The 143,312-nt window shown below is 40.7% G+C and overlaps 9 protein-coding genes, 1 long non-coding RNA gene and 1 pseudogene across 19 annotated transcripts in view; 3 read left to right on the forward strand and 8 right to left on the reverse strand.

Moving 5' to 3' along the window:
- Positions 1–1,839: 1,839 nt before the first annotated feature.
- Positions 1,840–7,584, reverse strand: LOC113014141 (GTPase IMAP family member 4-like; annotated as a pseudogene).
- Positions 7,585–9,984: 2,400 nt separating this feature from the next.
- Positions 9,985–10,892, reverse strand: LOC113014148 (GTPase IMAP family member 4-like). Its single transcript, XM_026155476.1, has 3 exons — positions 10,875–10,892; positions 10,547–10,721; positions 9,985–10,433 (listed from the first exon to the last, which is right to left on the reverse strand). The coding sequence occupies exons 1-3, from the start codon at positions 10,890–10,892 to the stop codon at positions 9,985–9,987; spliced, it is 642 nt and encodes a 213-aa protein (XP_026011261.1).
- Positions 10,893–29,501: 18,609 nt separating this feature from the next.
- LOC113014154 (immune-associated nucleotide-binding protein 1-like) lies at positions 29,502–42,245 on the reverse strand (the record flags this gene model as incomplete). Its single annotated transcript, XM_026155492.1, has 4 exons — positions 42,078–42,245; positions 40,579–40,791; positions 40,340–40,399; positions 29,502–30,283 (listed from the first exon to the last, which is right to left on the reverse strand). Coding segments are annotated over exons 1-4 (1,062 nt in total), but the record flags the coding sequence as incomplete, so codon positions are not given.
- A 5,024-nt stretch (positions 42,246–47,269) lies between these two features.
- Positions 47,270–52,054, reverse strand: LOC113019202 (myeloid-associated differentiation marker homolog). The gene is made up of 2 exons (XM_026162755.1): positions 51,771–52,054; positions 47,270–48,749 (listed from the first exon to the last, which is right to left on the reverse strand). Exon 2 carries the CDS (start codon positions 48,622–48,624, stop codon positions 47,782–47,784), a length of 843 nt encoding a protein of 280 aa, XP_026018540.1. The 5' UTR covers positions 48,625–48,749; positions 51,771–52,054; the 3' UTR covers positions 47,270–47,781.
- A 2,358-nt stretch (positions 52,055–54,412) lies between these two features.
- LOC113014157 (uncharacterized) lies at positions 54,413–58,186 on the reverse strand (the record flags this gene model as incomplete). The annotated part of the gene is made up of 4 exons (XM_026155507.1): positions 57,907–58,186; positions 56,181–56,369; positions 55,916–55,975; positions 54,413–55,521 (listed from the first exon to the last, which is right to left on the reverse strand). Coding segments are annotated over exons 1-4 (1,365 nt in total), but the record flags the coding sequence as incomplete, so codon positions are not given.
- Positions 58,187–61,621: 3,435 nt separating this feature from the next.
- On the reverse strand, positions 61,622–68,142 carry LOC113013003 (myeloid-associated differentiation marker homolog). 2 transcript variants are annotated; one of them, XM_026153507.1, is made up of 3 exons: positions 68,051–68,142; positions 62,204–62,671; positions 61,622–62,140 (listed from the first exon to the last, which is right to left on the reverse strand). In XM_026153507.1, the coding sequence occupies exons 2-3, from the start codon at positions 62,544–62,546 to the stop codon at positions 61,647–61,649; spliced, it is 837 nt and encodes a 278-aa protein (XP_026009292.1). In that variant the 5' UTR covers positions 62,547–62,671; positions 68,051–68,142; the 3' UTR covers positions 61,622–61,646. The 2 variants fall into 2 exon arrangements, with proteins under 2 accessions (XP_026009292.1, XP_026009282.1); XM_026153497.1 differs by having other exon boundaries at positions 61,622–62,671.
- A 2,779-nt stretch (positions 68,143–70,921) lies between these two features.
- arhgef11 (Rho guanine nucleotide exchange factor (GEF) 11) lies at positions 70,922–94,994 on the forward strand. 9 transcript variants are annotated; one of them, XM_026162756.1, is made up of 44 exons: positions 70,922–71,788; positions 72,500–72,697; positions 73,134–73,166; positions 74,863–74,877; positions 75,182–75,273; positions 75,376–75,480; positions 76,513–76,562; positions 76,659–76,716; positions 76,801–77,000; positions 77,110–77,181; positions 77,404–77,511; positions 77,968–78,016; positions 78,617–78,654; positions 78,770–78,862; positions 79,505–79,573; positions 79,685–79,789; positions 80,138–80,236; positions 80,389–80,431; positions 81,612–81,708; positions 81,823–81,945; positions 82,445–82,468; positions 82,584–82,710; positions 83,600–83,693; positions 84,020–84,049; positions 84,276–84,402; positions 84,540–84,743; positions 84,957–85,004; positions 85,304–85,452; positions 85,587–85,727; positions 86,200–86,276; positions 86,367–86,492; positions 88,057–88,174; positions 88,262–88,410; positions 88,511–88,586; positions 88,667–88,849; positions 88,956–89,037; positions 89,141–89,221; positions 89,577–89,632; positions 89,722–89,862; positions 90,002–90,229; positions 90,568–90,681; positions 90,824–91,131; positions 92,259–92,391; positions 92,501–94,994. In XM_026162756.1, the coding sequence occupies exons 2-44, from the start codon at positions 72,663–72,665 to the stop codon at positions 92,548–92,550; spliced, it is 4,350 nt and encodes a 1,449-aa protein (XP_026018541.1). In that variant the 5' UTR covers positions 70,922–71,788; positions 72,500–72,662; the 3' UTR covers positions 92,551–94,994. The 9 variants fall into 9 exon arrangements, with proteins under 9 accessions (XP_026018541.1, XP_026018542.1, XP_026018550.1 ...); XM_026162757.1 differs by having other exon boundaries at positions 70,922–71,569; XM_026162765.1 differs by lacking the exons at positions 70,922–71,788; positions 90,568–90,681 and having other exon boundaries at positions 71,795–72,697.
- A 4,286-nt stretch (positions 94,995–99,280) lies between these two features.
- LOC113019204 (vang-like protein 2) lies at positions 99,281–107,430 on the forward strand. Its single transcript, XM_026162766.1, has 8 exons — positions 99,281–99,645; positions 100,273–100,510; positions 103,059–103,182; positions 103,267–103,874; positions 105,603–105,739; positions 105,990–106,125; positions 106,466–106,712; positions 107,071–107,430. Exons 1-8 carry the CDS (start codon positions 99,510–99,512, stop codon positions 107,326–107,328), a joined length of 1,884 nt encoding a protein of 627 aa, XP_026018551.1. The 5' UTR covers positions 99,281–99,509; the 3' UTR covers positions 107,329–107,430.
- Positions 107,431–112,167: 4,737 nt separating this feature from the next.
- On the forward strand, positions 112,168–123,963 carry LOC113019205 (uncharacterized). The gene is made up of 11 exons (XM_026162767.1): positions 112,168–112,362; positions 113,493–113,702; positions 113,996–114,106; positions 114,383–114,673; positions 115,024–115,152; positions 115,380–115,457; positions 116,177–116,230; positions 121,311–121,376; positions 121,469–121,537; positions 121,739–121,789; positions 122,830–123,963. Exons 1-11 carry the CDS (start codon positions 112,326–112,328, stop codon positions 122,859–122,861), a joined length of 1,128 nt encoding a protein of 375 aa, XP_026018552.1. The 5' UTR covers positions 112,168–112,325; the 3' UTR covers positions 122,862–123,963.
- Positions 123,964–130,829: 6,866 nt separating this feature from the next.
- LOC113019209 (uncharacterized) lies at positions 130,830–131,138 on the reverse strand. Its single transcript, XR_003271980.1, has 2 exons — positions 131,082–131,138; positions 130,830–131,000 (listed from the first exon to the last, which is right to left on the reverse strand). It is a non-coding gene; the product is annotated as an uncharacterized LOC113019209 (long non-coding RNA).
- Positions 131,139–142,117: 10,979 nt separating this feature from the next.
- LOC113014164 (uncharacterized) overlaps positions 142,118–143,312 on the reverse strand; it is a 3,971-nt gene continuing 2,776 nt past the window's right edge. The window contains exons 4-8 of the mRNA XM_026155520.1: positions 143,164–143,268; positions 143,065–143,080; positions 142,441–142,508; positions 142,266–142,316; positions 142,118–142,152 (exon numbers count right to left, since the gene is read on the reverse strand). Of these exons, the coding sequence (XP_026011305.1) occupies positions 142,118–142,152; positions 142,266–142,316; positions 142,441–142,508; positions 143,065–143,080; positions 143,164–143,268 (275 nt within the window). The remainder of the gene's footprint in view (positions 142,153–142,265; positions 142,317–142,440; positions 142,509–143,064; positions 143,081–143,163; positions 143,269–143,312) is intronic.

Raw genomic sequence — 143,312 nt, forward strand, 5'->3', positions numbered from 1 at the left:
TTATATTTGTGCTTTGTTGTTGTTGTCTTTCCTCAGGAAAACAATCTCCAATAGATGAAGACCTGGTTAGCATGGTGATTGAGGACTCCCAGCCATTTAGCATTGTGGAGGACAAAGGATTTAAAAGATTTGTTAAATCATTAAATCCTAGCTATGTTCTCCCCACTAAAAAGGTCATACAAGCAGTGAAAATTTAGTTTTTACAGAATAAAATGTGAACAGGCAGGACTGAGGCTCAAAGCCTCAGTGTGTAGCTGTCCATACCTCAACGTTACAAAAGCACAACCACTGTCCACACCCCAGCCACACCTCACCTCACAGTAAATGATCATTTCCATTTTAAGCATTTCCAAATAATCATTTTCCATACTGCCACTATAAAATATACACAGTATACTGCCATCACTACAATATATATGCTTTACACACTCCTTTTGTTGTTGACATTTACAGGCTGTGTGCAAAAGGCCACACTCTTCAAATTCATGCCAACTAATATTTTTACATCCAGCAGATGTCCTACTAGAGCAAATGAAGCTTTGCGCTGGGGTGAACCAATTGGATGAACTGCTTCATGGAGCTTCATCTGCCCATCACTACACAACACCAACAAACTGAAACACAGGGCTTAAATACATAGAGGAGCAATCAGGGAATGGGCAACAGGAGGAAGACACAGCTGGGGCAAATCAGGCCTAACGAGACAAAGGAAGCAATACCAGACGCATTTACATGAGACACGGACTTTCAAAGTAAAACAGGAAACATAACACAGACTGAACTTACAGACACAGACTCACGGGCAGGCAATACAACAGAGGGAACATAGACGTGGGACCAGGGCAGACACAGACACTGACTGGACACGGGGATATAGCAGACAGGGGAGACAGCAACTAAGGATTACACAGAGACATAAACCATAAGACAGAACTCTAACAAAGAAACCAAAGACTAGAAATGATAAATAATATAATAAACTCAAAAACCCTGGGTCAACGACCCAGGCATCCTAACACTCTCTTGTTGAACTCTTCCTCAGGACTGAGGTCGAGTTTAGATGAAGATGGGCTCAAACTTCGTGATGCCAGCTACCAGAATGCCAGAATGCTTAATTCTGAGGTACTGTCCCAGTTGTCTACATATCTTTCTCACTTGACCCATGAGCAACAGTTAGATATTGAAAGCCTTGTCAACATTCATTTAAAACTCTTTGGGGACTAGCCTTCACGTACTACTGTAATAGAGCACAACATTGATGTTGGGAATGCAGTGCCTATTAAGCAGCATGCTTACCGTGTGAATATGGCAAAAAGGGAAATGATAAACAAAGAAGCAGACTACCTTCTGAAGCATGGATTGGCTATCCCAAGCTATAGTCCATGGAGCTCTCTGTGCCTGGTTACGCCAAAATCAGATGGAACACCTCCCTTTTGCACAGATTTCCGCAAGTTAAATGCAGTAACAGTACCTGATTCTTTCCCACTGCCCCGTATTGAGGACTGTATTGACAGCGTCAGATCTGCTGCTTATGTGAGTAAGCTTGACCTTCTTAAAGTTTATTGGCAAGTTCCTTTTACAAAAAGAGCATCAGAAATCTCAGCTTTCGTAACACCTGATCACTTTTTACAATATACATGTGACCCGTGGTAGGTACCGTTTTCATGGATGCCTGGATGTTAAACTCAATTGTTACACCTGGTAGAGCAGAACGCTGATCATTTTATTAAAGATGAAAGACTTTAGACAGTTTTTCAACTCTCAGTAATGCCATAGTGATCGTTTGATATATGGACCTGCAGCGGAGTTTAGGCCCAGACACAGCTACTGACATCAGACTTAACAACCGGATTGTGTTAGCTGTGCAACCTGGGACTGGCTACTGATGTTGTCACCTTGTCGAGTGTATTTATTAAAGATTTGGTATCGGCTTTTGCACTTCCTCATAAGATATTTATTCTGATCTATAAACTCTTTGATCTTCATTTCCTCTGAGTCTGGGGAATCTTGAATTAAGACAACTGTAACAACAAAAAAACAAAAAACAAACAACCTTTATTTGTCACATACACAATTATACAGGGTACAACATTTATTGAAATGCTTTGTGTCCGAGCTGCATATTTAAACACTTTCTCTGAGAAATACTGGTTTATTTTCTCAGTGACAGCCTGCTGCTGCTGTTCTCCACTTTGAGCACAGTGAGAAAAGCATGAGACCCTGGTGTGCACTTAGTGATCCACCTCATTATTTCAGCCTTCAGCTCGTCCTCTGATCTACCTGGGCCAAAGGTTTCTTCCAGTTAAAAGGGAGTTTTTCCTTCCCACTGTTGCCAAAGTGCTTGCTCGTAGGGGTCATATGATTGTTGGGTTTTTCTCTGTATCTATTATTGTAGGGTCTACTGTACAATATAAAGCACCTTGAATCAGAATCAGAATCAGAATCAGAAAGGGGTTTATTGCCAAATGTTGAGCAGGTTTACAACATTAGGAAATTGCTGCGGTGCTTCAGTGCAAACATAGTGTCATAAATAGCACTTAAATAGACATGAAAAAATAAAAGTAGGAATAAGAATTAAAAGTGCTACGTAGAAAGATATGTGCATGAGATATACATGAGATATATACATGAGAATAAGAATAAGAGTGCTACGTGGAAAGATATATACATGAGTGCAGGTGGTGATCAGTGCCAAACATGGAATGGTGCAGTGACACAGCGTAGGGTCATGTGTTAGTGGAGGGGACAGTCATATGGTTATTGTTCATGTGTCCAACAGCAGAGGGGAAGAAACTGTTCTTATGGCGAGGTTCTGGTGCGAATGGACCGGAGCCTCCTGCCTGAGGGGAGCAGGTCAAACAGACTGTGTCCAGGGTGAGAAGGGTCAGCTGAGATCCGAGCTGCACGCCGCAATGTCCTGGAGGTGTACAGGTCCTGCAGAGATGGGAGTCTGCAGCCAATCACCTTCTCAGCAGAGCGCACAACACGCTGCAGTCTCTGCAGTGACTGTTGTTGTGATTTGGTGCCATATAAATAAAACTGAATTGAATTGAATTGAATTGAGTGTTAATCAGGGTAATCCTTCTTCCATGGAGAGATTTGGACTCTGTTTGGCATTCAGTGTGAACTATAAATGCATCTTCTCCAAACATGGTGTTTGCTAGGCTCCTTTTCCCAGCTTCACTGTCTCCCAGCAGGACAATCCTGTACATTTTTTCCACTGAAAGGAAGTGAAGACAGAAAATAATTGGAGATTATCTATCGGAATTTCAGGAGCGGGACCACGCCTCTAAAGACGCTCCTTCCGGTTGTCATCTATATAGGTTCCACCAGTTCTGCAAGCTGTTCTCATTTCATGCCCCACCCTCCCTCCCTCCTTGTTTTCAATTCTTTAATGTCTTCACTTCTATTTAGTGCATGGGGATCTGTCAGGGCCAGGAGCTGTCGCCAGTCCCCTGCGAGGCCTTCCCCAAACCACAGCTCAATTCATGTCCAAGCATTCACCTTTACCTACTAAAACGCAAACTTCAAGTGAGATGGACGCACCTGCTTGGCATCTGCTATCATGCCTCGCCGGCATAAAAAGCTGTTCTTGCCTGTGGTGGGTGTTGTTGTTGGTATGTTGAGCTGGCAGCGGGAGAGCTGCAGCTGTGTGTGTGTGTATACCAACCGTGAGCAAAGTGTAAATAAAAGTATGCTGAAAGCAGTAAAATGTCGTTAGGTCTGCTGTGGTTGTTTACAGTAATGTTTTACATTCACTTATGTAATAAAATTATTTGGAAAATGTACATGTAATCTACTAATTGAAATTACAGATTTTGTCATGAATGGTTTATGCACAGGGTTGAAGTCCTGATAGATCATTTAAGTCCAGCTGAGGCCTCGACTTTGACTATGACAGAACCTTGATTTTTTTTTCTTTTCCAGCTATTCATTTGTGCTTCATCTTCCTGTTGCATGACTCTGTTTCTATCAAATTTTAACTGTTGGACAGATGGTATCACAAACTTTACTCTCCAGTGCTTTGACATACAGAGGAGTTTACAGTCAACTCAATAACTGCTAAGTTAAAATTTCTCGTGCTTGCAAAAATAAGCCCAACTCTTCACCAATCCAACACTGTGTCGTGCTGTGAGGTGTTTAAGTTGTTCTGCTGGGTTTGGATTTTGTCAAACATTGCACACCTAACACCTCCACCTCATTCTTTTTTTATGTCCAAAGAACATTATTCCAGAGGTCTTGTGGGGTTTTTTTTTTAGCTTCCATGTTCTTTTTAGAGAACAAACAAGCCATACCTTTTTTGTAATTAAACGCATAAATGGTAAATGACTCCTGTGGAGTCTAAGATTTAGAGCTTTGTTTTATTTATCTTTTTTATATTTAGTTTTGCACTTGTGAATAATAAGAGTTTCTGAAACTGATGGCTTTCGTCATTGACATTGTGCTGACACATTCTTGAATTCCACAGATCAACAAACTCTAAAACCTTAAGCATCTTTTTCATTCTTTCTTTTTCTTCCTCCTTCCTTGTTCTGAGTACTTCCTCTACCCAGAACTGGTTTGTGCCGAATGCTCAGAAAGAGGATGCTTTCACTTTTTTAATACAAAAAACCCAACAACAAATAACAAAGGAGGAACTGAAGCTGCCATCATTAAGTAAACTGAAGGTGGCTGTGATGGTAAATCATTGTATTAAAATAATTTTAGTTTGTGTATTTAATTTTGAGTATCTTAAAATAGGTTACTGTTTCTACCCTTTCACATAGAAAGAAAAAAGATGTGTGTACTGCCCCGACTATTAGGCCCAAAATGCACTGCACATCATTTTTGTGGCCTCTCATGGTCTTTACTGTGTGTGTCCTGCTAATACCATACCTTACTAATACCATACACATATTTTGTGTACAGTTCAAATGTATCAAACCATGCCATGTGTGAATGCTCCCTGGTTGGTGTGATTGTGCTGTCCTACACTTTGTTCGACCAAGAAATGATTGTCTTTCAGTGCTCAGCAGTGCCGTAATTGTATTGTATGTGACACGACCTTTTGTATAGAAATATCACTTTAATTACTAAACAGTTTATCCAAAAGTCCTTGAATTAAAGTCGGAACTACGCACTTCAATTTCACATCATTTAAAATGTACTATAGTGGGAATACAAAGCAACATTAAGAAAAGAAAAAAAATCCTAACTGTAATTCATATGGAAGCAGTAAGGATATAGTTTTCTGCATTTTCACTTAGTTTTTATTAAATAAATAATTACGCATATGAAAGGACATAGAGAGAGAGCTGTGCAACATACTTTGTTTCAAAACAACACCCTGTGACATCACAATGACACCATAACTCTTCGCAAAATCTCACACTGCATGAATATATCTTAAAATCTGAAGCTTTTACACCTCATAGAGGCCAAAGATTTCATGCTTTAAGGTAATAGTTCAAAGGTCAGACATCAGCATGTTGTAATAAAAACGTCATAGTTTTAGTGGGTTCTGAATCACCGGGTGCTACTTGTTTGTTTCTGTAAAACAGTACAAATATATAAAAAACCCAGTGGTTTGGATTATAAATAAGTGTAAAGTGTAAAGCAAGGCCAGCTTTGACTCATAAACCAAGTGCTCAGTCAGACTGAAGAACAGGAAGTTTAGTGCAGAGCTACACAGGCATGTTAATAAAATACAGGAAACCAGTACAGGGAGAAAAAGCAGAACTATGTAACACACACACACACACATCAGGTCAGCCCAGAAAAAGTTGTTTTGATCGAAACTATGTGTGACGTGTAAAGGACCAAAATAACACCTATATGATACACATTTTTATTTTTTATGCAGAGAGATGTGTTACTGCCAGGAGCATCATTCTATTGGATTTCATTCACGATCCGGTTCGTATTATAGGGGAGTAGAAGGTTACCTTTCGTGTTCCCATGCGACAAATCGTCAGTATGTTATGCGTCAGGAATGGGAACTGGCCCGATTCTTTGGATACACAAGACCAATAATAACCTGCAGCAGAATGATGGGGACAGAAAAGCATGAGGAAGATGAGAAACAGAACACATACTTAAACAAGTTGTGAAGTTCCTAATAGACTTTTAAACTGTATTGCAACGGGTGCTACTAGAAGTCACCAAACATGATATCTGAGTTATGTCTCTGGTATTTTCCCTGACCACAGTGCAATACTTCATTTGCATTTTGCTTTTTCCTTCTTCCTTGTTTTGAGTAGTTGCTCCTGTCTACTCCTGGAGAGGGATTGTTGTTCGGGTATTAAAGACAATCCAGAACAAGCAGAAACTGAAAGTATTTGCAGTAAAGACAGTAAATGTATTTCAAGACAACAAATGCAGCATTTGGTGATGCCTGTGGTTTCTGGACTTCTTAACAGTCCTTACACCTAAAATTATGCTAGTTTGAGTATTTTTCAAAGTTCAAAGTCAGCTTTATTGTCAAAAGTCATATGTACAGATCATAAACAGGATTTTAAAAATTGCAGTCCTCAGTATTACACTAAAACAACATGTGAAAATATGAGACTTTTTGCCCTTCCATAGAACAAGCAGTATGTGCTACGCTGATGACTAGGTTGAGTGGATGGCATGAAATAAAAAGGGCCAAGAAATAGAAAATAATGTGTTTTAGAGCCAAGCTGAGCTCTTGCCTTGTCAAACACCTTTATACTTGTTGTTATTGTTTTTGCTTTTTCTGCTGCAGCTGTATAATTATTAGAACAGCCACAGCAAACATGCAAACTTGCTCACAAATATTTTAATTATTCTAAACTGATGACCAACTTCTGTCTCTAACATATTTTCTGATGACTATCTAATTCACACCAAGTTTCTTTTCCTCCCTCCTTGTTTTGAGTAGTTCCTCAACCTGGAACGGGTTGCCCCTGTATGCTCCTGTAGAGTGGTTGATGTTCAGTTATCAAATACAGGGCAGAACAAGCAACAATTGCAGGTGTTTGCAGTAAAGCATCACAAGATTCTATCTAAAAAATTTTTAGTTTTCATGCTGGACTGTTTACTCTTTCACAGAGTAAGCAGCATCATTGATCGTGGCGATCGTGGCTCAAGAGTTGCCAGTTCATCTTGTAATCGGAAGGTTGCTGCTCCCTGCCTGCACTGCACATGTGTACTATATGTACCCACTGCCTGTATTTCAAATTTATATCACATCATAGAGAATTACATTGCTTTCCAGCAAATGTGCTTTTGCTGTGCTGTACTTTGTTCGATACAGTAGGAAACCATAATTACACAGCTCAACCCAGAGGAAAGAATGTTTCAGTGCTTCACTGTTGCCATGTGAAGGGCCATTGTGTTTAAGAATCACTGTAATTAAACTGTTAATAATAATAATTTAAAAAATGAAAACCCATTGAATTGAATTACATTGGAAAGTCTGCACTTCAACTGAGTATTGGGGGGAAAATGGTGGTGGTCCACATAGACAAAAATGTCTATGTCTAATTATACTTATTAGACTTGTTAGACAAGAAAAACACACCTGTTGGCAAGCATGCAAACTTGCTCACAGGTATTTCAAGCATTCTGACTTCTGTCCGACATATTTCCTCATGACTTTCTAGTTCACACACCCTGTTTTTTTTCCCTCTTCCTTGTTTTGCTTAGTTATTGCATCTATAACTGGGGGAATTACTGAAAACAAGGAAACACTTTTGAACATCTGAAAATGGGTGTAAAAATCTAATAGGTGAACAGTTAAATCGACATTTAAAATCTAAACTGAATGTTGTTCATCTGAGGATTTATTGAATATATTTAGAATTTGCTAATGACAAGATGATTTTTCTTTATCATTTCCTGATACACAAAAACATTTTGTTCATCATACAGGTACAATTAATCGAGAGAGACTATATTTTCTTCTGTTAGACACACTTAGATCTGGTGAATAAACAGTAACATACACAGGAATGCAGCACAATGTCAAAGTGAAGGCATTACGCTTTTCATTTACTTTTTGTCTTGTTTTCTAAGAGATGCACAGAATTTTGATGAATTAGGATGACTCATTTTATCCTTATCCAAAGATTTGTAGAAACCTTGAAAAAAAAGTGAAATCAGTGTTATGTTTATGTGGCAGTGGAATAAAGGGATTATCTTATACTTATCCAGGGTCTATTTTTTTTGTTGGGGCATTTTGGAGTTTTCATTTTTTTATTTAGTTTTAGAGATCAACTTGTTCTGTCATCATCTTGTGTCGACTCACTGAGGCTAGGTTAATTCTTATGTTTGTGTTTTTCTTTTTAGTTATGGTGCTCATTTCCTTTTTTATTTTGACAGTTGTTTTATAGTGTCTTGTGTTTACCCTCATCCCTGTCAACTACTTCTCTCATTGTCTTTGAATATCTACACCTTTCCCTTCCATATGATTAATAATGTGTCAGTGACACTAGGACCACCTCTAAAGAGACACCCACTGTAAGAGTTAAATACCTGTGACACTGTCAGTTGTTTTAGCCTCTTGGACGAGAGGAAAAGCATCTTCGTGAACCTACAGTGGTCCAGTTGCCTTCTTTAAGCACTCAACACAACCTTTCAGTAAGCATGTCAGCAAGGGGGAAAATGCACCCCAAAATATCAAAGACAATTTATTCATTTATTTTTGGATAACACATAATATAGAAATATTCTACTTGATGTTCTTATTGAAGAAATATAGTTATTTAAAAGTAGGAAGTAGCTTAATTTATCTAGAGGAACAGGTTTTGTGATTTGGTAGAAATACCAGAGTACAAACCAAGTCGACTTTAAAAAGATTTTCACTTTATTAAAAGTTATTTGTTAAACAAAGAATTAATTTCTTTAGCTTACAAAACAGAAAAAAAAGAAAAAAAAGAAAAAATTCTCTTACTGAGCAGCATGAAAACAACTGATAATTTGGGTAGTTTTATAAAATCTCATTTTTGAAACAAGGAATTTTAAAACCTGTGATGTTGTATCACAGATTCTGTGTTTCTGATTCATGTGCCATATTGGACATAGCCCTTTTTTATGGTGTGATTATATGATAACAAGAATAATAACAAGCAACAGGAACAAAAATGATAAGAGGAGGGTCCAAGCAATGGTGCTTTGAGAAAAAACCATGACAGAAGCAACGAGTAGAAAACAAGCACCAGTAATACCACTCCAAGATGTTGTTTTATCAACTGTATCACATCTCTTATTTTTTGTATTAGCCATGCTACGCCTACTGCTCCTCCAGTGACTACAGCTGCTGCTGCTGCCACATATCCTGCTGCTGTGCCTCCAGCACCTGCTGTACCAGCACTTGCACCTGCTCCTGTTGCTGCTGCCAAACTTTCTACGGCTGCTGGTACTCCTATAGCTGTTGATAATGCTCCAGCAGTTACACCACCTCCTATAGCTGTTGATAATGCTCCATCAGTTACACCACCTCCTATAGCTGTTGATAATGCTCCAGCAGTTACACCACCTCCTATAGCTGTTGATAATGCTCCATCAGTTACACCACCTCCTATAGCTGTTGATAATGCTCCAGCAGTTACACCACCTCCTATAGCTGTTGATAATGCTCCAGCAGTTACACCACCTCCTATAGCTGTTGATAACGCTCCAGCAGCTACACCACCTCCTGCAGATGCTCCACCACCTACAGATGCTCCACCTCCTAATAGTTTGTTTTCTCTTGCACTCTTTTTGTGGTTTATCTTCCACTTTTCCTTCCGTCTTTTCTTGAGGTTCCTTTTCTTCTAGTGTTTTATTTGGTCCTTCATCTTGTTCTAGTTCATTTGATTTTCCAGTTGTTTTTTCTTCTTGTTTTCTTCTTTTTCTTCTTTCCATCTCCATTTCCTCTTTTTCATCCGTTGCAGTGCCATCTTTCTCTATTGCATTTGTTGATCCTGGTGTTAAAACTACAACAGCTGACCCAGAGAAAGCCTTTGCCATGGATTCTGCTGCAGTGCCTGCAAGTTTGATCATTTAATTCTTAGAGACACTGCTGTTAGCCTTATTACAGATGTCTACTTGTGGCAACATCTTGTTAGTGTAGCACACTCCCTTGTTTTCTTTAACTACCTGGTTTATTGTGTTTAGCAGGTCTACCACTTTAAACTGGCTACTGTCACCCTGTCGGTTGTATTTATTAATTATGTGGTATCGGCTCTTGCACTTCTTCACCAGGTCACTCAGATATTCATTCTGAGCTATGAACTCTTTTACCTCCATTTTATCTGAGTCTGGGCCATCCTGAGTAAAGACAACTGCAGCATATTTGAAAACTTCCTCTGAGAAATACTGGTTTATTTTCTCAATAACAGCCTTCTGCTGCTGCTGCTGCTCTGTGGATTTCTCCGCTTTGAGCACAATGAGAAAAGCATGAGGCCCTGGAGTGCACTCAGTGATACACCTCAGTATTTCAGGCTTCAGCTTATAGGTGTTTTCACTCTTGTATGCTTTTCATACATGTTTCATACAAGACAGATAAAAACTTTATAAGATTTATATATATCTTTTCCATGTGGGAGTATTTCAGGCTTCAGCTCCTCCTCTGATCTACCTGAGCCAGCGAAATCAGGAGTGTTGACCAAGGTTATCCGTCTTCCATGGAGAGATTTGGACTCAGTTTGACATTCAGTGTTGTTAACCTGGAGCACGTCTTCTCCATGGTGTTTGCTAGGCTGCTTTTCCCAGCAGCACAACCCTGTACAATTTTTCCACTGGAAAGAAGTGACGACAGAAAATTAATAGAGCATTTGAGTACTCATATGTTGTAATATTGAGCTCCAAAAATATACATATATGTGTCTGGTGTTCAGCCAGAGGTTTGTGCTAAAAAAAAAAGATGTGACTCTGTACACTGTCAAACACGCCCTCCCAGACTCCTCCATTTTATTTACAAAAAAGAAAAAAACATAGGGCCAGGAGAGCAGTCAGTGATGATGCTTTCCTCGGAGACACAACTGAGTCAAACTCATGTCTCCTCAAGCATGTTGTTACCTTTGATGTACTTTTGAACCCCAGCTGCTTTTCCTTCCATGACAATCATTGTTGGTGGCACTAAAAAGGCAAAACGAGTGAAAATAACACATTAGACAATTCTGTTTTTCTGTCAATGCTTGCCGTCAGACTGGGGTCTGGGATGCAGGGCCTCCCTGCTACTGCAGATAAGGAGGTGGTCCGCTTGCCTCCACCCCAGAGAGAAGGGTTACATCTCCTGGGTCTAGGTGCGGCTTGCCCCTCTGAGGGCGGGGGTACCTGGACCTGGGATATAGAGTATGTTTGGGGAGTGCGACTGTCTGTGCAGTGTCTATTTGTGTCTGTCTACACGTTGGGTGAGCGCCGAGTATTTGGTGGTGCATATGGGGTGGGAATGCACGTCTGTGTCCGCGTGTGCCTGTTCGTCTGTGTCTATATGTCAGGTTGGGTCTTAGACTCAACCTCTCTGGGTACATCTCAGGCCCTCTAAAGTACGGAGGCCTATCTCCCCTCACCACACTCCCTGCCGGTGGCTGATGCCCTCAGACGTTGGTGTGTTGGTGGTCCTTGGCGTCCGGGGCTGGGCGCTCATGTATGTACCGGCTCACTCCTGGTGGCCTATTGGTGGGGCCGGGCGCCTGTGGCCCGGCTGGGCCCCTTCCGGGGGGTGGGATGCCCTCAGACCTCTGGCCTCTGGGCCTGAAGCTCGGTCCTCTCTGGCACAGCTGGCTGCCGGCAGAGCCCGCGGACACGCCACTGCAACCCCCTCTGGCCTCTGCTCCGTAGCTGCTGGGTGACCTCTCGTTTGGGGCTCTACTCAGCTCTTCCCAGGAGGGTGGCACGGTTCCCCCCCTTTTGGTGGTCCTCCTCGGGTCCTTGTACTCTGGGGCCTCTGGATATCTGGGGCCTGGATCTCCTCCATACCTGCTTCATGCCCTGAGGGGCGGGGCTATGGCTCCCCACACTCCCTAGCAGATCGTTACATGGAGAAACCTTTGGAATACAAGCATGCTGATCCACACAGGTGTGCACACAGGTGTTCACAGACGCGGACTACACCTTTCTTGGCTGCTGCCTCAAAGCACATTGTGCGCTGTCTATCTTGCGTGCTGCACAATATCGTTTAATATTTAGTATCTACTGTTATCTACTGCTAGCTAGTTTATTGTGATGGTGCTGTTTTTTTATTATGTTGCTCTTTGTTGTTTGCTTTCTCTTCTGTTTTTTTTTCTCCATACAGGTGATCCAGGTGTTTTGTTTGTTTTTCTTTTTTCCTCCCCCCTTTCTCACCGCCTCTTCTCCCCTCTGGTTTTCTTTCTCTCCCTCTCTTTCTTTCATTCTTTCTCCCTGTCCTATCCCCCAGTCATGTCTGTCCCGTTTGTAGCAACCGAAAATAAAATAAATTCATAATTATAATAAAGGTCAATCAAATGGACCAATATGGCAAGGACATGATGATCCACTTGGTAAAATAAATCCGCTTGGCATCTTTCTTGGCCTTAAGACAACAATTCTGATGGCTAAAGATCCAAACGGGACAAAAAAAAGGAAAAAAAAAAAAAGACAATTCTGTTTTTGTAGAGTTGTTTATGCATTTTTCTGTAAAAAAAAATTACTAATATCAGCTCAGTTCATTTGCTACATTGCATAGAGAGAAATAAAGTCATACTTTGCAAAAATCACATTAGATGAAATGACACAGAAATACTGCATTTATTTGTTTAGTTATTCAAGATACCTGTCATGTCATCTTTCTGTGCTTCTCGTAGTGTTACCACTTTAGCGCTCACGTTTTCCTGCAAACCTGCTACATTTTGACAGAAAGCTTCTGTGAGAGATCCAGCTGCAGGGCCTGTTAATTTGATCCATACGTGCTTAGAGATGCTTTCCCTGATTTTAGCAGAGGGATGGGGGATTCCAGAGTGTTCTAGAAGAGATAAATTGCAGTGTTTAATTAATGGTGTACATTTATGTAGCTGGAAAATCCATTATCACTCATTTATGCTTTTGCTGAAACAATTGCACATATTTGTAAAATTCTTAAATCACCAGAAGAGGTTAAAAACATCCACAAAATGATGACGGCATAGGAGAAACGTGACATTGCATTCTGTGGAGCCGCAATAAGAATCAAAGTAACATATCTGCCTTCATGCAGCATGTCGAGTTGGTTTGGCAAAGCATGATCACGAGCTCCAAAACCAAAGATACTTTTTAAAAAGTTCATGTTCATATGATGTCATCTTTTTAACACTAACTTTACAAGAATATTTTTAAACTACCTCTTTAGACATTCTAGAGTTGCATTTATTTGAGTTGTACAATCTATAACTTTAATCCAAACTGTAACTCACTGTGAGGAATGTGTTTTGGCTGAAAATGTACATTTTAAATGCATGCATGAGATGGGCTATGTATGTGTTCTCTAGATTTATTTTTAGCACTTAAAATCTGTAAGTGTCAATGTCATGCATTACTCTAATATTTATAAACTCTCTTGAATTTTCACACAGGTCAGTAACTCCTAAGGCACCTTCAGGTGAAAATGGGCATTGAAGACAGTAAGCAACATCTCTGCTCTACTAATGTTTGGTTTTGGCTCCATCTAGTGGTTCCTCAAATATAATGCAATGTTATGTCATCAAGCTTTGTTCTCGTTGGTTTCACTTTTGATTTCTTGGTCTCTTTGATCCTGCATTCACTGCGCGGCCTTTTAGGGGGACTGACGAAAAACAAGCTAATTTGATTTGTTTGTTTGTTTTTTATTCAATTATAAAAAGGTAGAAAATGCCATTCAGATCAAAGGTATTTAATGCAATCTGGCTGACAGACTAACATGATGAGTCATGTGTCATAAAAAATCAAAAGTGCCAGCAGGCTACGTGCTTGGTTTGGTCCGACATTTCTGTGATTGTGATTTCATCACAATAGTCTCAAAGCACCAACCAAGTGTCGTTTCCTTCGATTATTTAGTAGACTTATCGAAATGCACATGGTCGTTATGACTGCAGAATATTAGGGTTAAAATAACTTACCAGGCATGTTTGCAGCACTATTGCTGTTTGAAAAGTTGGGGTGGAGAGAGCTGCGGATTTCAGTTTGAGTGGAAATAAAAAGTGCAGCTGAATGTTTGTTTTCAGTTGCTGAATTCTGCATTTGCAGAATATCTTAACACAGATGTGAGGTTTGCCCTTCTAGACTAGAACAGAAAAGATAACTGTTCCAGTGGTCTTGCTATGAGCTCCTATATGCATTCTTTTCTTTTTGTGCCCTTGCCACATGGTGTAAATTCAGTAGAAAGTACCGTATATAGCTACACATGACTGGTTGCAGATAAGACACATCCTTTGTGCAGAAACATGCTGAACATTAAAGGATAGAAGAAGCCCAGGTCTAATATTAAGTCAGATTTTAAGTTTTCTTGTTAATATTGATTTTATTCACCTTGCTACGACATCATACATTTCAGAAAGCCAAAACAAGAAACTATAATCTATTATGAATAAACACAAACATACAAATGTTAAAATGGGTAAATTCATCTTTTCTAAGTAGAATAGAATAGAATTCAACTTTATTGTCATTGCACATGCACAGGTACAGGGCAACGAAATGCAGTTTGCATCCATCCAGAAGTGCTTTAGTGATATAGATATATTACAATATATATTAGCAATAATATAGATATGTGAGTATAATGGGTCTATTATGGTATGTTATAATGTACACGGTATGAAGTATGTTGTGAATATTCTATAACTATAAGTATGTACAGGCTGTAGTGAGTACAAGCTATGTACAGGATATGTACAGGCTATAAATATGAAAAACTATACAGAATATGAAATAAATAACTTTACAGAATCTGGGATATACAGCTATACAGAAATGGGAACTATGCAAGTTGTAAACAGTTGTAGGATTAAAGATTATCGAATGTACAGAATGATTATTTACACAGAGCTATACAGTAGTGCAGTTAAGATAAGTGAGGGTGTAGATAGTTTCTACAGAGGCTATATAAAGTGCTAGTGGTTGTGAGTGGTGGTTCAGTCCATGTTATTATTGTGTTTGAGGGTACAGTTGTCCATTGTGGGTGTGTGTATGTTCAGTCCATGAGTTTAACGTGGGTCAGATGTCAGGAGGCAGAGTTCAGGAGTCTGACAGCTGTGGGGAAGAAGCTGTTCCGGTACCTGGTGGTCTTAGTCCGGAGGCTCCTGTAGCGCCTCCCAGAGGGCAGGAGGGTGAAGAGTCCATGTGATGGGTGACTGGGGTCTTTGATGATTTTCCCAGCCCTTTTCAGACACCGCTTCCTGTAGATGTCTTTTATGGCAGGAAGTGGTGCTCCGGCGATGCGCTGGGCAGTTTTCACGACCCTCTGCAACGCCTTCCGGTCCGAGGCAGAGCAGTTCCCGTACCAGACTGTTATACAGTTGGTCAGGATGCTCTCGATGGTGCAGCGATAGAAGTTCACCAGGATGTCTGAGGACAGGTGGTTCTTCCTCAGAGTCCTCAAGAAGAAGAGGCACTGGTGAGCCTTCTTGACCAGCTTTGGAGCAGTTGGTCGTCCAGGTGAGATCCTCGGAGATGTGGACTCCCAGGAACTTGAAGCTGCTCACACGCTCCACAGCCGTCCCCTTAATGTGGATGGGTGGATGTGGGTCAGCATTCCTCCTGTAGTCCACGATGAGCTCCTTGGTCTTCTCGGTATTAAGCAGCAGGTTGTTTCTGTCGCACCACTCAGCCAGACGATCCACCTCCTCCCTGTAGGCGGCCTCATCGTTGTCACTGATGAGGCCAATCACCGTGGTGTCATCTGCAAACTTAATGATGGTGTTGGAACCATCAGCAGGTCTGCAGTCGTGGGTGAAGAGGGAGTAGAGGAAAGGGCTCATCACACAGCCTTGTGGTACACCGGTGTTCATCGTGATTGTAGATGAGCAGCGGTTATCCAGCCGGACATGTTGGGGGCGGTTGGTCAGGAAGTCCAGTAACCATTTGCAGATGAGGGAACTGATACCCAGGTCTGTCAGTTTCCTGATGAGTTGTGAGGGTTGGATTGTATTGAATGCTGAACTGAAGTCTATAAACAGCATTCTGGCGTAGGTGTTGTTGTTGTCCAGGTGTGAGAGGACAGAGTGCATTGCGATGGAGACTGCATCCTCTGTGCTCCTGTTCCGGCGGTATGCGAATTGGTGTGGGTCCAGGGTGGGGGGGAGACAGGATTTGAAGTGTGCTAGGACCAGTCGCTCTAAGCACTTAGTGATGATGGGGGTGAGTGCTACTGGGCGGTAATCATTGAGGCAAGATGGGTTGGAGTTTTTGGGTATCGGGACGATGGAGGTGGATTTGAAGCAGGCCGGTACCACAGCGTGGGCCAAGGACAGATTGAATATGTCTGTGAGCACTCCTGCAAGCTCCCCAGAACACGCTCTGAGAACACGCCCGGGGATGCCATCAGGGCCTGCAGCCTTGTGGACATTGATCCTGCTCAGCACCGCTCCTACATCGGTGGGGGAGAGAGTCATAGGTTGGTGGTCTGGCGTCATGTCTGCTTTGGTTGTGGTTGTGGGGTTCCCTCGCTCAAAACGAGCATAAAAGTTGCTGAGCTCGTTGAGGAAGGAGACATCAGAGGATGCGGGGGAGGGTTTGGTGGTCCTGTAGTCTGTGATGGTCTGGAGTCCTTGCCACATGCGTCGGGGGTTGGAGTTGGAGAAGTGTTCTTCTACCTTCTTTTTGTAATGGTGTTTGGCTTTTTTGATGCCCTTCTTTAGATTAGCCCTGGCTGTACTGTAGGCGTGTGCATCTCCTGACCTAAAGGCAGTGTTGCGGGCCTTCAGGAGGAGACAAACATCCCGGTTCATCCAAGGCTTCTGGTTGGGGTACATGGTGATCCGTTTCTGGGTGGTGACACTGTCTGTGGTTTTGGAGATGTAATCCAGTACAGATGAGGCGTACTGGTCCAGGTCTGTGTGGGTGAACATATTCCAGTCTGTGTTTTTAAATCTGTCCTGGAGCACTGCGTCTGTCCCCTCTGGCCACACTTTAATTGTCCTCACAGCAGGTTTCACACGTTGGATGAGTGGTGAATACCGAGGTGTGAGGAACAGGGAGAGATGGTCCGATTCTAAGTGTCTGTATCCCTAAAGGTTTAATCGCATTTACACCAGGACATTATTCTAAATACGATACTAAATCAGTTGTTATGAAGCATATAACAATTCAATTCAGCTTTTTTTTCTATATCTCCAAATCACAACAACAGTTTCCTTATATTAGACATTGCATGTTGGTTTAAAATCTAACAGTGCAAACATATACTTTTTAATACTTGGGAATATAAATATACCTTTTGTGGTATATTATCACTATATTGCAATGTCTGTATTGTTAAATCATATACAATGCAATTGTTAATGGAACTAAGAACACACACATGTACACTATCTCTTAATTTCATGACAAGAATAATAGCAAGCAACAGTAACTGTAAGCAGAAAAGGGTCCCAGTAAGTAGCAAATCGAGAAAAGGCCATGGCAGAAGCAATACATTTGGGGGGGGGGGGGGGGTTGGTAAGTCCAAGACTAGGGCCTAAGGACCTTGGAAAGAAAAGCGTCTGGACTTCTTTGAGTTGCTTGAAGACGTTTCACCTCTCATCCAAGAAGCTTCTTCAGTTCTAAGGTCAAAAGGTGGGGAGTCCCAGATTTAAACCCAGTGGGAGTTTCCCCCCAAAGAGGGACAAAGAACCCCTGATGATCCTCTACCTAATCACATGAGCCAAGGTGTGAAAGCGGGTGTGGGTCCCAATCAGCCAAGGTTTCGGGTAAACTCATAGTGAAACTTGGCCACACCCTATCATGTGATTTCCTGAGGTCAGATGGCCCAGGATGTGAGTGGGTGTTAAGGGGTCTGGGAAGGGAACTCAAAACTGGATTATTGATGGCAGACAATTGGTGTCGTAAACCACCGCCTCTGTTCAAAGATGGTCGCTCACAGTGGACATAGATGGCTTCTTTCACTCCTCTTTCAAACTATCTGTCCTCTCTGTCCAAAATGTGAACATTGGCATTCTCAAAAGAGTGTCCTTTATCCTTAAGATGCAGATGGACAGCTGAGTCTTGTCCTGTGGAGGTGGCTCTTCTATGTTGTGCCATGCGCTTGTGAAGTGGCTGTTTGGTCTCTCCAATGTAGAGGTCCTGGCATTCCTCGCTGCAGGGCGATCGTGGCTCAAGAGTTGGGAGTTCGCCTTGTAATCGGAAGGTTGCAGGTTCGAGCCCCGGCTTGGACAGTCTTAGACAGTCTCGGTCGTTGTCGTTGTGTCCTTGGGCAAGACACTTCACCCGTTGCCAACTGGTGGTGGTCAGAGTGTGTGTGTGTGTGTCAGACACAGGTGGCGCCAGTGTCCGGCAGCCTCGCCTCTGTCAGTGCGCCCCAGGGTGGCTGTGGCTACAATGTAGCTTGCCATCATCAGTGTGTGAATGGGTGGATGACTGGATATGTAAAGCGCTTTGGGGTCCTTAGGGACTAGTAAAGCGCTATATAAATACAGGCCATTTACCATTTACCACTGTACAGCATACACCACATTGTTAAGTCTGTGTTTTGGAGTTTTGTCTTTCGGGTGAACCAGTTTCTGTCTGAGTGTGTTGCTGGGTCTGAAATACACTGGGATGTCATGCTTGGAGAAAACTCTCCTGAGTTTCTCTGATACACCGGCTACATAGGGGATGACAATGTTGTTGCGTCTGTCCTTCTTATCCTCCCTGGCTGGTGTCTGATCTTCTTTTCTGTGCATCTTTGCTGACTTTATGAACGTCCAATTAGGATAACTGCATATTTTAAGTGATTCCTTTACATGTGTGTGTTCCTTCTTTTTCCCTTTAGGCTTAGAGGGAACATGTTCTGCCCGGTGGTGTAGGGTCCTAATTACTCCAAGTTTGTGTTCCAGAGGGTGATGGGAGTCAAAGATGAGGTACTGGTCCGTGTGTGTGGGCTTTCAGGAAAGGCACACAGTTATCCTTTGTGTCTTCCCTGGTGAACTTGATGTTTTTGTCCACGGCGTTAATGTGCGCAGTGAAGGATTCCACTTCTTGCCTTTTGATTTTGACCCAGGTGTCGTCTACATGTCTGTACCAGTGGCTGGGTACTCTCCCTTTAAAAGAGCCAAGAGCCTTTATTTCCAGTTCCTCAATGTAAAAGTTGGCTACAAGATTAGGGCCCTTTCTCAATTCTAAGTACGCAAGTACGTACTCGCGTTCTCGGCGAGACCGCACGGAAGTACGGGAGTACAGACATGCCGAGAACGCGAGCACGAATATTGATAAAGTTTACCTTTATGTACAAAATCGGAATATCGCAAAATATTTTTAAAAAATTGCAATAATATCGTATCGTGCGTTAAGTATTGTGATAATATCGTATTGTGGGATGTATGGTGATTCCCACCTCTAATAAATAACAGTGAGACATTCCAAATACATGAAGTCACACATGTGCTTCAAATACAGTAATGAACCACCAGGTCATCATCCAATTTCACCTGTAATCTTGTATCACCATTGCTCTCTGAGCTTTGTATTGGTTCTTCTGTCAACTGACAAATAGGACAAATATGACAATAAGAATAAAATGTGTAGCTGCTTCAGTGTTTCTGTCAATTTGTGCAGATCTTGACTCATCAGTAATGTTTGTAGGGTGAGTGCATTTTAAAACTGTGCAAACTGCACTACAAGGTGGAATATTTGCAAAATCTGACTACCTTATGATATTTTGTCTCAAAAATTAACCCTATGAATATGTCAGTACCATTAGGATGAAATTATTGTGTCACCAACATTTTAACTTTAGACATATAACTTTAACAGCCTCTGTAAACTAATATCCTGGCTTGCTCGAGGCTGCCGTTTTCTCTGACAGTTTCAATCAAAATTAGAAATGTTACTCTGGGAGACTGAGAGAACTAATAGTGCTGCCTGCTGTGCAGTTAGTTTCCAAAACACGTTATTCATGGTCAGTGTTGGTCAAGTTACTTGAAAAAAGTAATCAGTAACTAATTACTGATTACTTCCCCAAAAAAGTAATCCCGTTACTTTACTGATTACTTATTTTCAAAAGTAATTAATTACTTAGTTACTTTTTAAAAACACGATTTACAACCTGAATAGGTAATAAAGTGATAGATCTTTCAGCCCAATTCTACTTTTTCTGCATAATCCATCATACAAAATGTAATCAAATGGAAAAGTCTCTTTTTTTTTAACTTGTTTTATCAGTTTTAATCTTTTAACTTTATGCATCAAGCAAAAATTTAATTATATGCAACATTCTCTGACTTGAATAAATTAGTTTAACATTTAAACCTATTTTCTGCACATTCCAGCACATAAAATAAAATATTTTTTGTGTTTACACTCACTCTTTCAAATAGATGCAAGTAAAACACAGCAGAAAATAAATAAAGTCAAAGACTCAGCGGTCCTGTTGCTCTATTTTCACCTGTAACGCAGGACTGGGGTAGGCGGAGGTTTACCCTGGTGCAGGTGTGCCGCGGTCAGTTGAAGAATCCGCGAGTTTCTCTGTGAATTTCCCATTATGTCGTAGTGCACTCGGTGCTTGCTCGGAAGTTTAGGGGTTTTTTTCGCTGTAAAAAGTTTTCTTCCCACGCACAACGGACACTAATGTTTTTGTCACTTTTTATGGAATCAAACTCAAAGTAAGGTCAGTACTTCCACGCTTTAAACGCTGCACGCTCATACTCTCTCCCACAATCGATATGTGATCCATTGTTGATCTGCACACAGCTGTTGTCACTAACAGCGCACTCGCTTACGTCACTGTCATGAGACATTCTCGCAAAAAAATCACGGTTTTAGTAATGCAGTAACGCAGCGTTCCTACGGGAAAGTAACGGTAATCTAATTACCGATTTTGCAATAGTAATCCCTTACTTTACTCGTTACTTGAAAAAAGTAATCAGATTGGTTAGTTTTCTGATGCCCATCTCTGTTCATGGTTACATACAGTTTTAGACTGATGTGGGCCAAAGCCTAGCATAGCCTGTAACGTTATTATGACGGACACATTTTATGCGTTAACTTGGCTTTAAGTGACTTACAGGTTTCTGTGAAAAATACTTTCTTATATCCAGGTCCTTCCTTTTTGCTGCCGTCCTCCTCGCAGTGCAGGCAGTGTTGCCAACTCCTCAGTAAGGAAAATCGCTATTGGTTGTCCTAAAAGTCGCTAGAAGTCGCTAAATGACGTCATCGCCTAATTTGCATAATTGGTCATGCTAATCTAATTGTAACCTATGTTGTTGGAGAGAGAAATAACATCGTGGAAGAGACATAAAGTGAGTAAAAAATGTCCTAAATGCATTTAGAGTTTATTTATAACTACAAATTAAATTTCTTTTAGCAATTATTGTTTTTTTAATGTCACAATTCCAACCCTGCTCCTTTACCCGGGCTTGGACCGGCAAAAGTGACCCGAAATAGGCACTCTGGTGGAGTTACTTTGTGTGTGTGTGTTTATAAGTCGTTTTAAACCTTGTGATCCACAAAACAGCATAAGAGTAAAAGAGTAAAAGAAGAACTGACTGCGTTACAGTAACCGCTGCTTGTTGAGAGTAAAAGCAATACGCGCTTTCACGTCTTTTTTGTTAAGGGGTCTGAAAACTCGCTAAATATAGCGACAAAGTCACTAAGTTGACAACACTGAGCGCAGGTTTGCCGCTGCTAAAACTAAACAGAGCTCCGTGAAAGGCACAGCCAATCACATTGGCCATATTTGTCACATGACGTAGGACTCCAGTAGAGAACGTAATTTAACTCTTTCTGCACCGCTGGGTGAATGACACATTGACAGATCGTTTTTTTCTTTCTATCGGGTTTGTTTTTCTTTATTCGAAGAGATCGAATTATTGGTGGGGACAATTCAATAACCACTGGATATTGGTGGGGACACGTCCCTTCCGTCCATGCCAAATCTACGCCCTTGCTCTGCAGAAACTTGGCAACCTCTGCACAGGGGGTTAATAAAGGCAAGAAACCTTTTTCTGTTGTAATTTAAAGACCACGAATGTTGTGAGAAAGCGTGTTTTCATGAATTGAAAGAAAACTAACCTTCCCGCTAGGGCTGGGCCATATTATACCGTTCACGGTAATACCGGTATAATGTTGGGCAATGATAAGAAAATGAAATATCGCGATAGAATATGGCTAAAACATGCATACTTTGGATCAGGTTTGCTTTTTCAAGTACTGGCAACTTACTAGATTTGAAAGTGTCAGTTTCTTTTTTTAATAGTAGGCTTCGAACAACAATTTATTTTATCAGGATAGAGATTCCTGTCATCTGAAAATCCTACCGACTAAAACTCATGTCAACTCATGTCAACATGTCAGTATGCTGTTACCTCTGATGTACTTTTGACCTCCAGCTGCTCCTGCCATGCAGATCATTTTTGGTGACTCCAGAAGAGCTAAATAAGGAAGAATAACAAATACTGATTAGCGTATTTGGTTAGGGCTGTGTTTTTAATATTGCCACACAAAAAAGACTACCAATTTCAGTTCAGCTAAATTGCTTTACTACACTAAAAGGAAATAGGCAATGTTTTTTGACTACCCTGGATAAAATGTCACCAAAATGCTGTATTTGTTTATTTATTCAGAATACCTTTCTCAGGTTTGATTCTTTCAACCTCTTTCTGTGTTTTGTCTTCTGCTTCTGTTGTCTCAGCTTTTGCTCCTGTCTTTTTTTTCATGTTTTCCTGCAAAACTGTAATGCTTGGCCCAAAGAATGCTTCTTTCAAAGGCTCAACGGCAGGGCCTGTTAAGTTGATCCATACATGCATAGAGACACCACCTGGATTCATCAGTTCTAAAAGACACAAATAGCAACATCTAATTAATATACAAATACCAAAAAAAGGCTTCAAGACCAACTTGAAGCTGGTTTCTATCCAGCCATAGCCAGAGCATCCACATACTAACCAATAAAGTCAAAGTCTGTCTTTATGTTTCTTGGGGAGTTTGCTGAACAAAGCATGATCAAACACTCTGAGGTCAAAACAGTGTTTTGTTAAATTTGATTTAACATTGAAATGTTACATTTATTATTGGCTTTTTTTTAATTCTGGAGACCACATATTAGTAAAAAAAAATAAAATATTGAATGTAATTCAGTTAATAGATTATCACAATGATCCATGCCTCACAAATACCCAATACCAGAAGCATTTTTTTTCTCCAACAAGGCTGCATGCTTGGCTTGGTGTAAGGTTTTTGCATTTGCCATTACCAACTTACACACAGTAGGCTTAAAGCATCATCCAAGTGTATTCGTTTTCAAAATGCAGATGTTGTGATGCCCACAAAGTGTTAGTGTTAAAAGTACTTACCAGACATGGTGTTTGAAGTGAAGAGCAGAGCTAGACAATCACAGAGTATCTTGTTGTTTGTGACTTCAGCTTAGTCACATTTGTTAAAATCAGTGTTGGGACTAACGCGTTATTAAGTAACGCGTTACAGTAACTACGTTATTATTGTGGTAACGAGCACGGTAACTAGTTATTATGCCAAAACCAGGAACGCGTTACTCGTTACTGAGATTTAGATAGGCTCGTTATTCGTTAATTCGTGTGGTGGCTATCACGGAGCTTCCACAGATTCAATAACATTAGCAAGTGGTGGAGGCCAGCAGGTGGATGAGGGAAAGGGGACGCAGGAGGAGAGACCGAAGCGACCGCTGGTCTGAGTGTCAGGTGAACTGAACTTCAGGTAAGAAGTTATAACCTGCAGTCTATCTGGGTCAGATATGAACCAAGTTTAGGTGGAGTTTATTTTCGTTATGCTGACTTTTTCGTCTAGCTAGCATGAGGGAGTTTCTATACAGCTGGGTGGGTGCTATGATGTTACTGATGTTGAACTTTATTTTGTTCATAAGGTTAATTATTAGAGTTGCCAACCGTCCCGTAAAAAACAGAATCGTCCCGTATTCAGAGAAAATATTACGCGTTTCGTATTGAGGTGAAAAGGAACATTTTGTCCCGGACTTCAGCTAGAATGAAAAAAGACACAAAGCTGGATTTATTCTGTCGTTACGCTGCACAGCTGCCTCTTCTTCTCTCATTCTCTCCTGTTTCTACTACAATCATGAAACTGATCAATGATCAGCTGATCGGCTTTTCTCTTGTTTGTTTATCGCCCACTTCACGCCAGAAAGAAGAAACCAGCGGATGTTGCGCTAAACAACAGCAGCACGTTTAAGCTTGATCAGCTGTTGTTAGAATTTATTTAATATTAATTTCTAGTATCAGCTGATGTTTGCTGGAGCCACAGCTGTAAAGCTGCTGGTCATGATGTCGGTTTGGATATGTGGTAAGAGGGAAACATGAGGATGAAACCAGGAGATGTCCTTACTGAATCATCAGAGCTGTGATGGAGAAACAGGTTTACCTTTTAGGTGACATGGATGAGTTGAAGGGAAGTTATGAACTGTTTCTGAGAGACAAATAACCCCAGGATCCTTTTTTAGGTAGCTGACTGTGCTAGCTGGTAACTGTGCAGGGGCGGATCTAGCAAAGTGTTGCCAGGGGGCCAGGTAGGGCAATAACAGGGAAAGGGGGGCACAAAGAAATACTTTTCTTTCTTATTCTCATTTAAAATGTCTAGCTTTTAAAAAATAATTATCTGAGTCTTACAACAAACGATTGATAGATTGATACATATATACCATCAGAACAGTGTACATCACTGTCACAACAGTGTTTGTTCATTCAACCAACTGTTAACTAGGGCTGAACGATATATCGCATTTGCGATAATATCGCGACATGATCAAGTGCAATTTTCTAACCGCAAAGGCTGCGATTATACTCTGGACATGTCCAAATTCATGGGCTGCATCCTCCTGAGGCCGCATTTGTAGACCGATTACGTCACAGCGACGTGCCGAAGGCTGTCCAAATTACTACCATATCCCAGAATTCATAGCGCGGCCCAGCCAAACTCCAGTTTCCAGCAATGGCGGCCGCTACTAAGTTTTAAAATTACTCATACTAATCTTTCTGGGTCACAAAATAAACTTTTAACATATTTTCAGGCGAGAAAGTAGTTGTGTAAACATCAAATATCTGCTCGGTTTATCAAGATATCCCATATTTGCAAAAGTGCTTCGACGTTTTCAGAGGCGTCTGCTACCCACCAGCTCGACAGCTAGCCGGGAGCTCGAGGGTTACTGATGCGGCCGAGAGCGGCACAACTCCCGGCACATCATTTTCAGATCACCGCGGAGTTTCGCTGCTCGGGTTAAACGTAATATATAAGTCACTTAGACAACCTAAAAATGTTATTGTTGGGCTTTTTTCAGTGTTTTGTTTGTTCGTGAGTAAATCGGTTTGGCTGAGATTAAAGTTATTAGATTAGATAAAATAAAACTTTATTAATCCCCCGGGTGGGTTCCTCCTTGGTTTTCACACAGCTGACTAAACGTCAAACAGAAAACTTATTAAACAGAAGTATGAGACAGTCGAGAATTTACACCAGTGTCTGGTTATATTTTAGATAGCAAGAAGCAGACGGCCGAGTTTATTAAACTCCACCGAGACAGCGGTGACGCTAATCAGAACTAGACCGTCCAATTTCACGCCTTTAAATTTTAAAGGCGTGTTTGTGTGTGTGTTTATACAATTGCTATTATGTTTGCACTTTATGTGTAATGTTACTGACTGCAGAGATCAGTAAGATGTGTGTATTTTTTATTTATTAGTTTTATTTATTTAATATTATTTTTTAATTGAATGACTGTCTAGTAGTTCACAGATGTCGAAAAACTGAGTGTGGTAAAGCCACTGATTTTTTTATGTATATTTCTGCAATCTGCACATTGTACTGACTTTCATTTTAATGTTTACACCAGGGTTCCTTGCCAGCACTTTATGCTCAGATGTTTGTAAGCTAAAAATAAACTATTGTGTATGTTCAAATATACTGTTGTGATTGAAGAAGTTAAATAAAAATGTCAGTCATCAATTCATGCATCACCTCATGTCATCATAACAGAGGTCTGTCTTCCAGGAAAGAACAGTTTAAAATTAATGTAATATAGTATTGGCCATACTATATGATGTATTGCTTGTCTTTGTTTAATAATACAGAAGACAAAGACCTTAAAAAATAATCGCATATCGCATCGCAATCGCAATATTGGGGCAAAAAATCGCAATTAGATTATTTTCCATAATCGTTCAGCCCTACTGTTAACTATATTTCTGTACATTTACGTATTATGATTCATATTTCCACATTCAGTGACCTTGTTTATAGGTAATTTCATTGTTTGATTGCGTAAAAATGTTCCTAATTTAATGTCTAAAAGCACTTGGAAAAGGCAGAATCCCATGTCAAATTAGCGCAACAAACTCTATTTTCATTACTGAAAATAACCGTATTTTTATGGGACAATTATTTTCTGTTATTTTACGGTCGCATTTTGGCGCCCCAGCTGCCGGAATATTACCGTTTTTTTAAGATGTTTTTTTCCCCTATTTATAGATGATTTCATTGTTTAATCACATTAACATGTTCCTGATTTAATGTTTAGCGGCACTTGAAAAAGGCGAGATCCCATGTCAAATTAGCGCAACTAATTGTATTTTCATTACTGGAAATAACCGTATTTTTATGGGACAGTTTTTTTCTGTTATTTCACGGTCGTATTTTGGCGCCCCAGCTGCCAGAAGATTACCGTTGTTTTAGGATGTTTTTTTTAACAGTGTAAAACAACATATGAAAATGCGGGACTTTTGCCCTTTCACAGAGCAAGCAGTATGTACTGCGCTCATGACTAGGTTGAGTGGATGGCTCAAAATAAAAAGGCCCCAGCCATAGAAAATAATGTATTTCAGAGCTGAGTGGTGCTGCGGTCAATCGCTGCTGTGATTACTAGTGAGAGGTCGCATAAATGGCAAGTATGGGATGAATCTAGGCCTTTTCTTCCCCAAATGTAAAACATACATTAGTGAAGTAGAGTTGCATTGTGAAACACCTTTACACTTGTTGCGCTTATTGTTTTTGCTTTTTCTGCTGCAGCTGCATAATTATTAGAACAGGCACTGCCATAGAAAGAAAAACTATTAAAAACACACCCGTTAGCAAGCATTCAAACTTGCTCACAAGTATTTCAAATATTCTAGCCTGATGACCGACCTCTGTCTCTGACATATTTCCTGATGACTATCTAATTCACACAATGTTTTTTTTCCTCCTTTCCTTGTTTTGAGTAGTTCCTCTGCCTTATATGTACTATATGAACCCAATCCTTGTGTTTCAAATTTATATCACACCACAAGTATAGGATGAATATAGGCCTTTTTTCCCCAAATGTAAATTTATACTTTTTGCTGTTATTGGTTTGGCTTTTTTCTGCTGCAGCTGCATGATCATTAGGACAGCCACTGCCAGAGCATGAAAAATATACCGGTTGGCAAGCATGCAAACTTGCTTGCAAGTATTTCAAGCATTTTCTCTTCCTTGTTTTGATTAGTTGTTGCAACTAGAAGTGGGGGAATTACTCAAAATTTTACTTTTGAACATCTGAAAATGGGATTCTGTAAAGATGTTTCTACTAGCTGAACAATTACATCTACATTTAAAATCTAAATTGAATTAAACCTGAAAGTCAGCACTTCACTCTCACATTCAGTCATGTGTAGTTCATCTGAGGTTTTATTGAAATACATTTAGAATTTGCTAATGACAAGATGATTTTTTAGCATTTACTGATAAACAGAAACTTTATTCATCATGCATACAAGTAATGGACAGAGACTATATTTTGCTTCTGTTAGATACACTTAGATCTGGCGAATAAACTTATCAATAAGCTCGAGGTAATTATGCAAAGTTATTAAAAATCAAAAGCTATCATCCATTACTAATCTTTGGGTATCAAAGCAAACATCTGTCATGCTACCTTTATCTGATTCTTATTGCTGTGCAAATTTCTTAAAGTATATCTTAAAAAAAGAAAGAAAAAAAAAAAAATCCCAGCACGCCCCTGCGGGCGGTTTATCCTTCAAGCTCGGGTCCTCTACCAGAGGCCTGGGAGCTTGAGGGTCCTGCGCAGTATCTTAGCTGTTCCCAGGACTGCGCTCTTCTGGACAGAGATCTCTGATGTTGTTCCCGGGATCTGCTGGAGCCACTCGCCTAGCTTGGGAGTCACCGCACCTAGTGCTCCGATTACCACGGGGACCACCGTTACCTTCACCCTCCACATCCTCTCGAGCTCTTCTCTGAGCCCTTGGTATTTCTCCAGCTTCTCGTGTTCCTTCTTCCTGATATTGCTGTCATTCGGAACCGCTACATCGATCACTACGGCCGTCTTCTTCTGTTTGTCTACCACCACTATGTCCGGTTGGTTAGCCACCACCATTTTGTCCGTCTGTGTCTGGAAGTCCCACAGGATCTTAGCTCGGTCATTCTCCACCACCCTTGGGGGCATCTCCCATTTTGACCTCGGGACTTCCAGGTTATACTCGGCACAGATGTTCCTGTACACTATGCCGGCCACTTGGTTATGGCGTTCCATGTATGCCTTGCCTGCTAGCATCTTGCACCCTGCTGTTATGTGCTGGATTGTCTCTGGGGCATATATATATATATATATATATATATATACTAAAACTATCCACTTAAAAGTAAATAGTTCTCCTGGATAGTGAACTTCTTTGGCAGACAAGTGCTTCTTCTTAAACCTTGTGATGCTGTTCTTTAAATGAAGGAGGCCACGTGCACAAACTGTGCTAAAATTCTATGATGGCAAGAATGATGACAAGAAACAGAAACTGTGTTAAGATAAGGGTCCCAGCAAAAGGCCCTTTAAGAAAAAGCCATGAAAGAAGCAAAGAGTAGAAAACAAACACCAGTACTATCACTCCTTGATTTTGACACAGGTCTTGCAAAGGCGGATACATTTTTTTAATCCGTGCTAAAAGTCTGCATATATTGTATACCCACTTTATTAATTTGATTAAATTTTTCATTTTCTCTATTGCCCATTTCATTATTTTCTTTATTTTCTCTATTACCCATTCTACTACTTTGCTTACTTTAAGCATTGCCCTTGTTCCTGATATTGCTGTAAGTCCTTTTATGACTGTGGCTAGTATAAACCCTAATGCGGCTGCTATACACCCTGTTAGGGTATTTCCCAACCCTAAACAGAACCGAAATATAGCATCCACAGTGCTCCCAAATCCACTACCCCCAGTTGATTGTCCTCTTTCTTTACTGTGGTGTTTGGTTTTTTTTCCATCCAGTATTTCTTCTTCTTTTGTATGATCTTCATTTTCTTTCTCTTCTTCTTCTTCTTCTTTGTCTTCTCTTTCCACAGCTTCTGTTTCTGTTTCTTTATCTTCTTCAACTGCTTCTATTTCTTCTTCTTCTATTTCTTCTTCTTCTTTAGCTTCTTCTATTTCTTCCTCTATTTCTTCTTCTCCTTCTTTATCTTCTTCTTCTATTTCTTCTTCTTTTTTAGCTTCTTCTTTAGCGTCTTCTTTTTCTACTTCTTCTTCTACATCTGATCCCGGAGTTAAAACTACAACAGTTGGCCCAGAGAAAGCCTTTGCCACTGATTCTGCTGCAGGGCCTGTAAGTTTGATCATGTCATTCTTAGAGACACTGATGTTACTGCAGGTGTCTCCGCACTGCAACTTCCTGCTGGTGTAGCACACTCCTTTGTTTTGTTTAACTGTCTGGTCTATTTTATTGAGCAGCTCTGTAACCTGGGACTGGTTGCTGAGGTTGTCACCCTTTAGGTTGCATTTATTAATGATGTGGTATCGGCTCTTGCACTTCCTCATCAGATCACTCAGATATTTATTCTGATCTATGAATTGTTTGATCTTCATTTCATCTGAGTCTGGGCTATCCTGAGTAAAAACAACTGTAGCATATTTAAAAAGTTCCTCTGAGAAATATTGGCTTATTTTCTCAATGACAGCCTGCTGCTGCTGGTCTGTGGATTTCTCCACATTGAGCACAATGAGAAAAGCATGAGGCCCTGGAGTGCACTCAGTGACACACCTCAGTATTTCAGGCTTCAGCTCCTCCTCTGATCTATTTGTGCAAAGCAAATCAGGAGTGTTGACCAAGGTTATCCGTCTTCCATGGAGAGATTTGGACTCAGTTTGACATTCCGTATTGTCAACCTTGAACAGTTCTTCTCCAAATATAGTGTTTGCTAGACTGTTTTTCCCAGCTTCAGTGTTTCCCAGCAGGACAACCCTGTACAATTGTTCCACTGGAAAGAAGTGAAGACAGAAAATTAATTGAGCATTTGACTACTGGTATGTTGTAATATTGAGCTACAAGATTAAATAGCAAAAATATCCATAAATGTGCCTGTTGTTCAGCCATCGGTCATTAGAGAATAATTGTTTGTTAACTAGAGGTTTATGGGGCACCGTTTGTAAATTGAAACATGCTGAAATTAATGGCAACATTTTTCCACATTTAGCTCAAAACCTTATGTGTACCCTGACAAAAGGTAGAAGAAAAATGGACTCTCCTGGACTCCTTCATTTTATTTACAAAAAAACAAAAGCAAAACATAAGACCAGGGGCCCGTTCTTCGTACCTCGCTTACTACATCCAAGATCAAATCATCGCGCTAACTCTGAGCTCGCTATTCCGGTTCTTCGAACACACCTGTTGTTGACGATTAGTATAGCTGGATGAAGTAATGTGAGATCACTGGGTGGCTTAACAGGGGCTACGCATCGATAGTAGAAACATTGATCGGCAACCCTTTGATTGGTCGGTGAAAATGTCGAAGGAGCGCGCTCGGTATTTTTCGGCAGCAGAGCAAGAACTCTTGATTGAGGGATTTCAGGAGTTTCAAAGTTTAATTAAAACGCAAGGGAACACTGCAAAGGCTGCAAAAGCAAGGAGAGAGGGCTGGCAGAAAGTTGCTGACAAATCAAACTCGTAAGTAATTTAATAATAATAATAATAATAATAATGGATTGGATCTATATAGCGCTTTTCAAGGCACCCAAAGCGCTTTACAATGCCACTATTCAGTCACTCTCACATTCATACACTGGTGGAGGCAGCTACAGGTGTAGCCACAGCTGCCCTGGGGCAGACTGACAGAAGCCAGGCTGCCATATCGCGCTATCGGCCCCTCTGGCCAACACCAGTAGGCGGTAGGGTAGATTTATTATATTACACTATATTATCCAATATTATATTACATTATATTACATTATGTTACATTATATCCTCTTTCACATTAGAGCCACAACAGGACCCACTAGAACATGGGAACAAGTAAAAGTGAAATATAAGAATATTCTACAGAATGGTAATATTTATCACTTATATTGCTTGTCGTCTCTTGGAAAGAGACCCTGAAATAATCTGTTTGTTTGTTCATAACAGCAACCAAGAAAAGGGCAGAGCAAAAAAAGACAGGTGGTGGTCCTGCACCCCCTCATCAACAAGTTGGTTAAGTGAATAATACCCTCACGGGAATATCGATATCTCTCTATGAGCACACTGTCGCGCTGAGCTAAAGGATCCTGTCTATCCCGCAATATACGCTGAATTCTGAGGACTCTCTGTTAGGTTTTGTATTGTTGATTGTCATTTATGCTTAGAAATATCTACTTATATATGCTTAGAGTTTTATAATTAGTTTTAGATTGGTAGAGGTTTGATCCTTGATAGTCTGCAAACCTTGTGTGCATAGAGAGCACTCTGGGAGCATGGGAGAGGTCGTACCTTCTCTTATTGTTTTATGGTAGGATTAACGTAGTGAAGAAAATATAATTTGATCAAACATTATTCAGCTTTAAATATTGTTCAGCTTTAAAGTTACTGTGCAACTGTGTAATAAAAATATGCGCTCACGACTTTGGCCTTGAGAGCGATAAGAAGCGATCGCCTCATTCTGCAGGTGCAAGATATCTGCAAGCGAAGAGACTAGAACACCCAAGGCCGCTTTCCTTTTATGGAGTTGTTTTTCTGCTAATGCAGCACTGTCCTCACAACCCCCTCCTGTAAGTTTTAGAGAATATATACCCATCCTCACAGCAAATATTAGGAATCTCCTGATGTGAGCTGTTTGAGAGGTTGTCTCTGTCTCAATAAAAGTTCACTGATTCCCCCATCTGCTGCAGGTGTCCGGTTGTCTTCATTCTCCGCCAGCCTGGTTAAGTCAATTCCTCCTTAACATCTAAAAGAACCTATTTAATGAAGGAAGACGGGTTCACTTTGTGTTTAATATTATTCTATTGCTGTTGTTTTTTTTATATCCTTCAATTGGCGTCACGGAACAGGATCCGCTCCAGGCCAAACTGGAACGGGTGGGAGGACATCGGCCGTGGTCTGAGTGAACGGAGTTTGGACAAAAGCTGTGTGCACACAAAAACAAGGTAAGCAGACCTTTTATTTCTGCTATATTGAACATTATAAAAATACTTAGTGTCCAAACTCCTAGTAATTCATAACCAAAATTGTCTGGCTTACTTAAGGCTTGTTGAGAATCAGACAAGTGAATAAGAGATAAGTGAATAAGAAATAAGTGAATAAGTGAATAAAGATAAGAGTGAACTGAGGTCTGACCACGGTTGCAGCCGACGGGTTGCTCTCCGGTGTCGGATAAATACCTCAGTGCAGGTCTGGGACCTTGAAAGGGTTTATTAGTAACGCCTTTCTAAACAAATTAAAAGGTTAAAGGCCTTGAGAATATTTTTTAGTAATATTCTCTAAACTACAGAAGGGTTAGGAAGGCCCAGAGGACTTTATTAGAAAAGATCCTCTAAAACTTAAAAGGAGAAGTACTGGTTGGAGTCCAAAGGAGGGGTCCCTTTGATCAATAGGAGAAAACGGATCTCTTCTTAAAACCCCGATGATTTTAGTGTTTTAAATGTTTTGATGTTCTGTTTGATATTGGACACACATAAATACACGCTGAATGCTTGCTGTGGAACACTGGGCAGGACAGTTTGGTTCTCCGTGTTCACAGATTACACAATTAAAGGAACTAGGTTCCTCTTTTGGTTAAAATAATACACCACACATAGAATTTTTTTACACATTTATTACATACATAAGGAGGGTAATGAGTGACTGCAGGTAATGTATGAAGTGTGAATGAGACGTGTGAACAAGGTGACAACCAACTAGCACCCCTATCAGGAAGCTCTAGGCAAGGTTACCCGCCAGACTCCGGTTTGGTAGAAGCTTGGTAACACCTGAAGGGATATTTCAGTGCTGACTCACCTTTAAAGCAGCGCCCCAGCTGTTAGTGCCTAACATAGGCAGAAACCCAGCGGGCCCAAATTCTCCTTTAAAATCAATAAATAGAACATAAATTACCGGTGTGTGTAAATAAGTTGTATAAATCTGTTAGATCTGAAACTCCTGCTAAAAAACTTCCTCTCTACAACTCTTTTCTCTTCTCTCCCTCTTTCTCTCAGTTGGGATTCTGTGTGTGTATGTGTGCTGGAGAAATAAAAAAAAGGAAAAGGGTCTCTCTCTGTCTCTGTGAGAGGAAAAAGGTGGGGGCCGAGTGAGCCCGCGGGGCCGAGCGGGTCCGCGGGAGCGAGCGTGTATGCTGTATGAGGAAGAAGGGAGTGAGAGGGAGCGAGTGAAAAGAGTAATCGAGTATTTGGTGATTTTTTATTATTTCAGAGGCACTGGGTAAGAGTTTTGACTTTAGCTGTGAGAGTTGTGAAAAGAGCAGGTTTTTCTTTTGTTGTAGACTGTGAGTAATCGGTGTTTTTCTGCCTATTGTGCTGCGTGGAAGACACAGAAGTGTAGAAATGTTTGTGGTTTATCTTTGTTTGACGTTTTATATAGAGTTGGTTGATTCAGGGTGATTTCTCCCGTTTAAGGGAGGAGTTGCATTGTGGTTATGTTAAAGCTTTGCTGTAGGGGTATGTGTGTGATTTTGTGCTGGCTTCGCATGTTTAAATGGATGCATAGAAGTTTGTCAGTGAGAAATTGTTATGGTGGGGTTTTAAAGTTAGTAAAGAGTCAAACAACGCCCACTGTTTTAAAAAGGCCCAAAACATCATAAAAGACACCTCACATCCTGGCCACTCCCTGTTCGAACTGTTGCCCTAAGGCAGACGGTACAGGGCAATCAGAGCAAGGACTAATAGACTCAAACACAGCTGTTATCCAACTGCAATAACACATCTGAATACTACAAAAATGTCCACCATGCCACTCTTGTGTTAATCTATGCACGGTCTGAAGCATGACGGTGGGAATACTTAGTATTTTAAGTATTCTATCTATTTTATTGATTGAATTTTATTGTTTTTTTATATTTGATATTACTAGGGATGATGCAATGATCAGGGACCATTCTTAATGTCGTCGGTCTCATGACAATGACAATAAAGTTTTTGATTTTGATTCTGATTCTGAAATACACCCTCCTCAAGAGTTCAATGATTTAGGCAGTTATGTTTATACAAATACTAAATGTATGTTTAGTGTCTTCATACAGGTGTTTTTTCTTAACCTGGAAGCCTGAGTACGGCAGCAGAAGACAGGCCAAGCTTTGGCTAAAATTCACGGCTGGACACCAGAGTTGTCCTCACCCCTCCCGGTAAAACAAAAAAGAGAGAATGTAGTTTGAGGCAGGTTTTTCTCGCTGACCTGCTCTGGGTGCTGTGTCCCTGAATCTCACCAGTGTTAACCTCTGGCGGAAGACATGGAGAAAAGGAAAAGATGTTCCTGGTAAATCACTGAAACAAATAAAACCACACACAACCAGAGAAAGATATGAGAAGGGTGAGGAACAGACACATGTGCGTGTTAGAGAAATGCCTCGTTTGAGAAAAAGTTAAAGTAACCCATATACAGACGCACCCATACATGCAATGAAGAAACAGCTTACATACATGTGCACGTACATGCAAGGTTAAAGTAGCGACACTTAACATACACCTGTTTTTAAATGATATAGTTCATACATTACTGACAATTAAACGCTTTGGGTTGCAGGACAACAACGTAACGTCAAAAGACAAAGACACTGGTCTGAGGATTAAGTGAGGACACGACAAATTTAGTGGTTAAAAGGGTCGACTTGGGACATGTTTTTGTTGATTGTTTAAGACAAATGACTACTGAATGATAGGAAATTCCTTTTTAGGTTTCTAAACAGGATCTTAAGAATTTTAACACGTACCTGTGTTGTCCTGTCAACTTGAGGGGTTATGAGTTGATTATATGGAGAAAAAAAAAAAAAAAAAAAAAAAAAAAAAAAAAAAAAAAAAAGGGGGAGACGAGATCTCGTTGTTTCTCCCCTCTCGGGATAACACAGCCAACACAGCACAGCCAACACAACATCATTTTCCTGTTCGCCTGTTTTGTTTTGTTTTTGTTTTTTCTGAGAGCCGAAGCTGACCTGGACTCCTACCCTCCCCTCTACCATCGTTGCCCTCTCCGCGACCATCTTTGACCCTTTGACCCCTGAAGGCCACAGCAGCTGGACTCACAACAACAACTTGAGGATGTCAACAGTGCTGCAAAAGAGTGATCTCATGCAGCAGAGACGGAGAGCACTAAACCTAAAGCCCGTTTCACTACACGGGGGAAATTCCCAGGCTGCGTCAGCTGACAGAGCTGTGACGAGACGCGCATTAAGCCCGGAGGAAAAGGGACGGTGAGCAGAAGGATGCTGACCTCTGAGAAGAGCCGAACAGCAGAGCTGCAGAAGGCCGTGGAGCAAAGTAAGGAAGATGCAGGCAGCTGCAACAACGGATGAAAACAGACCCAAAGAGGAGGGGAGGACCCTAGGCCATGCGTCAGGCCGCTGGTTTACCTAAACTACAGAACAGGAAGGTGATGAACACAAACATATACCAACACACGAACACACACTTCTGCATGCGCCTACTTAGAATGAAGGGAAACACACACATGAACACTTATGCACTTGTTGAGGGAGTAAAAACTGATACATACCCATGCACTAAAATCAAAATGTTGATTTAATTTACTAAGAAGTGACACACAATGCTCTAGCTGCTGCAATGAAGAATGCTTTACTGACAAAGGCTCAATGCTGCACACAACAAAGTCAAATACAGAATTTGCTATAATAATAAGCCCAGAGGGCATTTGTGTGGTCTGGGGAGCAGAGTCCGGAGCGGTTTGGTTATGAAAATGATGCCCGTGCGAGATATCTGGGGCTTAAGGCCTCGACTTAATTGTTTACTCTACACTAAAAAGAAAAGAAAACACTCTGAGCAGTGGTGCAGAGTGAAAACGAGGAATTAACAGTGTGAGTTTTATTTCAGAGCGCCACGTCATTGTGATGGAGATTTAATAAAGGAGGAACACACGGACAAAGAAGAAGAGAAGGGGGGGCAGCCCTTGAACGCGATTGCCTGAGGCATTAAAGTTCTGTACTAAATTCTGGTTTCCAGTGTGAGAAAAGTCACGCAGTGCCAGTAGTAGAGCTAGGTTGAGTGATGATTCTAAATTACTGTAAGTAAATCATCGTACACCGTTCAAGTTTCATGATAACGGGGATCTAGACTTTGTTGAACCCTAGGCAATTTGAACAGGTAAAAGTCGAGTGACCAAGTAGCAGTTGAATAAAAGTCATTGAATAAGTGTTGAAATAAACTGGCAGAATTAAGAGAATTAAAACATTTCAAGAGCTCAACTTACTTAATGGTTCAATTTTGTTTCACGAACGCAAAACATATAGGTTTATGAATATGAAAAGGTTGAGGTGGTGTTGATTTGACTCTGTGTAGGTTTAGGTTGGTATTTTTATTGATGGGAAGAATATTCAGTGACAAGTCCTAAGACCCGGGCGTCTGCATTTTGTTTTTGTTATTTTTCATTTTATTTTGTTTTATATTTACTGATTTTTGTTTGTGAATCTTTTCTTTAAGCAGATCTGCACATCGGAAATTACAAGCATTACACGTCGGCGAGAAAATTGTTGTAAGTGAGTTTCTCCGCATTGAAATGGGTTCTGGAGGAAACACTTGTGGGGACAATTAGAAACGAGAGTCCCTGTTTAAAAAAGGATTCAGCGAGGTAATCCAAACTCAAGTTCTTGTTTCTTTTTGAGATGACGTCATTTTGCTGAGTGTGGAAACTAGATGCGACGACAGGTTTCACTATCAGCAAAGAACGGATGAATGGATGAAAGACTGGGAATAAAAACAAACGGACTGACTGGTAAAAGATGACAAGACTTGACCATGACTCAAGGTTAACCACCTCCACCTAGATAGGATAAAAGGGTGGATGAATTTATGTGGGTTTCTTTTACAGGAGTAGAAGGATGACAAAATATTCGAGGATGAGTGAACCTGTAAATGCCATTTTTGTGTCTTGTGTTGCTTACAGAGGTAACTGCGCAGCGTTACCATTTACATTTTCTTCCCTACAGGGTTACAGTTTTAATGTTTTTCTATTACAGGATTTCTGGGCGGATGTGTGAAGAAACGGTGTTTATGGGTTAGGAGTTGGGGATGCTATTACACTGTATTTACAGGAAATGTTTTATAGCACCTATGGAATGAGGATGCCTGACTACGGTCAATGTGCTGCTAATGTTTGCTTTGCTTTGGTGAGAGGGGTGCAGTAGAAAACAGACAAGTGACATGAAAACAAGTAATAATAACAAATAACAAATTTGGGGACAGTTTGACCTAGAGCCCACTAACTGGCCATTAGGGGCTCTCTCTCTCTCTCTCTCTCTCTCTCTCTCTCTCTCTCTCTCTCTCTCTCTCTCTCTCTCTCTCTCTCAGGTTGTTGCTTTTTAACTCCTAGAACACGCCCTTGGCGAGGTGGGGGGAACTGGACCACCTTTCTGTGCCCCATCATCCTCTATTAGACGACATCCAAGCTAAGTAAACATGTCTTGGCCCTTTCCCCCTGAAATGACAGGCAGGCAAAGATGTTGCGTCTTTGTTTGCTTCCTGGCCCTGGGTCTCATTCCCATTGGCATAATCCTGATCTGTGAAGGGCCCCCGACACTTCTGACACCTTCAAGTTCAAAAGCTTCGCCCCCTTCTGACAGTCCCAATCTGACAAATGTAGCCCCTAGGGTCTTGCCCACCACTTCCTCTCCAGTTTTGCCCACGCCCGATCCATTTAGAAAGAAACGAGACACGGTTACCTCCTCGCCAACGGATGATGAAAACTCTGATCGTGAGGGTGACGAACATTATCGTCTTTCTCTTGTTTAAATTCTTCTAGAATGGTTGTTTCTCTGTGGTGTTTTGTATTAGGTTTGTTATTAATTGTTTCCCTCACCCACTTCCTCTTGAAGGATATATCTGGTTGAACTGTGTCTGGTCGGGTTGTGAGGGTTAAGCGATGTTCTCAGGGTCTCCGGACTTAAGCCTGAGCGAATGTGTACTCCCACCACTGGATATAAATTGTTTTTTTTTCCACACCCCTTCCTCACGTTTTACCATATTCACTTTTGAATGTCCTTAGCAGTTACCGTTCTGGGTTTATTTTACGGTTGATTTATTCTTTCACATTTTCACGTTTATATCTCTCATTATTATAGTAGACTCTGTACTCTCCACATTTTTATCATTACTTATGTTTTTTAGTTGCTGGGTTACAGGAACTGTTAATTTTGTGTCTCTACCCTGGTTGCACTAACTCGTTGTATCCGTGTGTGCAGGACAGCTGTTACTGCTTTCATCGGGAACCGAGACTGCTTGCAGCCGACCCCTGGGCAGGGTGGTGCCTGGACTCTTTTCTCCTCATCTGCAATGACAGATAAAGACAAATGATAAGACCCGAGGAGTTTTTCGAGCCAGGCTTCGACACGTCTCTGTGTTCCTTTGAATGTTACTTATTTTTGTGTGTTGACCCATTTAAGATGGGTCAAAAGGGGGATTTGAAGAAAATATAATTTGATCAAACATTATTCAGCTTTAAATATTGTTCAGCTTTAAAGTTACTGTGCAACTGTGTAATAAAAATATGCGCTCACGACTTTGGCCTTGAGAGCGATAAGAAGCGATCGCCTCATTCTGCAGGTGCAAGATATCTGCAAGCGAAGAGACTAGAACACCCAAGGCCGCTTTCCTTTTATGGAGTTGTTTTTCTGCTAATGCAGCACTGTCCTCACAACCCCCTCCTGTAAGTTTTAGAGAATATATACCCATCCTCACAGCAAATATTAGGAATCTCCTGATGTGAGCTGTTTGAGAGGTTGTCTCTGTCTCAATAAAAGTTCACTGATTCCCCCATCTGCTGCAGGTGTCCGGTTGTCTTCATTCTCCGCCAGCCTGGTTAAGTCAATTCCTCCTTAACATCTAAAAGAACCTATTTAATGAAGGAAGACGGGTTCACTTTGTGTTTAATATTATTCTATTGCTGTTGTTTTTTTTATATCCTTCAGTAGCTATATCTGTCTTAGTCTAAGTGCCTTTTGGCACACACACATACACACACACACACAGGCAAGGTACTCTTTGTTTGTATGTAGACGTCATATGTTAATGAACCTATGCATATTCATGTAACCTCAATAAAAGAGCAGTGTTACGGGAGAACGGACGAGAGCAACTGGGGTCAAGCGAAGGAACGGCGTCTGTCCGGTTCTCTCCCGTGCACGAGAAACATGAAGAACATTGCCTACTTCGTGTCTTGCTTGCTGTGTAATTATATTGTCTTCAACGTTCCAGCGAATAGGTTCAAGCTACAAACCTATCACTGTCCTTATCAATCTTGCACCTTCCGCAATGGGTGGTTTGCGTATACGGACAGGACATGGCTGCGACAGGCTTCCCAAATCCACCTTCGCTTTTATAGCCGTGGTCTCTCATCTTGATTACACGAAGTAATTTACTATTACTACTCTAAAATATGAATTACATCTGAAATAATCAAATACATGAAATAGAATGATTAATAGTACATTTCCCTTTTTTAGGAAATGACCTGTATGTATCTGTGTGAAATCAATAAAAGGATCAAGTGCTGCATTATCTTTAGTTACATTGATAATATTTATTTATGGAAAAACAGTGGTAAAATATCGCTGTTGCTTTCGTATACATGAAGCGGACATACCTGCGTGGCCGCGATCTAATCCTGTTTACATAAAGTAAGCCTTCTCCCGAGCAGGTTTACGCTTACGGATCTGTTGCTATGACAGCAAGTCCCGGATGAGCTTCGGGGAACCGAACGATCCAAGATCACGCAAAATCGTCAACAATCAAATCCAGCTAACTTACTTAGCGAGGTACGAAGAACGGGCCCCAGGAGAGCAGTCTGTGGTGACGCTTTCCTCAGAGAACACAACTGAGTTAAACTCATGTCTCGTCAAATAAGTTGTTACCTTTGATGTACTTTTGAGCCCCTGGTGCTTTTCCTTCCATGACAATCATTGCTGGTGGCACTAAAAAGGCAAAACAAGTGAAAATAACACATTATATAATTCTGTTTTGTTAGAGTTGTTTATTCATATTTCTTAAAAAAAAAAAAAAAGGAATAAGAGGATCAAGGGCATGCTTTGCAAAGATTAGATTTGATGAAATGCCACAGAAATGCTTGGTTTATTTGTTTCGTTCAGGATACCTGTAATAGGTTTGACATTTTCATCATCTTTCTGTGCTGCGTCTTCTTCTCGTGGTGTAACCACTTTGACGCTCATATTTTTCTGCAAACCTGCTACACGTTGACAGAAAGCTTCTGTCAGAGGTCCAGCTGCAGGGCCTGCTAATTTGATCCATACTTGCTTAGAGATGCTTTCCCTGATTTCAGCGGGGAGCTGGGGGATTCCTGGGTGTTCTAGTAGAGATAAATTACAGTCTTTAATTAATAGTGCACATTTATGTGGCTGGGATAATCTATTTTCAGCCATTTATACTGTTGCTGAATGAATGGAACACATAAATTAAATCACCAGAAGAGGTTAAAAACATCCATAAAATAATGATAGCATAGGAGAAATGTGACGCTGCATTCTGCGCATCCATAATAGGAATCAAAGTAACATATCTGCCTTTATGCAACATGTTGAGTTTGTTTGGCAAAGTCTGATCACAAGCTCCAAAATCAAAGAAAAGAAAGTTTTTCTGACATTAATGTTTCTATGATTTCATGTATATAATGCTAACTTTATAAGAAAATGTTCAAACCACCTCTTTAGATATTCTACTGCTATTTATGCCAGTTGTATACAATCTGTGAGTTTAATCCAGACTGTAAAGACTGTGAGGAATGTGTTCTGGATAAAAACATAGAGTTTAAATGCATGCATGAGATGTGCTATGTATGTGTTCAGTACGTTTATTTTCAGCACTTAATATCTTTAAGTGTCAATGTCATACATAACTCTAATATTTGTTAATTCTCTTCAATTTCCACACAGGACATCAACCCTTCAGCCACCTTCTGGTGAAAATGGTTAGTGAAGACGGTGGCAATGGCTCTGCTCTACTAATGTTTGGTTTTGGCTCCATCTAGAGGTTCCTGAAATATAATGCAATATTGTGTCATGAACCTAAGATTTCCTGATCTTTTTTTTTTTTTTTTTTTGATGCATTCACTGCACGGCCTTTTAGATTAAATTAATGATTAAATTAAACCGTTAATTAATTAATTTAAAAAACAGAACTAATTTCTTTTGACTGCATTAAATCGTCATTAATGCAGTCTGGCTCACAGATTAAAACGATAAGTCATGTATCATAAAAAATAAAAAGCACCAGCAGGCCACGTGCTTGGTTTGGTCCGACATTTCACATTTGCCTGTACTGATTTCATCGCAATATTCTTAACGCGCCAACCTGTCGTTTCCATTGATTATTTATATAATATTAGACTTGGTCAGAGGGCCCGGTGGCGCCAGTGTTCGGCAGCCTCGCCTCTGTCAGTGCGCCCCAGGGTGGCTGTGGCTACAATGTAGCTTGCCATCACCAGTGTGTGAATGTGTGTGTGAATGGGTGGATGACTGGATATGTAAAGCGCTTTGGGGTCCTTAGGGACTAGTAAAGCGCTATACAAATACAGGCCATTTGTCAAAATGCATGTGGTTGTTATAACTGAAGAATATTAGGAATAAAATAACTTACCAGGCATGTTTGCAAAAATCAGCGAAGAGCAGAGCTTCACGACTATTGCTTGTTTCCGTTGATTCTCTGAGCTTACTTTCACTTGCTGTTTGAAACGTGGCCGTTTGGGTCTGGGGGTTTCAGTTTGAGTAGAAACAAAAAGTGAACTTGCCTGTTTTCAGTTGCTGAACTCTGCATTTACAAAATATCTTAACTCAGATGTGAGAGTAAAACTTATTGTAACTTATTCGTTTTCCAGCTCAATTTTGATTCAAGTTTGTCTTTTACAGTGTTGTAAACCATCATTATTCTTAACCTGCTTTCAGAAGGAAATGGGTTTTGATGGGTTTGATGAATGAAAGGTAACACGTGACTCATTGCCACACAATAAAATGCAGACACTAACATCTTACTGTTAATGCTTAGAAGGTTTACCCTTTTATGTAGACTAGAACAGAAAAGATAAGTGTTCCATTGGTCTTGCTATGAGCTGCTATATGATTTGATAGCATGTTCATGAAGTGAAAAATGTAAATGTATAATGTTGCATTCTTTTCTTTTTGTGCTTTTGCCACATGGTGTAAATTCAGTAGAAAGTACAGTATATACACATAACAGGTTGCAGGGAAGACACTTGTTTTATGCATAAACATGCTGGACATTAAAGTAAGGATAGAAGAAGCTCAAGTCCAATATTAAGTCAGATTTTAAGTTTTCTTGTTAATATTTGAGAAAGCCAAAACAAGCAAGTATAATCTATTATGAATAAACACAAACAAATCAATGTTAAAATGGGTAAATTCCTTTTTTCTAAGTTTCTAAGTGTCCGTCTCCATAGCTGGACTGGCCATCGGGCATACCGGGCATTTGCCTGGTGGTCGGCTAGCGATTTTTTGTTTTTATGGGCCGATGGATTCTTTTTTTTTTAGGAAGAGTATGTATAATGAAAGGTGTTGGATTGGCTAATTGGTCATGATCGACTCTGGGCTGGACCAATTACAGCCGAGGAGGCGGATGCACCCTCCCCCTTGTTTAGCAATCACGTGATTTTCGCGCATTGCATGCCGGGAACTAGTGGCAAAACAATCCAAGTACCGCATCAATTGCAAGCATTTGCAGCACCGCAAAACGTTCATTCTCCGGTTCCAATACCTTCTTGTTTTTTCTTTGCCGCACAAAAAAGGAATGTACAAAACAAAAGGAGAAGAATGGAAGGGCTTGTCTCCGGTAATATGGACCTATACAAGGCTGCGTCCTACAACGTGCGCAGCGCGGTCCGAAAGGCAAAGCGGAGCTACGGGGAAAAACTAGAGTCACAGCTACGACAGTGCGACTCTAGGAGCCTGTGGAAAGGACTGCGGACTATAACGGACTATAAACGACCAGCTTCTTCAATGATGAATGCTGATGCTTCACTGGCTGATGAGCTGAACACGTTTTATGCTCGCTTCGACGCCGCAGCAATTAAAACAACAAACGGCTGCGCGCGCTCGGAGTGCACCAGTGAAGAAAATGCATTCGTCATCACAGAGCATGCCGTGAGGAACACCTTCAGGAGGGTGACCACCAGGAAGGCAGCAGGACCAGATGCAATCCCTGGCCGGGTCCTTAGAGCCTGCGCTGATCAACTAGCACCGGTGTTCACGGAGATCTTCAACCTCTCCCTGGCCCAAGCTGTGGTTCCCACGTGCTTCAAACGTTCCATTATTGTCCCTGTTCCAAAGAAACAACAGCCCGCTTGCCACAATGACTACCGTCCAGTAGCACTGACTTCAATTGTGATGAAGTGTTTTGAAAGACTGATGAGAGATCACATCACTTCTTCACTTCCTGCCACCATCGACTCACTTCAGTTTGCTTACCGGACTAATCGTTCCACAGACGATGCCATATCTCACCTGCTCCACACATCCCTGAGTCACCTGAACACTGGCAGAGGGAATTATGTTAGGATGCTGTTCGTGGACTACAGTTCAGCATTCAACACAATAATTCCCTCTAAGCTTTTCACCAAGTTGACGGATCTAGGACTCAGCTCATCACTGTGTCAGTGGATCCTCAACTTCCTCACAGACAGACCCCAATCAGTGAGGGTAGGAAAACAAGTCTCCCCCTCCATCTCACTCAGCACTGGAGTGCCTCAGGGCTGTGTTTTAAGCCCCCTGCTGTACTCACTGTACACTTATGACTGTGTAGCCACATCCGACACCACCTCCATTGTCAAGTTTGCTGACGACACTGCTGTTGTGGGCCTGATCTCCGACAACATCGAGACGGCCTACCTGGAGGAGATTAGGAACCTGGAGACCTGGTGCCAGGAGAATAACCTCCTCCTAAACATCAGCAAAACTAAGGAGCTGATCGTGGACTTCACTACAAAGCAGGCGAGGAATTACAAACCCCTCATCATCAGTGGCAAGCCAGTGGAGAGAGTGGACAGTTTCCGATACCTGGGTGTCCACATCACTCAGGACCTGTCATGGTCCTGTCACATCAACACCCTGGTTAAGAAAGCCCGTCAGCGTCTCTTCTTCCTCAGAAGACTTAGAGACTTCCATCTGCCACTGAAGGTGCTCAAGAACTTCTACTCCTGCACCATCGAGAGCGTCCTGACGTCAAACATCTGCACCTGGTTTGGGAACAGCACCAAGCAGGACAGACGAGATCTGCAAAGGGTGGTGCGCTCGGCAGAACGCATCATTCAATCAGAGCTCCCTGACCTGCTGTCCATCTACACCAAGCGGTGCAAGTCCAAAGCTAGGAAGATTATGATGGACCTCTCCCATCCCAACAATGGACTCTTCTCACTGTTGAGGTCTGGGAAGCGCTTCCGCTCCCTTAAGGCCAAAACAGAGAGAATGAAGAGGAGCTTCTTCCCCCAGGCTATTCGGGGCCTGAACCAGGTGTAGGACTGGACTCTCCCAAACACGTCACTATAAGACTGGACTCTCACACACGTCACCACACGCACCACCACACATTTCCTATAATCCTATAATTCCTATAATTTATAATCCTTATCTTTATAATCTCTTCTGCTATTTGCACATTCTTTACTGTAAATTCCTAAGTTAATTTGTAAATTTTTGTAGTAAATTGTAAATATTGTAAAACTTTTCTTCTGTCATTTAATGGTCGGGAGGAGTGAAAGGGTCAGACCCTTACGAGCACACAGAGTGGACAAAAGACGTTAGCGTGCTGCCCAACTTTATATATTTATAATTATACGGTTCTTGGAGTGAGTGCATACACTCATGAAGTTTAGTAACTTCAGGTCACTGCAACAAGCCCAGGTACAGTTTACCGACGGATGGGTGCAGGACCTTGAAATGCACCGTGTAGAACGAAAGACCATCGTACGAACAAAGGTAAGTTTACCAGTCTCACAAATCGTCTTCATAAATACACATTCGTTAACCGTTTATTAATAGGACCTTTGAGCTCAACGGTAATTAATTAGTAGTGGAAATAATTTCTGGCAGCATTACAGAAATGTAGCAGTGACAATAATATTGTATGTTGTAATCGCACTGGACAATTAGTGATACAAAACAACTGTTTTACCCTGTGAATAAAAGTATATGTTTTTGTCAATGTACCATGGTAATAACAGAAGCGAAACGCAATATTGTGTCAGGACAATTCACTATTTATGCACAATAAACAAAGGAGCATAGCGCGACAATTTCTGTTCAGCGCCAGACTTGCTTGTAACCTATAGCACCAATTATGTTAAGAAAAATGACGCATTAACTACTACAAAACTCTGACCTTTGTGGGAATGCTTGGAGCAGACTAACCTGTGAGCTGGAGTGTTCTGGGACGTTATATTTGGTCTTTGAATGGCTGCAATCCAGGCCATCCGTCGGCTCTTACTTCGGAAACATGGCTTTAAAAATTTCTCTTCAACGACGTAATCCGATTAAAAAAAAAAAACGATCTCTTTACCCGTCGGCTTCCCGTGGCTGTCATGCGACCGGCTATTGCAGTTAATAATACAACAGCTTCTTGCCATTTTTTGTGTTTCTTTTTATCGCTGTTTAACTGGTTTCAATTGAAAGCCTGCGTGCGCTAGTACCTCTTGCCACAAGTTCCCAGAATCCTTTGCGGTTTTACCCCTGAATGACGTCACATTTTCAATCTTTATCCTGGTGGGCCGGTCTCTAGTCAAAATGCCCGGGCTGATTTTTTGTCCCAGTCCAGCCATGTCTGTCTCCCTAAAGGTTTAATCACATTTACACCAGTTTGGACTTTATTCAGCATCTGCTTCATTTGTACCTTTTTCTATGATGTTTTTGCTGCATAACATCCTGTAAAGTCACCTTTAAGCGTGCCTGTTTCTGATTTTCCTTTTATTAAAATAATTTACATTTTAATAGTTCTCTCCCAGTATGCCAATGTTGGCACTTTATGGTAGTGCCTGCCAAAATTTCCCCAAAGGCCCTAAAAACTAAACTGTCTGATCTCTGCTTTTGTGTAATTCAGCCATTTTTGTTGTATTTCTTTCCTTCTTTCTGTATCACATTGCCATACCTGCTTCTTTGTTTGCTTGCAATGTACTTTCCGTTTATTCAGGTTGCTCCTCCACCTGGACCTGGTTTTCATCCTTTAAAGTTTCTTTCAAGATTGTGTTTTAAGGATATGAAGGTAGCTGCCACACTTATTCACCAAAACACTGATTAACGTCTTCTGGAAATGCTGCAATAGCTTTAACACTGCAATATGGCAGAGACCAACAGTGTAAACAATACACAATACAAATTTCACTACTTGAAGAAATCATACACAGTAGTGTGGCACACATGCCAGACTTTGCATAAAATACTGAATAGTGCCTTCCGCCCTGCAGGGTCTCCTCTTAAGTGATTCATTTATCAGTGTTGGGTATTTAAAAAGACGTATAGATTTCCAATGAAATGAAAGTTCTTGTATTCATTGTAGCAATTATTCAAAGGGTGAAAACACATGACTGTTTGAATTAAAAGTACTTTTTATGACTAAGTATAACTAATTATCGATACTGTCATCTTTGACAGCTCATCTCACTTATTGCTAATATGTATTGTAATATATCTGTATCACTAAAGCACTTCTGGATGGATGCAAACTGCATTTCGTTGCCCTGTACCTGTGCATGTGCAATGACAATAAAGTTGAATTCTATTCTATTCTATTCTATTCTATTTAGAAGTGAGTAAAAAGTCTGAGATATATTTGTTTTATGATAAAAGCTTTATTTTTTTTAACTAATACAAATATCATAATACTTTGTTGCCATTATTATGAAATTGATTCTGATATGACTTTAAAGCACTATTAACAAAAGATTACAAGATGATGATATTTCAGTTAGAGCGTGTTGAAATGCAAGTGCCCAATTTTGCCACCCCCCTGTGCTCCAGTGTGCTGACTTTATTGGCTTTAATAGTATATAATGTACTTTTTTCCCACACAATTATGTGAAATCTCACACTTTGATAGCTGACGTAAGAGTTGTGTTGCACACATCATTTCACATTAGAGGTTAAATACTGTATGGCAATTATTTGATCACATTCAAATAAATAAATACTCACAGGCAAAACAGGCTTTTCAAATTTGGGACTGCTTTGTAGGACTTCAATATTTTTTTTTTTTAATTCAGGGTTTAAAAAAAGGGGGGGAGCTCAGCATTAGCTCTACTGCTCTGCAAAGCTATTGTTTACTCTCTTCTTCTCTCTTCTTCTCAGCCACTGACAAACACTAACCTGGCACTGTACACTAGGTCAGCAACGTAAAGCAGGAAATTGATGGCAGTGATTACAGAAGCAGCGATTGTTTCTGAGTTATCGTTTCTCCTGTAACTCTTGTTAAACTGGAACACAGGCCAGAGGATGGTGGCAGTCAAATACATGATAACTGCCAGGAGCCCGTATGCCGAAAGGAACTTGGAGAATGGGATGGGGAGACAGCCGGTCCACTCTCCCACACACAGCACCACCACAGCCATGGAGAGGATGAAGCAGATGCAGTACACTGCCATGCACCACTTCAGTGCTGGATGATGGTCGTATGTCACTGGGCTGCTGATGAGGATGAAGATAATACAGGCCAAAAAGGTCTGGCACACTTTCAATAAGCCCGGAGCTGTAGCCATGTAACCTGCCACCTCTCCTGGCCTTGCTTTAGACAGGCTCACCTCCCCCATGTAGGCAACCGCTGCCAGGCAGGAGAAGACTGTGGAAACTATGCGATGGTCACGGGTTTCACTGGCCTGTTGGTGTCTAAGGAAGAAGACTGGGAAGATGATGGATGCTGAAAGGCAGAGGAGTGCAGCATAGCAGGCGACAGTGATGGGGAAGTTGGACCAGGACACTGGCACCCGGGCCTGGAGGCCGAACAACTCTACCAGCAGGACCAGCAGAGTGCAAGCGAAGCTGAACGCCCAGCAGAAGATGCACCAGTCAGCCATGCCTTGGTGTGGCAGATGAGCTCCATGTGCAGCGACACTAAATGCAACACAGGTGAATAACAGGGCAGCTACTCGCATCCAGAGCAACTGGGAAGTAGGGACCACAATCAATGGCATGATGGGATGTTACAGTCTGTCAGGAGGTGAAAGTGACTTTAATAGTCCTGCAAGTTTCAAGACGAGTCTTGTACTGAATGTCGGATCCTGCTTCTCCTCTACTTAGTGGGCATTTGTCTCATAATCTGCAGGAAGAAGACAAAGATAATCAGAATAAAATGAAGCAAATATGTGTTAATATGCAGTCAAGGATTAACTGTACAGTACGTCTGTGGAAAACAAAATTATTTTAGACATTTTAAAAATGTTGAAATTGTTTTAAAATGATTTATTCCTTTAATTATGCACAGTCCATAAAAAGAGTAGCTGAGTTTTCCAAAGTCTAACATTTAATTTTAATCTTATTTCTTGTTCAAATCACATGCCATGCTTATGCTATACTAGTACTATACTAGCAAAATTTTACCATTGGACTATTCATAAATAAGCTAACAGCCAAATGTACAGGGGGAATACAATACCTAGTGACCTGCAACATCAAACTTAACAATTATTAAAACGTTTCTCACCCCTGACTAACATGCCTGGGCTCTAACTTAAATTGCACAAAGCTAAAGGAATTTGTGAGGTCTGGTGTTCAGGCTGTGGCCTGTGTATGCAGGAAGCTGCGATCTGACTGCTTAATCTTCAAGGAATTGGAAAGTCCCTCAGTGTAAACCAAAGTGGGCGTAGTGCCTTTCAAACTCTCTGGAGTTTGATCCTGGTCTGTTATCCAAAGCATGGCCATTTTAGTTTGCTGGTTGGGTTGTATGTATACTGTATATTTTCAACAAATATGCTTCATTGCCTGTGTGTGCAACCTTCTATGAGCAGCTAGTTGTTCCATGAATGCGTGAGAAGAATTCTAGCCACTTGGGTGTCACCAGGGGCTGATTGTGACCCAATGTATATAAAGAGCTAACCTGGGATGTGTTCCAATAGTAAATTTTTCCTAGGAATCTTACTAACTGACAGAAGTGACCTGGAAGTATCTATTTAGTGGCAATAATGAGATCTGTTCCAGTCCTCCAAATATTTAGGAAAGGAAGTTCAGTGCTTCCTTTGTTGTCCCCTTTAGCTTAGGATACAACGGCATTATTCTTTATGAAGGGGAAGAAGAAAAAAGCTGTCCCATAATTCATTGTGACAGACAATTTAAACATTCATAAAAACAACAGACATAATAAACAAAGAGTAGTTCATCTAAGAGATGTGTTTAATTTTAAAGAACATAGGACAGATTTACTGAGTGGGGCAAAACATGCCACATTATTACACAATTACAGGTTGATCTACTAACAGTGTTCTGTAATTTATATGAGATGAGGGCTGTTCACTTCAGTAGAAAAACTCAGCCAAGAACCATGTGAATTAGTGGTTCAAAAATACCAGGGAGGGAGCATGAGACAGCGATTGATGAGTGACTTTTAACAAAAATAATCAAGTGTAAGCTCAGGTTTCACATATGTTTCTCTCAGGAAACAGCAAGGCAGTTCAGATAAATAAGAGGGGGATAAAGGAAAATCTGCATGCTTTTGACATGAGAAGTAACTGTACTGATAGAAATAACTGGGCACTATGTAAAAGGTTCTAAAGATTAGTACACAGGTGGAGTCCAGAATTTATCAAGAGGAAAGCTGCATTATTACAAATGGAAATCTGTGTGGAACTGCTAACAAACAATACCAAATATTATTGAGCATCAGACCACAAGCTGTCCCGGTTACTATGTTACTGCACCACATCTGTAAATCACCTTAAAATCACATTCTAATAATGGCAAATGCAACATTTGTGCATTAATCTAACGCCTGCATTTTCACTGACTCTTATTTTATTCATTTCAGATTTAGCAGGTGAGTCCCTCACTGTGCACGCACTGCTGAGAAAACCCCCAGCTCAGTTCATTTCTGCTTGAAATTCCCATTATTATTGAGGAGCATTAAGAGGGGCTTGCCTCTAAACACTCACTGTGAGGACTGAGTAAACAGTTTTAAGATTAAGAGTTTCCGCGCTGCTCATAACTTCTCATGTGCATTATCTGGCATCTTGAAGCTAATCTATAGAGCATCATGATGCCAGTGTCTCCAAATTCTGCATTCTGCCTTTTAGCCAAATCCCCATATACTTATGAGATAGGTAAAAGTAGGTGTTTTGGCAGATTGAGTGAGTAAGGAAATACCCTTTTACCGACATCATTTTTAATTCAAAAGAGTGAAACATCTGTTGTATTTCTAGGGTGTGGCGAATTTCACTAGACGATAAACTCTAGCTCACCCCCGCCCCCATAGGTCACGTTCAATTGCCATTAACTCCGGTGTCACATATCCTGTTGCACATAAACTCACACAAAACAGGAAGCAGCTCTGAAGAGCTAACAGCGAGTATCCAGGAAGCAACAGTAGCAGCATCGAAGCAGTTTTTCAGACTAAATGGCAATCATGCCAGAATATTAGGACTATTTCGGGTATATTTTTTAACAGGGATCAACATCCAGAAAAGTGTTTTTTAAGTTCCTGTTGGATTCTCTCAGTTTAAACACACTCCATGCATGGTGATCTAAACTGAGAGAGATGACTGTTAATATTTCAACAGCAGCATGGTACCGAGACATCAGAAAAAGGTGCGGTTGTGCGGTGTAGGTTATGTGGCCTCTTCTGCTGACAGGAAACCAGGTTTGGGTTTACGCTTTTGGTTTGGTAGCGCGCATACCATGCATACCTCGGTTCTTAACACAAACCAATCGAGGGGGTCGTGCCACATAAAGCTTAAAAGTTAAAGGGAACCACCCACACTGTTGTAAAATGGGGGCAAAGAAAGTTTCTCACAAATAACAGGTTATGTTAAATCAAATAGGCCACTGCAGGATTTCTTACCTCTCTTAAAATAACAAAGCTATGAAAGAAATCTATGCTCGTTTTCATGCAGATACCCTACCAGAGGAGGCGTGTTTATTTCTAAGAGTATGTTCTGTATAACAGAGGCGTTTATCAACCGTTTAACTGAGTAATTAAGAAGTTTTCCATGTCAGATAGCGGACATAACGCGCCTCGGTGCTATGCCTTTGTAATCAGCTCTACTCCAAGAATAGACCGCGATAAACACGAGCTGCTACGTTTTACTTAAAATCTTTCAGAGCAACATATCATTCTGAGGCGGGATCTTACCGATTTCTGAGCCACCAGGAGTTTTATTTCACAATAATGTTAAAGCTTTAAGTTCCTCGGCGCATCCCCTCTGTTATCCAGCGATATCTGTCTGCGGGCTGTGGGTCCCACGCCCCACACTGCCATATTTGGTAAAGTCTAAAACCTCCTCCACGTCCAGCAAAATCGTCACAGTTCCTCTTCTCGGAGATGGCTTACTCACATAATAAAGGAACAAATAAAAAGGTCATTTCTGGCATGTCCTCACTAGGGATGCTTACGCAGTTGTGTCGAGTAGTAGCGCTGCTGCATGGGCGTGGACGCTTGTTACTGCCAGTAAACAAATAAATGAATAAATACATTAACAGGCAGCGATAGGTCAAAAGTGTAAGTTATGTCATAATTTGGGGTTATTGTGTCAAAATTCTGACACAATAACCCCACATTATGACTATCTTGAAATTTCAAGTTACTTCTGAGTAGAAATGTCAAGACTCCTGAGTGGAATTTTACAGAGGGGAAACAGTAAGTGAGGCTGGAAAGAATCACATCAAGCATCCAGAAAATCCTCCCAGGGTTGTGCCCTCCTCTCTCCTCTCTTCCCTCTAAGCAAACCGCTGCACCCGTCTGGTACAATCGTGAAGTTCACAGATGACATGTCATAGACTCATCGAGGATGGTGATGAGCGTGCATAAAGATGTGGGGCAAAACTTGATTTTACGTCAGCAGCACAGAAAGCGTCTGAAGGTGAGCTTAAAAAATGATTGCAGGCTACATTATGGAAGAGGTGCTACCGCTGCATACTGTCTTTAAAAAAAATGATTAATTTCTATTGTTTGCCCACTCAAGGTTTATAGGGATTTTAAGAAGTATTTAGTTAAATTAAGTTACTTTTCTGACACAGCAATTAGATAAGTATTTGAAATACAATATTGACTAAGTAATTAGTAATTAATTACTTTTTTAAAGTAACTTACCCAACACTGGTGCTGACCCATGTGTGGGCCACATCTGGCAAACCAGATCTGGGCCAGCAAAGGGCTGTCATTCTTTGCGGTATGTGAGCCATGTGTAAGCACATTGTGTGGGCCAGGTCCGGGCCATACCATTTTGCTATGTGGTAGTAGCACCCACAACCAAATCAACCACAACATCTTGTTAGTGTAGCACACTCCATCATTTTCTTTGGCAATTACTCTAAATTTTTTATGTATTATGTATTTATTGTGTATTTAGGGCAATGTCTTACAGCGGTTCGACACTCTGGCCTATGTGATGACTCATATGATTAATAATGTGTCAATAACACTAGGACCATCTCTAAAGAGACACCCACTCTAAGGCTTAAATACCTACAACTCTGTCAGTTGTTTTGGAACTCAAGAAGCTTCTTGAGCCTTCTTTTTAAGCACTCAACACAACCTTGCAAGTCAGTAAGGGGAAAAATGCATCCAAAAATATCAGTGACAATTCATTCATTTATTTTTGCATAACACAAAGGAATATGTGTGACAGAACATAGTTGATTTTCTTGTTGAAAAATATAATTATTTAAAAGTAGAAAGTAGCTTAATTACTCTGGAAAAACAGGTTTTGTGATTTGGTAGAAATACTAGAGTACAGAGTTGATTTTAAATGAATTATTACTTTATTAAACATAATTGTTTAAATACAGAAATAATTTCTTGAGTTTACAAAAAAGACAAAACAGAGAAAAAAATGATTCTGATTACAGAGCAGCATGAAAATAACGGATATTTTGGGTAGTTTTATAAAATCTCATTTTTGAAACAAGGAATTATAAAACCTGTCATCTTGTATCACAGATTCTGTGTTTCTGATTCATGTGCCATATTGGACATAGCCCTTATCTATGGTGTGATTATATGATAACAAGAATAATAACAAGCAACAGGAACAAAAATGATAAGAGGAGGGTCCCAGCAAATGGTGCTTTGAGAAAAAACCATGACAGAAGCAACGAGTAGAAAACAAGCACCAGTAATACCACTCCAAGATGTTGTTTTATCAACTCTATCACATTTCTTATTTTTTGTATTAGCCATGCTACGCCTACTGCTCCTCCAGTGACTACAGCTGCTGCTGCTGCTGCTGCCACATATCCTGCTGCTGTGCCTCCAGCCCCTGCTGTACCAGCACTTGCACCTGCTCTTGTTGCTTCTACTGCTCCTGCTGCACCTCCAGTCCCGGCTGCACCTCCAGCCCCTGCTGTACCAGTACTTGCACCTGTTCCTGTTCCAGCAGCTACACCACCTCCTATAGCTGTTGATACTGCTCCAGCAGCTGCACTACCTCCTATAGCTGTTGATACTGCTCCAGCAGCTGCACCACTTGCAGCTGTTAATAATACTCCAGCAGTCACAACACCTCTTGCACCTGCAGATGCCCCACCCCCTAGTTTGTTTTCCCCTGCACTCTCTTGTACTTTTTTGTGTGGCTTGTCTTCCCTTTTTCCTTCGGTCTTTTCTTGAGTGTCCTCTTGCAGTTTTTTTCCTGCTTCTTCTATTTCTTCTTGTGTTTTATTTGGTCCTTCATCTTGTTCTTGTTCATTTGATTTTCCAGTTGTTTTTCTTTCTTGTGCTTCTTTTGTTTCTTTTGCTACTTCCCCTTCATTTTTTCTTTCTTCTTTTTCTTTTGCTATTTCTCCATTTTCTTCTTTTGTCATCTCTGTCTGTTCATCATTCATTTTTTCTAATGTGACATGCTCTTCATTTTTTCTTCCTCCTCCTCCTTCTTCTTCCTCTTCCTCTTCCTCTCCTTCTTTTGTCATTTCTGTATGTTCATCATTCATTGTAGAATCCTCTTCATTTTTTCCCCCTCCTGCTGCCGCTTCCTCATCTTTTGTCACTTCTGTTTGTTCATCATTCATTTTTTCTGATGTGGCATGCTTTTCATTTTTTCTTCCTCCTCCTTCTTCTTTTGACATTTCTTTCTGCCCATTGTTAGTTCTTTTTGATGTAGCTTTTCCTTCTACATTTTCTCCTTCTTTTTCATCCGTTGCAGTGCCATCTTTCTCTATTGCATTTGTTGATCCTGGAGTTAAAACTACAACAGTTGACCCAGAGAAAGCCTTTGCCATGGATTCTGCTGCAGCACCTGCAAGTTTGATCATTTCATTCTTAGAGACACTGCTGTTAGCCTTATTACGGGTGTCTGCTTGTGGCAACATCTTGCTGGTGTAGCACACTCCCTTGTTTTCTTTAACTACCTGGCCTACTGTGTTTAGCAGGTCTACCACTTTAAACTGGCTACTGTCACCCTGTCCGTTGTATTTATTAATGATGTGGTATCGGCTCTTGCACTTCCTCATCAGATCATTCAGATATTTATTCTGATCTATGAACTGTTTGATCTTCATTTCATCTGAGTCTGGGTCATCCTGAGTAAAGACAACTGCGGCATATTTGAAAACCTCCTCTGAGAAGTACTGGTTTATTTTCTCAATAACAGCCTTCTGCTGCTGCTCTGTGGATTTCTCCGCTTTGAGCACAATGAGAAAAGCATGAGGCCCTGGAGTGCACTCAGTGACACACCTCAGTATTTCAGGCTTCAGCTCCTCCTCTGATCTACCTGGGCCAGAGAAATCAGGAGTGTTGATCAGGGTAATTCTTCTTCCATGGAGAGATTTGGACTCAATTTGACACTCAGTGTTGTTAACCTGGAACACGTCTTCTCCAAACATGGCGTTTGCTAGGCTGCTTTTCTCAGCTTCAGTGTTTCCCAGCAGGACAACCCTGTACAATTGTTCCACTGGAAACAAGTGAAGACAGAAAATTAATAGAGCATTTGAGTACTCATATGTTGTAATATTAAGCTCAAAGATTAAACATCAAAAATATACATAAATGTGTCTGTTGTTAAGCCATCACTCATTAGAGAATAATTGTTTGTTAACTAGAGGTTTGTGCTAAAAAAAAATTAAAAAGGAAAAAAGATGTGACTGTGTACACTGACAAAGGAAAGAGGAAGAAAATAGGAAGCAATCAAGGATGAAATGAAATAGACATTTTAGCACGCCCTCCCAGACTCCTCCATTTTATTTACAAAAAAGAAAAAAACATAGGGCCAGGAGAGCAGTCAGTGATGATGATTTCCTCAGAGACACAACTGAGTCAAACTCATGTCTCCTCAAGCATGTTGTTACCTTTGATGTACTTTTGAGCCCCAGCTGCTTTTCCTTCCATGACAATCATTGTTGGTGGCACTAAAAAGGCAAAACGAGGGAAAATAACACATTAGAAAATTCTGTTTTTGTAGAGTTGTTTATTATATTTCTGTTAAAAAAGTACTTATCAGCTCAGGTCATTTGCTACATTGCATAGAGAGAAGTAAGGTCATGCTTTGGAAAAATGATATTAGATGAAATGACACAGAAATACTGCATTTATTTGTTTAGTTATTCAAGATACCTGTCATGTCATCTTTCTGTGCTTCTCGTAGTGTTACCACTTTAGCGCTCACGTTTTCCTGCAAACCTGCTACATTTTGACAGAAAGCTTCTGTGAGAGATCCAGCTGCAGGGCCTGTTAATTTGATCCATACGTGCTTAGAGATGCTTTCCCTGATTTTAGCAGAGGGATGGAGCATTCCAGAGTGTTCTAGAAGAGATCAATTGCAGTGTTTAATTAATCGTGTACATTTATGTAGCTGGAAAATCCATTATCACTCATTTATGCTTTTGCTGAAACAATTGCACATATTTGTAAAATTCTTAAATCACCAGAAGAGGTTAAAAACATCCACAAAATGATGACGGCATAGGAGAAACGTGACATTGCATTCTGTGGAGCCGCAATAAGAATCAAAGTAACATATCTGCCTTCATGCAGCATGTCGAGTTGGTTTGGCAAAGCATGATCACAAGCTCCAAAACCAAAGATACTTTTTAAAAAGTTTTTCTAACCCCAATCATTCATGTTCATATGATGTCATCTTTTTAACACTAACTTTACAAGAACATTTTTAAACTACCTCTTTAGACATTCTAGAGCTGCATTTATTTGAGTTATACAACCTATAACTTTAATCCAAACTGTAACTCACTGTGAGGAATGTGTTTTGGCTAAAAATGTCAATTTTAAATGCATGCATGAGATGGGCTATGTATGTGTCCTGTACATTTATTTTCAGCTCCAAATATGTGTAAGTGTCATTGTCATGCATTACTAAACTCTCTTGAATTTTCAAAAAGGACAAAAGGTCTTCCAGTGTTCTGACAAACCTTCCTACTTTGGCAAAACGTCCTACCGTAAGTAGTTTATGCACATTTCTGCTGTCACAGAGTAATTCCAGCACAGTTTTAAGTAGGTGTGACGGTTTGCCACGTAACTTTGCCCATCAGAATATGCTTGTAGCTCATATTCATAAAGCCCGGACAGTTTGCCACTTCATTTTACCTGTTAAAGTATGCTTGTAGGTAACATTCACAAAGGTAGGACGATTTGCCACTTAATTTAGCTGTTAAAGTATGCTTGTAGGTCACACTCACAAAGGCAGGCACTTAATTTTACCAGTCAGAGTATTTTTCTAGCTAATATTCACAAGGGTATGACGGCTCGCCACTTAATTTCGTGTTGTGCGCATGTGCAGAAACAACAGGTAGGGATGGTTTGTCAGGTAGGATGGATTCCCAGAAGACCTTCAGGTGAAAATGGGAAGACCGTAAGCAACAGCTCTGCTCTACTAATGTTTGGTTTTGGCTCCATCTAGTGGTTCCTGAAATATAATGCAATGTTATGTCATCAAGCTTTGTTCTTGTTGGTTTCACTTTTGATTTCTTGGTCTCTTTTTTCCTGCATTCACTGCGCGGCCTTTTAGGTGAACTGACGAAAAACGAGCTAATTTGATTTGTTTGTTTGTTTTTTATTCCATTATAAAAAGCTAGAAAATGCCATTCAAATCAAAGGTATTTAATGCAATTTGGCTGACAGATTAACATGATGAGTCGTGTATCATAAAAAATCAAAAGTGCCAGCAGGCTACGTGCTTGGTTTGGTCCGACATTTCTGTGATTGTGATTTCATCACAATAGTCTCAAAGCACCAACCAAGTGTCGTTTCCTTCGATTATTTATTAGGCTTCTCAAAATGCACGTGGCTGTTGTGACTGCAGAATATTAGAGTTAAAATAACTTACCAGGCATGCTTGCAGAAAATCAGCGAAGAGCAGAGCTTGACATCCGTTGCTTGTCTCCTCTGGGTTTACTTTCACTTGCTGTTTGAAACGTTAGCATGGAGAGAGCTGAGGGTTTCGGTTTGAGTGGAAATAAAAAGTGCAGCTGAATGTTTGTTTTCATTTGCTGAATTCTGCATTTGCAGAATATCTTAACACAGATGTGAGGTTTACCCTTCTATAGAACAGATAAGATAAATGTTCCATTGGTCCTGCTATGAGCCCCTATATGTCATTATTGCATCCCACAAGCAGGTCTGGCCCAGATCTGGTATCAAGCCGCCACTGCTGGCTGACTTCTGGCATGGTAAGACGCATGCCATCCAGATATGGGCCAGGTCTAGTATAGACTGCACTGTCTGTGTGATGGCATGCCACATCTGGCCCGATTGTGGTTCGGTTTATGTGGCCCAGGCTCATAGGAAACAGGTCTGGCCAGGATCTGGCATCAAGCTGGCACTTCTGACTGACTGGTGTCATGGCAGGGTGTATGTCAACCAGATGTGGGCCAGGTCTGGCAATGGTGGCACTATTTATGTTCATATTTTAGTTGGAACCCCAAAGTGCAATGTTAATATACTATACTGCTATGGTAGCCAACGTTACAAATTCAGTTATGACAGGTTTGTGAGTGTACACTTTATCCAAAACCTAGTGAGGGTTTACACATGTTTTCCACCGGGTGGCTGTAGCTCAAGTGGCAGAGCTGGTCACCTACTGATCGGAAGGTGAGTGGTTTGACTCCTGGCTCCTCCAATCTGCATGTCAAGAGAGTGAATGTGTATGAATGTAATTAGGAAACACATAAAGTGTGTGATTGGGTGAATATGGCATGTTATACAGAGTGCTTTGAGTAATAAGGGGGAAAGGAAAAGAATCAGTTAATTCACTGTCTGAACAGAGGTTTGTCATGTTACTTTTGCACTATTTATTTTCCTGCACATGTTGTTATTACATGGCTTGATTAAGGTACACATTTGGCTGACATCTGGGCCAGCACAGAGCCAGCTGTATGTCTGCAACTGGCCCTGTGCTGGCTCATGTCTACCTCTGGCAAACCTGATCTGGGCCGCCAAAGGGCCATCATTCTTTGCGGTATGTGGGCCATGTGTAAGCACATTATGTGGGCCAGATCTGGGCCATACCTGTCATGGTCTCCGTGCCTGCCCGGCCGGCCCCACAAGGCTACATGTGCTGTTTTGGTTCTCTCTCTCTCTCTCTCTCTCTCTCTCTCTCTCTGCCTGGGCGGAGCTCACTGTGGGCTCCCGCCCTTGGCCCACACACCTGACAACAATCACCTGTCATCACCAGGAGCACTATTTGAGGCTGGAACACAGATCCTCTCGTCGCTGGATGATTGTACTACTGACGTTAGTGTTTCTCGCAGCTCCTGTGAACTCGTGCTTAGTAATTTGTGATTTGTTTGTTTTTTGGAGACGTCTAACCGCTCTGCGCCTGAGTTCCTACAACCAGATTGTGACAATACCAATTTTGCTACGTGGGATGTTGCTATGACATGAAGTGGATGATGTAAATGTATAATGTTGCATTCTTTTCTTTTTGTGCCCTTGCCACATCATGTGTAATTTAGGTAGAAAGTACAGTATATAGCTACACATGACTGGTTGCAGGTAAGACACATGTTTTGTGCAGAAACATGCTGAATATTAAAGGATAGAAGAAGCATGTGTCTAATATTAAGTCAGATTTTACGTTTTCATGTTAATATTAGTTTTATTCACCTTGCTACTACATCATTAATTTCAGAAAACCAAAAAAAGAAACTATAATCAACTATGAAATAACACAAACATACAAATGTTAAAATGGGTAAATTCCTCTATTCTAAGTGTCTGTATCCCTAAAGGCTTAATCACATTTACACCAGTTTGGACTTTATTCTTTGCACTTTTTTCCGTGATGTTTCTGCTGCATTACATCCTGTAAAGCCACCTTGAAGTGTTAACCTTTTCTGATCTTCCTTTTATTAAAATAATTTACATTTTTAATAGTTCTCTCCCAGTGTCACAATAGTGGCACGTTTTTGTAGTGCCTATCAAAATGTCCCCAAAGGCACAAAAACCTAAATCGTCTGATCCCTGCTTCTGCATAATTCAATAATTTTTTGTTGTATTTCTGTCAGCCCTCCTTTCTGTATCACATTGCCATACCTGCTTCTTTATTTGCTTGCAATGTACTTCCCGTTTATTCAGGTTGCTCCGCCACCTGGACCTGGATCCTTTAAAGTTTCTTTCAAGATTTTGTTTTACAGGCATGAAAATAGCTGCCACACTTATTCACCAAAACACTGATTAACCTCTTCTGGAAACTGCTGTAATTGCTTTAACACGGCAATATTGCAGAGACCAACAGTGTAAACAATAAATATTAACAAATTTCACTACTTAAAAAAAATCAAAACTTTGCATAAAGTTCTGAATAGTGCCTTCCACTCTGCAGGGTCTCCTCTCAAGTGATTCATGTATCAGTGTTGGGTATTTAAAAAGACGTATAGATTTCCAATGAAATGAAAGTTCTTGTATTCATTGTAGCAATTATTCAAAGGATGAAAACACATGACTCAGAATGTATATCCTTATTTGAATTAAAAGTACGTTTTATGACTAAGTATAACTAATTATCGATACTTCCTGTCATCTTTGACAGCTCATCTCACTTATTCATTCCATTTCCAAGTGAGTAAAAAGTCTAAGATATTTGTTTTATGATAAAAGCTTAATTTCTTTAACTAATACAAATATCAGAGCACTTTGTTGGTATTATAATGATATTGATACTGATATGACTTTAAAGCACTATTAACAAAAGATTACAGGATGATGATCTTTCAGTTAGAGCGTGTTGAAATGCAAGTGCCCAAGTTTGCCACCCCCTGTGTTCCAGTGTGCTGACTTTATTGGCTTTAATAGTATATAATGTACTTTATCATGATACATAATGTATTTCATTGTGAGAAATCTCACACTTTGATAGCTGATGTAAGAGTTGTGTTGCACACATCAAGATTCAAGAAAACTTTATTTGTCACATGCAAGTTGCCCTGCAGTGAAATGGGACCCCCCGACCTTACATACACAACACAGACATCACATAGGGAGACAGGTCGGAAACCGGTAGTATTACGGAAAACACTGAAATGTACAATACAATGGGAAAGTCCAAGAGGGGAAAAAAGAGACCTCTACTCATGCTGTGCTTCTATGGGAGGACAGCATGAGATCAGAAAACAAAAAAACTCCTCTACACAGAAAGCACATAAATGTCCACAGCACAACATTATGGAGCACGTGACAAGCAACAGGGGTGGGTAGAGGGTGAGGAGTAATCCGAAACATTTTTTCCAGAATTTTTTCCAGCGCTGGGCCCAGACCCACCGTGTTCTCCAGGAGGAGACAAGCATCGAAGGCGTTTGGAAAGGGAGGAGGGAGGAGTGCGTATCAGTGTGTGTGTATGTGTGTGTGTCCAGAGTTCAGCTGAGACAGTGTCCTTCGCCCATCATTTCACAGTAGAGGTTAAATACTGTATGGCAACTATTTGATCACATTCAAATAAATACATACTCACAGGCTTTGCAAATATGGGATCCCTTTGTAGGATTTTAAAGATTTTAAAAACGTTTCAGGATTTTTAAATTAGGAGAGGGGGGGGGGGGGGTCAAAATTAGCGCTACATCTCTCCTCTTCTCAGCCACTGACAAACACTAATCTGGCACTGTACACTAGGTCAGCAAAATAAAGCAGGAAATTGATGGCAGTGATTACAGATGCAGCGATTGTATCTGGGTCATCGTTTCTCCTGTAGTTAAACTGGAACACAGGCCAGAGGATGGTGGCGGACAAATACATGATAACTGCCAGGAGCCCATATGCCAAAAGGAACTTGGAGAATGGGATGGGGAGACAGCCGGTCCACTCTCCCACACACAGCACCACCACAGCCATGGAGACGATGAAGCAGATGCAGTACACTGCCATGCACCACGTCAAAGCTGGATGATGGTCGTATGTCACTGGGCTGCTGATCAGGATGAAGATAATACAGGCCAAAAAGGTCTGGCACACTTTCAGTAAGCCTGGAGCTGTAGCCATGTAACCTGCCACCTCTCCTGGCCTTGCTTTAGACAGGCTCACCTCCCCCATGTAGGCAACCGCTGCCAGGCAGGAGAAGACTGTGGAAACTATGCGATGGTCATGAGCTACACGATAGAACAACTGGTGTCTAAGGAAGAAGACTGTGGAAACTATGCGATGGTCACGGGTTTCACTGGCCTGTTGGTGTCTAAGGAAGAAGACTGGGAAGATGATGGATGCTGAAAGGCAGAGGAGTGTAGCATAGCAGGCGACAGTGATGGGGAAGTTGGACCAGGACACTGGCACCCGGGCCTGGAGGCCGAACAACTCTACCAGCAGGACCAGCAGAGTGCAAGCGAAGCTGAACGCCCAGCAGAAGATGCACCAGTCAGCCATGACTGTGATGGGCAGATGAGCTCCATGTGCAGCGGCGCTGAATGCCACACAGGTGAATAACAGGGCAGCTACTCGCATCCTGAACAACTGGGAAGTAGGGACCACAATCAATGGCATGATGGGATGTTACAGTCTGTCAGGAGGTGAAAGTGACTTTAATAGTCCTGCAAGTTTCAAGACGAGTCTTGTACTGAATGTCGGATCCTGCTTCTCCTCTACTTAGTGGGCATTTGTCTCATAATCTGCAGGAAGAAGACAAAGATAATCAGAATAAAATGAAGCAAATATGTTTTAATATGCAGTTAAGGAATAACTGTACAGTACGTCTGTGGAAAACAAAATTATTTTAGACATTTTTTAAAAAATTTAATTTTTAAAAAATTATATTTAAAATTATTTTAGTATTATTTATTTATTTGTATTTTTATTTCATTATCCTTTTTATTATGTACAGTCCATAAAAACAGTAGCTGAGTTTTCCAAAGTCTAACCTTTAAGTTTAGTCTTATTTCTTGTTAAAATCACATGCCATGCTTAGTATTTCTCATAATCAGTTAATAGTTTTCAAGCACTGCTTTAAACACTTTATTCATGATGAATAAGCTAATGTATAACACTCCTTATTAATTATGTTTTCATGTTCTACAACTCATTGATTAATCATTTATAAACGCTACTCTGCATCAGTTACAAACCAGTCATTTCAGGATGCTCAATGCTATACAAAATAACTGGTAAAAGGTAAGTAGATGGTTAGTAGTCCTATATAATACTATAAACTCTACATGTACTACACATAGTAGTTTCATACTAGATGTTTTATAAACACTGAATATCAGGGTTTCATCACTCATATATAGCTTAACAGATGTCTTACAATATATTTATAACTGTCACTTAAAGGCTGCCAAAGCTGTAACTCACTATCGACCAACTTCTTTTTTGATAGATTATCTAAAATGCTCATAAATACCTTAATAAACTTATTTAGGAAGTTACAAACCATTTACTACTTGTTAGTAAAGTATCTTGAGTGAGCCCATCTAAAGTGGGGACCATATATACCGTACAACCTATTTATAGATGTGAACGTTTTTAAAATACATTGTAACAAAAAACTAAATGACAACACACAGGGTAGATGTAGAACACACTGTATTTATAAGATGCCAATCACAAAAACATCAGGACAATGCTTACAGATTGGACACACAAATTATGATACAAAAATAAAAAGTGTCATAAACTATCAGCCAATATTTGAGGTAATACAGAACACGGCTGGATGCAAACTATATGACCTGTAGCTCTTTACATAAAGTTTATCACATGTGTGATCATTAAAATAAAACTACAGAATTTATAAAATAATGAAGTAACATTCAAACCAAAATCAGCAGCAGACATGGTGCCTCCTCTTTTGAACAGCCTCAAAATCTTGTTATACCGGTTGACCACTTGCTTCGGATTCTGGACTGCATTTGAGAGAGCATAATCATTAATGTAATAGTGTGGTAATGAAACACACCACATGCAAAATCAAACTGTTAAGTTAATCACTTGACTTCTTGTTCTTGGTTTTTGGTCATGTTTCTTTGACTTCTTGTGTTTTTTTGCTTTGCCCTTCATCCTCTTCTTCCTGTCTTTATCTGATGAAGTTGTGCTTATGGAGGAGTCAGAACTCTCATCAAAAGACCCATCAGAGGACAGTGAAGATATGCACACTTAAAATCAATCCTTTGATTTTTCTGAAAATCGACAGTGCCCCTTATAATTCCGTGTGCCTTATGTATGAACTCTGGTTGTGTTTACTGACCTCGAAGCGATTTTATGTCGTACACGGCGCTCGAAAATCTGTCAAATGTTTTAGTACGACTTTGCTGAGCTACGAACCCGCACCGCTTGATGGATTGTCGGAGCATTACGGCTATCGTAGTCAGGCGCCTCGCGGAGTGATACGTACTGTGCTTCAACATAATATTAGGGTATTGTGTGTGTATAACCTCTTTTTAAGTTTTGTGGATATTATACATGGTTATGCTGAGGATATGTCGGCCAGTTTCCACTGGAAATGCCTTTTGGTTCAACTGTCAGCAAGGAATTTGCACTGTTACATTTTTATATAACTTTAATGCACATAAAAAACAGCTGCTTTTGCACTAATAACGTTGTGGAGTTGTAAAGTATTTTGTCTAGTGTCAATTATATCGTCAGTTATATCATTATCGCAAATTTTCAAATGTATATCGTGATAAATAATTTTGGTCATATCGCCCTGCTCTAGCTTATATGTGACCTCCTTTATTTGTTGATGAAAATAAACTGAAATGAAGTTAGCGTCATGCATTGGGATACTGAATTGTATCGTTGACATAATTGCAATTGAACTGATATGCGAGTAGGGCTGGGTACCAAAACACGATACCTTTTTAGTACTGACTGATTCAGTAGGTATCGATACAGAAAAAATAATATTTTTGGCACAAAATTTCTGTACTTTTCTAATTAAATCTCTGTTACTGAGCCTCACAAGTCCTTTTCTTCTGCTGCTGCGGATCACATGCCAGCAGTGGCTTCGCAAATGCGCGATTCATTTGCAGTCTGGATGCAGTGGGTTAAAAATCATCTGTTCCATATTCCACTCTGTCACCAATTATCAGAGGCAACAGCCTTAAAAATTTCCAGTTTTGTATTAACTGTCCTGAGAGTTTGTTTGAGGAGTGACCTCACACGGCTTTGAAGAGGTATCAAAGTCAGAGTATTTAAACTGTTTAATGCTCTGATTTAGAATGGAGTGGGTCAACCATTCTTTTTTTTTTTTTTACAAAAAATTTAAAAAACAGCACAACATCATATGACAAAATGCCCTTAAAATGTTGTGTCCTGATCAAAATGGCAAACCTGGCTGTCAGATGTGAAAATCTTTTAAACAGTTGAAAACTGACTCAAATTTTATTCCTCCTATATCTGGTGTACCTTCAGTCTTGAGGTGTTCAACAGGAGAGTTGTACATCTCTATGGTGCATTCTGCACCACACTAATGACACTCTAATGACACTTACAATGAAATTGAAGGTTGTTGGTTCAGTGCAGGGTGCTGCTGGCCTCCCTTGCTGAGCTGATTCAGTCTGGACTAGTGATGTTCGATTCGTGAACGAATCGTTCAATACTTGAGAATCACTTTACTGACTCGAGAATCATGATTCACAAGCCCAACTGACTCACTGACTCACTGACTCATCCCTGTTGCTGTTAGCAAACTAATTCCATTAGTAGAAATATATCTAGCTTATAATTAAAATTGTGGGGGGAAAAAACAACAGCCAGTTTCGTAACAAAAGCATTTCTGCTCTGAACTGGAAGAAAAACCCCTGAGTAGAAGCTCACATCAAGAAAATAGCTCCCCGGTTCAGAGTAGCATCACGCTGCTAACATGCTAACAACATGTTTTGAAGATTAACAAAGACTAACACTGAGCAGTGCTGATTTTCTAACACTGGAATATTTCTAACATTTTGAGTTATTTTCCAGTGTTAGAAAATCAGCACTGCTCAGTGTTAGCCATTGTTAATCTTCAAAACTGACTAGGTTACTTTTAAACATATAACACTGTCAAAGGTGTTAATTTAACACTCAACAGTGTTGTATTTAACACTCAGAGGTGTGGACCCATATAGACACTCTCCAGTGTTAATTTAACACTGGAGATTTTGCTGTGTACCAACAGGACAGTGTACATCACTGTCACAAAAGCGTTTGTTTTCATTCAAAGGCTTTATGGTTTTTCCCTGGTGGGCTGGTCTCTAGTCAAAATGCCGGGGCTGATTTTTTGTCCCAGTCAAGCCCTGGGTACACAGTGGTCATAAACGGATAGAAATGAATGGTTGAAGTTCGAGGAGAGGAGTAAGCAATTAACTAATAAGAAAAATTATGTTTAATGATCAAAGTTAACTGATGAATCCCTGAGATTCTGAATTTGAATGTGTTTTTTTTTTCAATGATAAGGAAGATTAAAACACAATCACTTGTGACTCATGATGTGCATTAAAGGGTTAAAAATCACTGTAAAAGCACACAGACGGTGTTATTGGTTCTACAATAGAAAATAGCCTTTTGCCATTATTCTCCCACAAAATTTAGTTTCATTATAAATAGCTGTCTTATATCAAATCACAATCAAATCAAAATTTATTTATATAGCACATTTAAAAACAGCAGTTTTGATCAAAGAGCTTCACAAGTTACTTGGTGAGACTGTAGAACTTAAAGAAATAAACATTTTTTATTTTTAGTAATTGCTCGTATTTACTGTTAAGATATACTGTTTTATCAAACAGTCTGAGCTTGTTAATATTAAAACAAAATTCACCGTAATTTTCACAATAATTCTACCAGTGTTTTGACATTTTGTTAAAATGAAAAGCACGGTATGTTTTGAGTAATTAACATACAGTTGTAAACTGTAAATTCAAATGAAAAAAGCAGGAAAGATTGTCATTCATACAGAATTATTATGTAAATTGTAGGGTGATTAATTGTAGATAATGTTACAGATTTTTCCTGTTGTTTTCAAAGACAAAAAAAGCAAATAACCGTTTGTCAATATAAAGTAATTTAACATAGATATTACAAGCATTTCCCCTTTTTGATTTTAGGCAATTAACCGTTGCCATTTTACAGTTATTTAGGGTATTTTTTACGTACATTTCTTATTTCTAGGGTGTGGTGAATTTCACTAGAAGATCAACTCTAGCTCACCCCCGCCCCCATAGATCCCGTTCAATTGCCATTAACTCCGGTGTCACATATCCTGTTGCACATAAAGTGACTCAAGAAGCAGCTCTGAAGGGCTAACAGCGAGTATCCAGGAAGCAACAGTAGCAACATCGAAGCAGTTTTTCAGACTGAATGGTAATCAGGCCAGAATATTAGGACTATTTTCAGGTGTATTTTTTTTTTAACAGGGATCAACATCCAGAAACACTTTTTTAAACTTCCTGTTGAATTATCACGGTTTAAACACACTCCATGCATGGTGATCTAAACTGAGAGAGATGACTGTTAAATTGCAGCAGCAGCATGGTCCTGATACATCAGAAAAAAGGTGCGGTTGTGCGGTGTAGGTTATGTGGCCTCTTCTGCTGACAGGAAACCAGGTTTGGGTTTACGCTTTTGGTTTGGTAGCGCGCATACCATGCTTATAGGTTCTTAACAAAACCCAGTCGAGGGGGTCGTGCCATATAAAGCTTAAAAGTTAAAGGGAACCACCCACACTGTTGTAAAATGGGGGCAAAGAAAGTTTCTCACAAATAACAGGTTATGTTAAATCAAATAGGCCACTGCAGGATTTCTTACCTCTCTTAAAATAACAAAGCTATGAAAGAAATCTATGCTCGTTTTCATGCCAGAGGAGGCGTGTTCATTTCTAAGAGTATAACAGAGGCGTTTAACAACCGTTTAACTGAGTAGTTAAGAAGTTTTCCATGTCAGATAGCGGACATAACGCGCCTCGGTGCTATGCCTTTCAGCTCTACTCCAAGAATAGACCGCGATAAACACGAGCTGCTAAGTTTTACTTAAAATCTTTCAGAGCAACATATCATCCTGAGGCGGGATCTTACCGATTTCTGAGCCACCAGGAGTTTTATTTCACAATAATGTTAAAGCTTTAAGTTCCTCGGCGCATCCCCTCTGTTATCCAGCGATATCTGTCTCCTGGTCCTAGCCTGTTTGGCACCCCGGGCGAACACTCCCTTGCTCGTTTCTCCTCCTCTTGTTTTCTGTTTTTTCTAGACTGAGCACCTGATGGCTTTGAACTTTTCTTGTCCATCTTCCATTGGTGTTAATTTTGCACTCCAGTATGAAGACAAATCCCCCAACCTGAGGATCGCCACAACATAACCTAATAGACCTACACTTCAGTTCACATATTATTCACTTTATAGGGTTTATTTCTGTGATTTCGCACAACCCAGGATTCAAATCATGAATACATAATGGGCTTGGATTTACAACATTATGAAGCAGCCGGTGTTGTGCCAAAAAGTGATTGTCTGCCAAAAACTGATTTCCGGTATTTGCCAAAAAGCGATTGCTCATATTTAAAGTGCTATAAGTAACTTGTTGGGCTATAATATGTTAAACATATGTCAAATGCATCCCTTATGGATGACATAAAGTCATCTTGAGCCACAAACAACATTCGTGTAGCAAGATACAAGCCGCAATCAGTTTTTGGCAGCGACTTTTATATAACCTTTATTTATGCAGTAAAAAAAATCTCATTAACATTAAAAATGTATTTTGTAAGAGTAAGTTGCCCAACAGGACAGCAGAAATGGCAGCAAATATTACAATAGTTCTGTAAAAATATTTTAAGTGGGGATAAAGGACCGGATTGGTTATAATGTAAGTACAAGTTGTAAAGATACTTAAAAAACAGATAATTTTTTAATTCTTTATGTAACCCCTTTGTATCCCCTGTTCACCGAAGTCTATTTACGAACATACGTAAAGATATTACACATAAAAAATACACAGAAACACTGGAAATCACTTTTTGGCAGACAATCACTTTTTGGCACAACACCGGCCCCTCTCCCCTGTCAACAGGTTGTGTGGGAGACTTTAAATCACCAAACTGCAGTGTAGATTTATTTTCTTACGCTTCTTATATTTATTGTTTGTTTACTTGCACTGCTGTAACTGGAGCCTCGTGGTCTCGTCTCTCTATATACTGGACTGTATGTAGTGGAGATGACAATAAAGTTTACTTTGACTTCAGCAGCGAGCAGCGCGCACCGAGGGCTCTCGCGCTCACTTTTCGCGTGTAGAATTTCGAAAAAACGTCGGTGCAAATTATAAGTCTGTATCATAATGTCCGCTGTTTTAGTGTTTGTTGTTTTTATTTTGTTTTATTTTGCGAGTTGTTTATTAGATGCTGCTCCAGCCAGCCAGAGAATCCCCCGCCGCCCCGCCCTCTCCTCCCTGTGCCGCAAGCAGCAGGTGCACCTCGCAAACGGAGGACGCCCTTACTCCCAGCAAATGGGCGATAGAAAACCGATCGGTGCCTATGCCATTCCCGATGTGAGTACGAGCATTTTTTTTTTTCTTTTTTTTGCCGATGCCCGTGATGCCGCCCCGGGCAACCGCCCGTGTCGCCCGTGTCAAAAAACGCTGCTGCCCACGCCCCACACTGCCGTATTTGGTAAAGTGCTAAAACCTCTTCTCGGGGATGGCTTATAACTCAATAAAGGAACAAATAAGAAGGTCATTACTGGCATGTCGTGCTCCTCACTAGAGATGCTTAGTTGTGTAGCGCTGCTGGATGGGCGTGGAAGCTTACTGCCAGTAAATAAATAAATAACTAAATGAATAATTAAATCAACCGGCAGCGATAGGTCAAAAGTGTGAGTTATGTCATTTTGTGTCAAAATTCTGACACAATAACCCCACAGTATTACTATCTCGAATTTTCTAGTTACTTCTGAGTAGAAATGTCAAGACTCCTGAGTGGAATTTCACAGAGAGGAAGCAGTAAGTGAGGCTGGAAAGAATCACATCAAGCATCCAGAAAATCACCAGGGGCCTCCCAGGGTTGTGTCCTCCTCTCTCCTCTCCTCCCAATAAGCAAACCTCAGAAGACCCGTCTGGTAAAATCGTGAAGTTCACAGATGACATGTCATTAGACTCATCGAGGATGGTGATGAGCGTGCATAAAGATGTGGGGTTGAACGGTACTGTGTGTGCTGTAAAATTCTTCAGATTTCTGGGATCCACAGTCTCCCAGGATCTTAAGTGAGGACAGAGCAGAGGATAGACTTCCTGCACCAGCTTAAAGGTCAGCCTGGCTCAGGAGCTGTTGATCCAGTTCTACTCTGCAATAATCCAGTTTGATCTCTGCTCATCCATTACTGGTTTGGATCAGCCACAGGACTACAATGGTCTACAACGGAAAGTCAAAAATTCATTGGTGCCAACTTGCACTTCATGCGGGACTACATTGCAAACCAATGACACGCTGGACACAAGCTGTTCCAACTGCTCCCCTCTAGGCGCTACAGAGCACATCAGGCCAAAACAACCAGACATCTGTACAGTTTCTGTCCATAGGTCACTCACATATTGTCTACTACTAAAAAACCCACCGTACCTGCTACTGAACCAAAGCATGCATAACTCAAAATTTTGTGATATGATTCCAATACCTTGACTTGCTCACGGAAAAGAAAAATCATTGAAAGAAATATAACGAAATATGAAAAAATATATTTTCCATAATTTGTTAAATATGATGATATTTATTTTTTTTATGAAAATATGTTTCATAAAATCTGTGGCACAAACAAGCTAGAGTGATAGCGACGGAAAAAATAAATATTTATGTCAATTATTTAAAAATATATTTTTATTAAAAAAAAAATAAAAATCTTTCCATAAACGGATGCAATTCAAACTTATCCTGTCTGGTTACTGTCCGGTTGTAGTACACAACCCTGACCAAACGAGGGCGCTGTTTACGCTCTGTGTGTACGTCGTGTGATCCTTGAGGATATGGTGGTGGATCAGCAGCCAGACAAGACAGCAAGATAACAGCACAGCATACAGCTTAATGTCAAGGACTTTGGAGAGGAGATAAACATATGCTACGACGATTATTAATTAAATCCGGGTTTTTGTGGCAGACCACGAGAGGGAAGCAGATTCTGCTGTAACCGCTGTGTATTTGGAAAGAAGACCTGAGGAGGAGCTCTTACTGGAATCGCTTTGCCTTCTCGCTAACTAGCTAATATGCAACTCTGCGTGTGAATTTGCACGAAAACAAGACTGCTGGATATAACAAGCCGGGGCTTGCATTGACTCCCCTCCCCTTTCCTTTCTCATTGTGATATCCACCTGCTCACATGCAGCTAAAGTCATGCCGGTCTTTCGTCTTGCAGATATAGCCGGTTAGCAAACTAGCTCGGAGGCTCGGCAGGTGAAAGCCGGGCACGCAGCGCTTCGGTTCTGCGTGAGACACAACGCCATGCCGCTGGTTGAAAGAGGCCGATTCGTAGAGCTGACTTCACCGAGCTAACGCTAGCTGCAATTAGCAGGCCGCTGCAATCATCTTCAAGTCAGCTAATTACACAAAGCCACAGGTGAACGGTGGAGATCACCTTTCGCTTTCTTTCTTTGCTGTGCTTACTTGTATATAAGCTCCATCTGCGGGGTGAGCCAATACCCAGTAATCTGCTAATCGGCTAGCCCTTTAGTTAGACAGTAGCGTTAATGCAAAGCCATTTGTAGCGTTTTGGTTTTGCTGTTGTTTACATTGTTAAGAAAAACAGACTGTTTTCTGTAGCTTACAGCTAGCTCGGGTGAGTGATAAGGCTGTTTGTAAACGTGTATATATATATATTTTTGTTTCACTAATACACGCAGTTTGATACTTGTGTATTGAGTAATTTGCACTAGATAGCCACATGTACATCACTACAGATCATATTCACTTTGTGGTGGCTTTATTATTTTTAAGCATTATCAGTGAAAGCAAAGTGAATGAGCAGTACTCATTTGAATGGGGTTATTTAGTCTGGGATCTCTGCTGAAGCCTCCACATGTAAACAAGTCTGAGTCAAGTGAGTGTCAGGTTCGCATTAGTATTTCTTTTAACTGCACGTAATCACCGAATATCCAGTTAATCCTCTGAACGTTATTTATCCATGTTGAAGCAGTTACTTTAAACCTGACACAGACAAAAACAAAAAACAGCAACAAAAAACCCAAAAATGGGATGTTGTTGACCTCCTGGAGCATAGCCAGACATATCAGCCCATTCATTCATGATTGATGATCTTTGTGGAAGTAGGTTGTCCTCTATCCATTTGCCACTAATGTGAGACCTCAGCACCAAGCCACCAACGATCTGTATTTAATTTTAACCACTAATGTAAAGGGGTGAAGACAAACCCTGGGGAGATTTGAGCGTTTATAGTTTTAGCAGCACTTTCCTTTAAATCCTACTGAGCCTAAAACTGGAACCACTGGTGTGAAACATGAAGAGCACTGTGTCTGATCTAAACCCGCAGCCCTGTAGCGTGGAGATCTGATCAAAGCGCAACAGAAAGGCTCATTGTACGGACTGATAGTTGAAGAGGAAACGGAGATCATGGTGGTGATAACAAAAGCAGCCCAGTGACAGCTTTGAATCCCACACCAGGAAGCAGAGGAGTGTCTATAAAGGCTGCAGATATGAGTCTCCGCCAACCCACCTCCACGCTGGACAGGTAGGAGCCTCACATCCGCTACACCGAGACAGTTTATGTGGGTAAAGGTATGCCTCTTTACGCCTCGCTAAAAAAATGTGGTATTCCCAGGTGAGCATTGTTTTTATCTGATGGATGTGCAGTGAGGCCACTGGAAGAACAGCTCAGACGGCTTGTTGACTTCAGGAAAAAAAGCAAAAGATTGCACAATAATGTTCATTTATGTCATTCAATCTGCATCTCCTCTAATAAAACACTGGATGTAGTGCACCCCGTCTTGTTTGTTAATGTCACCACTTTCACCATATATCCCTGCACTGTGTGATCGTCTTTGTGATGCATCTTTGTTGTTTATCATGTGTCTTTCCTCTTTCTCCTGCTGTATACTGTTTTCCCCGATTTGCACGTGCCCATTACCTCCCACTGCTGTGTCTTTGTGTGTGTCATGTGACGGCAGGGCAGCCAATAAGACAGACAACCAACTGTTCAGGTAGGACAGCTGCCCGGTGGTCGCTCATGTCAGGGTTTGGGGGTTAGTGAAGCCTACAGATTGTACAGCTGTGGCAGCAGATTTCTCAGCGGTTGGCTGCTTGTTTTTTTTCACAGTGCTTTGGAGACATTAGGAACCCAAAATACAAGAAAAAAAACATTTTATGACCTCGTTACGTGCACGATCCTTACATGAGCACTTAATTTTAAGTGATAAAGAAACACTTTGACATCTTTATCTAAATACTGCCGTTTTGTCAAAGCCGCTGCTGCAAGTATAGCTCTGTGCTATGCCTATGTCATAAGAGCTAACCCTTCTGATACCCCTCAATCTAACCTACAGCCCCAATGTTCATGACCCTGGAGATATAACTACATGTGACCATTGACCAACGCATGCAGGTTTAAATGATGGCAATGGTGTTCACCACCTGTGTAGGTGCTACGTAGATTAATTGCAGAAGTCTCAAATCAAACACCAGAAATTGAGAGGGTTCCTACTCTTAATTTGTCAGGTATGGAGTGAACTTGCATTACTGGGTAGCTTAAGCCTCGATTATACTCGTGGTCATGGACACATACACAGACAGCTGGAGACACCACAGCCGAATATCATTTATGCTATCCTTATTTGAAGTCCACCATGTGGTGCATGTGCATAGTTGGTGCATTTAAATATCCATCCATCCATTTTCTACCGCTTATCTGGGGCCATATCACAAGGCAGCAGCCTAAGCAGAGAAGCCCAACCACCTCCTGTAGCTCATCTGAGTGAACACTGAGGTGTTTCCACACCAGCCAAGAGATGTAATCTGTCCATGGGACTACCCAGGGACATCCTCCTGGTAGAGCACTCCTGGAACACCTTAACAGGAAGGATCCTGTTCAGGTACCCGAATCATCTCAGCAACTCCTTTGTTTGTCAAGGTTATGCTGATAGTGTCTCCTAAGGCACGTTGGTCCGGGGTGAGCTACCTTGCCCAGGATAGATGTACCAGAGCCCTGTAATACCTGGGATAGGCTCCAGCCCCCCTGAATTGGATAAACAGAAGAGCATGGTTGGAAGGATGTAAACCACTGAGTGAAATTAAAGTGTTCAAGTGAAACTACTCAGAGTAGGAAAACAAAGCAAAAGGCTTCTAGAAGGACATGAACTGCAGTGATGTTGGTGATTTTTGCCGTCTGCTGCAGGCTGTCGCAGTTTAAAACAAAGCTGTTCCACATTGGAGCAAATCCCCACATTGGAGTAGCCAAAACCAGTTTGATTTGAGAATTAGAGACATTCTCAAGATAATTTTTTTTCGTTCAGATTTCTTTTGTTTCTGTTTTCTGATCACCTAACCCTTAAGTAACTGATCGTTTCAGTGCTACTTGCCTATGTGAGGAGCTCTATCTGTCCTGATCACAGCACATTTCTTTGGATTTAAAATGACCTTTGTTTGAATTATTCCCTTTAACCTTTGGAGTGTGTTCTTCCATCACACCCCTTCATATAAATATATTCCTTGAAGTCATGGCTGCTTTCAGTGTTTACAGTCTGTAACAGTCTGAAGGGCATAGTGATGGTTTAAGCAGCCTGCCCTCTCCCTCAGTCTGTTTCTCTCTGTTGTTTTCTCCGTCTTATTCTTTATTCTGACTTTCTGCTTCTTCCCCCCTTCTCTGTTTCTTCCTTCTTTCCTGTCATGCTTCGCTTTCAGCCCTTTTGCCGCTTGGTGAGTTTTCCTGTCAACTGCTATCTTGTCTCTTCTCTGCTATTCATACACTTATTACTGTTAATACCACAGCAAATATAACCGTGTGCCTCCATTGAATCTCCTTTTCTCTCTTCATTTTCTGCATTCCTGGCTAAGCTTTTTGGCCTGTTCTCTGACTTTTGATTTCTCCTCCACTGACCCTCATGTTTTTCATTTATTCCCTTCAGAGCTTCCTTGTCCCTCCCAGAGCGTTTCCTAAATTGGCCTGTTCAGTATCATGCCATACTAAAGTCTCTTTCTGTTTCTCGTCTTTCGAATCCAGGATCAACAGTTTAACAATTGGGGACTCGGAGCGTAAATCCTCTGGCCCTCAGCAGAGAGAGCCAACGGCAGAAATCATTTCTGACAGTACAGGTAACTGCGACTTATGATGGGTTATTTTTAGTTGCCGTTATATTCTTGTTTCATTTAATGTCACCCCGCCGCTCATTACGGCTTCTTCTTCTTCTCCCCCAGGCACTGGACTTGTGCACAGATGTGTGGTTGTGCAAAAGGACCAGCTGGGCTTCGGCTTCACCGTGTGTGGAGAGAGAGTGAAGCTGGTACAGAATGTCCGACCAGGTGAGACAGAGATGCTGCGCCTGCGTTGTCATAGAAACGTAGACAGTGTTAAAAGGTGAACGCAGGTGCAATTACATCACCTTTTGGGTTTTGAAGGCTCATTGAGCATCGTTGCCAACCTCACCTTAGTTGCAAAACCCAGAGAGGAGTAGAGGCGGGTCTGACTGTGAAACAGCACCCTCACTGGCTAACAGCTTGTGATTGACATGTTGTTAGCCAATGAGTGAGCAGATAATACTGCAGATAATTGCCCTTTTTAAACGTAATTTAGTGAAGATTTGTTGTTCAGTATGGTAAACTGAGTCCTTCTCACACACTCAAACACGTTATGCAACATGCCACAGCCCCACCCATTCATAAGTGGACTTTTTTCTATGCTTAAGTGTTTTCAGGCTAATATTTACTCACATTCACGCCCAAGAGCAACTTGGGGTTAGTATCTTGCCCAAGGATGTTTGGCATGCAGACTGGAGCAGGGATCAAACCACCAGCCTTTATGATTAGTACATGACCTGAGCTACAGCCATCCTGTTATGATGACCCAAAACGAGTGACTGAGACCGTAAACTCGCCAGGATTGTGTTTACAGAATCCAGTTTCCCATCTGTGAACATTAACTAGCATTAAATGAATGCGATACAACAAATAACACCATCTCATTTGCTAATATGCCAGCAGCAATCAGTAGTTCTATTGTTGTAACACCACTTCGGGCTTAACGGCGGCAGTAGCTCAGCTCCAAGGACGGCAAAGTATCCTTGGAACCACGAGGTGCTCTCTGATTCGCTTATCAGAGTGAATGTGATTGAATTTTTGATAGATGGAAGAACAGTGTTTGTATGACTTTGTGTGAGTGAGGCATGTCACTGTGGATTTCTACGAGTCATCACTGTAAAGAACGCTTGTTCAAATGCAGTCTGACCCACGTGCTCTGGTTGGTGACGGATTACAGCCGTGCTGACTATGTGTGAGTTAAATCGTCCTTTATCCTTTGCATGAGTTTGAATGTATGTTTGTATGGATGCTCTTCAGGTGGAGCAGCAGTGAAGGCTGGTGTCCAAGAAGGGGACAGAATCATAAAGGTTTGTACTGCTTTCCATGTCACTGAATGTGGGAATCTGTGCTTTTTGTTCCTATTCAATAGTAACATTACTGATTCTGTCTCTCTTTCTGCTCAGGTGAACGGCTCGTTGGTTGCCTCCATGTCCCATCAAGAGGTGGTAAAGCTCATAAAATGTGAGTATATGTTTGGCTTTAGTGGTTACATGTTTTTGCTTTTCTTGTTTTAACCTCATTCTTTTATCATTTATCATTTCAAAGCTGGATCTTACGTCGCACTTACACTACAAGGGCCGTCTCCATCAACCACCTCCTTGCCCTTAGAGCCCCTCGCCACTGATCACACTCTTAATCAAAGATCATCTCTGGCTGGGGAGGCTGCACCTCCTCCACCTCCACCCTTGCCCTCTGGACTGAGCAGCACCCCCTCCCAAAGGATCACAGGACCCAAACCACTACAAGTACATGAAACTTTCAGGACTGATATCTAGTCGGTAAAGCTTACTTACCAGCAGAGTAAACGTCAGTGATTTACAGGGGTTTTTTTTGTGTGTCACACTCATTTTTTAGGACCCACAAGTACAAAAACATGCGACTCAGATACTCAGGAAAATGCTGGAGCAGGAAGAGGCCGAGCTGCAGGTATCCATGCCACCTGTGCTATTTGTTTATCGATACATATCAGTGAGCTGCCCGTGTTGCAGAAAAATCTAGTGCATGCTGTCTCCCGTTATCACCGTGTACTTGAATAAATATTTTTTTAAGCTCCTTTGGCCTGTTTTGCTTTTGGAATACTAGTTAAGATAAAGTTGTGTGGATAAAATCTGCTGTTTATAACCAGACGGAGACTGACTTGATTTGCAGGACTTGATGGATGAGCAGCTGAGGAACCCGTCGCCATTGCTGGAGGAGCGAATTGAAAGCGCCAAGAGGAGAGCTCACCAAGTCAGAGTCAAGATTCAGCAAGATGTGGTGAGGCGACCCGGCTGTTTTACTCTATTACAGTTTCTGTAATCGCTGAAAAGCTCCTGTAACATTCACTTAATGATCTTACTAGGACAGAGCATACACTAAGACACAATAAAAAGAACAAACCATATTACTAGAAAGGCAACATGACCAGATAAATTCAGTTAAGTTAAAAAAAAAATGTTTTCAGGGGAAACATCAAACAGAACGATCTGACTAACATGCTTGGTGCTTTTTTCCATTTGCATCAGGGACATAAAACAATGTCATTCTTTTAAATTGATTTGCTGCTCTAACTGTGCAGTATTGCTCTCATGAAAGACTTTAATTCCTATCCTGCAAACCCTGATTGATCCCCAAAAATGAATTAATTCTATCATAAAGGTAATAAACAAGCGTAACTTCTGTTTAAAGCTTGTGCTTCAAATCCATTTAACTCGCTTTATTTTTGGTTCGTAGGAGGGAACGAGGTCAGAATCTGTCACAGGCTACTTCATAGCAGGAGAAGGTTTGTATCTGTGGGTCTTTGTAAAGCTTCACAATATACAGTGCTGTTTAAAAGTCTCGAGCCACGCGTCATCTTTCTTCTTTCTTTTTTTAAAGAGGAGTTGAGCAACAGGCTTTCTGAAAGTCTTTCAGAGCTTCTATTTGGACTTGTCTGCTTTTTCACTCATCTTCAGTCCAGTCCTTGTACCTGACCATTTTCAGAGGAATGTTTATTTTTTTTTAAGCTACTTAACAAATAAGCTGTGTTAAGAATGAAAAAGGAAACTAACTGTAAACTGAACCTAACTAAAAGTGACAAAGATAACACAGTTTGAGTCCCATAAAGATATTAGCCGGAAACTTGGCGATTCTTCGCGTTGTGTGCAGTGAGTCATTAAAAAAAGTTTCTAGGGTAGATGAGCGGTGTCTTAAAGTCGTGCCATTAAGAATCCAGTGAGGTGAGGGTCCTTAGTCATCTATAAAACACAGTGGAGGCTCTGTCATGGTGTGAAGCTGGTCTTTTGCACAGCACTCTGTGTCTTTTAAGCTTTATTCACTAAAAACTTTAATGATAGATTTGGTTGCTTCATAATCGGTTTCAATTGATTCTTTGCTTTCACAGGGCGACAATCAATAGACTCCAGTGAAGGAGACATGGAGGTAGGCGCCACAATCTCTCTTTTAATAAGCTTGTTTGTGTGTGCTTGTGCATGTGCACTCATCCCGTCCCGCTCGTCCTTCTTCATTCCCTCCTTCTCCTCGTCCTCCTCCCCAGGCCTTTGAGAGTCCCCACTCCTCCCCCTCATTTTCCTTCAGGACCCCCCTGCACCGGCGCCAGACGTCCGACATATCCACCTTATCTGATTTGGTGAGATTGATGCACATATTCACTGCAAAGACTTTTTCCTCTTTCTGCTGCTGGAGGCACACAGGACTAATGACTGAAAGAATCAGAGGATCATCATCACACGATTAAGATAAATGTGTACTGGAGTGGTAGGAGGGCATGCAGGTTGAAAAGAAAAAAAGAAAGTGAGAGAGGGAGACGGAGAAAGGGCACCACGTTAATGTATCACTTTGGAAATTTCCGATTTAGTGGTGTCATGTGATTGTTACCAAACCAGGCTGAATGTTATTAATCACTTTTATAGAGCAGAGTCAGTAACTGAGGAGACGATGCTGTATTACACAACATTTCCAGTCTGTACTGGGAGTCTGCGTTCGTACCTGCATGTTCTGCATGGTTCACTGTGACACGCCGACCCTTCAAGGCAACGGCTGCTTTCCTTCTCAGACATTCAGGCTGTCGCTTCCTGCCTGTTTCTGCCGTGTGGCACTTTGATTTGCCCTTTCCTTTCAAATGCACCAGACAGTCGCTGAGATCATTTTTCAGCATGAATATATTCATTATTTATATTGATCCCTGCACATGAATTATGTGAATTAAAATGCACATGTGTGTTTTCCAAAGTATTTTCCGTTTTCTGAAATCTGTGTGTGTCTGTTTAAGGGTGGAAAGGCTCAGATCATCGGGCCCGAGGAGGAAGATGAAGAATATGACGGCTATGCATTTAATGAGGTGACATAGATAGATGGATATAATATTTATTTTTTGGAAGATGTCTCTTCTTTTTTTGTACATTTTCCACCAGTTGAGCATCCCTTCATATTTTTCCCATCTTTCTCTCAGATGGATGGTCCATACCAAGATATTGAGCTGTTAAAGGCACGACCAGCACACATGGCAGTGTTCATGAGATATGTCTTTACCCAGCTTCTGGATCCCAACCCTCTGGTCAGTTTATATTATCTTTTGCACAAGGTTCAGTAAACTCCCCATTTTCCCAAAATTTGAATTTTATTGCAGTTATGTCATGTTTCAGACTTTAAGAGGAGGTTAAGTGTGGGACGACACTCGAGTTCATATGCGTGTGAAGGCAGATAAGCAAATATTTGTGGCAATACAGTTTAGCTTTTTATTCAAGGCCTCCAATTTTAGTAGTTCAAAATGTTTCTGATAATCCAGAATCTTATGTATATTTCAATTAAATTGGTGCATGTCAGCACTAAGTTACACAAACGCACGTGCATGTCTGTGTTTGATTTCTTACTTTCATGGTTGTTTTCTGTGTTTCTGCATCAGCTGTTCTACCTGTCTGTGGAGGCTTACCTCGGCTCCCTTCCTAAAGATGCCCGCACTCTTGCACCTCAGATCTGCTCCCTGTTCCTGGAACCAGATGCTGTATGTAATGAGTCTAATCCTGTTATCCCTGTATTAACTGACTGGTGATGATGGTACCACAATTATCGTGTGTGCTTCGGTTAAAAAGGACTGACTCTATATTTTTACCATAGAGTAACTGTAAGAAAGAAAACGTGTGTTTTTGGTTACAGCCCCTGAAGATTAAAGTACGAGAGGAGTATCTTGCTGATATCGGTAAGTGAACTAAAAGCGCGTGTTCATGTTTGTGTTGATGTATCCAGTCATATACAGAATTTTCTGTTTTGTGAAAAAGCCTCCAAAAGTCAACCTTTACCACATTTCATTAAGGTAAATTGGCGAAATGAAGGTCTTCAAACTGTAGCATCATGTTTGTGTGATGTAAGAATTGTGCAGGCAGTGAATTCACAGCAACTCAGTGAGCGCCATTCCTGCCTCATGTCGCCTACCCACTTCCTGCTCAGTGCCAGATGTGGGAAATGTTATTAGGAATGCCTGCTCAACTGTTATTAATGCAAATATCAAATTAGCCAGTCGCATGCCAGGAAGTGCACACATTTAGGCATGTAGACATGGTTAAGATGACCTGCTGAAGTTCAAACTGAGCAGCACAGGAAGGTTTAAGTGACTTTGAGTGTGGTGTGGTTGTCGGAGCCAGATGGGCTGTTCTAAAAATGCTGATCTGCTGGGATTTTCCCACACAGCCATCTTTAGGGTTTACAGACACTGGTCTGAAAAAGAGAGTGAAAATGCCTTTTTGATGCATGATGACAGAGGAGAGCGGCCGGGCGGTTTTGAGGTAATGGGAAAGCAACAGTAATGCAAATAACCACTCATTATAATCAGGGTTTGCAGAAGAGCATCTCTGAACACACAGCGCATCAGCAGAAGATTGCAATGGGAGAACAGCAAACTCTGACTGTAATTCATGCAAACTCAACAAAATTGGACTTGAGAAGACTGGATTGGATGTGGCCTGGTCTGATGAGTCTCTGTGGACATCATTTCACTGTGGACCAAAATCTCAGAGGAATGTTTCCAGCTCTTTGATAAATCTGTGCCATGAAGAATTGAAGCAGTTTTTAATGGAAAAAAGGGGCCCAACATGGTAGCAGCAACATGTACCTAATAAAGTGGCCAGTGTGTCTCTCTTCCCCCAGTGATCCACCAATGCAGTGCATCTTTTGCCCACAAGGTGGAGCCTGCCAAACAGTTTGAGAGTAGCTAGAGTAAACAAATAGTAGTCATCAAGTTTAAAGGTTCATGTTATTCTGTCAAAGCAAACATGTTATTTATTATTATTATCAATATCATTATTATTATTATTAAAAATATTAGTTTGATTTTTCCTGCTGACTAACTGTACCCTTTGCTATTATGTCCATTGTCTCATAAGAAAATCGACTTCATGCTCAGGAGGACATCCGGGGACCTCTGTCTGAGCTGCAGCAGCTTGTGCTGCCAGAAATCCAGGACCAGCTGCAAGACTACAGGTACATCACAGAGGATTCATTTTGTTTGTTTATTCAGTGGAAAAAAAATTTTTTAAATCCGAAGAAGAGTTTCTCAGAGGGTTACATTAACCTCGTGTCCGTGTGTTTCAACAGGAACAAGCAGATGATGGGTCTCGGTTCTCTGTTTGGAGAAGGAGACCTGCAGCACCTTGATGGAGACACTGTGAAAGAGAAACAGGTGGTGGACAAACAAGTCACCGCCCTGTGGGAAATACTGTGAGTCTGTCTGCATTTATTGTGGTATTTTAGCCCTAAACTGTAAAGTTTAAACCACATCGAGTTCAAAGTGAAGGCAGCGGTTTGTTTTTGTTTGATCGGCTGATTCAGCTTTCTGTGTCTGTGTTGCTGTGTCCAATTAAGTTTATTTACTCGTGCTCTCACCACACGCGCACACACAGACTGAGCCAGGTTTCCCTAGCGACGCCGTCAGTTGTTCGGCGTCCAATAAAACTGTTATTACATATCAGTAAAGCTATCATGACAAAGGTCATTCATCCCAGCCACAAACTCTGGAAAAACCACATGACATTTCCTCCTCTCACGTTATACACACACAGAAGCTGCTTCCCGTCACATGACTGTGGCTCGGTGCTGTTTCTTGCGTTCTTATTTGCACCTGAATAAAGTGGATTTAAGTTTGAGGAGCTCTTTGGAAAAGGGATTTTTGTCGTGGAGGGAGTTAACAACGTTTTGTCTCTTTGTCTTCCTGCTGCAGATCAAAGCACGAGGAGGACAGAAGGTAAAAGAAGAGGCTCGCCTGTTGGAGTGAAATATAACAGCTACACCTGCATTAGAAATTTCCTAATTCTTCAAACCTTCTTTTCTGGTCTCTGCTCTTCACTCCTCTCCTTCAGTTCTCCTCTGGCTTCAGCTGTGATCCTCTACCTGCGTCATTCTGGGATCAAGCCTAGAGACTCCAAGGTCTTCCCCGGCCTGACCACAGAGAAGGACAAGTGGATCACTTTCTTAAAGTCCAAGAAGGTAAGAATGGAAACTTGCCTTTTATCTTGTCACCTTCTGCAGCTGTAATCATTAATGTGACGGCGTCTTAAAGAACAAACAAACTTGGAGAAAGTGAAAAGGACCTGGCCTGTGATTTTCTACCACAGTATTAGGTACACCCTACTGCTACCATGTTGGACTCCCTTTTGCCTTCAGAGCTGCTGTAATTCATCATGGCACAGATTCAATAAGGTGCTGGAAACATTCCTCAAAGATTTTGGTCCATGTTGACATTCATTGACATTCAAGTCATTGTCACGACAATATCCCCCCACACCATTACACCACCAGCTGAACAGTTAATACCAGGCAGGATGGATCCATGCTTTTGTTTATGCCAAATTGAGACCATCCAGATGTTGCAGCAGACAGGAGTGACACCATGTGTGATCTTCTGCTGCTGTAGCCCATCTGCTTCAAGCTTTGAAAGAGTTGTGCATTTAGATATGTTCTTCTTCATATCTTAGTTATAATGAGTCGTTATCTAAATTACTCTGGCCTTCCTATCAGCTCACTCATTCTCCTCTGACCTCTGACCCATCACTGAGGGACTTTTGCCCGATGAACTGCAGCTCACTGGTAGTCAAAACAAAGAGCAGCCTTTCTTTCTCATTCTGAAGCTCAGCTCAAACGTCAGCAGGTCCCGACTATGTTTACCTGCCTAAATGTACCGAGTTGCTGACGTATGATTGGCTAATTTGTGTTATCGAGCTGTTGAACAGGTGTACCTAACAAAGTGGCCAGTTTCTCTGCATTGATTGCATGATATTCATTTTGATGTGACTGTGTGTTTTCCAATTTTCTCTCTTAAAAGTTGTTGTTTGTCGCACTCGATCTCAGTGACTGAACTCAGACCTCCTCTCCACAGCTGAGCGGTACCAAGAAGGAAAAAGATGGAGAGGATAAAAAGAGAAATCCCATCCTGAAGTACATCGGCAAACCCCGGACCACATCCCAGTCCAGTAAATGAAACAGCACAAACACTTTAGAAGAAGCTTTTTAAATCATCATCCAGGCCCGGCTCATGGTCATGCTTCCTGCGGTCTCTCGACATTGTCTAATAACGGCTCCTGTCAGTGTCAGCTGATGGTTCGCTGACACACAACAAACAGCAGCATGCTGACACACGTGACCCTCTCACTCATTCTGCTTCTATTGATTCCTTTTTGTCCTTTGTTCGCCTTTTAATTGATTTTTCCTGGTTTCATGCGTTGATTTATGGGATTTTCATTGTGTCATTATTCTGATTTTTATTGTTGTTTCTGTTTCGCTCGCTTTGATTTTGTAGCATTCCATGTCCCGCTGTCACCCACCGAAGGTACTTCACTTATAATTTCACTTTTAATTTTACCCTTTTGTGCAAATTTAATTTTAAGAATCATACCTGGTCATGGATTTGAATTTTGTTTTTGTTTTTTCATCAACCGTTTCTCCTTGTAGTGTGTGTGTGTGTGTGTGTGTGTGTGTGTGTGTGTGTGTGGGCAAAAGAAAGGAATGTTATTTTATTATACCATTAAAGTAATGAGTAACGTTTGTATTGGCAGTCCGGCCGGGCAGCGTGCGGAACATCATTCAGCAGTTTGAGAATAGCACCGAGACCGGCGAGGAAGTCAGCGACGGCGCTGACCCGCAAAGACTCTCCTCCAGCAGCCTCGGGGATGAAATGGACAGGTATCTGCGCCTGCAGTATAAGTTCACAGCCAGCTGGCAGCAACTGAGCGAAGCAGACTTTGCTTTATTGTTTTTGTTGGAAGTGGTTAAACTGATTTAGCCTTTTGGGTTTGCTTTGTGCGCTCTGTCCCCACCAGCCCTCTACCAGTTCGCCTGGCTCGCAGCGAGTCACTAAAGGCTCAGGGAGAAGGGCGACGGCGGGGCGGCACCTCAGGAGCCGAGTCTGTGCCCCGCTCTCGTAGCGATGTGGACATGGAGGACTGCGCAGATGAGAGGGACGGGCCAGGCCTGAGGCCTCTGCAGCACAGCGCCTCGTCCTCTGCATCCAGCAACTCTGCACGGTAAAGATTGACCAAGCCAGACCTGTCGGGGTGCTCAAACACCAACACACGCACCTTAGCAGCCTTAAGGCAGGAGCTGAGGTCACTTTATTTGAAGGAGAGACTTTTGATCCCCTGAAGCACATGTAAATAAAGTTTTTTGCCCCTGATTTGACCCTGAGAATTATAGGTTTTCACCTAGTGCCGTCTTTCTCTCCACTCTCTCAAACTCAGGTCTCTAGAGAACCCTACACCCCCATACACCCCTCGGTCTAGACGCAGGTGAGTTAAACTGTTGTCACAGTAGATGGACAGGGCAAAGGAATAAAGATATGGACATTTGAAGATGAAGTTGGGTTCACAAGCAGGAAAATTTTTACTTTGATCATCTTACAGTACTAATACATTTTAAAAGAACTATTTAGACATGGAGTTACAGAGATGATCGTGGATTCACGGCTGATTATTTTCTGTTTGTCTCTTCGTGTGTCGTCCGCCACTGCTGTCTACCCATCGCTCCATCTCTCTGCGGGTACACGTCGGTCCGCCTCATCCACCCGTGTTTCTGGATCCCCGTGTAGGAGCGTGGAGTCGCCGCTGGCCCTGCTACCCGATGCTGCAGCACTGGAGGATGACGTGATGGATAGTAAGACCTGGCAGGAGACTGTTACCCCTCAGCTCCTTGCAACACTCAGCCCCAGTGAGGTGGATAGACAGGCTGTCATATACGGTAAGAGCTACAGCATTTAATTCTCAGTACAATCAGCAGGTTTTAATTTGCTTTTATTTCCTAATACACATCTCTCACATATGCGAGGTAGTATGACCCTTTCCTCTTTCCTCATGTGGCCTCATCCTGTTCAGAGCTGTTCACCACTGAGGTGTCCCACCTGCGAACCTTACGGGTCCTGGACCAGGTTTTCTATCAGAAGATGAGGACTGTCCTGAACTCTGACGAGCTGGCCTGCATCTTCCCCAACTTGCCTCAAGTCTACGAGCTCCACGGTCAGTGTTTGTCCACCATAGCTGCTAAAGGCCTGTGAAAGTGTTTATACACAGGCCTGGTTAGTGACATTTTAATCAATACAAGCAAGAAAATGGAATAAAGATTGATGTTTGGATGTCTTCATATTAGTTAGATGAGTTAAATATGAAACGTATCCTGTGTAAATGGAAATCCTCCCTTTTTAAGAGCCCTTTGCTGTCCTGCTTTGTCTGTTTGCACACCCGGTGTGTTGTACTTTGAGTTGCTTTGTGTTCACTGCTCTGTGTTGCTAGGTAAACAGCAGCTTTTCTTTATGTTTGCTGAGCCTTTATTTCGAGCCATGTAGACACTCGGTGTTAGACCACTGTACTCCCTCACTAAGGGGAAGCTTTGTCCTGATTCTTAAAAATACCCCGTGTGTTGTTTTCATGATTAATTTAAAAATTTCCAGGCTTTGATGTTCTTTGTTGCTTTTGTGTCTCTCGTTTGCAGCGAGTCTGTGTGAGGCGATGAAGAAGCGAAGAGAATCGCCGATTGTTCAGGACATCGGGGATGTGATGCTGACCAGGGTTTGTTTTGCTCCTCCCGTCTCGATGGCAAGTAGAAACATGTTTTCGTGCTCCATATTCAGTGTGTTTACAGTTTGTGTGTGTTTGTAGTTTGAAGGGGCAGCCGGAGACGAGTTTCAGGAACAAGCGTCCCAGCTGTGCTGCCAGCAGTCTCAGGCTCTCGAGCTCATTAAGAGCAAACAGCGTAAAGACCCTCGCTTCGCTCACATTATCCAGGTACACACACACACACACACAGCCTCTGACAAAACATGTAAAATATTCATGCAACACACACTTTGATGCTCCTTGTGCTTATTAAAGCTTTATGCAGTGAACACATCATTTTAAAAAAGTGTGTCATTTACTCACAGTTGACGACAGAAGTGTGTTCATGTGTGTACAGTTTGTCAGATTGTTCAAAACTGTGTCACCTTACAATAACTGCACTTCTAAGTTCAACAGTTCAGATTTAAAAGACCAAAGTAAAAGTCACACAGTCGGAGGGGCTGTTGTTTTTACTGGGACTAAAATATTTTAACATTTCATACTTTGTGTGTTTGCCTTCATTTTTAATGACATGGTCTCTTTTGGCACACAGGAGGTCAGTGTTGCATCATTTCTAGAGTTTTGCTTCCCCCCAGCTGCGTTTTCTTTTTCACTGTCTCAGCTCATAGTCTCTCTATTTTTTGCTTCGTGAGAGGACATGAATTCAAGCTTTCCTGTTGGGTATTGTTATGTTATAACACTCCTTACAGAGGAATCTTAGAAGTTCTGTAGCCGCCGTTAGGCTCTTATGATTTAAATGTAGTTTTTCCCAACATCCTTTGCTCTCGTGAAGCCCTGCATCTTCACACTCCCACATCTGTGCTTTCCTGCCGGGATTATACATTCACTGTGATAATCCTGAGCAAGTTCACACCGAACGTACAGGACGCCGTCTTAGTCTGAAGCAAGCCTTCGTTGTTTTACCACAGTGAGAAAGCAGCGAGCAGGAGGTCGTGTCTGTGGCCGCAGCTGCAGTGGTGCACATGCAGGTTTTTATCTGGCTGCTGATCTTTCTGCTTTCTTTTTATGTCTTTGTGTGAAATCTTTGCATTTTCCAGTTAATTTTTCAGGAAGCAAACATGCTCTGTCATTATCATCAAAAACACAGCGGCCACTTTATTAGGTATACCTTGCTAGTTTCAGGTTGGCCTTCAGAGCTGCTTTAATTCGTCGTGCCACAGATTCAATAAGGTGCTGGAAACATTTCTCCGAGATTTTGATCTGTATTGACATGACAGCATGACGTAGTTGCTGCAGTTTGTTCTTCCACTTAAAGCTGCTCTATTGAACTGTGATGTGGTGACTGGATGTGATTTGAGTGCAGTAAACTCATGTTCAAGAAGCCAGTTTGAGATGATTCAAGCTTTGTGACATGACTTGTTGTCCTGCTGGAAGCATCCATCAGAAAATAGGTACACTGTGGTCATAAAGGGATGGACGTGGACGAGGCAGCCTGTGGTGTTTAAATGATCAGTTTGTACTGAGGGTCCAAAGGAACCAGATGTTCACAGTCCCTTAAATCAGTTTGAGCTTCAGTAGGTCATCCTGACTGAGTTGCTTCCGTGTGATTGGATGATTGGTGACTGATTTGTGTTGAGGAACAGTTGTTATTAATCGCTTTATATCTGTGATATTCGAGGGTGCACTAAATAGTTCTGTGTACAGGATAGTTATTATACCGTGTATATGTGTCATAGGTGTAATAAAGCGTATAGTTGTGTTTAAACATGACCGCGTTGTTTTATTTGTTCAGGAGTGTGAGGCGAGTCCTCACTGCCGCAGGTTACAGCTCAAAGACCTGCTGGTGTCAGAGATGCAGAGACTCACCAAGTACCCGCTGCTGCTGGACAAAATCGTTAAATACACAGAAGGTGAGGAAAAGCAGATCCAACATAACCCTGACCACAAACTGAGCTGTTGCTAGGAACCATGATCTTATTTGTTTTTGTTGATTTTAGCGGGCTCATCAGATTTGCCCTTGCTCCAGCGAGCGCACGCGTGTTGCCGAGGGATACTGCAGAGCGTCAATGAGGACGTTAGGGAATCGGAGCACCGGCAGCGCCTCAGCGAGTACCAGTGCAGGCTGGATGCTGCTCCTCAGTTCAAGGTGGCGTACAAGTTTAAAACTTTATTTTTCTTCTGATTTTTAAATGACAACGATTCATTTTTGATCTGTAAATGTTTCGCTTCGTTCTTGTTTCACGCAGAATGTGGACCTCACCACGAAGAGAATGATCCATGAAGGTCCTCTCACCTGGAAAGTTAACAAAGAAAAGCTGATAGGTGAGCATCGCTGTGGTCATTATGTCTCATCAGTTTAGTTTCAGGCCTTCTAACCACAAATATCTGCATTCCTGTGTCAGAGATCCAAGCGCTGCTGCTGTCAGACTGCCTCGTCCTCCTTCAGAAGGGCCCGGACGACCGCCTACAGCTGCGAAATCATTCCAGCAGATTGGGTGGAGGCGGGGGAGGCAGCGGTGACAGCAAGACCTCTTTCAGCCCTCTAGTGAACCTGGCGTCGCTGCTTGTTCGCCCGGTAGCTACAGGTACGCTCGCAGCCTTTTGTTTCTCTGTTTTTGTAATTTTAAAATAATATTTAATTACCTTTTTTTTTTTTTTACTAATTTTATTTTTTATTTCTGTTTTCTCTAGACAAGAAAGCTCTTTACATCATCAGCACCACAGATATGCAGATCTATGAGCTGGTGGCTGCAACAACATCCAAGAAGGAGACGTAAGCTCTTTTCTTTGATTCATTCACATTTACCTGAGGAAACCTGTGCTGTGCTGCACTCTTCACTTAATTTAAAATGTCTTAACTTCTTCTTGTTAAACAGCTGGAAAGATTTACTGGAAAAGGCCATCTCTGCCGCCGGCGGATCGTCACCTCTGATGAATCACAGCTCGATACCCATGTCGTGAGTAGATTTGATTTGAATCATTTCTTTGATGAAATGTCCTGATTAGACAGTGAAAAAATTGAACTTTTCTGTCATTTAATTATGTAACTATCACTTATTTATGTTATTGTCGCATGAGTGGTCATGTTTAAGCAGGAAAAGCTGTCAAACTTTACCAAACTTAAAAGTGCAGAGTTCACATGTTCCAAAACAGTCCGACTGGCAGGATTGGAGTCTTTGGGGGTCTGATTCTGGCCCGCAAGCCTTATGTTTGACCTCCCTGTTTTAAACACAATATGATGATCTGTATGTTCTTTTGATCTGTTTATTTTTAATCCAAAAATATGCGTCATACTCTTTATTCTTCCTCCAGGTCCCCGAGTCTACGCAGTTCTTCCCCCGTCTCGACTGGCAGCAATGCCTACGGAGGTAATGACCACGCCGCGATCGTCAGCCTCAGATCTGTAAACATTCTGCAGATGTTTTAAAAACCTTTCTCCAACTTCGCTGTCTCCCAGATAACTCGATGACGGAGCAGTCAGACTCCACGGAGACTCATTCCAACAGCGACGAGCCCGCGATCTCCCACAGTACGCCTGTGGACCAATCGGAAGCTTTGCTCAAAGGACAAGGCGTGGCGGAGGCCGCTCTGCAAGACGGTGAGAGCCTCCGAGTATTTTACGTTGGATTCTGTTTCTTCTGATTGTGGAACATAAAAAGTAGAAAAGAAAGAAATCAAACCTTTAAACCTGAATCATCGCTAATCCAAAATTCATCCCTTTTAAAAAAAATTTACAGTTGAAACCCTGCGGCAGCTCATATTACAAGATTTCGGAGAGGACTGTTGGAGCCACGATTCAGATGATACACCCACCAATGAGACGGCCGCTGAAAGCAACTCATTCACAGAGAGGCAGCGACCGGAGTCTCTGGAGACGGTCCTCAGCTGCTGCACCGATGAATGGGAGGCGGAGCCAGAAGAGCTGCTGCTTGCAAAAGCACCCAAACCTCAGGTTGTGAGGAAAGGTAAACACAGCCTGGCTGCCGAGCACCCGTTTTTTCATGATTTTTTTCAGCAGCCGCTCACTCACGATTGCACTAAATTCTCAGATAATTAAACATCTTGAGCTATAATTTGCACCTTTTTCCCCCAATGAGGTGACACGTGGTCACTGTCATCTGCTTATATGACATCTGGGTGTGAATAATGGCCGCCGTCCTTTGCATGTCTTCTCTCTCACGCACTTTATCTTCTCGCTGTTGAGAACGTGACGGCACACTGGTTGCTTTAGTTCAACTCTTCACTCCTTTACACCTTTCAGTGCACTCCTCTTTTGTCACAAGTCTATCCTCTGTGTGCGTAGCTGTGGTTGCGGGTCCTCCTCCTTCTTCTTCTTCTGTCGCTGAAGACATCACTGATGATGTCACCCTCCCCTCCAATCAGTCATCCAAGTCAAGAAGCGAGGCCAAAAAGCAGGGTAATGCTGACCGACCTGGTCCACAGCTCTAGTTTTTTTATAGGTGTAATAAAGAATATAACATCTGATGTTAGCGGTGTTGATTTTACTCTCTGTTCATTCACTAAAACACTTCTTGTTTTGTTACACCTCTGCGATTCAGGAAATACCTTCTACCTGGTCATGCCCATAGAACAGGGCGAGAGCGTGACTGAAGATCTCAACGACCCCCCTACACCCACCGCCAGCCACTTCCCTCCACCTGTAGAGGAAATGACGTTGCCACAGACGCAGATGGAAGAAGAGCCGGCAGCCCGCGGCCCGGAGGCCAACCAATCAGAGACTATGCAACTAGAACAGGAAAAAGAAACAGGCCATTTGCAGGCTGCGCAACACACTCACGTAATCAGAAACGTGGATGAGATTTTTCATACGATTGAGGAGCTGATGACCAAGTTGCGCCACCTGAAGGTGAGTTTTGTGGAAAAGATGGCAACAAAAGAGCCGCCGGCGCAAGCTGGTTTTCTGTCTGTGCCAACTGCCAACTCCACACCCCCGACCATGTTCAGTGTGTGGTTATTAGACCTGAGTAACAGCAGAAGATTAGATATTAAATGCTTTAAGAAACTTTTGAGAAACAAGAATCTGAAGAGAGGGAAAAATGTGCATAATCATCACAGTTAATCTTCAGTCTGTCCAGTAAAGAAACATACATCATTGTGAATAGGTTTCATTTGCTTTGGTGCGAATGAAGGTGATGACAGGACACCTGTCATAGCCTTAGATTGTGTCCGGTGCACAGATAGTGTAGCTCCCCAAAGATCGTTAACTGTGTCTTCCAGCACAGTCTGAAGGTGTGGAGGAGATGGCAGGAGGTACGCTGTTACATGAGGACGGCTGGTTAGGGTGAAAGGACTCCTGCATAATGACCTCTAGGAGGTCACTCAGGTGGAGGTTTGTGACCAAACTTTAGTCAGACTGTGTTGCAGAGACTCAAGGGCCCAACGTCCTTCAACGTCCCAGGATACCCACTGAGTCGGTCGCTTTGCTTGTTGTAAACAGACGGTGCCATCACACAGTTACTTCTATTTTTGCTCACCGTTAAGGCGCAGTAAGCAGCTGCAGTATTCTCCTGAAAGATAGGTGTCGCCACTCACACAGCATCACCACATAAGCACTGAAAGTGGAAGAGAAGTCTCATATTTTTGAAACTGTTGCAGCATATCCCTCTGCGCAATCTGACGCTCTCTGAGCTGCTTTACTGAGCCGTCATTTAAACGGTGGTTAAAAACCGACATGATCGTACACTGGTGTCAGTTTTGTCACACACAGCCATGCAATAGGGAGAGAACAGAAAGCATAAAAGCACCATTAGTAGGACCTGTGCTCACAGCCGTGTGCCAGTTAGCATTTGGTGGCCTGTTCTCCTCACAGATGAGAGCAGGTTCACCCTGAACACGTGACAGACGTGAAAGAGTCAGGAGACCCCGTGGAGAACAGTTTGGTCTACCCTTGGATGCTCACAGACTTTCCCTTGCTAGCCAGCGTTCACATACCAGAAATAAGTGTGTTTCCTAAAACTGTTAACTCCTTTGCAGGAGATAGAGAAGGCCCACTATAAGCTTCTGGAAACTCTCAGAGAGTCCTCCATCAGTCAGGAGTCTGAGGACCAGCAGTGTCGCTCGGCAACCGTCTCCAGGACGCCGTCTCTGGATCGTAGCTCAGGAGATGGTGAGCACGCACTGAATTTGCAGCTTGAACTCTTACATATTGTTGGCCGATGATAGCAACTTCTCCTCTTGTGCTACTAATTAATGCTTTCATCCTTCAATCACACCAGGCAAAGAGAGCAGACCTGCGGAGCCCAAAATCCTGTCGACTGGATTCTGATGCGGCTGCATGGTAAATCCATTTGCAGTCGCTCAATCTTGATTGGCAGTCTGACGTAGCTATCCACTTTGGGGCTTCCCCTTAGACCCGGTTCCACTCACCCATCAGCCCCGCGTGCACCAGCCTGTGGCGCAGAACATCAAAAAGCCCGTCACCATTTCTTTGTTTCTGTTGCCCTGATATAACAGGAAGGTGAACTGACTCATCGAGGTTTCTGAGCTCAGTAAGCGCAGAATGAACGGAGTCCACGGAAGTTGAGGAATAAATACGAAGGAAAGGAAGAAAAAAGCAGAAGACAAGTTGACTGTGGAAGAGAGAAGTTGGAAAAATTGAAAGTGGAAATGTGAGCAAGTTTGGATATTTGTGAAGGAAAGAAGTGTTCATGTAATGCTTTTGGAGAACTGGTTGAAGGAACAGAGCAGCAAAAATGTTTAAATGTTAATTTAAAGAAGAAGAAAAAAAAAAAAATCAGAGGGACCCGTCACCCCAGCACTTTACCCACAACGCACCTGTCTGTCATGTACGTCCTCTACAGCGGACAGATCAGGGACTGAAGGATTCAGGCTTCATTTAGGGAGGGTGGGGTGGAGGGCTGAGACTGCCTCCTGATGGGGTCTCCCTCCCCCTCCCCCTTCGCTGTTTGCTTTACACCGACTTCACCTGCCACCTCGGCCGAAGGACTGTGTCTATATAATTCAGGTTATTTGCACTGGGTAAGGAAACACACACACGAGCATAGCCGAACTCTCATTCATCTCCTACACCGACTGTGGAAGAAACTCTTAATTCATTTCGTTCACACGCCTTCTTTGAAGCAACAGGAAGGCTTTCATCAGTGCAACATGTTTCACATTTTTGTATTTTGGAAACAGTACTACGCTGTTTACTACTGAAAATGCTGGCAGGATTTATTTTCAGCGCCGCTTCAGGGGCGCACAGGGATCTCAGCGGTTCTTACGTGCTCAGCGGATTCATGCAGTTGCTCGACCGTGTACAGCTGTTGGAACGTTTTGGGGAGATTTACAGTATGTTGAGGTGAGACTCAAACCTGGGATGATTCAAACTTAAGAAACTTGAATTTTCACCAAGAACCTGTTGCCAAATAACCAGACTGGCGTCGCCTGTCTACACTTTAGGGTTTAACTGTGCATCCCTCTCTAGTGTTTTGTGTATATGTGTAGTGACCCACCACGGTGAATACTGCGAACCAGCAACTTCTACCCATTTAATATTAAACCCATAAGTAGTGTTTATATCCTCCCAGGCCTACACTAAGCCATGAAAACGACTGCGCTCCACCCCCACTCCAAGCACACATCCACTTTGAAATTGTGGAAGATTAAAAGCTTTGTAAGAACCTTCTGACATTTTATGGGAAAACACTCAGTTTCGTTGCCTTAGCAGGTGGTTAGCGGAGCTTAGCATCAAAACTGGAAGCTGGGCTTGACCAAAAGTAAGCAAACCCACCTGCTAGCACCTCCAAGAGCCAATTTTCACATCTGAACTCAGCACAGCATTGGGAGAATCAAGTCAGGATCGTTGTCCAAATTAGTTTGCCTTTTCTCACATGTAGCGCACAACGGGATATTTTCACAACTGGAAACACTCAGTCTGGACTTAGTGGGCGCTACCTGGTTTGCAGATATAGTAAATGGGATATGTGGTGCTCTCTAGTTAGCACACTGTGAACTATTTGGATTATTACCTATTATCTGTTCTCACTGAGCTTAGCAGGTGGGTTTGTTGCTTCTGGGAGGAGCCAGACTGGCTCTTTCAAGTCCTCATGCTAAGCTAAGCTGGCTAGCTGTTAGCTTAAGTTCTGTATTCAAAGCACATACGTGAGACTGGTGATGGTCTACACATCGAGGTGTGTTTCCCAGAAGTCAGGCCGTTCCTTTAACTATTTTTGGGAACATATTTAGGATTGTTTTATTGCTACTGACATTCAAATTTTTTGTTGAACGCCTTGTTTGAGGCACATCTAACCAGCAATGACTGACACTAAAGCCAAGTGATTTTTCTCTATTCTGTCCTTTTTCTCTCAAACTACATCTGTCTGGTACTAATTCTAATACACGGCAGGACAAAATGTGTATTTTAAACTGCAACTAAATAGCAGTTTAAGTGTTTTTTTTTTTGTTTTTTGTTTTTTGCCTCTTTAATGCTCATCGCGCTGGGCAGAAACACACCGCGCTGAATTTGATTTGAGCTGGTTTCAAATACTAACTGAGGAGTGAGTAACCCTGATTACAAGCTCCATAACTAATCCTAACACTAAACTGATCAAAACCAGGAGCAGATTCAGTCGTTCGCACTGTCAGATTCTGCCATTTGAACGGATGTTTCACTGCCCAGTGGAAGGTTTTTGCTCTTCAGCCACCAACACTGTGTAGGAGAACGTGTGACTGTCAAATCACACGTGTACAAAACATTAAATGCAAATTTTAAAAAAAAAGAAGAGAGATGATTAAAGCAGCGCTACTTAATGCCAGGATGGCTGATTTTTCTTTTCACAGCTGTATGAAATTTGTGCTAAAATGTAAAAATGTTTCACCAAAGTGATTTTTTTTTTTTTTAACTCCAGAGGTGTTTAAGGGAACACGTTTTTTTGTTTTCTTTATTCACATTTTGGCGGCTGAGTTTCAAGCACTTCAGACCAAGAGACTGACATTATTACTATTAAACTTTAAAATCACTATTTTTAACACCTTTTCACATCGAGCTGTCAGCACACAGTTTTCACACTCTACATTTTATTTATAATTAAAAAACAAACACAAAGCACCAAATGGTCTGAGCTGGTTGAATGCTAATCTTTTCTTTTCTGCACATCTTTCGGTGTACTGTCCTCTTTGTTCCTCCAGAGTTTTCTAATTCCTACCTCTACACTTTCCTTTTAGTGATTTCCTTATCATTTTTACGTCAGCGCCGCAGCCCTAATGGCTGGAAAGAAGCTAGAATTGATTCCATTGTTTAAAAAGAAGAAAAAAAAAAATCTTGCACAGACAAAAGTTCCCTGCACAGTGCAAACTACTGTATGCATAAACACATCAATAACTATCATCTCATTCTTTATTTTTGTGTCTTTTTTTAAAAAGAAGAAATCTTGTTCACATGTAATATAGAGATCAACCCACTTGTTTTATATACGTTAATTTTTTTTTTCTGTAAAGCGTTAGTCATTGTATTTGATTTTATTTTTGTAGATATAAAAAAATGATGTATAAATTATTTTCTTCTCCTTTGTTTTTAAAATTGGTGAGATTGTTAGCTGCACAGAAGGAAAAAAGAGCTCATGTCTCAGATTCATGTGTTTTGTGAGATTAAAAAAAGAAACTGGTTAAAGAGGACTGGCGTGCATTGTGACTCTTTGATTCAAATATATTTTGTTGTGCCGTCTTGTTTTGTTTTTCTTCTCTCTAAACTTCGACCTCTCCTGTATCTGCACATCAGCCACCTTAGTCATCAGTTATAAATATTTTCCTGGCATTTCTGTCTATCTTTCATGGACAAGACAGGAAACATAGTTTCAAAATAAAAGCATGAATGAGAGTTTCTAAGGCTTTCTTGGTAAATCTGCTTTTCTGTATTATATGGAAACGATATAAAAATGCAGTTTCCATGTTAAGAGGTTGTAAATAAATAATCAGGTGGCTGTGGAAATACATCCAGGGAAGTTTTTAAGGTTTTTGCGAATATTTTCGCATTGTCTTTGAGTTTGAAAGTTCAGTCTTATTATGAAAATCCCTACCGGAAGCCGAGAATACACTCCCAACTGTGCCGGTTCAGTACGTGCGTACGAGACCCCCCTCACAGCGGGACACCGCAGAAGTAGATCGGGGATGAGGTCTGACCCGCAGCCTGTTGTTGATGTTCGCTGGGAGGATTTTATTAAAGAGAAAAGTAAAACAAAGTGTGCGCACAGCGGAGATTCAACATTCACTCCTGCTGTTAACGAGCGAGGAAACTGTGGACAGATGAGAGAAAGTGAATTGGAAGCGTTTGGAGTCGCTTTTGTTGGACACTCTGCCCTCTGGCACCGCTGCTGCTGCTAACAGCGGCTCTTTGTGCTGCAGGCTGCCGCTTTTTCCTTCAGGGAGAAAGGTAGGACCTCTGGAAAAACCTTCCTGCAGGTATTACAGTAGTTTATTATACATGAATTTCTCCAGCACCACAACACTTGATAGAAGCTGGTGCTCAGCCTCTCATCCGTGGACTTTTACGCACAGTGTGCTTAATAAGGACGCACTTTGCGCCACGCGTGTGGGTAGACTTATTTCACTATCGTGAAATAAAAGACTGGTGACCAACTTATTTGCTGTTGGTCACCAGTCTGTGGCTCACAGCAGCATCACTTCAGCCTGCATGCTCTGCTTTGTTTTAACACCGATTCTCTTTGACGCTTAAAGTAAAATCGCGTTACGTGCAAACCTTCCCTGGAAGCGCCGTCACATCTATCATGTCAGCTGTTTGAGTGTTTGTAGAGTCCTGGATTATTCAACTACTCTGTTTAGGGTTGACTCTTGGAGTGAGGACAGGAGGCAACCCACACCTCGCTGGCTCACTGCCACCCGGAGGACAGGAGACCCCTGTGAGTCACAGAATTAGACATGAGGCTAAACAGCGACAGAGAGTTAAAAACATCCTAAACTGATTTAAAAAATACAAAGGTTCACCTGCTGACGAATGCATTTAATTTAAACATGAGTGGAGGGACACATAGTGATATGAAGGCAATGAAAGCTTTTTAAAAATGCAAATCCACAGATAGTTATCTCTCAGCATCAGCAGAAGTGGACGCTAGTAAACACTGACGACAACAACAACTTAGGACTTTGAGGCAGGCCTCTTAAATTCAAATTTAGTTTAAGTGCTGGCAGTCCCCTTTCCACACTGCACGTGGAAAATCTCACATGACAGTGGACTGCAGTGTAAATCAACTAGTGAATCGATTACAGTGGGATAGCCTTATCTGATCAGTGTGATCGATGTGATTAACTGTGTCCTGTCAGCGTGAGAGAGAGAGATGAGGGGCTGGTTTTGTTCACATTCATGGCACAAAATAGTTTCCAATCTGTGAGAAACATTTACTGTAAATTCTGACATTTTGCATTAAGTTTGTGTTTGTCTGCAGAGATAAAATATTCTACTTGAGCATGTGTCAGTATGCCTCCCATAGTCAAGGACATCCATGGAGGTTTGCACTCTCTAGACACACAGAGGTAACTGTGGGGCTGTTTTTCACTCAGTCCTGATGGTTTGTAACCACCACTCTCTCATGCTCCTTTTTCTGTTTGAGACAGTATTTGAAAAAAACCCAAAAAAAACCCCTTTGTCTTGATGAGAGGTATCATGCTCAAACTGCAGCAGCTCTGAAGATAATTTTTCATCGTGTCAACAGGGAATATGAGTTCTTAGGTCAAAGTGATTTCCATTTTTATCCAGAAAGTTGGCAGAGCGCTCTGCCCAGCATGGTGCTGTGACAGGTAGTCCATACAGCCATGTCTCTCTCTAAGGAGGCAAGAATGCCGTTTTATGCCCTGTGGACACAGCAGACAAAAACTATGCTTAGCAACTCATTGCTAAACTCTTCACTTCATTTATGTGTTCCCTCTTTTAGCTCATATACATTCAAAGAAGGTTTTACATGAAAACTGAGGAGACATTTGACTTTTATTGGGATAAAAGTCCTCACTTTTTAAGTAGAGATAGTGTCTCTCTCATGAATCCAAACCTGGAGCTGGTTCCACAGAGGAGGGGCCTGAAAGCTGAAGGCTCTGTTTAACTGTTTGTTCTAAAACATGGCCAGATTTCTAAATAATCAGGTCAGTGTATGTACAGTCAATTATATGTGAGCCACAAGCTCTAGGCCACATCCACACGTACATGGATATCTTTTTCAGTATCAGTATCAAGAGGCCAGTAATATATCACTAATATCATCATCTCACACACATAGCTCTAGCTTTAAACACAGAACTAACTCCAACTTACTTTTTAAGTCTTCTGTTTATAAGGGGCTGTTAATCAGAAGAAAGCTGTCTTAAAAAGGAAGGTGTGAAACAGTTTGTCCGCTGTGAACCAGAAGCTCAGGATTCACAGTTTTCTTTCAACCTGTGTTTCTTCATTACGTCAGTGCAAGCAGATATCCAAATATGTTCCCTGATAAGGCACACATCTCCAGCTGAGAACAAAGAAGCCCCACCCATCTGCTGTTTAAATATTTTGTTTGCTAGGAGCAGCCAATCAGAATAAACTTTTCTAACAAGGAGGGGGAAGGGAACTAAAACTGCTTGTTTTTGACAGTGAAGAGAGGGGGTGCACAGAGCCCGAGTATAAAATGAATGAGGGTTATATTTAACTGTGAGTTATGCAAAACTGCATGAGTGAAGTCTAATAAATATATGGAAGTTGAATATAACATGTTCCCTTTTAAAGATGTGGTCCTCATTTCTGCATTATTAAAATAATAACAGCTTCTACAAAGTAAATAAATCAGTGTGTCAGAGAAATATTGATATTTAAGTGTCAGAAATTTTCAGTGACCCTCTGTGGATGTCAGACAACTCCACATGAAGGTCTGATCTCCTAAAATTTAAACCTACTCATGCGCCTTCTTGGAAAATGTCTGTCTTCAGAAGTCCATGTTTGAATCACATGAAAGCCGTTAAGTAAAACCTGAAGTCTCTAATGTGGAGATGTGATGCTTCAGGTCACGGCACAAACTGAGAGCACGAGGTGGCTTGTTATTAGATTAAGTGTCCGCTTTTTCTGCAGGCAGTTTGGAAAGTACCCATGAGAAAACAACCCGGCTCTATCTGCATGAAAACAAAAACAGATTACAGGTCTGTGGATTCAGAGGAATGTCCTTACAATGATGCCAGATTTGCTTAGTTTAAAAAAAGTCTTGAGGTGTGCAGTTGAGGGATAAGAGAACAGGATGGGGTGCTGCTGAGTTGATGTTTTGGTCGCCACGACAACTGCTCCCCCTCCTGTCTTTTCTCACCGCTAGCCTCCCATTCATCCCCATTGTAGTAGCTAAGCTCCGTTGCCCCAGGAGACCACGGGGGACAGTTGGGGAATGTGGGCGAGAATGCAGATCGCAGACCGACCCACAACAAAACACTGCGGAAGGTTAAATATACCGAAATAAATGAAGCTCACTTTAAAAAGCAACAAAGTGCAGGTTCTTTATTCTTTTTTAAACTGCATGTTTCCAAGTTTTTCACGTATAAGACAGCAGGAATATTTTCAAGCGGCTGCCATGTTGGGCATCTGTTCCTGTGTGTCCTGCACACTGGAGACTTGCAGCCTAAGAATAGAAGGTGATGTGGTTGCCCTTCATTGGCTGAGAACACACTTGGAGCCAAATCACTCAGTTTGCTCATTTAAAAAAAAAAGGCAGAATAATGGGCTCAGTTATGCTCTTCCATACACTTAGAGTGCCAACATTTCAACAAAGCTGTCTCTCTTCTTGTTGCCATTCCTCAGTATGTGTCCCTCTGAGACTGTTTTACTTCTGTCTCACATGACAAATTATCTTTTTCCTATCCCTCCTTCTCTTCATTCATCTCTCTGCCTCCTCTCCCCGCTCTCCCTCTCTCTTCTCTCTCAGCTTTCTCTCTCTCCCAAATGGTCTCCATGCCTTTTCCAAACACTCACCCTATGTATAATTAATCTCTCACTCTGTCTTCCTCCCCCATCTTTCCGTCTTCTCCCAAGGCTCCAAGATAGATTCCCTCAGGAGTAAAGTGGATCTGCTGCGCCTCCCTCTGGCCCTCTCTACCAAGTCCATCAGCAACTGCAAGAGCCAGTTGGGAGTGGTCTGGGACAAGGGCGGTTTGGGGACAGGAGTGGCCCGGAAACTCCGCCCACCGCCGATCACTGACATGGACAACGAGTCAACGTACTCGGGATACTCTTACAAGTCATCCCACTCGAGGAGTTCCCGCAAACACAGGTAGAAGAAGCAAGCTGAGCAGCAATGCTGTCCAGTGTTTGTGTTCGTGTCTGTCATTGTCCTCATCCTGTTTTAAAATAGCAGAGCATTTCTGAAAGGCCAAGCTGAGGTCATTAAATCTAAATTCTAATGATCGATGAACTTTTCAGTCATATTACAGCTGGATGTCACAACTCTTACAGTAATAAACCAAATCTGTGATTAGGACGTGAGCAGCGAAACTATCGCTATCAAGTACTGTGATCACATGTCATCATGGTGCATAACAACCACATGACAACAAGCGAAAATGACACTTCTGACATCTTAGAAAACCACTGAATCATTTTAATTTCACAACAGTAACATCTAATTTGTATCCACAAAACTTTTAATATTAGACAAATATGCGAAATGCAGGTGTGATTTATCCACACCTCCCCGGTCCTCTGTGAAAAAAGAATTGCCCTGTTTGTTAAATCATGAATTAACTTTGATTAATTGCACTCGGGCTTTATTACTGCTAGACCTGTCAAATCAAGAAATCACAAAAGATCGCAAAAAGCAACACATCATGCCATGACTTAAAGAAACGGCTGACAAACAGCCAGTTATGTCTAAGCCATTTCTAAGGCTTTGTGATTCCATGAACCGCAGTGAGAGCCATTATCCACTAATGGATAAAACTTTGAAAAGTGGCGAAGAGTGTCCTGCCTACCAAAATGACTCAAAGAGCACACTGACGACTCATCTAGGAAGTCGTAAAAGAACCTAGAACAACATGTAAAGAACTGCAGGCCTCACGTGTCTCAGATAAGGTCAGAGGTTATGATTCAACAATAAGAAAGAGACGGCAAAAGTGCCATCCATGCGAGAGTTCAAGGAGAAAACCACTGCTGAGCAAGAAGAACACAAAGGCTCGTCTCACATTTACCAAAAAACATCTTTGACTCCCAAAGACTTTTGGAGGAAAAAAGCTGAACTTTCTGGAAGATTTGAGTCCTGTTAGATCTGCATTAAACTGACACAGCATTTCAGAAAAACACCATCATACTAACAGTCAGACATGGTGGTGTTAGCGTGATGTCTGGGGCTGTTCTGTTGCTTCAGGACATGAATTCTGATCCCTACCAGATAATCCTGAAGGAGAATATCCAACCATCAGCTCATGCTCAAGAGCGGAACAAAAAGTCTTCCACATGTGAAAGCCTCAGTTTTTTAGTTTTTTGGCACTGCCAGTTTTAGGGGCACTTGCATTTTAATGCAGGCTGTAGGTTTGGATAAGTGTTTTCCCCTTAATAATGAAATCATTGTCTAAAAACTCCAAAAGTTGATTCTGTTCATCTGGACGTAGCGTTTTCAGTGGGAGAACACGTCCAGAACACGTTGGATTTTGTTGAGAAGGTGAGAGATGTCATTATGGAGGCAGATGAAACCATGGTCTCGTACGATGTTACGTCTCTGTTCACTTGCATCCCAGTCACGGAAGCGTTGGAGGTAGTTTGTAAGAGGTTACAGGATGACACCAACCTCAGCAACAGGACCACTCTCAGCATCGACCAAGTGTGTATACTTTTCGAACTGTGTCTTCATTCCACCTACTTCACATACAAGGGTCAGTTCTACAGGCAGAAACTGGGGCTCCCCAGTTTCACCTATCGTGGCCAATTTGTACATGGAAGAAGTGGAAAAAAAGGGCTTTGCTATCCTACCCTGGAACACCACCAAGCCATTGGTTCAGATATGTGGATGACACCTGGGTGAAAATAAAATCTCAGGATGTGCCACAATTCACGGATCACATTAACTCGGTGGACCGACACATCAAGTTCACCAGGGAGGATATGAAAAGTGGCAGGTTAGCCTTCTTAGACTGTGAGATTTCCATCAGTAATGGGGGACATCTAAAAGCTGACGTGTACTGTAAACCTACACATACGGATCAGTATTTAAAGTTTGACTCTCATCATCCACTGGAGCACAAACTCTCCCACTGAGAACGCTACGTCCAGAGAAACAGAATCAACTTTTGGAGATTTACTTACCTGGATGACTGAGCACGCATCAAGACATTGTCTAAAAACTGCATTTTGTCTTTACTTTAGTTATCTTTGTCTAATATTAGAATTTGTTTGATAATCTGGAACATGTAAGTGTGACAAATATGCCAAAAACTAAGAAATCTGGAGGGGAGCAACTATTTTTTCACCACATTGTATTGCTATGTCATCAATGGACAGTCCGTTAATTGACATATAAATCATCTGACTAAAATCAAACAAACAACTCTAGAGCACGGGCATTCACTAGTAAATAAACAGTAACACATATCTTTAAAGACACTAGATAAAGTCAACACGCTGGTTACATGAAACAGTAGTGTATAATTACATTATATGTTCATAATAACAGTACAGTAGATTATGGAAAAATATAAAATGATGTTTTTTTTCTTAAATAGCAGAGTTTCACCACAACCGCTTCTGAAGAATCAGATCAAAATCTGCTGACATGAATTAAATGTTGTGCGTTTGTAGACGATAACTACTTTTTTCTTGTGGGTGTGCAGGGAGAGAAGGGACAGGCATCGCTCTAAGAATCGCGATGGCAGCATCCGTGGAGAGAAATCTGTGGTCATCCAGGCTCCGGGGGAGTCGCTGCTGGACGCAGATTCCCCCAGAGAGGACGACAGGGTGAGAGATTCATTTTTCATTTTTAGTCTTGTAACAAATGTTCTTCATAGCCACAGCATTTCTGACACTGACCTCTTCCTTCAGGATGACAACTGGGGTGAAACGACCACGGTGGTCACCGGCACCTCCGTGGACAGCATCTCAAACGAGGACCTGACGCAGCTATCTAAGGACTCAGACGACTCTTCAGCGCTGGAGTGTCGGCGTTACATCAGCCCAGCGCTGGGAGCCATTCTGGGCTTCGTCTCTCTGATCACTCCACTGGCCTTCTTGGCCCTCCCACAGCTCTTGTGGCGGGACTCACTGGACCCTTGCGGCACGCCGTGCGAAGGCCTTTACATTTCACTCGCCTTCAAGCTCCTGATCCTCCTCATCTCCACGTGGGCGCTGTTTCTCCGCCCGCCCAGAGCCGCTCTGCCACGCTTCTTTGTGTTTCGCTGTCTGCTGCTTGCGCTGGTCTTTCTCTTCGTGGCGTCCTATTGGCTCTTCTATGGGGTGCGGGTGCTGGACCCCAGAGAGACAGACTACAGGGGGATTGTGGGCTATGCGGCATCTCTGGTGGACGCGTTGTTGTTCATTCAGTACCTAGCCCTCGTGCTGCTGGAGGTCAGACACCTGCAGCCTGCTTTCTCTCTGAAGGTTGTGAGGAGCACAGATGGAGTCAGCCGCTTCTACAATGTGGGACATCTCAGGTTAGTAACTGTGGAAAATCAGGAGTATTTGTCTATTTTTTGTGTCTCTTTTTTTTCTCGAGTTCTCTGAAATAATGCTTTTTAAATTTCAGTGACACTTGCTGCAGAGTTTGGCCACGCTGTAGTAGGGGGCAGCATTTCATCACTGTTTGATCTGTCTGGGTCATGTTCGTTTCAACCCACTGCTAAGATGTCCAAAAAAAGCCCACTTTGTTTTGCACCACATGCATTATTTTCTCCAAACCGCATGTGGATCAACCCACAAAAAAAAGTCCAGATTTTGTTACGAAGTTTTCCCCACAGTGTCGGTGGAACTGTTCAGTCCTACAACTTTGACTGACTCTTGACCTCAATGCATTGCACTAATTCTCAGTTTTAGTCATTGCTCTAGTTTTCCTGCAGTTACCAACCAAACGGCAGTGAGTGGTTTTTAAAATATGCAAAGATCGTGTGGATGGTGTTGCTTTCATTTTCTGTGGGTGGTTAGGAAGTCACGCCCGTGCTATGTGTGTTAGACCCCTCTTAACCTTTGGCTCTGCTGTGAAGCTGCAAGCATGTGCTGGTGGTGCAAGCAGAGCGATCGGACTAAAAACTCAACACAACTGCAAAATATGTGGCCATAATTAGGTGATGATTTTATTTAGAGGATTGCAAATCACAATAACAGCCATCTTCAAGTTAAAGACATTATAGATGGAAAAAGGAACAGCCCAGCAACACTCGAGAAGGGGAGAAAAAAAATAAGCTCTGGATGGACCAGACAGCTCAGGAGGGCAGACGTATGCTATAAATGTCCAATTGCACAGCAGGATGGGTGAGAGCTGATAAGGATCACAGATTCAGACGGGATCAGGCCCAGATCCTGTTCAGCTCTGATCATTTTGCACTTAACTCAGGTTGAACATCCTCAGAGTGGACTGAACTTTGATCAACCTTTCTGGAACAGGAGACTCCAAAATTGTCGATCTCACAGTTATTCAAGCCACAGTTTCTTTTGAAACTCAGAGTTTGTTGAACCTGCTTCCTGTAATACGGCCCTGGTGACTGTGGAGGTCATTTGAGTGCAGTGAAGTCATTGTCACGCTAAAGAAACCAAGAATATTGTGACTTTGCGTGTTGCCATGGAGCTGTAAACACTGTGGTCATAAAGGGATGGACATGATCAGCAACGATACTCATGCAGCCTGTGGTGTTTAAATAAAGATCAGCTGCTATGAAGGGACCCAATCTGTGCAGAGGAAACATCCCCCACACCACCAAACCACCAGCAGCAGCCTGAACTGTTGATGAAGGCACGACGGAGCCATGCTTTCATGTTCTTTGTGCCACTACACTTACCATCTGCACCAGCAGGTTGTCTCAATCATGTCTACATGCCTAAATGCAGAGCCCTGTGATTGGCTGATCAGATATTTGTGTTCATATGAGTTGAACAGGTGTTCCTAATGAGGTGGCCAATGCAGCGTACTTCATAGCAGAGGATTGCTGTTGCATGTGATTTATAATTCTTGCACTGCTGTGCACTTTTTCTTGTTTCACACTGTTATAATTGATGTACGTTGTTAGTCCACAGCAACCGTTTTTTGAGCGGCACTCCATCTGAGTGACTGTTGCTGTTTCTTCCTGTTTCAGGGGCAGTAAAGCAGCGAGGATGTTAAGGTTGCCGACGCTGATAACAACTCTGCGTCTGTTTTAACAAACTTTCTTCCTCTTTGTTGTGCAATGCAGCATTCAGAGGGCCGCAGCGTGGGTTCTCGATCAGTACTACAGCGACTTTCCGGTTTATAACCCTGCGTTGCTTAACCTCCCCAAGTCCATCCTCACCAAGAAAATGTCTGCTTTCAAAGTCTACAACCTGGGGGAAGGTAACAATTCAGCTGAGCAAAAAACCTTATCAGTCCGAGTGAAATAAATGACGCTGAATGAAAAAGCAGTTTTCACCTCCACATGTAAAGCCATAGCTTCAGATTGCATAGTGAATTTCACACAAGCACGAGTCTATTAATTTATTTCTTCCAAATTCTACATGGAATAATAGCTGATAAGCTCATCAGAAGTATCAGAGCCACCCGTGTTACTCTGCTCACGAATTAAATGTCACATTTCTGTTCACAGACAACAGCACCAATAACTCCACAGGCCAGTCCAGAGCCATGATTGCAGCGGCCGCTCGGAGAAGAGACAACTCTCACAACGAGTACTACTATGAAGAGGCCGAGGTGGAGCGAAAGGTCCGCAAACGCAAAGCCAGGTACTAACGGGTGCGTGAATACAGAAGCATTCACTGACAAAGATGCAGAAGTTGCAGACTAGGTTAAACTTAAAAGGTTGTTTTCCTACTAAAACATAATCATATAAACATACTCAAAGATAAGAAGGAAGCACAAACACAAAAAAAATGATGTTAAGATGTTTGTTGTCATGAACTAACTAAATTTGTGGAATTCATATTATTACGTTTTTACCTGAAAGTCCTAAAATGATGCTTTTTTTTTTCCCCCTGGGGTAATAAACATAGAAGTATAGAGTTTGTAGTTTGTAATGTACATGACATCGGTTTAGTGGAGTCATGGTCTCCTTAATCCTCACAGGCTGGTGGTGGCAGTAGAAGAAGCTTTTACCCACATCAAACGTCATCAGCAGGAAGATGCAGTCACTTCCTCTCCCAAACACCCGCGGGAGGTGATGGACCCCAGGGAGGCAGCTCAGGCCATATTTGCCCCCATGGCGCGGGCCATGCAGAAGTACCTTCGTGCAACCAGGCAGCAGACTTACCACAGCATGGAGAGCATCATCAGCCACCTGCAGTTCTGCATTACCCACAACATGACACCAAAGGTAAGGAGGGTCAGTTTGTGTGCGTTATTTTCCCCAGTTCAGTCCTGGGAGGAGACACACATCCCTTTAGCGTTGTGTCAGGAACGTAGAAATAACAATATGATACAATAAGCAGAAATGCACTATTTCCAGCTAAAGGTTCAAATAAATGAGTTCGGCTCTTGTGTAAGTAGACAAAGTATGAAAACAGTGTGAATTTCTTTTATAAATGTTTTGCATTTGATTATGAATTGTGATCAAAATTGTCCAGCATTAAAGTAGTGGCAGCATTTTATTTTGACATCACATCCAGCCACATTAAACAGTGTGATGGAGTTTGTTCACAAACCGTTCTGCACATTTTCTGCTGTCATTAAAGGCTTTCCTAGAGCGTTACCTTGTCCCGGGCCCCACCCTGCAGTACCTGGACAGCAACAGGGGGCGCCGGTGGACACTAGTGAGCGAGGAGCCAGTGACCGCCTCTCTGCGTCAAGGCCACGTCTTCTGTCTGAGGCGCCTCGACCTTTCTCTGATTGTGACAGTAACGCCGCTTCCTTTCTTGCACATAGCCGAAGAGTTTATTGACCCTAAAAGCCACAAGTTTGTCATGAAGCTTCAGTCAGAGACGTCTGTGTAGAAGGGGAGAGGCACCGGGCAAGGCAGAGGAGGGGCAGGATGTCGCATCATATGTACTAATAACTGAGGGCTAATTTTTGGGGGGGACTTTTTTAAGGTATATTTTGTTTGTTCTTTATTTACTTTGCAGTATTTAAAACCTGATTGTCATGACTGTTTTTCAGAGTGTGGGACAGAATGGTCTTTACTGACATGAATATAGGAAAAACACCAAGGCCACAAAAATAGCAGGTCGCTGACCATCTTCCGTTTATTTGCTTGTAAAACTGCTGTTAACTGCCTGTTAACTTCGCTAAGTGATTCTTGATAAATGTGTTATTCCTGCACATTCTGCCTAAGATCCACCCATGATAGATCCATGTATCCACTGATTGGCTGTGGAAAAATATTCGAGTATTCTTATTGTTCTTAATGACCTTTTCTATGTGCAGTCAGACCTGAAAGGTTTCGCTTTACTTTATCTTTCTCAGACTTAAGCTCAGTTCTCTTTTCTTTCTTTAGAAGAAAAGGGAACTGAGCTTTTCTTCTAAAGAAAGGGAGTGGTTTAATCACTCCCTTTTCTTTCTTTAGAAAGAAAAGGGAACTTCTTTTTTTAACTTTTTCGTTCCTGCCAGACTGACTGTGAAAGGCAAAAAATGAACAGAAAACTTTACTAAAAGTTTGCCTGACATTTATAGACTGCTTTCATAACCTAAATATGGAGACATGAAACCATCTTTGAGTTATTTCTTCTTATATTTTTTTATTCCACTGAATGAAGGTGAAATGCTAACTTTGCAGTAAATATGGACACATGGATGGACAATTTGACTGTTTCTGAAGCATGTTTTGTATTTTTAGGTGGTTTAATCACTCACTGAGAGGTCCATCAACAGAAATGTCTTACATGATGAGGTAAAAAAAAAGAAGCTAAATTAGGAGCAGGGAATGGAGCCTTTCCCAGCTATTATAGATCAAGAGGTAGCTGGGCTAACAAAGAGAAACAGACAACCACATTTAGAATCACCACTTGATCTCATCCCACTAACTTCATGTTTTTGGACTGTGGTCCTCCACAGTCCACAGCCAAAGTACCCAGACAGGCAAACTCAGACACAGACGGTTGTTTGAACCCAGCAACAGTGCTAACCACTACATTATGCACTTCCTACTTTATAAAGCCTTCCTCTATAAGCAAAGATACTGCATTCAATGACATTCTGATGCAAAACGATGCAGGAAAGTGTTCTGTACTCCTAATGTTGGACCTCACGTCAGCCTTTGACACTGTTGACCATTACATTTTGCTTGAAAGGCTGAAATACTGGGTTGGTGTATCTGGGTCTGCCTTAGAGTGGTTCTCCTCGTATCTCTATGAATGATACTTTTCTGTGGCAGTCTCTAAGTACAGGTCATCTTCCACGTCCCTGTTCTATGGTGTGCCACAAGGTTCTGTGCTGTGGCCCTTATTGTTTTTAATATATCTACTTCCTCTCCAGCATATTTTGAGCCCCTTTGAGGACATTTGCTACCACTGCTACGCAGACGACATCCAGCTATATATATCTTTTAAACCAGAAGATGTTTCTAAGCTGCAGACTCTAAACGAGTGCTTAGAAACCATCAAAGGTTGGATGGCTGACAACTTCCTCCAACTTAATGAAGAAAAGACTAAAGTCCTTGTATGTACCTAACATAATGAATGCTCTTGGTCCTCTTTCAACATTTGTGAAATCGTCTATCAGGAACCTCGGGGTAACCTTTGATTCTGCTCTTACCCTGGATGTCCACGTCAAATCTCTGGTTCGGTCCTGCTTCTATCATTTAAGAAACATTTCTAAATTGAGCCCCATAGTATCTCATACTGAACTGGAGATTGTTATTCATGCATTCATTTCATCACGATTGGACTACTGTAATTCACTGTTTACATGTCTAAACAAAAACTCCCTGGTGCGTCTGCAGATTGTCCAAAATGGTGCAGCAAGGCTTCTAACAAAAGCATCGAAATACTCTCATGTAACACCGTTGCTTATACAGCTGCACTGGCTCCCCGTTGAATTCAGAGTCCATTTTAAGATTCTGGTTCTGACATTTAAAGCTCTTCAAGAACAAGCACCATCATACATCATTGAACTTTTACAGCCCCATGCCCCTAGTAGGTCCCTGAGGTCTTGTGATCAGGGCCAGTATACAAGACTGAAAACCAAGGGTGATAGAGCTTTTGCTACTGTGGCCGCCAGACTGTGGAATTCTCTTCCTCAGAACTTAAGATCTGCAGACTCAGTGATTACTTTTAAAAAACAGCTAAAAACACATCTTTTTAAAATTGCATTTTGTTAACTTTTGACTGTTTTTGTTTTATACCTTGTAAAGCACTTTGTGATCTTTTATCTAGAAATGTGCTATATAAATAAAACTTTACTTACTTACTTACGTTCAGTCATTTACATTAGCATCATGAATAAATTTGGTCTTAACAGCCTATTTTAAAGTCCTATTGAATTAATAATTGTGATCAATGCTGGTAAAGTCAGGCCTTTATTAGCAGCGGCCCTGTATGGAAACAGGCTGCAAGTATTTCAAATTAAGATCCTTATAGAGTTTCAGTGCATAGGTGCCCTTCATTACTTCAGGGTGCTTTTATTATGAAACCTGTTCAGTTGGAGAAGATTAAAGGATGAAAATAAAATGGTGTTTAAAAAGAGCACGTATTGTTGCATTTCTGAAACTGAAGCAGTAGAAATCCACCTATGCTTAGGTGGTGCAGACATTACACCACCATTGGCACCCGGAGCTTATCTAGCCCTGTGCTATGCCTCTATGTGGCTGTCAGCTTTCATTGGTTATGAGTAGAAGAATCTAATAACACTAGCTAGAGCCTGGTTGTCTGGAGTAATAAGGGAGGTATTAGGATGCTGATTTAAATCTAAGATTTAAGTCTTTTGTCATTCAAAAATGTCTTTTTTTTACAATACAGATAGTCACGTTACTGATGAGCAGTTTACATGTACATGTAGAGTGTTTCCTTTTTTTTAAACTGTAATTTTATTTATTTTTTATTTTGCTGTCACTTTGTTATACTGCAATTAACACTTGTCTCTGAAATTAACACTTGTATCTACAGATCACTGTCTCTTAAGAAAAGACTATTTAGTCTTAAAAAAAGTATTAAATGATGTCAGTCAAACCTCATATGTGTCATCAGATGTTTGAGTTGTGGGTGTTTTTTTGTTGTTGTACTTTTGGTACTGAAAAAGGGAAGTAATGCTGAAATACGTACGAGTGTGCGATTGCGCCCTAACAAGAGGTGACAAATTTCCACAGTCATGAGATTCCATGTAGCTGAAGTAAATTGGAATTTGCCATTCTATGGAAAAAAATAATCTACAAGAATACAAAATATGAATGCTATACAATTGAAAATGAGACCACAGTTGTTTTTCTTAAAATTGAAATAAAAATGTGAAATGTGGAAAAAAACAGGTTGCTAACTCTGATAACAGGCAATATTTAGAATAAAAGTGATGAACATGTTATAACTGTAGTAAACTGGATGATATAATAATAATAATGGATACTTTATTGATCCCCATGGGGAAATTACTTGTTTTTTCTCTGCATTTGACCCATTCACTCAGTGAAGCAGTGGGCAGCCCACTAAGCAGGCGCCCGGGGAGCAGTGTGTAGGGACGGTACCTTGCTCAGGGGTACCTCAGGGTAGCCGTTAAGTGGATTCGAACCGCCGACCTTCCGATCATGGGGTGACCACTTTACCTACTGAGCTATCCCTGCCCCATGGTAAAGAGTGTCCCCAGAAGAGAGAGTGATGATTGAAGCAGACTTTAATGAACATATAGATGAAGGGAACAGAGGAAATGAGGTGCTGGGTGGGTGTGTTTGTAAGAACAGAAACACAGAAAGACAGATGATAATAGAGAAATAGAATAAAGGCAGAAGTAAGGATTAAATGGTGGAAGTTGAAGAATGCTGAGAGAGACAGTGAGACAGGCTCTATGTGGTAGAGAAGATTTTCCAGTATTCCAGGAAAGTACAGCTGAAGTGCTAAGATTTTCATTGGGCATGACCAGGATGGACATGATTAAAAATGAGTGTTTTGACAAAGTTAACCCTGTAACCCAACAAAAAAAGCCAGAGTTTTTGGAACTGAGATGTTTATTAACCCTTCTGACAAAAATCCACAAAAAATTCCTTGCAATATCATGTTGTTTATGATAGGTTTTGTATTGTTGATTGTCATTTATGCTTAGAAATATTTACTCATATATGCTTAGAAGTATATAATCACTGGTGGATTGAAAGAATGTTTCATCCTAAAGAGGTTTGTATTAACTCTGTGTAGCATAAAGAAGGGGTGCGTACATTCCTCTACACAGAGTGTCCTGGCATAGATCACACTCCCTAGGAGAGTTTATCTTTTCTTGTTGATTTATGATATAGCAAGCACACGTATATCTGTTCAAGTATAAGAGCCTTTTGTTTAGATAAATCTGCTAGACTTCTAGGCGCCAGCCTTGGGGAGTCTTCACAGGGTCACATCTTGACCTCACACACACACACACACACACACACACACACACACACACACACACACAGGCAAGGTACTCTTTGTGTGTATGTAGACGTCACATGTTAGTGAACTTATGCATATTCATGTAACCTCAATAAAAGGGCAGTGGTACGGGAGAACGGACGAGAGCTACTGGGGTCAAGTGAAGGAACGGCGTTTGTCCGGTTCTCTCCCGTGCACGAGTACCATGAAGAAGTTTGCCTACTTCGTGTCTTGCTTTGCGGTGTAATTATATTGCCTTCAACGTTCCAGCGGATGGGTTCAAGATACAAACCCATCAGTTTATTACATATTTTATTTATCACAGCTGATAGATTGGGTGTTTTTGGCAACTGGCAGATGACACAGCCTCTGAAACCGGATGTAATGAGCCATAAAAAAAATTAGGAAGTTACAACACTTTGACTGTGAGTTTCATATCAGCCACCATGCGACTACGGATGATTATTATTTCGTTCTTTAAAGGTATGTCCTGTGTACATTATGTGAAGCTGTTTAGCATCTACAGATGTGCCAGAGCTCAAGATAAAAAAGGCTCTAAATATTTCAAACATGTTGTTATATAAATGAGTGATTTACTGGTTTCCTTGGGTAGAAGTTCAAAACTTAACTTGTAAATTAGTTACCTAAAATTTTGAATGTAAATGCTACATTTTGTCTTTATTGTTAGATTTATGCCAAGAAATGTGAGCATAGCGGAATGACTTACTGTCGTTCATTTTAGAAGAAAAAGGAAGAAGTTAGATTAACGGCTGCTGTCACATGGCTTCATTTCCGGCTTTTCTTGTAGAACTCAATGTTATATATTTTTGCAAAATGAGACTGCAACCTCAAATGTTTTATGTTCACTAAAATATATTTCCACTGTGCGTGCTAGTAGCTTGACCATTTTTAGCATGATTTTTGAAATGTCTTGATGTTTACAGTAAAAGACCATATATTTTACATCCGTATTGATAGCCACCCTAGCTTACTCTTTTAAAAAAGCAATAATACAGTTCTGTGTCAATATATTATTATTATATATATTATGGAATTATTAGGATTATCAGTTTCACCCAAAAAGAAGAAAAAAACAATACATGTTCAATAATGCCAGCTCATCACTGAAACTGCTGTAAATACTGCTAAAACAAAACAAAACATGAGAATGCAGACATCTAGTGTCAAATCTAGTGTGATTTAACTAAAAAACACCATAAAACATCACACCCTTGTCATTTCCTGTATTGTTTCACATTCCTGTTTTCTTTTAATGAGGAACAGCTTATCATTTTTCTCAGTCACTTCTGATCATGAAGTAGACCATCATGTATTTATGAGCTAGACAGCTGTCATTAGCCATTTTATGATAAGAGCTTATTTTGGGGATGGGTCAAATGAAAACAAACTAAATTCTTTGATTCATATATTTAAAAATCCCTACTAAAGAACCTTTAAGAATGTCTAAAATGTCTTTTTGAAACTCAAAGTTCATGAGTATTATGAGAAGGGCTTTTGCATCCTTTTTTATTTTGTAAACATGAGAGACAATGTGTTTAAAATTCATTCTTGTTTGTTTGCTTGCCTTACAGCAGTATTATGTGAACAAACAGCAGAAGTAGGTAAATCACCTCTAGAAGTCTCTGGGTACCTTGGAGAAGACATCACATTACCCTCAGGAGCTGACCCATCATGGAGTCTTATCAAAATTGTGTGGTCAATATTCACCAACAACACTTGGATTGCCACTTATCGCAATGGGATATCAACCACTGAACATTTTCCTCAGTACTCAGGGAGACTTACTCTTAACACAACATCAGGTAACATTTATCAGGGGTGATCGTGGCTCAAGAGTTGGGCATTCGTCTTGTAATCGGAAGGTTGCCGGTTTGAGCCCCGGCTCCCACAGTCTTCACCCGTTGCCTACTGGTGGTGGTCAGAGGGCCCAGTGGCGCCATTGTCCGGCAGCCTCGCCTCGGCTGTGGCTACACTGTAGCTTGCCATCACCAGTGTGTGGATGATTGTATATAGTGTAAAGTGCTTTACAAATACATTTACCATTTTTATTGCAGTTTTATTTCTTGATTTTGTTTCAATGTATTTTATCCTATAGGTGACCTAACAATTCACAGCCTGAAGGAAAATGATGCCATTGAATACACTGTAGACCTCCTCAACACTGACGATGAAGAAAAAGGAAATAAGATTAAACTCACAGTGAAACGTAAGTGGTTTGTAAATAATACTAAGTTAATAATGGAATCCCTTGTATTTGGAATTTTTTTGCACTGTTTCAATCACCCATCACTTATTGCTCTTATTTTAAAGAACTGCAGCATTTATGAACTATTACAGACTTTCCCTTTATTTAGAATTAATTTGTGCTGCATAATTATCAAGTTTTGCTGTTTGCAATCAAATATGCCTCTGTTTAAATTAAGCTACACAGGCTTGTCCTTACTTTGTGTGAATTTATCATTTTCACTCTCCATCCTTGCAGAAAAGCTCCAGCAGCCATCCATCAAGATGGTCACGAGCACATCTGTAGAAAGTGGCTGTTTAATGGTGGTGACCTGCTCTTCTCTGGATAAGGGTGTTAATCTCTCCTGGAGTGTTGAACCAGTCAGTGTGCTCACCATCAACAAGAGTAATCCCAGTGACAGCTCTGCACAACTTTTTGCATTTGTCAGCACCAGAGAGAGCTTTGCCAATTTTACCTGCATCTCCAGCAGAGACACAGAGAGTGTTTCATCCAAACCTGTCACACCAAAGTGTGAGAGTAAGATCTGTGGTAAGTTGTTGAATGTGACACTTTCTTTAACATACAAGCATAGCTGAGAGGAAGATTAAACAAAAAAATCTGTAAAAGTAATCATTGTTGGTATCGATGCACCCACAGCTTGAAAGACTGTAAATTGAAAATTAAATCAGACAATATAAGTCACACTTCTGATGATTCCCAAAAGGTTGATTCTGTTCATCTGGATGTAGTATTCTTATCTCCCATTTTCATTCAGGTTCTCCCACTGAAAACAGTACGTCCAGATGAACAGAATCAACTTTTTGGGATTTACTTAACTGGATGATTGAGCATCCATGCAAGACATTTCTGTTGATTATGTTTTTGCTTTCTCCATATAGTTTTAAATTGCACGGCTCCACACTCACCGACAACAGGGACACAGTACTGCGCTGGAAATATTGTAATTTTGGTCATTTTCCTTGTTGGGATGTGTGGCATCACAATTTATATGATTTACCGTTATCGAGGTAATAGAAAAAAACTCACCCTCAGAAGAAAAATTTTATTCAGTTTTCTCCTCTGTGTGCAGAGCAGTAGAGAGCAGTGTAAATAATGTGAGGTTAGATCTTTTGGGGTCCTCGGGTACCCCTAAAAATAAGTATAGCAACTGTGTAATAATAATCTATGTTATATTCTGCCAACTGAAGACTGAAGACGGGATGGGTTTTAATGTCCAGTGTTCTTCATGTTACAGTGAAATCATACAGCCTGCAGAGTGACTTGTCATTAATAACTCAGAATGCTGTTGCTCTGGTACAAAGAAGACAAGAAGGTAATTTCATAACACACTTTACATAAAACATAAAAAAACTGCATATTGTTCTGATCATACAGGGTCATTGCTGATGATTTGGTTGACTCACTCTTTGTGGTTAAGAGACTAAAACAGTGTGTGCAGGTTTCTCCTCTTACCTAATTTGCTGCATCTTGATCTTTTACTTGCTTTGGAAAATTCTGGTCAACACAACTGAGCAATTGCCTTGGATTTGATAACTAAAGTGTCCACCTGCAGTGAAATCTGTGATTATTCATTCCATTCTGTCCATTCTGAGACACTCCACTAGATAATCCAACTATTTAAGTTGCTTTTGAGGGTAAAATGTGTACCTCGCTGAAATTAGGTTTACACGTGTGAAAAGAGTTGACTACATTTGCAAGCAGCTTATATCATTAATAATAATTAAAGGGCACTGAATGTATGACAGTGTGATGGACCACTAGTCGGCTCCTCTCACACCCAGTGTACAGGAAGTGCTTGCTGAGTTGTGGGACACGGAGTAATCAGTTAATCAGAATAAAGTTGGAGTGAGAATCAAGAGCTCTTGTGTCATCTGTGTTTACCTCCATAACAGTATGATTGGGGGTTGAGCCCCCCCTTAAGAGTTTTAACTTAGTCAGCCCTTGTTGTCTTCTAATGTTATAGCCTGCCAATGTGTCTACTGGAGACAGGATCAAATGAGTTGAATTCAATGTGTTTCTTGTTTTTGTCAGTGCAAAGAAGAACTGAAAATGCTGGAGAGCCTTTACAAATTCAGGAAGACCAAGGTGAGCAAACAGGCATATAGTGAAGTTAGCTTGAAAACAATTAAGGGTGAGACTTCATTAAAAAATTAATCTAATTAATTAGAAGCTTTCGTATTTAATCGCACAAGAAAATTTGCTCCAAAGTGCAAATGTCTTTTTCATTGTAAAGGGTTTTAGTGGGCGACAGAATAATAGACATGGACATGAATTTTATAAACTCAAGGTCTTTTAATTTATGGGAAAAAACATTGAAACTGCATTTCAATTCAAAACAGAGAAACAAAACTAATATCCCTGGCCAAAATTGGGCAGATGTAAAAATAAAGTACCATTTTAAGTACTTTAAGCACATTTTCAAAATGGTATTCTTTAAATAATAATAATAATAAAAATCAACATAAAGTGCACTTTTTCTTCTGAAAAAAACAAGGTGTAAACATAAAAGGTTATTTGAGCAGCTTCAGCTTTAAACTGAGTAACCTTAGCCACATTATTTTGTACAATAGGCTAAAACAATGTTCTCATCAAACATTTTAGTACAAAAAAAGCAAATCCATTGGACTCACAATACATCCATGCTTATTTACTGTTTGTCTCTTTCAGCTAGTTACTTAGATAAACTATCCTATTCATATTGAGTTTAAGGAAGCTCTCTTTCTTGTTACTCTGTGACCTGCAAGTAAGAACAGTCTCTCACATGAGAGAGAAGTGGCAGGACTAATCAAATACTTGTGGGCTAGGACAGACAGCTTTGGATGGGTCCCTGTTCGATTGGACCACCACTGCAGCAGGCAGTCCTTCTTGCTGATGGTGGATTCTGCTCTGTACAAACTCAGGGCCCTGTTACTAGGGATGGGTATCGTTTAGGTTTTATCCGATACCGGTGCCAAATCGGTACTTTTGAAACGGTGCCGGTGCTCAAACGGTGCTCAAACCGGTGCTTAAAGAATGGAGAACACAAAATTGGTCCAAAACCTCTCATATTCAGCTGTTTTTTTGTAAAAAGATAACAATGTTAGCCTTTTTTGCAGCTATAGGGCATATATGGTATCACTCTTGGCTGGAAGCAGTGCTTAAACAATGGAAAAAATACAAACTTTGTCCAAAAACCTCTCATGTTTAACTGTTTTCCACTTTTTCTTTGGTCATTTTAGCCTTTTTGGCCAGGGTGAAGGGAGTATCTGCCATCAAACAAGAAGACAGACACATGTAACTATGATGATGTTTGCTAGTTCACCTTACATGCATTAATGTAATAACGTGGTTAGCCTACTCAGCATAAATTACACACGAACAACATTAAGCTACTCACACAGAGAAGAACGGCTGCTGCTGCCATTTCTCGGCTTTGAAAAAAACCCACTATGCGTCGCCAGGTGTTTCATCGGATTCGAGGTGTTACCTCCTTTGCACAGTATCAGCTTAAAGCACTTGTTGCAGGCTGCTGAGTTTGCATATTTTGCTGTGAAGTACAGCCAGACTTTTGACCGCTTTGCCTTGGGCATTTTTAATCTGGAGCTCTGCTCTAAAAGAACGTACGTACCTGGCCCCGCCTACTATTCTCGGAAACGTAAAATGATTGGCTAGAAGTATATCACAGCTCAGGAAAAAAAAGCACCGAAATAAAGCACCGAAATGTGCGCTGCTTTTCGGTCTGGTTACTACCGTTTATGTCAGAACCGACACCGGTACCCATCCCTACCTGTTACACACTTACTCATTTGAATCTGTAGCACACTTTCTAACCCCCTGTCTTCTACCTCTGATAGTGGCCTACAATCCAGAGCAATCCATTTTGCAAGAGAATTTGTAAGTTTGTCCGACGTTGACTTACTACTTTTGGTCCTGAAGCAAATCATTTCATCAAGTTTGGGCAGCCGAACTGGTACTGGTAGCGATTCAATTCAATTCAATCCAGTTTTATTTATATAGCAACAAAACACAGCAAAAGTTGCCTCAAGGCGCTTCATAGATACAGAGAAAAACCCAACAATCATATGACCCCCTATGAGCAAGCACTTTGGCAACAGTGGGAAGGAAAAACTCCCTTTTAACAGGAAGAAACCTCCGGCAGAACCAGGCTCAGGGAGGGGCGGAGCCATCTGCTGGGACCGGTTGGGGTGAGAGAAGGAAGACAGGATAAAGACATGCTGTGGAAGAGAGACAGAGGTTAATAACAGATATGATTCAATGCAGAGAGGTCTATTAATACATAGTGAGTGAGAAAGGTGACTGGAAAGGAAAAACTCAATGCATCATGGGAATCCCCCAGCAGCCTACATCTATTGCAGCATAACTAAGGAAGGATTCAGGGTCACCTGGTCCAGCCCTAACTATATGCTTTAGCAAAAAGGAAAGTTTTAAGACTAATCTTAAAAGTAGAGATAGTGTCTGTCTCCTGAATCCAAACTGGAAGCTGGTTCCACAGAAGAGGGGCCTGAAAACTGAAGGCTCTCCCTCCCATTCTACTTTTAAATACTCTAGGAACAACAAGTAGGCCTGCAGAGCGAGAGCGAAGTGCTCTAATAGGGTGATATGGTACTACAAGGTCATTAAGATAAGATGGGGCCTGATTATTTAAGACCTTGTATGTGAGGAGCAGGATTTTGAATTCAATTCTGGATTTAACAGGAAGCCAATGAAGGGAAGCCAAAACAGGAGAAATATGCTCTCTCATTCTAGTCCCTGTCAGCACTCTTGCTGCAGCATTTTGGATTAGCTGAAGGCTTTTCAGCGAGTTTTTTGGACATCCTGATAATAATGAATTACAGTCGTCCAGCCTGGAAGTAATAAATGCATGAACTAGTTTTTCAGCGTCACTCTGAGACAGGATATTTCTAATTTTAGAGATGTTGCACAAATGGAAGAACGCAGTCTTACATATTTGTTTAATATGTGCGTTGAAGGACATGTCCTGGTCAAAAATGACTCCAAGGTTCCTCACAGCGTTACTGGAGGCCAAGGTAATGCCATCCAGAGTAAGAATCTGGTTAGATACCATATTTCTAAGATTTTCAGGGCCGAGTACAATAACCTCAGTTTGATCTGAATTAAGAAGCAGAAAGTTAGCGGCCATCCAGGTCTTTATGTCTTTAAGACATTCCTGCAGTTTAACTAATTGGTGTGTGTTATCTGGCTTCATGGACAGATAGAGCTGGGTGTCATCAGCATAGCAGTGAAAATGTATGCTATGTCTTCTAATGATGCTGCCTAAGGGAAGCATGTATAATGTAAACAGAATTGGTCCTAGCACTTTTGATATGAAAGGACGGTTGGAGATTGGCCTATAATTAGCTAAGACTGCTGGGTCTAGAGATGCTTTTTGAGTAAAGGTTTAACTACAGCCAACTTGAAGGCCTGTGGTACATAGCCGATTATTAGAGATAGGTTGATCATATTTAAGATCGAAGAATTAATTAATGGAAGGACTTCTTTGAGCAGTTTTGTAGGAATGGGGTCTAAAAGACACGTTGATGGTTTGGAGGAAGTAATTATTGAAGTTAACTCAGAAAGATCAATTGGAGAAAAAGAGTCTAACTTAACATCAATGGTACTAAGAGTAGCTGTAGATAATATTACATCTGTGGGATGATTATTGGTAATTTTTTCTCTAATGATAAAAATTTTATTTGTGTAGAAGTTCATGAAGTCATTACTAGTTAACGTTAAAGGGATGGTTGGCTCAAAAGAGCTCTGACTTTTTGTCAGCCTGGCTACAGTGCTGAAGAGAAACCTGGGGTTGTTCTTATTTTCTTCAATCAGTGATGAATAGTAAGATGTTCTGGCTTTGCGGAGGGCTTTCTTATAAAGCAGCAAACTATTTCTCCAGGCTAAATGATGATCCTCTAGATTTGTGACACGCCATTTCCTCTCCAGATTACGAGTCATCTGCTTTAGGGTACGTGTTTGAGAATTATACCACGGAGTCAGGTACTTCTGATTAGAGACCTTAGTTTTCACAGGAGCTACAGTATCCAGAGTCGTATGTAGTGAGGAGGTGAAATTATTAACAAGATAATCGACCTCTGTTGGGGTAGCGTTCAGATAGCTGCCCTGCTCTGTGTTGGTACAGGGCATTGGAGATGATAACAGTGGGTGGATTATATTCTTAAACTTAGTTACAGCGCTTTCAGAAAGACATCTACTTTGATAAAGTCTACTCTTCACCACTGTGTAATCAATTATCATAAATGTAAATGTTATCAGGAAATGATCAGACAGAAGAGGGTTTTCAGGAAACACTGTTAAATGTTCAGTTTCTATGCCATATGTTAAAACAAGATCTAGAGTGTGATTAAAGTGATGGGTGGGTTCTTTTACATTTTGAGAGAAGACAATTGAGTCTAATAACAAGCTGTCATTTTTAGCATCTACATGGATGTTAAAATCACCCACAATAATTATTTTATCTGAGCTGAGAAGAAAATCAGATAAAAAGTATGAGAAATCAGAGGGAAACTCTGTGTAAGGCCCAGGTGGACAATAGATGATAACAAGTAAGACTGGTTTCTAAATTTTTACAGCTGGGGTGGACAATGTTAAGCATCAGGCTTTCAAATGAATTAAAAGTCTGTCTTGGTCTTTCATTAATTAATAGGCTGGTGTGAAAAATTGCTGCCACACCGCCCCCTCGGCCTGTGCTTCGAGATTTCTGGTAGTTAGAATGACTAACTACCAGAAAAAGCGCTAACAGCTCTCACAGTTTCTTTGCTCGCTGCAATATGTTTTGCATTTAGATAGTACTGTAAGGTTGAAGTGCTTCGGTGGTATGCAAACGTCTTTCCAATAACACACTTAAAAATGCCAGTTGAGATTTTAAACATATTGATATAAAGAGGAGCTGCTTACAGGATTCATATTGCTCTAAACAGCTTCAATAGCATAGCTGGCACAATAGGTGTACTAGTTCTCCAAGCAGCATTAAAAACCTTAGCTGATTTAGGCTAGATAGAGATTATTGGTTAATTTTAGCTTTCAGAGCCACTAGCCTGCTTGTATATTGCTAGCTCCCAGTCGAGGAGCAGATGTACTTCATTATTTTAGTTAATTAAAGATTTCTATTTCTAATCTCTTTGAATTGTTCTTCGTTGTTTTTTTACAGTACACCTTCAGATCCAGGAGACAGCAAATCAAAAGGATGTTGCCTCTCTATGTCCAGCAGCAGCTGGTATTCAACTGGAATGCCTATAAATGAATATGAATCAGTTTATACCATTTATTAGTTTGTAAATTCTGTTTCTGTTGCATTTAACATTTTAGTGACAGCCCAAAGACTGAGCAAGGAAGAGCAGAAAAGAAATCAGATTGAAGACAGCAATGAGAAAGCAAGTGAGCAAAAAGAAACAAGTAAGATTTGACATGCACAAGCATAAAATCAAAGAGTTAATACTAAGGCTGCTCTTTTTTTCATCCAAATTAATTAATAATTATTTCACATAACTGAAAAGTGTGTTATACTGTATACATTAATGGATCCCCAACCTGCCATTATAAATATTCATTTAAGATTATACGTTTATCATTTACTAGTTCAAACCAAGGAGGAGAACAGAGAGCCTGGAGAAGAGCAGGAAGAACAAGGTGAGCTAATAAGCAGATTGTGAAGTCAGGTGGAAAATATGCATTCATGGATGCTTTGTATGCTTTCCAGTAGAACACGAAGTTTTAAAAACTACTGGTGGACATTTTTCTCAAAATACTAGCAGCAGGGTGATGTTTCAGTGTCTTTATTGAATAGTGCCACTTTAACTGCGTGACTCCCTCTTAGTTGTTAACATCCTGAAACAATGTGTGCAGGTTTCTCCTCTTAGCTCCTTTGTTGCAAATTGTTCTTTAACTTTGGAAAATGTTTGTCAACATGATTGAGCCCTCGACTCATTCCATTGAAATGAACAATTTACAAGTTACAAATTTGGAAAGAGTTGACTACATTTGCAACCAGCATATTCTGCATAAAAGTATGAACCTAGAATCACCTCATTTAATTTTTATGCTGAAAAAAAAAAGGTTTAAAACAAGATTTATTTACTTCAAATTTTGGGAACAGCCACTCATTGTGTTAAAATATATGTGCATGCACAACTCTTTTTTTCATGCTTAATTATTTCTTGAGTTTAAAAAGAGGAAACCAGCTTTTGTTGTAGATTTCACTGATAAAATATGACAAGAGTACTTTCCTTTAATCAAAGCAGTGAACGGTAAATCTCAATATTGTTTGCGTTTCAGTATAGAACAAATTAAATCTGCATGTGAAAACCTGAAAGGTATATAATTAATTAGCTAATTTAGCAATGCTCAGTCACATGGTAACTCATACGTGAACTCACGCATATTTACCCTCTTACAATTGGCCCAGGGGCGGGCCCATATTTCAAGCACTTGTTAAATGACTCAGTTACGATTTGGATTACAGACAAAACTTTGATTCTGGAAAGAAAAGAAGGTGTGCTTTATTGGGATATTTTATGTATCACAGTAGCACTGAGCACTTGCAAGGTACTGTTGTCTAAACACAGACAGAAAAATCAGCTCTGCCTAGATTTTACCATATGCGCTTCACATTACTGACAATGACCAAATAACCAAATTTCTTTCTACTTCATTATATGTTATAATTCAAGAATGTCACAACAGCCTCAACAAGAATTCCTGAATGAGTGCAAAAACATGACTGAAAACAGATGGGAGACAACCATCAAATTTGAATGAATGCATTCTGACAGAGTCCTCAGAAGATGGACACAGTATAATGTATACATCTGTTGTCTAACTAATAAAGTTCAAAAATCAAGTGTCATAACTCAGATATGGCTATCATTACCCATTACTGTATAGGCATTTAAAATTCTTAGATTATCTCAAACATATGTTTCTCAAATGTGAATCTCTGTCTGTCTCTTTTTTGCTACTGTATGTACATGTGTAAGATATAATTGTTGCAACCCAGTATTGTACAGATTATTTTAGCTCACTCTGTATTTTTGTTTGTTAAAATGCTGTGTTCATTTGTGTTTACAAGTACTTTGTGCAAAATTACGCTGAATGTTCCTTCTGAATTATTTTCCAAATTGAAGTCTTTTACCACATGAAAATTTGCATTCTTGTACGTCAATTTTAAGTTAGTTCACATAAGCTCAGGTACATTTGTTTTGGATAATAAAGAAATAAAGTAAATAAAGGTACAATCATTATATGTGATATGAGAAACATACCTCTATGTATAGGTTATCATGTTCGACCACTGTCAAGGCTGTCAAAATCATGTATTCATTTCTATTTGATTCTCTTGGATTTTCTTTACTTTGATGTTGTACTCATAATGGGTAACCCATCCCCTCTAGGAAGTCAGTTGCAAATTGGTCACAACACATTACTACTTTCAGTTATATTACATTATTGCCTTAATTCTGCAAAACAGAGTTGTGTGTATATTTATCGAATGCTTTTATGTGCTCCGCTCCATGGCACCACAAAGTTGATGCTTATGCATGCTTTGGATCACCCAGTGACAGTGTGTAAGAGTCTTGGGTGTTCAGAATTCAGGCTGTGACATCATACACAGAGACTTCAAATAGTTTTGGCAGTGCTTACTGGCAAATTAAATTTTAACATTTTCCCTTTAAAAAGTACATCTCAATCTTGTGTGCCGTTATATCTCTGTGGTGTAGCTAGTGTGTATCGATAACTTTCTGAACTATGGTTAGGCTCCATCATCCACCACTGTTGTAAATAAATGATCAATTGGAGTGACTGGAGACGATCTGACTCTTCCATTCAACGGCTCTGACTAGCAGGATACAGTTTGTTGTGTTTGGCTGGTGGGGAGTCTGGGGCAGGCAGCAGAATTAAGAGCTATACTATGAAGGAGCGTTAATCCTGAGTTAATGAGGATAGTCATAGTTCAAAAACTCTGAGTCACTGTTAACTATCACTTTGTTAATAAAGATGTCTGTTGATTCAATGTTTGGGACCAGGGATGGATTGGGACTAAAAAACAGCCCTGGATTTTGACTGGGCCCAGCCCAAACTACTACTACTCTACTTCTTCTTCTCCTTGCCTGGCGGTCACAGCAAATGCAGCTGGCATCCAACTTAGAGGTGCAGTGCTGCTCTCTAGAGCACTGGAGTGTGAAAGAGATTAGTGTGAGTGTGTGTGTGTGTGGGGGGCAGGTTTTGAAAGCATGTGTGGAGAGTGGTGGGCCTTCCTGGAGTACCGGCCGTTCTGTGATTCTCCAGAATCCACAGATGCCCAGTCCGCCCCTGTTTGGGACTGAAAATAATTGTAGTAGAATGAGCACTGCATGCCATATTGTGCAGATAGTTTTATAGCGATACGAAATTATTAGTAGAACTATTTTTAACAAAATAATTATTAAGAAAATAATTCACATTAATGCCATTAAATGTATCACAAGAAAAAATCACAATATACTCTGTATTTTACAAAATGTACAATGTTAATGAAATTTCCTCATATAGCTTACAACATCAACACAAAGAAAAAAGAGACACTTTTTTCCAATATTATAAAAGTTACATACTAAATGTAGTAATCAAATGTTACCTCTTTTGTTTTCAAATTAAATGGTAAATGGCCTGTATTTGTATAGCACTTTACTAGTCCCTGGACCCCAAAGCGCTTTACACATCCAGTCATCCACCCATTCACACACAGATTCACACACTAGTGATGGAAATTAACCTTGTATTTCCTTATTCTGCCCATTTTATAATTGTTGTTAGAGGCAAAATGGTTAACTCCACCTCTTTTATGTTTACACAAATAATGGACAAACAAAGCTCCATCTAGGACACATCTTGGTAGGGCGACACTGAAACCTTCCTCACACGATTAAGCTGGATCTTGTCATAGACAGTCTGAGGCTGTAAGTGTGACAAAAAGATGGGAAAAACAAAGACATCAAATCAACAGTTACTTTGTCTGTTTTAACATTAACCAGTATTTCCTAAAAATTAAAAGTGAACTATAAAAAGTGGAGTACTATATATTCACCATAAGGCAGGGAAAAGTATATTGTAGCCACCTGAAATATTTCTTAATAACAGAGTACAATTCAGTCTTACAGAATCTCAAACAAAGTTTTGCTCTTACCCCAGGTTTAACGGTTGGGACTCTGTTATCAATGGTTTCGTACACCGAGCAAGGCTGCATGGTCCCTGTCCCCTGAGAGTGGACAGAGACAGGTAAAATCATTGAAAGTAAAACTTTAAAGAAACATATTTTTCCTTATGTGTGCAAAGTGTATAAACATACTTACATCTTCTTTTGTAAGCTCACTAACATCAGCATACACAGTGAGGTCATTTGTGTCACTTCCTGGTTACAAATGGAAAACATCAAATAAACTATGAAAATATGACATTATTAAGGTGATTTTAATGTTAGCTAAAAAAATGGACATACTCAAGACTTTCTTACCAATATGTCTTTTTCTGCAGCAACAGACTCCTACTATAGTGACTATAGTGACAAGCACCAAACATCCACCAGCTACACCCACGAAAAGAAAAATGTCTTTTTCTGCAAATGATGACATTGATTATGTTAGGAACATCCTAGAATTAAACAAAAACAACCAAAATACTTTAAAGAAAATATCCAAATCAATGACAACAAAATTTTTGCAGATATGTAGTTTTCAAAACTTGAATGATAATTATAATAATAATTATATAATTATAATTTCAATGTCTAACCCTATATTCAACATCATTCAACATCTTCCAAGTAATCAGACTTTCTATTTTTTAAAGTGGACTTGAGCAACTGTTTCTCCAGGCTTCAATACTGTATAAATTGTTTATCCTGCTATACCATTTCCCAGCTTTGCAATACTTATGATCATGTTGGAGCTGAGGATTGTATCAATATATTATAAATAAGCATCATATACTTGTTATGTGTCCTTTATCTCTTGGAGGCTCTGCTGGTTCTTGTTGTGTGCTGTTGCTGCACTTCACTGTTTGAAATGCAGACTTCTCACTGACATGATTGGAAACTGTGCAGGTGACATTGGTCTCTCCATCCTGCTCCCTGATGATGTATTGTTGCCTGGGACCAGTTAGTGTTTGGTTTCCCACAATCCACTTGTAGCTGACATCACCAGTTGTGCTGCACTCCAGCAGAACTTTACATGATTCATTTGAGGGAATCCTGGTAGAATTGATTTTAATGACAGGCTGCTTAGTTATGGGCTCTAATGAGAAAACAGAAGGAAAAAGAGAGTCTGTGTCAGGTCACATTTTGCATCACATATTAAAGTAGATGTTTGTTCAGTTCTGCAAATGTATAATATAAAATTAGGCCTACCAATGACAACAAACTTCATTAAATCCAAACAATTATTGTTCACTACTATATCAGCTGGTCACAAAAATACAAAATATAAAATAATATAAAATAGTATTATACAAAATCCTTATTTAACATTAATACATTAAGGTGGCTGAGAATGCACAGAAAGCACACACAAATAAATTGAAATAAAAAGGAAAGAAATTTTTAAAAAAGTGTTTCATTAGGATGCTTTATAATTAGATGAATTATAAAAAAAAGTCTCTTACCATGAATTTGCAGAGTGATGGTGACTGAAGGCCTTTGCTTATCATTCACCTCTGAGACAAAAGTGAAATTACCAGAATCTTGAAGAGTCAGTTTTCTCACTGTTAAAGTAAAGTCTGTGAGGTTCAGCTCTGATCTGTCCTTAAATGGAGATTTTTTAGAAACACCCTTATCTTTCTCTGCGACTTTGTTTTCTCCATATTTCCATGTTGCCACAGTCACACCTTCAGTTGGTAAGCCTGACGAAAGCTCCACAGTATCTCCAACTTTTTTGTGAATCATGTGTTTTCCACTGGAAGCCTCGACATCTGAAAAATACATAGACAAACAACTGAGTATAATGCTCATGAAACTTTGCTGTTCAGTCAGTCAGTCAGTCAGTCAGTCAGTCAGAAAAAAAGACCAAATTGCCTGCAACCATATGCTCTAGTTTTAGTATGCAAACATTGATTGCCAATGCAAAAATAATAAAACTGTACACACACAAAAAAAAAGACAAAAAATCTCATTACAGATTGAAGACATACGTCAATTGACATTTATAATATGAGTGACCCGGCATAGCTAAAATTTAAATATGGCAAAAATAATTACATGTTATTGCTCAATAAATGCTTATAGTTTGTTGTTTCTCTATATACACACGATGAGTAATTATTTTGTAATTTTAGGATGAATAGAAATGTGAATTCATAAAAAATGAATAGATAACAAAACTAAATACTCAGACAAAGAGAAAACCATCTGAAAGCAGTTGTTCGTTAGTAGTGGTTATTTATAGTAATAATCAGTACTTCAACACAAGAATAGTCTGTGTGAAAATTGTGTGAACCAAAATTGCTGCATTTTGATATAAAAAATGGTGCAATTAAAGAATTTGTGGACAAAGGTTACAGCTGCCCTCTGTGTTGTGAGCTCATCACTTTTGGCAAGTGTTGCTGCAACTGGTGGAGATACTCAGGAAATGCTTCTGTTGCTAGTGTCATATTTGACTCACAGCTTTTTTTTTATTTTTATTTTTTACTATACTGAGTTTATTTGTCTTTTCTAGTCACTACATGTTTTTCATGTATTTTTTCTTTTCTTTTGTTTTTGTTTCTAAATAGAAGAGAATCAACACAGATCAATTTATGTCTGTACAAAAGACTTCTGAAATGTGTTCACACCCCCATTTCAGTCAGATCAATTACTACATAGAACTGTACTGTATGAGAAGTTATGCATAAGCATAAGAAGTGTACAATAGAAATAACACTTGCATCATATACTTAAAATACTTAAGAAATACAAAAATAAAGAAAATCAGGACGCAATAGAAACAGAAATGCTGATCAGTCCTTGACTTTCTTTTGTTAGACTTCTAAACAGATGCAAGAGGAAATCTGAAGTAGCAAAGATGCAAACCAAACTGCCAATTTAGAAATACAAGATGTAACATGGTCAATGTTCACTAAGTTATAAATACTAATAGTAGGGAGAACACTTTTAAAACATAGCACAAGAACATGAGACTTAATCGGGAGAAAACTAACATAATAAGAATATTTAGGTGTTGAAAAAAATTAAAATCTTATTTATATTTATGTTTTATATGAATGCACCCAGTTCTCAAGTTCATAAGTTCACATGATATTATAGCTTTAAAGTCACCACTACATTTTGTAACACCAGGTTTAGAAACTCACACAACTCACAAAATACACTGCAAGCCTCTTCCAAGGAAGACACGTCACTTCGCAAGAGTTGAAGCACTTCTGATGTACTAACTAAGCATGTATCAGAGTTTATGAAGCAAACAAATACAACACATTAGAATTGTATTTGTGACACACATCTGAGAAAGATCTGAAAGCACAGGTGTACTTACAGTAGAGGCAGACCCAGAGGAGTAGCACAATGCTCTTAACGAAGTAGCTACGATAACAAAGTCGACCACCAACCATCGCTGTGGGGAGAGGAACAACGTCTGTTTCCTCTTCTTGTCTGTCAAACTGTGGCTTCACAAGTAAGTGCAGAGAAAAAACTGAGAGGGTGGAGAGTGGGGGGAGGTTTCAATAAACACAGAAGCAGAACAAGCAGTCTTAAGCTTGCATGATATGCAGCAAGATTAAAGTAGGCACGCTATTTAAAATCCAACTAGAACACATTAAAACTTAATTAAACTTAGTTAAAAAAACAGTTAAGATGTACAACAGCATTGCTTATTTTTGCTATAACAAAAATGTTTAGGTCAGAGAAAGCAGCCTAAATAAATACAAATTCCCACTTACATTAAACATTATCAATACTGGGCCCTTATTATTGGTAGTCAGTCCTACTTTGCATTAACATTACAAACCCTGCATTTACTGCTACAAACAACTGTATCTAAGCTAGATGTGAAGATAAGATGAGAGATTAGAGTCCTTTTCTAATAACATTTCTGCAGGAAGAACATAACCACATCCTGCCTTCAGATATGTTGCACTTAACAGAGTGTTGTCCTAAACTTTATTCACCCCAGAATAGAGGAGAACATGGATCCAGATAATGAACTGCAGAGTCCATTTAAACATTTAAATAAACCACCATCTCTGTTATGACTCAGTTTCTTATTACCACTGCAGCACCCTGTCTGTATATACTGTATGTATACATGTTACACAGTCCGCAAAAATTATATTGGACAAAATAAAAAAAATAAAAAATTAAAGACAAATGTGTTCGAGTTCCCCTCTCCTGAACAAGTCTTTTCCTTGCTGAGCTGGAGATTTCTTTACAATAAGGAAATCACTTTGGTCTGGAGTAACACTGGTGGAGCTTTGTACAATAAGTTGTGAAATATTTCAACACTGCTGCTAAGTGCTGTTTTCCTCTGCACACTATGTAGATGAAAATATGCTTATTTTCTTATTTCCTCTGCAGGGCTTCAGTCTGTGCTTGCACGATGAGGCCTATAATAGTATATGCCTTAAGCAGAAGTTAGGGTTCTGTGGGGACTTAACACAGGAGGAAGTGAACTACCCATCATCAAGATAAAGCTCATTTCTATGCAGCCTGCTCAGAGAAATTACATGTAAAGAGGATATATGACCATGCTGACCTGCCTGGTCTGTCCTGACTGATCTGATTCGCTGCAGCCAACATTTCCCTGTTTTGAAATATTGGGACTGTGTGTGGTAAACCTATGCTAGCTTGTCTCCCAAACTATGTCACATACAACTGCGAGAAAAAAACAAAACAAAACACTTTTCAGACACATATATATTTTTAAACACACCCAGAGACAGATGGAGTGAAGTAAGTGTCTCGATGGACTAAGATGTAGGTGTATGGACACCATCTTTATGAATTCCCCAGACAAGTGCCTAAAGAGGTTCGACACTGTCTATCATTGGGGTTTACGTTTTATTACTGCCTGTGGAAACTGTGCACATCACTGCTGTCTGTATGCTGTTGCCAAGTGGCCAACTCTGTCTCTATCAGGAGAATCTCCCATTGGTTACTTTTTATCTAGAAATCTCCTCTTGGGCTGTTTTTTTTGTTATCCGCGTCTATATGTGCAAACCCCACAACCAGTATAGCCAACACTTTCACAATATAGAGAACAGCTCTCTTGGTCAGTGTTGCTGCTTTTAATGTCACTCTTGCAATGATAAAGGTTTTTAATTTTAACACCCAATACATATCATTATATAATAACAACAACAACAACGGATTGCATTTATATAGCACTTTTCACAAAGCCCTAATGAGAGAAAGTCAAATATCACACTTGCACTTTACATAATAAGGTTGATCTATTGTATTTTTAGCTTCAGATGAGTGTACGTTAAAGGTGAGTGCATCTTAACTGCAGCTAAGCAGCCAAAGCCTGATCTCCCACAGGCAACAAAGGCACTGGTAAGCAGTTAGGGTTGTATCACAACCCATAGATAAGAATTGCTGCCTTTGGACAATTTTCTACTTTAGTGTCAGCTTTGCGGTAAAACATAAGCACTCAAAGAAAGAGCCTGTGTGTCACAACGGGACTGAACGGACTCACGCGCAGGCTCTAGGTCTTGAAAGCACAAGAGTCTTTATTATGATGCACCAGGTGATTATTTACAAAAGTGAGGGGAAAGCCGGGCTCCGGGGGTCCACACACGAACGGGAAAGACACGCACACTCTCCGTCCACTCCTCCTCACACTCCACTCACTCGGGTAACACAGGGGTAGGTCCAGGGAATCTGTACACAGAGACACGAATGGGTAGTTAGGTAAATCGCTATGAAACACTTCTGAAGTCATTGAGCTGGGGTTACACTAACGAGGGTCGGCAACGGTCCAGCGACGAGAAACACAGGGCTGCCATCTTATAAAGGAGCTGGATCACTCGTGATGAGCCACAGGTGCGTGGGCCAAGGGCAGGAGCCCGCAGGTAAGCTCCGCCCAGGCAGAGGGAGGAGGGAAAAAGGGGAAAGGAGAGAGCAGGAAAAAAATAAAAAAAGGAATACAAAACATATGTAGCCGTACTGAGCCGACCGGGTAGGCACAGGGACCCTGACAGTGTGTGAGTGTGATAAAAAAAGCCCAGAAGCGATCACAGCTAATGCAATGATTGCAACAAAATCTGTCATTTAGCTGTCCGTTTGACATAATGGCCGTTCATGAAACAGAGCAATCCACCTTAAAAGTTTCCAGAAGCCTTTCAGTAAATCCCCCCCCCCCCTATATTTGATTCAGTCTGACATTAGTTTATGTTGTTATTTGACTAATGTGTGGAAACTTGCCACCATAACTGTGGTTACACAACTACAGAAAAATGTCACAGCTCAGTCATATCTGTGAACTCGGGTCCTCTAAACTTAAAGTAATAGTGAGCTAATAAGATTGCGTCTTTAAATGAGTATAATTATGAAAACGCTAAAATACTTGGCAACTGTAAGATTGCAACTATGTAGCAGTGATGACTTAGGGCTGATTGCACAGACAGCTACAGTGCTTTTCTCGTATTATGATTCTGATCAGTTGGATTATTTTTATATAGTGTTAGTGCATAACAGCAGTCACCTCCATGTGCTTTAAACTGCAAAGCAAAAACCTTAACAATATAAGAGAGAAAACTTCAGCAGAACCAAACACAAACACAGGGGCAAGGGCATGAAATGTGAAAACAAAACAGAAGTGGAAGCAAGAGTCAAAGTCAATTTGATTTAAATAGCACATTTAAAACAACACATGTTGACCAAGGTGTTGTACAATAAAAGAAATACAAACGTAGGGAGACATGATACAAGTTAGGAGAAAGGATAATAAAATTAGAAGATTTGAGTAAGAAGTAAGATAAATGAAAGTAATACAAACTCATTCTGATTTAAAAGTCATGGAGTAAAAGTGGGTTTTCAGACGGGTTTTAAAACTGTCCAATGTTGGGGAGGTCCTGATTTGAAGTGAAGTGGAACAATTTAGGAGCAGTTACAGCAAAGGCCCAATCTCCTCTGTGCAAGGCGTTAGTTAAGTAAGTGTAAAGACAAAGATAGGAAGTTAAATGACAGAAAATGCACAAGGAAAGGTAATTACCAAAATAAAACAAGAAGCCAAAAACTCAGAAAAAGGAAAGAAAAAGTTGTGGAAACAGAAGAACGGAACAAAATAAATACAAGGGAGGAAATCAGTGAAACAGACCTGGAGAGAAACTCAAATATTAATCGACACCCAACAGAAAGCCACATGCATTATTATACGTGTATAGAAAGTTACTCTTTATGATTCTGTATGAAGGCTTTTGCTAAACCGTATGTATATATCAATACAATAAACATAGTTTTAAGACATTTTACAATTTTTGTACTATAATCAGAAATAAGATGGACTAATATTGTCATGAGGGGGGTCTTTATTAAGAACCTGAAACTGTGTAGCTGCTGCAGTGTCTCTTTGGCCAGCACCACTGTGGTTTTCCTGGTGTCACGTGTTCATGTGAAGCAGAGAGAGCTTACCGACAATGACTGAAACTCACAGTGTGGTGTTCACAGTGGTCTCTTCACGTATGTGCACGCCATGAAGTTGAACGTCTTTTAATTTAAATTTTTTCTTGTTTACTTCAAGGAAAATGATCTCTCTGTAAACACACTGCTGATGAAACAAAAAAAGTTTTGATGTTTCCTGTTTAAAGCGTAGCAACACAAACTGTGTGTAACACCTCCCACATCTATGCTACTGACGATCAGCCACTGATGTTACTTCTCTGTAGATCAACATCTTTATGAGTTGTGAGCGACATTGTTTTCACATGTAATCACAAAAAAACATCTGAGCTTCAGTTTCATACTTTTAAATAAATCCAGTGTTTAGGTTACTTGTGTCAGACCTCGCATATCTTTCTCTTATAAGAAAATAAAATCAGAAAAAAATAAAACTAGCATCATTAATTTTTTTTGAAACTACAAATAGTCTGGTTTGATGATGTTAACAGCAGCTTTATGGCTGGAAACATTTGGTTAACAGATCCGCAGACAGATATTTCACTGGTGGTTTACCGGTATAACTTTGTACCAAGTAGAATTTTGTAGCTGCACTGACTGCATAGTCAGTTAAGATTAGGCTGGAGTTTATCACCATTACCACCATTATGTTTAAGATTTTAATTTTTAATAATATGTCTTTAGATGGCTGACAGCCTCATAGGCTGAACTGACTTGGAATGATCCTGGGAGAAGACATGTTTTCCTTTGGAGTTGTAGAGCTACGCGGGGCTGTGACCCCTTATGAAAAACAGAGGAGCTTTTTATAAATCGTCGAAGATGTCTGCTGTAAAATCATTTTACCCAGGAAAAAGGACAGTTCAAAGGAATTATTCAAAACCCCAAATTACCATGACATTGTTCACTATGATGAAACTTCTGATGTCAACTGTAGCATCAAGTAGTTCAGACATGTTTGTTCAAAGACAGTTACTGTGTACGCTCAGATGAGTCTGACCACGTCTAAATGTACTGAGGCCTCTTAGCCGCTTTGAGATATTACACAGTTTCCTGTTTTCTGAGATATGGTGAGGGGAATTGGATGACACAGTTGCTTTTTAAAGAAGTGATCATACCATAAATACTCCCTTTCCCTTCTCCATCACGTCATTTTCTATTTATTTCAAGCATTTCCCACTAGTTTGTGTATAGGATCAACTGAGCTGGTCAGCCTTTGAGGAAAATAACTGGTGAAAACCTGAAGTGTAACAGATGTGTGGTTAGTGACATTTCAAAACAAGAAGTGATACAGTACTGGTAAAGTGAGGCCGAACAATGACTCATTCAAGAAACAGAACCAACACAGGACACCCTTAAGGGCACTCCCTGAAATATTTACTGGAAAGATCTTCAGCACAAACCCGATGAGTTCAAAAGTTTGTAACAATGTTACAATAAAGTTTCCACCAAGTTAGAATTCAGAGTTGCATGAACACTGCTACAAATAATGACATAGATATTACAATACAAAGCACATTTGTCCTCTAATATTACATATTTAAACGCAGTGAAGTTGTACACTTGACTCTTGCAAACCACCATAAAAATGGAGCAGAAAGCAAAACCACAGAGCCCCACCACGTGGCTAAAAATGGTAACCAGCAAAAGTGATACCAGTGCCTTTAACCTTTGGCAATACACTCTTCTTCACACACACACACACACACACACACACACACACACACACACACACACACACACACACACACACACACACACACACACACAAACACTGAGTTGAGCATGCCTGTGTGTGTGTTTGTGATTAGTGTACATAGACCTGTTACAAACTGTTAACTAACAAAGTTTATCACATATCAACTCAGATGCTGACTGTAGTTCATTCATTCAAACCTTCAGACATTTCAACCGCAGTTAAAAATACTTACCTGCATTAACAGACACATGAGGTCATTGGTAGCTCAAGCTCATGGGAAACAAAGTCTCTGTGATACCAGGTAAATCGTGTGATAGTTTTAATGTTTAGCTTCTTCTGTTTTATATTTTCAAATCAAGTTTGAATCATAATTATGTTTACTTAAGATAGCCGCTAGCTGTTTGCAGATACACAGGAAACCAACTAGGACACTGTTGGTCAGCGTTAGCGGGTGCATTTCATGCTAATATTTCCTCTTGCAGAGACATCGTCCCACAGCAGCACCACTTACATACTTTAAGCAACACTGTTTAAAGAGTCTGTTAATGCATTTTTGTCTGGAAAAATTTGTGCCACCATAATTTAGCATGTCAGAAATCTTGCTTTCTATATGTGTGATGGAAAAACTATCAATATCAGAAAGTGCACCAGAGAATACAAAAGAATAAGATGAGCATGGCTTTAGGTCTGCCTTAAAAAATAATGTTTTTAATCCAAATTGAATTACTTTAAATCCATCATTCAATCACTAATGAATACTAAGTTATTAACCCTTACAATCTCTAGCCATACATTATCCAGCATCTTCAGGGCCACTCATTAGTTCAGAACTGTCACCACAGCCGTCACCTACTGTTCTTTAAAAAGGATCATATAAAATAGTCTTTTTGTCTGTGAAATATTTAATACAAAATTAAGATTTTGGCATAATGATTTCTTTGTTATTATACTCTATACTCAGAACTCAATAGGGAGAATAAGTCATGCTTAGTATCTATATTGACATGGACAAGGTAATGTGTTAGGAATGAAAGGCCACATGGTTTAATGATAATTAGGCCACTGTTGTGAAGTCTGTTTCAAATCCACACAGTGGGCTGCTGGATGTCATTCTGTAAGAATCTGACGGTGCTCATCCTGTTCTTCCTTGCACAAAGATGCAGATAGTCCTGCTGATGGGTTAAGGATCTCGTACAGCCCAGTCCAGCTCTCCTAGAGTAGCTGCCTGTCTCCTGGAATCTCCTCCAGGCCCTTGAGACTGTGCTGGCAGACACAGCAAACTTTCTAGCAATGGCACATATTGATGTGCTATCCTTGATGAGTTGGACTATTTGTGCAGCCTCTGTAGTATCCAGATATTGCCACATACTACCAGTAATGAGACTGACCACAGTCAAATTCAAAAATAGTGAAAAACAGCCAGAAAAGGTGAGGAGGGAAAAATGGCCTCCACTGTAAAACCATACCTGTTTAACAAACAAACAAGCTTTTATTTTGTTACATACAGTATCATATGTAGTGAAATGTTCTTGTGTCCATGCTGGAGATGTAGCTGCGGCGTTCCACTGCCTTTTTTTAAGCATGAAGGGTCTAGACAGGACCCTTACTGGGTGGGACTGAACTTGCGACTCCTGCTCCAAAGATGTGTCATGTTACCACTACACTTTCCAGCTGTTTTGGGACTTGTCTCATTGTTGCCCCTCTACTGCATCTATTATTGATTGATTTCATCGATGCCAACGCTGAGTCTAATTAAAGGGTCGAGACGTGGTGGTGTTAGACATTGCAACAGCCTGTCCGGTGTACAAATTAGCCTTTGTGCACATGGTTGCAGAATTTTCACTGACACTAAAGTGCAGTCACTTCTTCTTCTTTTCTTCCCAACACTAAATTGTTGTGTTTCTGGTCAACATTGTGTGAACGGGACTGTTTTCATGGTTCCTCTATAAGAGATGTGCTGCTGTGATAAACACACACTTTGAGTCTGCAAACTGGACAAACACTTCGCAACTGTTATTTTTGTGTGCCAGCTATATTTGAGGTCACACCAACAATGTAAAATTAGACGTGGGGCTTTTGTTCATGTCAGTTTCTCACAAACATACTGTGACACCAAAAGTATAACAGAAAAAGCAGCACCTTTTCTCCTACCGTTTGTGTTTCCACATTATTGCAATTATATTTGCCCAGTTAGATTTGAATATATGTGATTATATTGTCGAACACAAAAACCTATTACATTTTCATGCTTACTAAAATGTTTTTGTAATTGTCCTCTCAGACTCTGTTTTTTTTTTTTTTTTTAAATCACTCTACTCACATACAGCTTGCCTTGCATACTAGGCAAGCTGCTGATAACAAACGGTGATCAGGAGGAAGAAGATGGCATCCGTCTATAGCATGCATCATTGACAGCTAGAGCCAGTGGCGGTCCTAGTCTGTTTGGCGCCCTGGGCGAACACTCCCCCCCCCCCCCCCGTGTTTGTTCGTGTTTTTTGTTTTGTTTTTATTTTGTTTTATTTTGCGAGTTGGTTATTAGATGCTGCTCCAGCCACCCTGAGACTCCCCCGCCGCCCGCCCTCTCCTTCCTGTGCCACAAGCAGCAGGCGCACCTCGCAAACGGAGGGCGCCCTTACTCCCAGCAAATGGGCGATAGAAAACCGATCGGTGCCTATGACATCCCCAATATGCGCTGGCTGATGTCGGGGCAGCATGAGTACCGTGATGCCCGATGCCCGTGATGCCGCCCGGGGCAACCGCCCATGTCGCCTGTATCAAAAACCGCTACTGGCTAGAGGAAGGGGCTGACAACAAGTGTACCAGAGGCACTGATGCTCTGATCATCCCACCAAAGGAAAAGGCCCTAAGCAGCATATTCACAGAGGCAGGAGTCTACCTGCAGCCTGTGACAAGTTACCCTTGAAACAGTAGTGATGGGATTTCCGGCTCTTTTTAGAGAACCGGCTCTTCTGGTTGTTTTGTTGCTTTAATTAATTTATTATTAACAATAATATAAAATTATGCACAAAAGGCATTACTAATGTTAAAAAAGTGGTTTTATTTATATATGTTTATATATACATATAAACCTCTGTCAGTGTGCCCCAGGGCAGCTGTGGCTACAATGTAGCTTGCCATCACCAGTGTGTGAATGGGTGGATGACAGGTTGTGTAAAGTGCTTTGGGGTCCGTAGGGACTAGAAACGTGCTATACAAATACACGCCATTTACCATTTTTTTTTATAAATATATGTGGTGGCCCCCAGAGACAAAGCACGTACAAACTCCAAAACACATTTCTAGTGTTAACTGAACTTCCAAAACAGAGCTACCTAGATCACTTAAATTACACAATTGAAAGCATATGTGTATTGTTTGTGTATTTATACACAGGCACTCATATATATTCAAATAATTTAAAAAAATGTTCATTTACCTGTTACTACCATGCACCAAATCCGGTCGTTGGTACTTGCTGGCTTGTATAGCCACGAGGTAACAAAAGCTCAACACTGCGCCCAGCATCCTGGAGCACTTCTGTTGTCTTTTGTACATGTTTTGGAGTTCGTACGTGCTTTGTCTCTAGCAGCCACCGCAAATATACTTTTATTTATTCACTCCACATAAAATGTAATAAATAAATCATATAATACAAAAACCAACTATTTACATTTCAACTTTTAACTATTTAAATTTTCACCTTTTAAACAAATTTAAAATGAAACAACACAAAACACTGCAAACCACAACACAATTAAATATAAATTGAAATAAAAAAAGAACATGCACATTCTCTGTCATATGGATCTGCATGAAAAAACTTTCTGAATCCTTTGTCATCCGCAACTGAAAATAGTTGTGGATGATTACTATACCTTTCTAATGTGACGTTGTTGTCCCTGGCTCTCTTTCTCTCTCTCTCCCTCCCACTCTGTTCCTGTGCTACTGAGTGTAACTACCGCCCCTCCCCCTCTGCCCAGCGCAAAGCACAAGGCTAATAAGAGTAAATTACACAGATTATGAAGATCTTACATGTAAAAACCACTGTACGTTCCTTAACAAAAACTTGTCCTAGATCAGTACTTTTTAAATAGATGTGATTAGTGACATGCAGACATTGATGCTGATTTATTTGTTTAATTGGAAAACTAAATCCAGCAAAGTCACAAATTGTACTCAGTAACCAGTTGTACCCAGACAACGATGGAGTCACAGAGCAGGGCAGGGTCACTCTGCCCCCTCCTGGAACAGTTGTGCTATTGCCACTCAATTTGGTTCAGCTGCTGTTCAGCTTTCAACAACGACACAACAAAGAAACCATCAGAACCAAACCAATTTACGCAAATAGATTGAAATAAAAGTGGTAAATATTTGTATTTATACTTATTCAGTTACATGTGTAGGTATTTCAAAAAACTAATAAAGTTTGAACATGATGGGAAAAAAAGTATATTTTCCAAAGTGGCAAAAACTTTTCTAAATTCTTGGTATATACCTGGTCCACCTTATTCCCAGGCAAGCAACAGTCAAATATCCTATTGTAAAGTGTCCTTGGGTGACCTGAAAGGCACTCATAAATAAAAATTTATTATTATTATTATTATTATTATTATTATTATTATTATTATTATTATTATTATTATTATTATTATAAGTAGTACTCAGTGTTGTGGAAGTATCAAGTCTCAAGGAAAGGTGCAGTAATACTACACTGCTGTGTACACCAAAATCACATATTTCAAAGTAAAACTCAATAAAACAACATTATTTATATCACTGTGCTTATATGAAAATTAAATAGATTAATCAATTAATTAATGCATTTATTTAAAAAAGTGCTACTGGAATAATAACATAAAATTGTTACAACTGCACACTTTGTTGCTTCAAATAGTGATCTGAAAAATGGTTCCCCATCACATGTTGGAAAATCCAAGACTTTTTCCTAAAGATCAAAAAAACAAAACCCAGTTAGCCTGAATGATGATAGCGGACCCAGGTCAATATTAACTCAGGAAAAGTCTCTGGATTTAACATAGCATAGCAGTAATTTACAGCTGGGAAGTTAATAGAGTTGAACCTGATGATCATGATCCTTCACCATGCAGATTGCATTCTGGCGTCTTGCACCATCAACTCAGCTCAGTAAGTGGCAGTGACACCAACTTATTTTAGCTTTAATTGCAGAAGAAGAAGAAAATAAGAAGAAAGCGAAGAAGAGCTGTAAATGCAGTAGTTATTGTCTTCAGCGCCCTCTGCTGGGTCAGTAATGATCACATAAGAATGCATAAAAAGAAAACCCATCTGTTTGAAAGCCACAAATGTCAGCACACACTTTGTGTCATGCTTGATTGACGATGTTAATTACATTAAGACTGATAGAGGGAAAATAAGTTATTTAGTGTAAAAGTCTTGAACCACCTCTCATTTGTGTATATCGTGATAAGAAAATAGGTGCAGTGATTCATTTAAACATGTTCAAACATACAAAGTAATAGTGTATATAAGACAAAAAGAGAGGTTTTAAAATTCTATCATTTTTTACCATCTTTTAGATACATTCAGTATTGGGGTCCCCCCTTTTCCTACAAACATACATCAGGAGTCAGGGGGGTTATTGTGCCTAAGAAATTACTCAGTTACGATGAACACATTTTCAGACCCATGTACAATGCAGGAAGGTTCATAATTCTAATTTACATTTCCAGCACATGTTGTCCTTCATCACTTTTATTCTATGTAATCTCAGGGTATGATAGTGTCTGTGTAACCCCCCTCTCACCTCTCTAACATACTTTCTACAGTCTGCCAAAATCCCCTGCCAATTTGCTTGTCCTATGTTTATTCTCAGATCTTTTTTTCCATTTTGTCCATTTTTGTCTCCTATGATAGAAACCAAATCATGCGTGGCATAATGCAGACACCCAGAGTCTATTATAGATAAGATGTATTGTATAAGCTGTATAAGGGCTCTGAAGCTGTGGGATTTGGTTTCTCAACAGGACCCTGACCTGTGAAGAGAATATTTCTGTGGCAGCCTTGTTGCATTCTGTTTAAGAGTGTTCTTACTTTTCACAGGGTTTTATGGTAAAAATGGCCTGTATTTGTATAGCGCTTTTACTAGTCCCTATGGACCGCAAAGCGCTTTACACTACATCCAGTCATGCACACATTAACACACTGGTGATGGCAAGCTATATTGTAGCCACAGCCACCCTGGGGCACACTGACAGAGGCGAGGCTGCCGGACACTGGAGCCACTGGGCCCTCAGACCGCCACCAGTAGGCAATGGGTGAAGTGTCTTGCCCAAGGACACAACGACAGAGACTGTCAGAGCCGGGGCTCGAACTGGCAACCTACAAGACGAACTCCCAACTCTTGAGCCGTGATATTCTTTCCCTTCTTATCAGAGACATCAAGATCATTTGTTACTTTAATGGACTGCCTAATCTCCAAGAATCTGTGTAGATCTTAGGTTTAAAAGTTATGTGGTGACCATAAATATGCTGAAGAATGTCTCGCTTCCAGACTGTTTTTATGTTTTAATGCCAACTTTCAGAAATGTCAGTCTCACTCTTTTAGTGTGCTGATCTATGTATTTTTTTTTATCTGAAATGATTTTCTGTTTGAGGACCACATGTTTGATGGTTTTGAGCAGCATCATCCTACTTTCATGTTTCATTCTAAAAAACAATTTCACTTCAATTTCAGGTTGAAGCTGAAATGACAAAATAAATGTTCAGTTTAATGCACTTTTAGCAACTATATATTATTAAATATTGAATTAAATATGAACAGATTAAATTATTAAATAACAAACACTATATGTCATAAGTGCTAATATATGTGGAAAACTGGTATGCCACTCTGGTCGAGTTCAGAGCTACAAAAGTAGATACTCATGTTAGTTTATGTGGGTTACCCACATGTTTATAAAAAGAAGACAAACTTACATAATTTGTAAAGGTTTACAGAAATTTACATTTTAAACATTATAGTTTTCACTAGTTTTGTTAACAGTGGATTTTAACTAAATAAGCAGTCAAACGGACAGATGTGAGCAAATGACAGAAAAGTTTTTTGTTTTTTTTTCAATTTATTGTTTCCTCTCAGAGATTCATAAGATAATTCAAACCAGGTCATATGAAACAGACAGGCTTACATGCAACTTTATACATTAAAAATGGTGTTATACCTTCAATGTTACAATGAGCTGTTTGTAATTATCCTCTTAAATCATCCAGTTTAATTAAAAAAAAAAATAGTGGTCTTTACAGTGGAAGCTAATCAAAAGCTGTTTTCTTGTATGTGTGTCAGTGTTGAAGGTATACTTGCACATACACCACTATATTGGACACTGATGTGTCTCTCCATACCCTACAACCCACTAGTTGTTTAATGTACTATAGATGTATGACGTGTTACATTGTAATTATTGTTTTTTAACCCCTTCATGCATGAATTATGACAACCTCATTTAAGATTTGTTTCTTAAGTATTTTTATGCATCTTTTCATGCCTAAAGATGCATAAAAATACATAAGAAACAAACCCTGATTGAGGTTGTCATAATTCGTGCATGAAGGGGTTAAATAGGATGATTTGATATAATAATTGATAAAATAATTACATTTAAAATAAGGCACCCAAAAAATACCACAGACATGCAGAACTGCAGCTCGTCTAGTCTGATTTGATGCACTGTATTTGTGATCCACCTGAAATACAGTAAGAATAGTTTAAGAATAGTTTAAGAATGTCACAAATGAAATTCTTGAAATCGAAGAGTTACTATTTATTACTTTGATGGCTCATCATTGTCATACTGTACTTGGTCCAGCATCTTCAGCTCCTCTAACTGTCTCATAAACACAACGATCACCTGCAAGTTAATAACAGTTCAGTCAAAGTCACAATAATTAACATCTCCAAATGATCTAACATTGAATAATTCCTGAAGAATATAATATGACTGATGAAAGCAAGTAAACAGTGTTAGACCTGACCGTGGGAAAGAGCCGAGTACACATGCTGTTGATTTTCTTCCTGGATGATTGTTTCAGACTGTGTGAGCCTGAAATAATTAAAATATTTTCTTATTAGTAGAATAAAAGTATTTTTTAAAATTCCTGCTGTTAATGAGTTTCAGCAACTGTAACGTCTGTGTTGGAGACGGTGTGGAGCGTGGACCCACGTGCAAACATAAGGCCGAGCTGCATTGAAAAACAATACAGAAACCTGAAACACAAAACCTTGAACTGGGAAAGAGAAACCCGAGACCTGAAAAAAACAAAAACAAAAAAACTGGGACTTGGGAGGTAAGAAGAAAGAGGAGAACAGAGGACTAAATAGACACAGATAATGAGGGGATGGGAAACAGGAGGGAACACAGATATGAGAACATAACTGAGTCGATGTGACACATGGTACACAGGAGAGGCACAGCATCAAAGCCTAAAGACTAGAAATCACAATCCTAAAGATAACTTATAGGGAGCTAGAAATACAGAAGCCTATACCATGAAACACACAAAATCAAAGAATATGAGCTAAAAAGAAACAAACAAAAAAAAAACAACACACCAGAAACACAAACACCGGGGCCCCAAACCCAGGACCATGATACCAACCTTTTGTGACACAGACCTGTAAAAAACAAAACAGAAAGTATTATGAGATTCGGAGATTAGGAGAGCAGTTTTAATAGTAGCATTAACAAGAAATCTTACCCTTTGACTTTATGCAGTAAAGCAGAAAGAGCAACAGTAGAGTGATCAATACACCAGTAAACAGCCCAGCAATGAACATGAGAAGAGAAAAAGAAGAGCTGCACTCTGAAATCACAAACAGTAATAATTACTTATATAAGCAGAACATG

Source organism: Astatotilapia calliptera, chromosome 3, assembly GCF_900246225.1.
Source record: "Astatotilapia calliptera chromosome 3, fAstCal1.2, whole genome shotgun sequence".
Classification (NCBI taxonomy): Eukaryota; Metazoa; Chordata; class Actinopteri; order Cichliformes; family Cichlidae; genus Astatotilapia; species Astatotilapia calliptera.

Bases quoted from the DNA above. Each gene is read 5' to 3' on its own strand.
- LOC113014148 (XM_026155476.1), bottom strand. The intron at 10,434-10,546 runs AGCTGAAGCCTG...AAAACACCTATA, and splicing joins CTCAGGTAGATCAGAGGAGG to AGCTGAAGCCTGAAATACTG.
- LOC113019202 (XM_026162755.1), bottom strand. From the start codon at position 48,624: ATGCCATTGATTGTGGTCCCTACTTCCCAGTTGCTCTGGATGCGAGTA.
- LOC113013003 (XM_026153497.1), bottom strand. From the start codon at position 62,546: ATGCCATTGATTGTGGTCCCTACTTCCCAGTTGTTCAGGATGCGAGTA.
- arhgef11 (XM_026162756.1), top strand. From the start codon at position 72,663: ATGAGTCTCCGCCAACCCACCTCCACGCTGGACAG. The intron at 80,237-80,388 runs GTATGTAATGAG...TTTTGGTTACAG, and splicing joins TGTTCCTGGAACCAGATGCT to CCCCTGAAGATTAAAGTACG. The intron at 83,694-84,019 runs GTAAATGAAACA...TTGATTTTGTAG, and splicing joins CCGGACCACATCCCAGTCCA to CATTCCATGTCCCGCTGTCA.
- LOC113019204 (XM_026162766.1), top strand. From the start codon at position 99,510: ATGTTTTGGTCGCCACGACAACTGCTCCCCCTCCTGTCTTTTCTCACC. The intron at 100,511-103,058 runs GTAGAAGAAGCA...GTGGGTGTGCAG, and splicing joins AGGAGTTCCCGCAAACACAG to GGAGAGAAGGGACAGGCATC. The intron at 106,126-106,465 runs GTACTAACGGGT...TAATCCTCACAG, and splicing joins GTCCGCAAACGCAAAGCCAG to GCTGGTGGTGGCAGTAGAAG.
- LOC113019205 (XM_026162767.1), top strand. From the start codon at position 112,326: ATGCGACTACGGATGATTATTATTTCGTTCTTTAAAG. The intron at 115,153-115,379 runs GTAATAGAAAAA...TTCATGTTACAG, and splicing joins TATGATTTACCGTTATCGAG to TGAAATCATACAGCCTGCAG. The intron at 116,231-121,310 runs GTGAGCAAACAG...GTTTTTTTACAG, and splicing joins ACAAATTCAGGAAGACCAAG to TACACCTTCAGATCCAGGAG.